This window comes from Ornithorhynchus anatinus, chromosome 1 (assembly GCF_004115215.2).
Source record: "Ornithorhynchus anatinus isolate Pmale09 chromosome 1, mOrnAna1.pri.v4, whole genome shotgun sequence".
NCBI lineage: Eukaryota > Metazoa > Chordata > Mammalia > Monotremata > Ornithorhynchidae > Ornithorhynchus > Ornithorhynchus anatinus.
In genome coordinates, this window is record NC_041728.1 from 91640833 (window position 1) to 91785011 (window position 144179).

At 41.3% G+C, this 144179-nt stretch overlaps 2 long non-coding RNA genes and 2 other non-coding genes across 4 annotated transcripts; 3 read left to right on the top strand and 1 right to left on the bottom strand.

Moving 5' to 3' along the window:
- Window positions 1–13989: 13989 nt before the first annotated feature.
- Window positions 13990–27135, top strand: LOC114813381. The gene is made up of 2 exons (XR_003761107.2): window positions 13990–14146; window positions 26893–27135. It is a non-coding gene; the product is annotated as an uncharacterized LOC114813381 (long non-coding RNA).
- LOC114813370 lies at window positions 15526–78734 on the bottom strand. Its single transcript, XR_003761096.2, has 5 exons — window positions 78608–78734; window positions 44750–44868; window positions 44531–44586; window positions 26631–26736; window positions 15526–17010 (listed from the first exon to the last, which is right to left on the bottom strand). It is a non-coding gene; the product is annotated as an uncharacterized LOC114813370 (long non-coding RNA).
- Window positions 78735–97849: 19115 nt separating this feature from the next.
- Window positions 97850–97987, top strand: LOC114816774. The gene has a single exon (XR_003764586.1). It is a non-coding gene; the product is annotated as a small nucleolar RNA SNORA7 (small nucleolar RNA).
- A 19278-nt stretch (window positions 97988–117265) lies between these two features.
- Window positions 117266–117403, top strand: LOC114815547. The gene has a single exon (XR_003763335.1). It is a non-coding gene; the product is annotated as a small nucleolar RNA SNORA7 (small nucleolar RNA).
- The last annotated feature ends 26776 nt before the right edge of the window (window positions 117404–144179 follow it).

A 144179-nucleotide genomic window follows, 5' to 3' on the forward strand; every position in this document is an offset into this window, starting at 1 on the left:
TGGAAATGGATCCATAGAGTTTTCTTGGTAAAAATAGCGAAGTGGTTTACCATTGCCTTCTTCTACACAGTAAACCTGAGTCTCCACCTTCAGCTCTATGCTGCTGCTGTCCAGGACACCTTCAACTCTATGCTGCTGCTGTCCAGGACATGTGAGTTTTGATTGTGGCAGATTGTTTTCCACTTGCTAGCCACTGCCCAAGCTAGGAATGGAATGGGTATACCTCTGCTTGACTCTCCCTGCAGTATCTGAGAGTGGTAGAATACTGGAAATTCTTCCAGGTATAGTCTTGAGAGGGGGGCATCTGCCAGAATCCCTCATTAAATTGTAAGCTCTTCAAGAGCAGGAACCAAGTTTTTCATTTCCTTTTTACTTTCCCAAGAACTAAATATAGCCTCAGTGCACAATGGACCCTCAGAAGACTTGAATGAATGATTGAATGAAAAGATTGGGGCATCACTGAAAACAAAGTTGTCATCTTGTTTAACAGATGAATTTCGAAATGAATAATCTTGTGTTGTAGATAAAACCAATCCATTAATCACTTTAGCATGGCTTAGTGGATAGAGCACAAGTGTGGGAGTTGGAAGGTCATGGGTTCTAATCATGACTCCTCCACTTGTCTGCTGTGTGACCTTAAGCAAGTCATTTCACTTCTCTCAGCCTCAGTTATCCCAACTGTAAAATGAGGATTGAGACTGTGAAGCCATGTGTGACAGGGACTTTGTCCAAGCAGATTTGCTTGTATCTACCCTAGTGCTTAGTACAGTGCCTTGCACATAGTAAGCGTAACAAATCCAAAATAAGTGTTATTATAATTATCAGTAGCATTTACTGACTACTTTGTGCAGAGCTCTGGTGCATGATGTAATGGTAGAGCACGGTCCTGGGAGTCAGAAGGTCATGGGTTCTAATCCTGGCTCCACCACTTATCTGCTGTTTGACCTTGGGGAAACAATAATAATAATAATAATAATTACAGTGTTATTTCTAAAGTACTTACTATGTGCTAGGACCTGTACTAAGCCCTGGAGTGGATACAAAAGCAAATCAGGTTGGACGTTGTCCCTGTCCCACGTGGGGCTCACAGTCTTAATGCTCATTTTACAGATAAGGTACCTGAGGGCCAGAGAAATAAAATGACTTGCCCAAGTTCACACAGCAGACAAGTGGAACCCAAGACCTTCTGACTACCAGGCCCATGCTCTGTCCACTACACCATGCTGCTTCACTTCACTTCTCCATACCTCAGACAAGTCACTTTTCTGGACTTCAGTTACCTCATCTGTAAAATGGGGATTGAGTCTGTGAGCCCCAAGTGGAACAGGGGTTGCATCCAACCCGATTTTCTTGTATCCACCGTACTCGAGTACAGTGCCTGGTACATTGCCTGGTACATAGTAAGCCCTTAACCAATACCACTATCATCATTATTATTTTTCCCAACTCCACAACTTGTCCACTGTGTGACCTTGGGTAAGTCATTTAAATTCTCTGTGCTTCAGGTTTCTCATTTGTAAAATGGGGACTTTATATGTGTTCTCCCTCCCCCTTAGACTGTAAGCCCATCTGAGACAGGGACTGTGTCTAACCTGATTATCTTGTATTTAGCCCAGCATTTAATAGTATTATTATGTTATAATAGCTATTATATTATTATATATTTTTATGTTATGTTACCATGATAGCATGGTATTATTATGCTACTATGCAGTAGATCATTACGTTATACATTATACAACTGTTAATACTGCTAGTAGTAGTGTTGTGGGATAGTTGTGTGTGGGATGATGTTGGCTGGGATTGGTGTATATCAATCTTTCAGTGCTATTTGTTGAGCACTTACTGTGTGCAGAGCATTGTACGAAGCACTTCAGAGAGTACAGTAGATTAGACTTGGTAAATACATTCCCTGACCATGAGTGTGTATGTGTGTATGTGTTGGTGTGTATGTGGTATTTGTGTTAGTAAGGGGTGTGTCAGTCTGCAACTCATCTTTGTTCCTCTGCTGTCTATTTTCCTGAATCTGAATCTTTGTCTGCCTTTGTCACTGTTTTTTTCTCTCTGGCTTTCCCTTTCTGAGTCTCTCTGACCAACTCTCACTCGATACTGACCCATTCTTTCTCTGTGTCTCTGCCCCATCTTTCTCTTTTCTGCCTTTTTCTCCTCTCTAATATTGGACTCCACTTCCCATCTCCATTCACCCACTCAAATTTTACCAGCAAGAAAGTAATCAAAAAAGTTTTGTTCACCAATCTATTTTCTCTTTTTTCCTTATTTGATAAGAATGCACTAGTTTGCTAATATTTCCATCAGAATTATTCACACTTGGCAGTTATTTTTAAAAGTGTGGCTCACAAACAAATGCAGCAGCAGACAGACAGCTGATCTACAGGAATCAATATGACCAGTCTGCTCTCTAGAATCGATGGAGGAATTGTAACTTGCCTAACTTCACTCTACTGCCATAGAAGAACAAGGAGGTACTAGTGTCACATCAAACTCTCCATTCAGCTGTTGAATGAGTTTTCACTCTTCATTTTGCCTAGAATACAGTGGCTAAATCAGAGATCATTTTTCTGCCTGGATAGAGCAGAATGCAGGTAGCAAAGAACTTTACGGCCATGATCACAGCATCCACATAGAGCACTGCATTCTGCGAAAACACAAGTACCAAAATATAGGAGAAGTGGGAGTATTTGATTTCTCAATCTCTATTTTAGATAAAGGAACAAGGTCAGAGCAGTATACATAATCTTTCTCCTTCCAATGAAAAAACCTGAATTTTCTATATGTGCACCATCTTGTTCCTTTAGTTGTGAGAATTCACCTTAATTTATTAAGGAAGAAAAGAAATCTCTTAAAATCCATAATATAGTCAGACATTGGGAAATTAAAACATAGTTGGATTATTTTGATTGAACAATTTGATGATTAAAGTCTTAAAGAATATCTTCTAGCCCTTTCAAAAAGTTAAGCATCCTTTTCATAATTGTAGCTTAGGATAAAATTAAGTCGAATTATAATTTTGATAAGTTGATAAAAATACATTAACAAACTCTGTTTTCTTGTATTCTCCCAAGCTCTTGGCACAGTGCTTTGCACACAGTAAGTGTTCAATAAATACATTTGATTGATTAATCAATAATCCTTAAGGTACTAACTTTGATGTATTATAGAATTCGCTTTTTGCCAAGTTATTTGTATATAATAATTGAGTGTGGGTATGTGTGTGTATCCACACTATCCGAATATGTCATAGATTTGAAGAGCTTTTTTCTTATTTGCAGATGAATTATCAGATCTGCAATTTTTGCAGCATTGACTGAGGTTTCATTTTGCTGTATCCTTTTTCATCCGTGGTGGCAGTATCCCAATTTCAGTTCAATATAAAATAGCTGTTTAGGGATCCTGCCATCATCTATTTTTCTCACTCATCCCACCAAATGCAGCTCTTTTGAGCTCTCCATCCAAACTGCCATCATGCTCGTCCAAGCACTTGTCATATCCTGTTTTGACTCCTGCATCAGCCTTCTCACCAACTTCCAAACTATATTTCACTCTACTGCCAGATCATTTTTCTAGTGTGTTATTCTGCACACATCTCTCTGCTACTCAAAATTCTCCAGAGGGTGTCCATCAATCTCCACATTAAACAGAAACTCCTTACCTTCAGTTTTAAGGATCTCAATCAGCTCTCTGCCTCCTACCTAACTTTGCTTGTCTCCCAGGCTGCACATTTTGTTCCTCTAGCACAAACTAATTACACTACCTCTCTATCTCATCTTTCTTGCTCTGACCTCTTGTTTGTGTCTTCCTCTCTGCCTGAAACTCTCTTTCCCTTCACATCTGACAGACCACCACTCTCCCCTGCTTCAAAGCTCTACTAAAATAATACCTCCTCCAGGAGGCCTTCACTGGCTAATTTCTAACCCTCCCATTTTATTTCCCTTCCTACTGTATTACCCTTGCACTTGAGTTCAAACCTTCTAAGCACTTAGATACTCGCCATCTCCACCCCACAGCACTTATGTGTATATTCTGATACTCTGTTGCTAAAAATGATTTTAATATTTGTCACCCCTGTTCGAGATGATCAGTGTCCTCGAAGAGCTTACCAAGTGTTTAGTACAGTGCTCAATCTCACTGATTGATACTCTGAAAAGTAGCTTCAATTCTAGGAGTCTTATAATATTGGTCCAGGCTTCATTATTTGTGATGCAAATTGAGTTGTCATGCCTGGCAGGTGGTGCAATGTCAAAGGAGAAAAGTGACCAAGGGACTATAGACTTCCACCAAGCCATGAACTTCTACCCATCATTTAAGATGCTGTGGTCTTTGTACATGACAACAGAGTGGCTTTGAAGAACAGAGATTGCTTCACTCCCATCACAGACAAGGAGTGATGCTCAAAAGATGATAACAGCAATTTAATAATCTCCTCAGCCACCCTTCAATTCTTGAAGATGAAGCCCTTCAAATTGTAGCAAACTTTCTAATATATAAAATCGTGACCCTTGTCCAAATTATTAAGGAAGTCATCATGAGAAGAGGCATAGAAAAAGGCCAAAATCTATGAACCCAGTGCATACTCATTAAGCACTTAGTACAGTGTCTAGCACATAGTAAGCACTGAACAAATACCATAAAATTTAAGTACAAACAGAGGATTTAAAGATTTATGAAAGCTCTTCCTCAATATAAGGAAAACTGGGGTGATACTACAGGATCTCAAGAACACCTCCATTATTACCACCTTGATAAAGAAAGGCTAAAGATTCAGAGGACCCGGGTTTTAATCCTGGCTCTGCCACTTGACTTGTGTGACCCTGGGCAAATCCCTTTCCCATGTATCAGTGTCCTCACCTTGTAGATTGAAAATTTAATATCTTTGCTTTCTCATACTTTAGCTGTGTGCCCAATGAGGGGCAAGGACTGCATCCGACCTGATTATAATGTACCTACCGCAGTATGAAGTACAGTGCTCGGAACACAGTAAGTGCTTAACAAATACTACCTTCTGGGGAAGCAGCATGGCCTAGTGGAAAGAGCACAGGCCTGGGAGTTAGAGATCCGAGGTTCTAATCCCAGCTCTGCCACTTGCCTGCTATGTGACTTTGGGCAAGTCACTTGACTTCTCTATGCCTCCATGACCTCAACTGTAAAATGGGGATTAAATACCCATTCTCACTCCCTCATAGACTGTGAGCCCCATGTGGGAAAGGAATTGTGTCCAATCAAATTATCTTGTCTCTTCCCTAGTGTTTAGAGCAGTGCCTTACATGTAGGAAGTACTTAATAAATACCACAAGTATTATTATTATACCACAGTTATTATTTTTAAAGATCATATGAAGGTAGATTGCTATCCCTAGCAAAAGCCAGAGTACTTCTGGATCGACTAGTGAAAAGTATCATTGACCAAACATTCCCTTAACCACTATGTAGTGTCAAATAACAGTGTGGTACAGCCAAAATTCTTTCATTCATTCAGTCACATTTATTGAACACTTACTGTGTGCAAAGCACTGTACTAGGCCCTTAGGAGAGTACAATATAACGATAGACACAATCCTTGTCCATTATGAGCTTACAGTCTGATACTTGCAGTGTGTCAGGTGCAAGAAACATACCCATTTGATGCTATTTATGTCTGTCTGTTTGTTTTGTTGTGTCTCCCCCTTCTAGACTGTGAGCTGGTTGTTGGATAGGGATTATTTCTATCTGCTGCCGAATTGTACTTTCCAAGTGCTTAGTACAGTGCTCTGCACACAGTAAGTGCTCAATAAATATGATTGAATGAATTAATGGTGTCATAATCTCTTTACGGTTTTCATTGACTCTCTGAAAACAATTGACACCATCAGGAAATCTAGATTTTGAAAATTACTTAGTAAATTTTGCCACCTGAAAAAATTCTGTGACTATTTCATGACAGCAAGACCGAGTGAGTCAGAGCTGAGAGTAAAGGTGCCCTGCCTGATCGATTCCCCATCACCAATGGGGTAAAGCAGGGATGGGCCCAGGCCTGTTTAATTCACTTTTCACAGAGTGATTAGAAGAGGTAACAAGAGATCTGAATGCAGATGATGGAGTACTCTTCGGCTCCTCAGGGAAAATCTTCCCACCCTGTAGACATCAAGCATTATCCAAAGTCCTAGAGACAGCCGATCAAGAATCTCTGAATCGCTCGCTAAACCTTAGAGGCATATATCTCAGAAAGCATGCAAATCACTGAAGATGGCTTTACTGAATCAACTCAATGTAATGGGCTGACAATGAGCCTAAAGAAAACCAAATAAAGTGTTAGCTTACACCAGGGAAGCTATGCATATGACCAAAAAATCTACACTGGCAACGTAACCAGATGATAAACACTGACACAGAATCCTGTTCCCTAGGCCACCTGCAGACCAATGCTGCAATGATAAACATGGAGGTAGAAAATTGAAACCTTTTGAGAGACTGCCAGGCAGAATGAGGGGAGGAGTTTGGAATTAGATTCCAGACCAAACTAAAAGTTTGCAGAGCTGTAAAGTTGTCCCACCTGCTCAATGGCTCAGATTCCTGGACTTCTTACAGATGCCACATCTGAAGACGTTAGCAAATTCTATCACCATCATTTAGGAAGACTCTATATCAAATGACAAGACAGGATCACGTTGCCTTCAGGTTCTGTCTACAGTACATACAGCAGCTATTTAAGTTTGTCTAATAACTGTTCAAACCATTCATTAATGAGAATCCCATTTGAAACAATCCTAATTGCCTGAAAAGAGTGAACTAAGCACAAATTAATTAATTCTGATCTCACAGATGTAGGCTGGATAATCAGAATAAACCGTGAACAGAGAGAGTTAAGGAAAAAATATCTCTAGTAGGATAAGGATGAACACTTCCAAATTATCTCCTAATTCTTTCAAGATGGATAATTTGTTTTTAAGTCAGTTTTATAAAGAACCATTCATTTTATCAGTACTAGCTAACATATTACCAGACCACAATCATTTTAGTTCTAGGGAAATAACAAATGTGCATGTCACTCAGGCTCTCAGAATAAGTGTGGATTATTTCATTTTTAGCCTAATATCATATTTATTCAGGACCTTTCATTGAAAAGGGCTTTACCAAGTAATTTATAGTAATTGCCTCCTTATAGCATAACAGAATACTATGGAATTATTCAAATATAAAATAAAGAGACAAATAGCAGAAATCAGACATCTGATGTTGAGATTACATCCAGGTCTTTAAATGTGTCAGAGAGAATCACTGGCCCACTTTGTCTATGAAGCGTATATTAAGTGCACCTTTTCTGATCCCTTGCCATTAGGGTATTATTGCTCAGACATCAATGGATAGGAAGTATATTCTCTCACCCACCGGACATGTCCTTGAATTGGTTTTGTAGTGGTGGAAGCTCGCATTGAGCAATCTGATTGTCTCATTTTGTGCCTTGTAATCCAGTGAGACAAATGGGTTTAGTCTGTGGTGGTAGAAGACAATGTACTGAGGCAGTACTGAGAGTGGTTCTGAGGCTGTACCACTTCTGCCCTAGTGTTATCAGTGAAGTGGGCAGGAGAGATGAGGGAAAGGAGAGCAGGATGGCATTCAGTCTAATAAAAATAATATCCTGATTATTGTAATAATTATATGTAACACATTATAATGATCATGGTACTTAATAAATGCTTGATATGTGCCAAGCACTGTTCTAAGCACTGGGGTAGATGCAAGTTAATCAGGTTTGACACAGTCCCTGGCCCATATGGGGTTCATACTCTTAATTCCCATTTAACAGATGAGGTAACTGAAGCCCAGAGAAGAGAATTGACTTGCCCAAGGCAACTGAGAGCCCATCATTGGGCAGGGATTGTCTCTATCTGTTGCCGAATTGTACATTCCAAGAGCTTAGTCCAGTGCTCTGCACATAGTAAGAGCTCAATAAATACTATTGAATGAACATAGCACAAGTGGAAGATTAGAACACAGGTCCTTCTGACTCCTAGGCCCACGCTTTATCCACTAGGCCACACTGCTTCTCTATTGCTTGGTTGTCCCAAAGGGAAACTCCATTGGTGGATTCCAGGCTAGTGGTTGCCTGGAAGAATTGCACTCAGCTTGGTCCTGACCCCAGCCCTACTCTGAATCTTTGGCTGCCACAGTCTGAGGGGTCAGGAGTCAGATCACACCAGCTGCAGAATCTGCTGCCCAGTGGCCCTTCTCTAAGCCTTGTTGGAGGGGTTGGTGGGGAAGGAGCAGGAAAGGGGCAGCCTGTCCTGGAAACAGGCCTGAAGCTTAGAAGGACCATACTGAAACCCTTTCTATTTTCTCCCCACCCCCAACCACAATCTCCAGTGTGGCTTCCCTGACTGCAAACTATGCCCAGTACTGAATTGAACATATCCTTTGTATATAACTGTACTGGGTACTTGGGAGAGTACAAAATAAGTAAAATCCACAGTCCTCTGCCCTTGAGGAGCTTAGAGTCTAAAAGGGAAAATGGAGAAACATAAATTATTTAGAAAAAGTAGGAAGAAGAGGGCAAACAAAGCTACAATTGGTAATAGAAATAGTAAGAATGTGGGAGAATGAATAACTTATTCAATGAGTAAATATATGGCGTAGTACCTAAAGATGTATATGTACACAGAGAGAGATTTCACATATAGTCATCTATCTAAAGATACGCAAGTGCTAAGGATGACTGTTTCGGCTGACAACCTCAGGTGGTGGACATTACTGGGGGAGTCCTCCTAGTGGAGGAGGATTTTCAGGAGAACTCTGAAAAATGGTCTGATGAATTTGGAGGTGCAGGGAGTTTGAGATGAGGGGATGGGAGAGGGGAAGGGATAGAGAAGCAGCGTGGCTCAGTGGAAAGAGCCTGGTCTTGATAGTCAGAGGTCAAGGGTTCAAATCCCTGCTCTGCCACTTGTCAGCTGTGTGACTGTGGGCAAGTTACTTAAATTCTCTGTGCCTCGGTTACCTCATCTGCAAAATGGGGATGAAGACTGTGAACCTCACGTGGGACAACCTGATGACCCTGTATCTACCCCAGCGCTTAGAACAGTGCTCTGCACATAGTAAGGGCTTAACAAATACCAACATTATTATTATTATTATTATTATAAGGCTCAAAGAGAAGGCAAGTTTGGACCAGTGAAGAGTGTGAGCTGGGGAACAGAAAGCAATGAGAGCCATAGAAATGCTTTGGAAACTCGATATGGAATCTGACCCTGCCCCGCATAAACATGATATTCCCAGGTGATTTTCAAGCTTCACCCTGCCACAAAGTACCTTCAATTTCACCAGGTCACAGCTCCCCATTTTCAAAGCCCTTCTGAAATTCCACCTTCTCCCCGAAGAGGTCAGATGTGGGTCACTGGGGACTTCGCTCCTTGCTGCTCAGATTGGGACAGGTAGGTTAGATAGATTGCTTGGGTATTTCACTAGGACCGCAGGTAAATTAGACTGCTGGGGCAGTTCACTGGAACTGCTGGTAGGTTAGATTGACTTCTGGGGAAGTTCACTGGAACTGCTGCTGCCATCTGTTCTGTAAGTTAGAGCAGAAGCCTTTTTGTTTAACAAAAGTAAGCTTCCCTGTGACAACCCCCAGCCAATTCTGTGGAGACCAAACTTAAATTGCAAATCTTTTTAAAATCTGTAGATGAGAGGATTGAATGGCACATCAGTGGCCAACCCAAAAATAACAGTGGTGGTATTTAGGTGCTTACTATTTGCAAATTTGCCAAGTACTGAGGTAGATGCAGTACAATCAAGTGTTTAGTGCTCGACTCACCACATATTCATTTCTCAATAAATACTGTTGAATGATTTAAAAAAAAATAGAAGATACATGGGGCTCAGTGTCTAAAGGGGAGAACTGATTTTTAAATTTAAAGATGAGAAAATTGAAGCTTAGGGTAGTTAAGTGACTTGCCCAAGATCATCAAGTAAGCAAGCAATGGAGATGGAATCAGAGCCAAAATCACCTGACTCCCAAGGGTTCAAGCAGATTTTCAGACCCATCAAGAGCACAGTCTAGTACCAAATACAATAGAAAACATCCTATCCATCAAACTTCAAACCAATACTCTTCAGGTCTTATCTCTGTTTTGAACAAAAGCATAAGAATTTTTATAACAGTGCACTGCACACAATAAGCACTAAATAAGTGCTATTGATAGATAAGTAGCAAACTTGCTTTTTATCACTTTTCTAAAACATCATTCAGCGCTGGTCTCCTCACTCCTAAAAACCTTCCAATCTTGACCAATTCTTGACTGCCTCAAGCCAAAATCTTGATCACTGCCTTTAGTGCACTCCATCAGCTCTCCCCCTTTTACCTATCAACTCTCTTCCTTGACTCTACTCCAGATCACATTCTTCATTCCTCTTAAACTCACCTTCACACGGTGTCTTGTCTTCAACTCACTCACCTCCAAATGCTTGCTCTCACACATCCTCCTATCTGGGATACCCTCCCTCTTCCAATCTGCATCTACAGTGCTCCTTGTATTTCAAGTCCCTGAAATCCCTTCTATCTACCAGGCCTTCTTTGATTATTTTTTCTCCTCCTCAGGTAATATCCTTCATACTACCTCTTCAGCCCCTGACACAAAATCACAACATCCATATTCATTCCATAAATAAATATTTGCATTCTGTACTACTAGAGCATTTACATACCCACATATCCATAATTTCATTCTCTTTCTCTCCCTACACTGTAGATTGTAAGTTCCTTGAAGGCAGGGAATTGTGTCTTGTAAATCCCTGCTCTGCCACTTGTCAGCTATGTGACTTTGGACAAGTCAGTTTACCTCTCTGTGAATCTGCAAAATGGGAATTAAGACTATGAGCACCACATGGGACAATCTGATTAAATTATATCTACCCCAGTGCTTGGATGCTTGGAACATAGTAAGCACTTAACAAATACCATTATTATGAGAAGCAGCTTGGCTTAGTGGAAAGAGCATGGGCTTGGGAGTCAGAGGTCATGGGTTCTAATCCCAGCTCTGCCACTTAAAAGCTGTGTCACTTTGGGTAAGTCACTTCACTTCTCTGTGCCTCAGCTACCTCATCTGTAAAATGGGGATTAAGACTGTGAGCCTCGTGTGGGACAACCGGATTACCTTGTATCAACCCCAGTGCTTAGAACAGTGTTCTGCACATAGTAAGTGCTTAACAAATACCATAATTATTATTATTATTAAAATGGGAATTGAGACTGTGCACCCTGCATGGGACAACCTGTTTACCTTGTATCAACCCCAGCACTTAGAACAGTGCTTGGCACATAATAAGCACTTAACAAATACCATCATTATTATTATTATTGTACTCTCCCATGCCTTTAATACAGTGCTCCTTAGAAAGCAGCATCATGAATACTATTGATTGACCGGGTGATTAAGAAAGCCTGATTCTGCAATTCTTCAAACAGATGTTTATAATGCATGTTCATTGCCATTGGTATTTCACTTGTCTTAAAAACATGTGACTTTGGCAACGTGGCACATAGATTTTCCTTTGGGAAGATAATGAATTTGTGCTCAATTGTGGGCTAAAAGGTCCTGGGTTCTTTCCATGCAATCTCATTTAAGGGTCTTTCTGCCAATGACTTGTTCCTCTGAGGTCTCCTGGCCCAGTCTCCTTACTTAACACCTTACTTTTGCAAACTGCTCAAACTGGCTCTACCAGAGTTTTCTAAGTAAACAAGTCCATGTATGAACTCCTCCAACCAATGGGTACTTTTCTACATTTTTTTATACTATTAATTCCAGATATACCCTACCAGGTATTTGTTCAGAGCTCTTAATTTCCCAAAGTGATTTCACAATTAATCATCTAATTTTATCCTTACAGTATCACAGTGAGAGAGGGAGGAACAGGTAGCCTTGATTTACAAACAAAGAACCTGAGGCTCAGAGTTACTTGACCAAGATCCCATGGCTGATGAGTGGCAAACTGGGACTAGAAAACGGTCTTCTAAGTCCCAGCCTCATGCTCTTTCCAGGAAACTGCCAAAGGCTCAGACTCCTTTTTCCATCTATATGGACTGTAGGTAACCATGACCTTATTGAAAGCTGAATTCCCCATGGATCTAGAGTCAAATGTCTGTGGCCTTGCCCTCCCTTACCCTCCCCTCCATTCATTCATTTGATCTCTCTCTCTCTCTATCTCTCTCTCTCCCCCACCTCTGGCCCATCCCCATCCTCATTCCAGAAGAATGAAGTGGTGGAAGCACATTCACTTGGGTATATTGTACTCTCCCAAACACTTAGTACAGGTCCCTGCACAAAGTAAGCTCTCAATAACTACCATTGATTCCTATGTAACTCCCTTCCTATAAGATGCCTCTTACATGTGCAGCTGAGAAGAGAATCAGCATGGCTTAGTGGAAAGAGCACAAGTTTGGGAATCAGAGGACATGGGTTCTAATCCCGGCTCCACCACTTGTCTGCTGTTTGACCTTGGGCAAGCCACTTAATTTCTCTGTGCCTCAGTTACCTCATTTGTAAAATGGGGATTAAGACTGTAAACCCCACATGGGACAACATGATTAGCTTGTACCTCTACCCTGTGCTTAGAACAGTGATTGGCACATATTGAGCACTTAAATACCATAATTAATATTAATATTATTACCAGACATTCAATCTTTTTGACCTTTATCTTTTGTGGACATGAATAAGTTTAGAGAACTTATAGGAGAAGGAGGTTCAGAACTGTCCCACCCCAATTAGACTGTCTGATAGTCTGATTCAGACCATAGTTACCTGGATCATGACAGATGATTTTGACTGGCACTGCTAAGGGTAAATCAATTAATGATATCTGTTGAATGCTTACTGTGTGCAGAGCACAGTACTAAGTGCCGGGGAAAGTACAATATAATAGAGTTGGTAGTCTAGACTGTAAGCTCATTGTGGGCTGGGAATATGTCTGTTTATTGTTATATTGTACTCTCCCAAGTTCTTAGTACAGTGCTCTGCACACAGTACGCACTCAGTAAATACGATTGAATGAATGATCCCTGTCCACAGAGAGCTTACAGTCTACAGGTCCTTTATAGTTCTTCACAAAACCATCTTCTGGTGGTTCTCTTGGGCAGTGGGATAAAACTTGAAAGCTGCACATGTGGAAAACTGCCATGCTAGCAAATGAACCCTATTCTGATACCACACAGGCAGAACTCCCACAGCCTTAAAGTAGAATTCAGGATACATTTTGACTGCAAAATCGACCCCACAATAAGTGTACCTACTGTGCGCCAGCCCCCTGTGATGGATAAACCCAGTGAACACAGCTCCATCCCTTGTTTCTCACTTATAATAGTTCAGCTCTTCCAGTCTCCTGGGGTCTTTTAATACAGGGAGCAAACATTCTCTCAGGACCCAAATCAGACCACAAAACTCATTTCACATGTGAATGACCTAATCAAATTTGAACACAAGTCTCCAGGGCCAAAAATTAGCTCTCCCTACCACCTACCTTCAATATAATTATTTTGAAAACATAAGGCATTCTTTTAGATGGCATTACAACATCTGGGGAAACAAAGCTTTATGTAGCTGGTCGCACGTGCTCTATAAATTAAGACAGTGTCAGTTTCAAGCACCTGGTGCTGTAAAACGTTTGCTTGATTAGATGTTTTTCTGCCAAAGAGATTTTTTAATAAGGCTTTCATACATTCCATTTAAAAATACATAGGAACCTGTTAGCCAGGACTTTCACCTGAAGAGAAGAATGAAGTACTGATGTGATGCAATCATTCCTTTTTCTGTGCTGACTTAGTTATGACTTAAGGTACCTGGTACCCACTTAAAGGAAGAAGAGAATATTTTTTAATTCCATTTTTTTCTAATGTTCAGTTCATTTACTTAGAAAAATCCCAGCCATCCCATAAGTCACTTTTTGAGCTTATTTTCCTCCCTCTGATAGCATATTATCCCTACTGTGTCTCTGTCTTCACAGCTCATAGGATTATTCCAGAGCAGGATGAATCTGGAGAGTGAAGGAACCTTCTTTTAAAAGACAAGAATTCAGCTCATTAAGATTTGAACTCAGGATTTGCTTTGGAAGGCTACTTTGACCACACTACTGAAAAAGATGCATGTGACAGAAGAGAACAGAAAAGGTGCTGTGCTCTCCCTTCAAAAATGCCAATCAAAGAAGAACCTCTGTCATTTCTGTTCTTTCATTTCTGATGTGTTGCATGCTGCACATGAAGGCTGAGTTGTGAGGTCCGTGGCTGACACAGACCAAGCATGTAAATGCTTGCAATGGTTTCTGTTCGATGGCTAGAACTATTTTTTGCCTGAAGTATTTCTCTTTCACTTCAGCAATGCATTTGTCAGTTAATCAATCAATGGTATTTTTTGACTTCTTTCTATATGTTGAGCACTGATCTAAGAGCTTGGGAGAGTAGAGTTACAGCAGAGTTGGGAGAAAAGTTCTCTGCCTTCAGTGTGGTTATAGTCTTGAGGAGAGCCTTCAGTACTCTCCCAAGAGTTTAGTACAGGGCTCTGCACACAACAAGGGCTCAATCAATATAATTGAATGAATGAATAGAGGGACTGTACAGCTACATGGCACCAAGAAGACTGCCTCATGAGGTAAGTTCCTAAGCATTAGTGTCAGTGGAGCCCATTTTAAGGTTGGACTGTAGGATTGAGCTTGTTTCTTTCTTCTGGCCACTTCTGGAGCATGATGCCTTGCTATGTTATCCAAATAGAATCATCTCAGGCATCTTCTGGTTTTTCGTCCATTCTAAATGACTGCCCTATGGCAGTTGAGCTCTGATCGCCAGAGCCTCTGGGCCTGTGATCCTGCAACTCTGAAGGACTTCCATGTCAATCTTTGTTTTCTGGCTGACCACGCTTTTCTTCCAGAGCTTCAATTTTCCAGTCACTGCAGTGGCCATGCAATACAATTACATATAGTAGTGTTTCGTGAGAAGATGTTGTCTATATAACAGAAGTTTTCATCAGATCTTAATTTCATACTGCTAATAATAATAATGTTGGTATTTGTTAAGCGCTTACTATGTGCAGAGCACTGTTCTAAGCGCTGGGGTAGATACAGGGTAATCAGGTTGTCCCACGGGAGGCTCACAGTTAATCCCCATTTTCTAGATGAGGGAACTGAGGCACAGAGAAGTTAAGTGACTTGCCCATAGTCACACAGCTGACAAGTGGCAGAGCTGGGATTCGAACCCATGACCTCTGACTTCCAAGCCCGGGATCTTTCCACTGAGCCACGTTGCTTCTCTAAAATTGGTATTTGTTAAGCGCTTACTATGTGCAGAGCACTGTTCTAAGCGCTGGGGTAGATACAGGGACATCAGGTTGTCCCACGTGAGGCTCACAACTCATACTATCGGTGGCTACTCTCAGAGAAGATTCTGTGGTGTTGTTTTTAAACTGGAACATGGCTTAAGTCTTTTGCAGATTCATTTATAACTCAAATGTTTAGCAACTCATGCAAAACATTGAACAAGCCATCCATTGTCTCCAAAAGTGTTGGTTACAATTTTATAATTATCCATAAATAGAACCTTTGTCATCTTTGTCTTCACACAAAGTCACAGGAAATTCAAAAGTCCACCAACTTGGAGATACTATAAATCAGCATCAAGTTCTATGCCCCTTACTGCATCAAGGAAAATGATACATGTGATTCTTAAAGAATGGAACTTTGAGCAATTTAGGGAAAAGACGCATCTCAAGATTTAGACAATATTTTCCAAGGTAGTTGCTGTCAGTGTTTATCACACATGTAAAGTTTTAATTGGTTTTAAAAGTAGTTATATATCGGAGCACGTTCATAGAAACAGAGTTCTTAAAGAAATCAGTCTGGGCTTAAACACATGAAACCAGGGACAAGTAAAATAGTTAATAAGTTGAAAATCTGATCCAAAGCATGAGGCCTGCATTTCCTTAGGCCTCTGATTTTCTTTCACCAGATCATTTCTATGACACTAATTACTGTGGGAAGCGATTTTGCAGCCTAGTAAAAGGTTTGGCAGGGCTGAAGACTTTTTGAATCAAACTGGAGAAGTACTGAACGTGCATACGAGTAGAAAGTTCTATCTTCTGGCCTGAAGCTAGCTCTGCCTTTCTCTTTTAGTGCTAGAAATTTGAAATGAAGAATGAGTTAAAAAAAAAAAAAACTATGAATGTCCTTTCCCCAGTTCCCTGTTGAACCCAGCTCCTAAGCTTTTCCTCTCAATCCTCTCATTTCCATTCCTCATGCAATGCTGGCATTTCTTCCCTCTCCTGCCCACCCCTGCTTCCCGTCAATCAAAGCCTTTCCACCAAAAGGTTTCACAAATCTTTCTTACCCCTAATTAGCTGAGCTCATTTAATGGTTCTCCCAGTGAGCCTTTGGCTCTGTCCGCTCCCTTAGATGAATAAGGAGGGGAGGGTACTTCTAATGTTCAACTCATTGAGCTCCAGGATGTTTGATATGCCCCAGAGTGTTTGGTATAATAGAGGGTGTAGAAATTCAAAATGCTTCTCGTCCCCTTGTCCATTCTCCTTAAAGGAGCGAGGGAGGGCGGGCTCAGACAGCTCTTCGAAGGAGCTTGAAAGGCAAGAAAATTGGTGCCTGCCTAGGGGATATGCACAACATTGTTCTTCCCTTTTGCTACAACACCAGAGCTATTTATTTCTGGGAAACCACCCCAATTCCTTTATGAGAGATTTGAGTCTAATCTACTGCACAGGAGAATACCATGTTTTAAGGCTAACCTGACGCTTCCAATATTCGACTAGCCCTCAGAAACCTTCATTGACCCACCCATCTGTTTCCATAGGGGTGGGAGGTTCGTGGCTCCAAACCATTCACAATGAATTGTGTTCCATACTGCCCGGATGGATTCCTCTTTAGAGCAATATATTTTCTGGACCTGCTGTAATTGATTCCCGAAGAACCTTTTTTTCACTTGATGTCCTTCCACAGTCTCATAAAAATGATCTCCACCTCCAGAGCAAAGGCAACCTGTGGATAAAAGGATGAGAGGCACAGTCATTATTTCCACTACACAACTCACAGACTGTCAAAACCAAAAGTATAACAAAAGGGCTTTATCGGGCTCAAATTCGGTACAATGGCTTTTGACCGACAGGGCATCTCTGAAAAGGTGAAAGGAAGCTGGTGAATTGTACTGGGAGGAAGAGAGCCCAGCAGCCCCAGGGGTAGTATGGGCCAACTGGTTAGAGGGATCTCTTAAAGACTCCTGTAACTGTTCCCTTATTAGCAGCTCACTAGTGGTTTTTATTTGAACCACTGCAAAATACTAGCACTGCTCTCCTGAAAGAAGCTCTGCTCATCTCACTCTAGGACTGCTGTATCAGTCTCCTTGTCTCCAGGCCCTCCCACCTCTACTCTCCATTATACAGTGTGGCAGAAGTATTGTGGCCTAGTGGAAAGAACACGGGCCTTGGAGTCAGAAGGCCCTGGGTTCTAATCCCAATTCTTCCACTTGTCTGCTGTGTGACCTTCGGCAAATCACTTCACTTCTCTGGGCCTCAGTTACCTCATCTGTAAAATGGGGATTAAAATGGTGTGGGACAGGGACTGTGTCCAACCCAATTTGCTTGTATTCATCCCAGGGCTTAGTAAAGTGCCTTACATATAGTAAGTGCTTGACAAAATACCACAATTATCATTAATATTAGTATTATTAGTACCACAGATCATCTACTTGAAGTATCATTTGGCTAACATCTCTCCTCTTCTCAAAACCTTCTGCCAGCTTCCTCTGTCCCTCTGCATCAAGCTCCTCAAAATCGGCTTCAAGGCTTTCACCAACTTTCCCCACTTTAACCTGCTCTGCTCTCTTCCTGCACTGTTTCCCAGCTTATTCCCTACACTCCTCCTAAATGATCCTATTAACTGTACCTTGCTCTTATCTCTCCTGCCTCCGTCCCCTCACTCACTGTCATTTGCACTCTCTTGTATCTGCCACTCCTGAGCCTGCTGAGACACAGAGCACAATAAGCAATTGGATGAGCAGAGCACATGCACATTATGGAGTGCAATAGAAGGTATGTTCACTCATAAAACCAATTTATGGCCAAAGTGACTGGAGCAGGATGCCAATACAGTGTAGCAGTGTCATGACCTAGAAGGTGGTTGACTTTGTAGTCACTGCAATCATGGCTTCCCGTGTTAGCCCGCTATTTTTCAGGACCTTTACACCTTATAGAATGCCCTAGTTGTTTTTTTGGGCAGAAAATTTCACCGCCCATGGCACAACTCAGCAGACACAATATGGACTGAAACCAAGGTCTCCTTATTCTTTCTAGACTGTAAGCTCCTTGTGAGCAGAGAATGTATCTGTTATATTATACTTTCCTAAGTGCTTAGTACAGTGTTCTTCACACTGTAAGTACTCCATAAATACTACTGACTGACTGAACGGTTCCCAGAGCAGTGCTCTTTTTCCCCTAGGCTAACAGCTGGACTCACTCATGCATATAATCTCTGTCAATTAATCAATCAGTTGTATTTATTGAGCACTTACTGTATGCAGAGTGCTATACTCAATGCTTGGAATAGTATGGTACACCAGAGGTGATGGGCACGATTCCCGCCAATAGGGAGCTTATAGTCTAGAGGAGGAGGCAGACATTAAAATAAATTAGAGTTGCGATCATAAAGTGCTGTGGGGCTTAGTGTGGCATGAATAAAGGGTACAAATCTAAGTGCAAGGATGTCGCAGAAAGGAGAGGGAGTCCTCTACCACCTGCTCCAAATTCTTGTAGCTGTCATCTACCACACCCCTGGTCCCACCTCCAACTTCTTTAACCACTTGACCCCTTCGTCACCTTCCTTCTCTCCTTTTCCATGCCCACTCTGATCCTCAGAGACTGTAACATCCACATGGATGTACCTGGTGACTCTTCTGCCGCCCGCCTTCTATCACTCCTTGACCCCACCAACCTCCTGTTCCAGCACATCTTGCCCACTCACAAAAAGGTCACACCCTCAATCTCATCATCTCTTACTGCTGCACTATCTCTTCCCTCACCAACTCTGAAATCCCTCTCTCTGACCATGACCTTCTCACACTCCTCTCTCACACTCCTCCCCCTGTAAATCTGTATTACTCCCCCACAGAAACCTCTACTCTCTTGACCCCATCCATCTCTCTCAAAGCATCACACCTCACCTTGCCTCCCTATCCTCTCTGCCTACTCCTGATGACTAGATTACTGCTCTCAACTCCACCCTCTCTACTCAACTCAACTTGCTCACTCCCCTTTCCTTTCGTCGCTCTCACTCCACTAACCCAAAGCCCTAGATCACTGCCGCTGTCCGCCTCCTCTGCTCTTACGCTTGAGCTGCTGAACACTGCTGGCAAGAATCTAAGCACCATGCCAACTTTGTTCACTTTATATTTATCCTTTCCTGCCTTAACTCTGCCCTTTCCTCTGCCAGGCCAAACCATTTTTCTTCTCTCATTGACACCCATGCCCATCACCCCTGCCAATTGTTCCGGACATTTAACTCCCTCCTCAGGCCCACTGTTCCTCTCCCTCCCCCATCCCTCACCCACAGTGATCTGGCCACTTACTTCATTATGAAAATTAACACCATTAGGTCTGAGCTCACCAAAGTCCCCCCTCCATCCCTCCTGCTCCCAACCTTTTCCCCTGCTTTCCCATCCTTCTCTGTAATATCCTCAGAGGAGATCTCCTCCCTCCTCGCAAGTGCCACCCCCTCCACCTGTGCTTTGGACCCCATTTCCACTCATAAGAACTATTGCCCCTTCCCTCGTCCCCTCCTTAACTTCCATCTTTAGCCATTCACTCTCCAAAGGCTTCTTCCCTTCTGCCTTCAATCATGGCCATGTCTTCCCCATCCTAAAAAAACCCCTCTCTTGATCCCACTGCCCGTTCCAGTTATTGCCTTATCTCCCCCCTACCTTTACTTTCCAAATTCCTAGTCATCTACACTCACTGCCTTGAATTCCTCAACTCCAAATCCCTCCTGACCCCCTCCAGTCTGGCTTCTGTCTCCTCCACTCCACAGAAACTGCCCTCTCAAAGGTCACCAGTGACCTTCTTGCCAAATCCAATGGCTCCTACTCTATCCTAATCCTCCTCAACCTCTCAGCTGTCTTTGACACTGTTGACCATCCCCTTCTCCTCAACATATTATCCAACCTTGGCTTCATGGACTCATCCTCTCCTGGTTCTCCTCTTATCTCTCTGGCCGTTCATTCTCGGTCTCCTTCACGGGCTCCTTCTCCCCCTCCCATCTCCCCCTCCCATCCCCTAACAGTAGGGGTTCCTCAAGTGTTAGTTCTTGGTCCCCTTCGGTTCTCCATCTACACTCACTCCCTTGGTGAACTCATTCACTCCCATGGCTTCAACTATCATCTCTACACAGATGACACCAAATCTACATCTCCTCCCTTTGTTTGCTCTCCCTGGCTCCAGGCTTGTATCTCCTCTTGCGTTCAGGACATTTCCACCTGGATGTCTGCCCGTCACCTAAAACTCAACATGTCCCAAACTGAGCTCCTTATCTTCCCTGCCAACCCCTGTTCTCTCCCTGACTTTCCTGTCACTGTGGATGGCACTACCATCCTTCCCGTCTCAGAGGCCCGCAACCTTAGTGTCATCCTTGACTCTGCTCTCTCATTCACCCCACACATCCAATCCGTCACCAAAACCTGCCCGTCTTACCTTCACAACATCGCCAAGATCCGCCCTTTCCTGTCAATCCAAACTCCTACCTTGCTGACACAATATCTCATAATATCCTGACTGGATTATTGCAGCAGCCTCCTCTCTGATCTTCCATCCTCCTGTCTCTCCCTGCTTCAGTCTATACTTCACTCCGCTGCCTGGATTATCTTTCTACAGAAATGCTCTGGGCATGTCACCCTGGTCCTCTAAAACCTCCAGTGGTTGCCTATAAACCTTTGCGTATAGCAAAAACTCCTCACTCGGCTTCAAAACTCTCCATCACCTTGCCCCCTCTTACCTCACATCCCTTCTCTCCTTCTACAGCCCACCCCATACACTCTGCTCCTCTGCCACTAACCTCCTCACTGTGCCTCATTCTCACTTGTTCCTCTGTCATCCCCTGGCCCATGTCCTACCACTGCCCTGGAATGCCCTCCCTCCTCACATCTGCCAAACTAACTCTCTTTCCCTAATCATAGCCCTACTGAAAGTTCACCTCCTACAGGAGGCCTTCCCAGACTGAGCCCTCCCTTTCCCGCTGTCCCTCCTTCCCTCCCCATTCCCCCCCATCTGCTCTACCCACTTTCCCTCCCCACATCACTTGTATACATTCATATATATTACTTATTACTCTATTTTCTTAATGATATGTATATATTGGTAATTCTATTTATCTATTTTGATGGTATTGATGCCTGTCTACTTGTTTTGTTTTGCTGTCTCCCCCTCTTAGACAGTGAGCCCACTGTTGGGCAGGGATTGTCTTTGTTGCCGAATTGTACATTCCAAGTGCTTAGTACAGTGCTCTGAACACAGTAAGCGCTCAATAAATATGACTGACTTACTGAATGAATGAATGAATGAATGAATGAATAGAGGAAGAGGGCTTAGATGGGGGAAGGCCTCTTGGAGGAGATGTGTTTTTAAGAAAGCTGTGAAAGAGGGAGAGAGATGGTCTTGTTGGGAAGGGAGTTCCGAGGCAGAAGGAGAACGTGGGAGAGGGGTCAGTGGTGAGATTGGCAAGATCAAGGTACAATTAGTAGGTCTGTGTTAGAGGAGCAGTTAAGGAAGAGCAGAGCCTAATGGAAAGAGCCCAAGCCTGGGAGTCAGAGGACCTGGGTTCTAATCCCAAATCTGCCACTTCTCTGCTGTATGACCTTGGGCAAGTCACTTAACTGTTCTGTGCCTCAGTTATCTCATCTGTAAAATAGGAATTAAGACCGTGAGCCCAGATGGGACATAGACTGTGTCCAACCTGATTAGCTCATATCTACCCCAGTGCTTAATACAGTCTCTGGCACATATTAAGGGCTTAACAAATACCATTAAAAAAAAGTAGAACTGTCAGAATTTGGTGACTATAGACCATCTATTGCATCCAGAGCACTGTACTGAACTCCACTCAGAGTGCACAATTAGAATAATAGCCACAGTCCCTGCCCTTGAGGAGCTTGAAATACAGTGGGGGGAAAGAGGCAGACAGAAATTACTTACAAAGAGTGGGAGCAGGAAGAAACACAAAAAATAAACTGGAAGTAGCAATAGATACTATCAATAAGTAGCATGTATTTATTTTTATACAAACTACTATCTCTCTATATGTTTAAATATACATATATACACATAAACAAAATGCATGCATGTGTATATATATAAACAACGCTTGCTATCTTCAACAACAAAGGGCAGCTATTTACAATTATGGATGAAAGAGCAGTTCTGAGCCTTCTTCCACATTTAACAGAGCTTAGAGACACATACCCATCAGTGTTTAATGGTGCTGGTTTGTACACACACAGCTCACTTCTAAAGAATGCGTTCCCTTGAACCACTGTTATCTCCACAGATGAAAAAATGATTATGTTTGACAGAAATAACTATTAAGAAACCTACTTGTGGTGGAGCCTACTCCTCCACTGTGTGTGGTTTAGATACTTTAGAGAAGAAATATTTCCAGGGTAATCTTCAAAACATTGTGTAGGTCACTTCAAAATTGCCTTTCCTTGCATGCATATTTAAAATGCAACTTGGATATTAGAAGAAGGCCATGGTGAAACAATAGTACACTCCCTAATAATTGTCAGTCAGTCAATTGTATTTATTGAGCACATACTGGGTGCAGAACACTGTACTAAGTGCTTGGAAGAGTACAGTTTAACAATAAACAGATACATTCCCTGCCCACAGGAATCTTACACTCTAGAGCGGGAGACAGACATTAGTATTAAATAAATAAATTACAGAAATTTACATAAGTGCTGTGGGGCTGGGAGAGGGGAAGAATTAAGGGAGCAAGTCAGGGAAACACAGCAAGGAGTGGGAGAAGAAGAAAGGAGTACTTAGTCAGGGAAGTTTTCTCGGAAGAGATGTGCCTTCAAAAAGGCTTTGAAGGCAGGGGAGACTAATTGTCTGTCGGATATGAGGAGGATGGGTGTTGCAGACCAAAAGCAGGATGTGGCCACCGGGCTGCCGAGATATATGTGATTGAGGTACAGTTAGAAGGTTAGCATTAGAGGAGCTAAGTGTTCGGGCTGGGTTATAGTATTAGAGTAGTAAGGTGAGGTCCCCTCTAAAGATCTGAAGCCAATGGTGATGAGTTTCTATTTGATGGTTAGGTGGATGGGGAACCTCGGGTGGTTCTTGAGGAGAGGGGAAACAAGGCCTGAAAGTTCCTGTAGAAAAACAATTCAGACAGCAGAGTGAAGTAAGGGCTAGACTGTAAGGTTGTTGTGGGAAGGGAATGTGAATGTGTTTATTGTTGTATTGTACTCCCCCAAGCACTTAGTACAGTGATGTGCATACAACAAGTGCTCAATGAATATGATTGAATGAATGAAAAGGGACAGGAGGCTGGGAGGTCAGCAAGGAAGCAGATACAGTAATCGAGGAGGGAATAGGATAAGTGAATGGATTAACATGGTAGCAGTTTGGATAGTGAGGAAAGGGTGGATTTTAGCAATGATGTGAAGGTTGAAAATACAGGGAGTGATAGGCTGAATATATAGGTTGAATGAGGGAGAGGGGCCAAGATTAACCTCAGGTTATGGGTTTGTGGGATGGAAGGATGGCGGTACAGTCTACAGTGATGGAAAAATCAGAATGAGGACAGGGTTTGGTTGGAAGGAGAGGTTCTGTTTTAGACATGTTAATTGTGGTACAAGTGCTGATTATATATCAAGCACTATACTAAGTGTGGGGTAGATACAAGATGATCACAGCAGCATGGCTTAGTTTATATAGCATGGGCCTGAGAGTCAGAAGGACAAGGGTTCTAATTCTGGCTCCACCATGTCTGCTGTGTGACCTGGGGCAACTCATTTAACTTCTCTGGGCCTCAGTTACCTCATCTGTGAAATGGGGATTAAGAGTTTGAGCCCCATGTTGGACAGGGACTGTGTCCAACCTGATTAACTGGTATCTACCCCAATGCTTAGAACAGTGGTTGGCACATAGTAGGTGCTTATTATTATTAATATTATTATTGTTATTCAGAGTTCTGGTCCTACATGGGTTTCACAGTTTATGTGGGAGAGAGAAGGAATGTAAGCCCTATTTTACAGATAAGGAAAATGAGGCAAAAAGAAATAAAGTCACTTGACCAAGATCACACTGCATGCAAGTGGTGGATCCAAATTAGAACTCAGGTCGTCTGACCCCCAGGCCCGCACTCTTTCTGCTAGGCCACAGTGCCTCAAAATCTTGTTTCTGTGATGTCAGTGGAATCACATTGGTAGAAATCATTCATACACCACTGTAATAAGTGCTGAGAAAAGTTCCAAGGTTCTTGATCCAAATTTGGGCCTGCCCTACAGATGGTTCTCAATTTAAAATGATGATGGGGAAGAGGGCAAAAACACAGGAACAGAACAACAACTCAGCAATACAGTTTTCCTTCTCTACTACCTTGCCCAATCACTGTCTCCCTCTTTAAGCACTTAAGGAATGCCCCCTTCCCCTAAACCTCAATTATATATCCTTACATTAGTTTGCTTCTCCCACTGTAGTCATTTTTCGTGTCTGCCTCCCCTGTTAGACTATAAAACCCTTAAGGACAGGGACTGTGTCTACCGACTGCCCTGTTCTCTCCCAAGTGCATAATACCAGTCTCTGCACCCAAAAAGTGCTCAATAAAAACTACTGATGGATAGAGCTCAACAACAGCAGTTGCAACAAGAATAGTCACTTAGCTCCGTTGGGAGGGAACAGTCCTGAGTCCTTACTAATCCAGGCAGAGCCATCCCTGGTCCCATCCACCACAGCCTAAACAGCATTTCAACTGATAGTCTACTGCTATGTTGCACTGCAATCTGGAAAGGTGCAGCTCTTATTGAGGACAAGCTTCACAAGGAACAGGAGAGAAGGAGGCAAAAATGGAGAGTTCCATATGCTTCAAACAACAGATACGCCAGCAAGGCGAACTGTAGTCTTTATGCTTGCACCCTATGGCTATGACTGAGTTCCTCATAGACCTTTACAACACGTGCACTCACAGGAGAATTCTTTTGTAGTCAGTGACATCTTTGTTGAATATAAAGAATAACTAGATCTGGATAGAGGGAGAGACAAAAGAGTTATATAGATATAGAGACAGATAGATATAGACATAGATCTATGGATTTCTATTTAGCAGGAGGTTGTGTCAGCCCAGGAGGACTGCAGTGGTCAAAGGACTCCATGTTTTGTCAGCAGAAAATTCTGTCACAACTGCCACATGATTTTTGTGGCATATGGAGAGGCTCGGGGAATGGGGAGGTGGGTGGCAGAGACACAGTGCCAGGAGGAAGCAGGCATGTTCTAGGATAATTAGCTAATCACATGTTGCCCTTCCCTATATCCCCTAGAGGTTTGGGGATACAGGTATTTTTATCCCCATTTTACAGATGGGAAAACTAAGCTCCAGAGAGGTTAAGTGATTTACCTGTGGTCACCCAGCAAATCAGTGGCTGGCTCAAGAACCCTGGCATATTTTCTAAGTATATCTCATTAGTTCATGTTAAAACTTTCTTTAGAAATGCCTATTGTGTTGGCGGGCCTCACAACACCACCCTAATGATGAAGGACCTCAAATTGCATTAGTTGGTATTCTCATCCCCTCAAGAGCATTTTCAGTTTTCTGCTAAACAGTTCAACACCGATCATAGTAGTGTGAAACAGTCAGCTTTAGGAGCCTAGTCTGAGTAAAAGCTCAGTGTTTATCATTAAGCTTCAGATCAGGACAATCAAAAACTGCTCTTCTACATGTGCACCTGAAGGTTATTGACATGCTAAACTAGGGACAAATATCTTATATTTGTCCTTAAAAAACCCACCCTCCAAACTCCACAATCTCCTTCATCTTCTCTGCCCTCTGAAGAGCTATTTCAGGATAAATAATAATCTAGTGCATTCTAGAAGGCTTAAAAGAACAAGACCCTTCAGGTCCTTAATTTCTGGACTGTGGTACAGATTTTGGAAGGAATATCCTAAATAACTCATGAGACGCTGAAGACACCACCTAAAAACAAGACAGCTTTTAGGATGTGGATTTTAGACTGTATTGAAATCAACTGATGAACAGCTGAATTCTTTCTTTTGACTAATGAGACAAGCACATTAATTAAGAAACAAAAATGTTCACTGCTCCTTCTCAATTGACTCATTCTCATTAGAAGGAGAATGCTTTTCCTGTGCAGCAACAGAAGATGGTGTAAATTTTGGGCACACCTGCTGTCATCTCCTGAAGCTTCACCAGAAAGTATGAGAAGCTTTCCCAATTCATCCAAACCTCATTCCAGGGCTCACTACTTAATTATCTTCCCTATTACTACCATGCAACCCATAAGCCTACTACTAGGAAAGCATCCTATGCATCAGGAAAAATTGCTGCCAAAGGTAATGAGTTGAAAAAGCAGAATTAAATCTGTTCTGCTGCTTCAGTACCTGCAGCAGACACATTCTGCCAAATGCCATTATATCTTGTTGAGAGATCCCTGCATTCCCCAGGTCTTTCTGTATCCAGGCTTGCCCCACTTCAGACTTCAGTGACCTCCAAAGGAAAAAAAATAATAATGAGCATTTGTTTGCGATTCATGGTGTTTTTTTCACTTCTGGTTCCTTTTCTCTCGATCTTTAAGCCCTGCTGTTGGTTCAGTGGATAGAGTATGGTCTGGAAACATTTTTTCATTTGTTTTTTTTTGTCCAGGTTCTGGCTGCAACTGTGATGTAGATGAAGTAGGCCCATGGACTGACTGCATTCTTACTTGATGCATCCCCAGTATTCAGCAGGAACATGACTAATCTTTCAAGTGCCCCTGAACAAATCACTACCATTACAATCAATTTCTTTGTACAAGTTCTCAATCCTGAAGTCTAAGGACCAAGGTTCATCATCTGTTCTTGATAAAATAACCCATCATTTATTAACAACATGTTGCTCTCCAGATTACAAATATTGTGTTTCGTTTTTTTAATTGTGTTTGTTAAATGTATATTATGTGCCAGACACTATATTAAACACTGGGGTAGACACAAGATAATCAGTCCATGTCCCACATGGGACTCACAGTCTTAATCCTCATTTTACAGGTAAGGTAAATGAGGCAGAGAGAGGTTAACTGACTTTCTCAAGACCACACAACAGACAGGCACAACACAACAGACACAACAGGCAAGTGGCAGAGCTGGGATTAAAGCAGCATAAAGCATGAATCAAGTAGTATGGCGTAGTGGATAGAGCATGGGCCTGGGAGTCAGAAGTCATAGGTTCTGATCCTGGCTCCACCACTTGTCTGTGTGACCTTGGGCAAGTCACTTCATTTCTCTGGGTCAGCTACCTCATCTGTAAAATGGGGATTCAGACTGTGAGCCCCATGTGGGACAACCTGACTACCTTGTATCTACCCCAGTGCTTAGAACAGTGCCTGGCACATAGTAAGCGCTTAACAAATACCTTCATTATTCTTATTAAAACCCAGGTCTTCTAACTTCCAGGCTGGTCCTCTCTTCACTAGGCCATGTGGTACACATCTCCACTCCTCAAAACCCTCTAAAAGCTACCCATCTTCATCTACATCAAACAAAAGCTCCACACATTTGGTTTTGAGCTTCTCTTTGCATTCATCCCTGCTTAAATGTTGGTTCTATCCACTACCCATTCCTTCCTTTTGACTCTCCTGCCTCTGAATCCTTATTCAAGTTGTCATCTTTCCTGGAACACCCATATCCCCACAAAGCTCTTCTCATTTAGAAAATCCTCCAGAAATGCCACATCCTTCAGATAGCATTCCCTGGTTAACTGAACATTCCCAGTCACAAGACCCAGACAATCTTTAGTTAAATCCCTATCCTGGACTTTCATTCATTCATTCAATTGTATTTATTGAGAGCTTACTGTGTGCAGAGCACTGTACTATGCACTTGGAAAGCACAATTCAGCAATAGAGGCATTCCCTGCCCACACTGGACTTCGGTTATGTACACATATAGGTTTATAAATACATTCATCAATTTCTTCAGCTGTTTCATTTGGAAATATTGTACTATTTCCTGTTATTAAGGAATGAGAAGCAAGTAGGTCAAAAAGAAAACAGTGCCAGGTACCTCAAAGAAGGAACAGCCTTTGTGTCCACACAATGCGACCCAGATTATTATATTGGCCTTTTCAGCCACCCATGCACTCACAGGTGAATTTAACAAACTGTGTTGTCTTTCTTCATTATTAGAATATTCCATATATATTATATTTATATCCTGTTCTTCCTCCTGCTCTATGTATAAGTGACTCTTGCTTGTCTGCTCCCCCATCTAGCTTGAGGGAAGGAAACCTGTGGATTGTTTCTTCTGAACTCCCCCAAATGGTTAGTACAATGCTTAGCCTTCAGCAAACATTCAAAACATGTCACTGACTGATTGATCACTCTAGAGCAGAGAGAAACTCTTTCCTTGGCAGATGCATACCATCAAAACACCAACCAATGGAAGAGCCCTAATGACACTGGAAGCTAATTCTGCATTTGTCTTCAGCACAGCTGTGAAGCCCGAGTCAACCATATTAACATATACTCTATACACTGCTGTATCTCAGTGAGATGTTAAACAGTTGAAAGCTACTGTACTTTTCTAGGAGGGACCCTTAGTATCCCACACACAGAGTCTCATGTAATAACACTCTTCAATTATTGGGAAGAAAATTTCTTTTTTTTTCCACAGTTGTTTGTTAAGGAACTATAAATCTTTCTTGTCTCGTGTCAGAAAACATTCACATGAAAAGCGAAGGGGCGAGTTCCAATACCAGTCTGGGTTCTTGGAACTTGATTTGGTGAAAGGACCACACTCTCTGCATGTCTTTTCTCTCCCTCTTCACGCTGTGCATCATTGTAGCTGGCAGATTTACACAGGAAACCTGGCTCAGAGGCCTGCCGTAGTTGGTGGCAAACAAGAATATGAGGGAATTAACTTCTGGCCTGCTGACAGTGGCTAAATCTGCCAAAGCGGAGCTGGGTAATTTGGTTTCTTTCTTTTGTTGGTTTGGTGCCAGCCCACGGGAGAGGATTAAGTAGCTAAATTCTGCATGGCGAACTCTACCCCCTTTTCGTTCAAATCCCATTGTCTTGATAGAAAGACAGTAGCTAGTTGGGCCAATCCTTAACGTTTTGCTGGCACGTCCCCAGAACATATCAGCTTTCCATTCCTGAAAAGAAGGGTTTGTTAGAGAACTTAAGTGAAAAGGAAATCAAAAGGAACCAAAGAGGATGAGGCCAGGGACTAAAAGTTATGCCTTGTGTGTTAATTAAATGGACACTGTTTCCTAATCTGGATAGAGACACAAGCACACGAGGGGATGGTGGAAAATCTTACATTCTTTTTGTCAGCCTAGCTTAAGGTCAGTACTCATACTCACTATCATTCATGGAGTTCTCATTATTAATGATTTAGACATGAACTGGAACTGAATTCTTCCCCTCTTCAAGTCTCACAAAGCCGAAGGAGATTAAAGACTGCTCTATTTGTTATCACCACATCTGAGTCTTCCTCCTTTCCCTTCTCTAGATGCATCTAAATGACTACATTGCTCAAACATTTGTCCTTTTATGAAGCAAAAAGGAGAAAGTTCTATTCTCTCCTCTCTGTCCTGCAAGGTCTGCTTGTCACGCCTGGCAAACATACCTTCAAAACACAGTCATCTCCAAAGAAACATGAGAAGCAGCGGGGCCTAGTGGAAAAAAAAGGGCATGGGAGTCAGAGGATTTGGATTCTAATTCTGACTCTGCCTTTTGTCTGTTGTGTGGCCCTGGGTGAGTCACTTGAATTCTTTCTGTCTCAGCTTCCTCATTTGTAAAATAGTGATGAAATACTGGTCTTCTACACCTCAAAATGTAAACTCCATGTAGGACAGATATTATCTACTGCTGATCATGAATCTAACCCAGGGCTTAATACGGTGTCAGACTCATTGTAATTACTATTAATCACTTAGAAAATTTCACAATTATTATCCACTAAACTGTAAGCTCCATGAGGGCAGATATACTGACCAATCCTGTAGTATTGTGCTTTCCCAATCACTTACTACAGTGCTCTGCATAGAGTGAGTGCTCAATAAGTACCATTAGTAATAATAATAATAATAACAATAATAATGGTATTTGTTAAACACTTACTGTGTGTCAGGCACTGTACTAAGTTCTGGGGTGGATCCAAGCAAATCGGGTTGGACAAAGTCCCTGTCTCATGTGGGGCTCACTTTCTTAATCCCCTTTTTTACAGATGAGATAAATGAGGCTCAGAGAAGTGAAGTGACTTGCCCAAGGTCACCCAGCAGACAAGTGGTTGATGATGACGATGAGGATACTCTCAATAGGGTTTTTTAAAGTGCTCTGCACACAGCAAATATTCAATAAATCCCATTGATTGACTGTATTGTGGACTGATGTGTGAGAGTGAGGAATGCATCCACTTGTATGTTTCTAGCATGGGAATCATGGGTCCTGACAATGATGTTTAATAAATAGCAAGCTCCATTCTACGGTGGTGCTGGGATGCACTTTTATCCAGGAAATGGTAGTATGTCTTCTGCAACCTGTTAGAGATGAAGTGGGGATGGCAGCATACTCAGAAATAGGGAGGAGGATTTGTTTCGTAAATTTGAAGATGCATTTTGGAGAATTTTCACCTGGGTGTTTCCAAGTGGAACCATCCAAAAATCCCAGAAAGGCATCTTCAAGTTGGCAAAACACTTAGGAAAAGCCAGGTGCCTCCCTCCCTTCCCCAACCCCATCCTCATTTAGAAAACAACTGCCAGTGAACGGTAGTCACCCCTCAACAACTCCTGGCAACAGCAGTGACACTAGGGTTGTGGTGGGAAAAGCTGGTAGTGGAAGCCACCCATCCAGCCCAATTACCCACAGCAAGCATCTCTCCTGAGTGCCATCAACTGATCAAACAATCAATCGTATTTATTGAGCATTTACTGTGTGCAGAGCATTGTATTGATAATTTAGAAAAATACATATAACAGAGTTGGAAGACACACTCCCTGCCCACAATAAGCTAAAATTAGAGAGAAGTTTAGAGCCATCGGTGTGGTCACCAATCAATCCACCAATAAGTGGTACTCTACTAAGTACCATGTGCTAAGTGACAGTGCTCAGTGCTTACTGTGTGCAGAGCATCATCATCATCAGTGGTATTTACTGAATGCTTTTTTATGTTATTTGTTTAAGGGCCAGGCACTATTTCAAGCACTGGGGTTGATACAGTCCCTGTCCTACGTGAGGCTCACAGTCTTAATCCCCATTTTAATAATAATAATAATAATAATGTTGGTATTTGTTAAGAGCTTACTATGTGCAAAGCACTGTTCTAAGCACTGGGGTCGATACAGGGTAATCAAATTGTCCCACGTGAGGCTCACAGTTAATTCCCATTTTACAGATGAGGGAACTGAGGCACAGAGAAGTAAAGTGACTTGCCCACAGTCACACAGCTGACAAGTGGCAGAGGTGGGATTTGAACTCATGACCTCTGACTCCCAAGCCTGGGCTAGTTCCACTGAGCCATTCTGCTACAGATGAGATAACTGAGGCACAGAAAAGTTAAGTGATTTATCCAAGGTCACACAGCAGAGAAGTGGAAGAGCCACGATCAGAACAAGTGGCAGAGCTGGGATTAGAACCCAAGTCCTTCTGACTCCCAGGCCCGTGCTCTACCCACTAGGCATGCTGCTTCTGAGCACTTACTGTGTGCAAAGCACTGTTTTAAATATTTGGGAGAATACAGTAAAATTGAGTTGCTAGACATATTCCCTGCTCACAACAAGCTTACAGTCAAGAGGAACAGGCATTAATATAATTAAAGACAAATCACCAGAGCTGAGAACGGGACAAAAATGGATAGAGGTCAGTGTCATTACTTGCACGTGCACTTACAGCTGTTATTATCTGGGTGTGATTTACCAGGCTTCCCCTGCAAAACCTATGCTCAGGTGAATAACTGGCCCTAATCTGGTGCTGTCTTCTGGCAAATACAAACACACTTCTGATGTTTATGCTTTTGAAAGACTTGTAACTGAGGACATTATAGAGTCACAATGCCTCTCGTTTGTAGGAGTGTTACTTGTAAACTCAGGAAGATGGCACTGGACATTGTGACTAACTGTAACAAAATGAACCAGTAATGGCTAATAGACAACACCATAAAAGCTGCTAACCTGAAAACTTTAGTCAAAGTTGAGGAAGGTTTAAGATGTAGAAGAATAGTTCCATGCCAGGAACAATCATAATTTAATTTAATACTTGCTTTTCTTTAATCTAAGTCAACTTTTAACTTATTAGAGCACTTTCTCTCCAAAAGGCTATTTTTACACAAGCTTCATTTTAATTTATATTTTAATTGCTTTTTAATGCATTACAGTGTGATTGACTCATTTGTCCTAATGCAGATAACTGCATGAGCCTGAAAATAGAGGTTGGTGGCTTCCATTTTAAACACCTATATAAATTATGCTTTTCTGGTGGTAAGCCTCATTGCTCATAATAATAATAATAAAAGAATGGCACTTATTAAGCACTTACTATATGCCCAGCATTGTTCTAAGTGCTGGAATAGGCACAATTTAATCAGGTTGGACACAGTCCCTGTCCCACATTGGGCTCACACTCTTAATCCCTATTTTTTACATATGAGGTAACTGAGGCACAGAAAAGTTAAGTCCAAGGTCACACAGCAGACAAATGGTGAAGCTGGGATTTCAACAGAGAGAAAATGGTGTGACTGGATTGATTTTTATTTCTGCCAAAATTGAAATTACAGATTACATTAGGTGTTTTGACTTGGGTTCTTGGAATTGTATGAGTGCAAAGGTGTGCTTATATATTTAAGGATGGTCAGCCTTAAACTTTACCTCATTATTCATTCATTCAATATTATTTATTGAGCGCTTACTATGTGCAGAGCACTGTACTAAACACTTGGAATGTACAATTCAGCAACAGATAGAAACAATTCCTGCCCATTGATGGGCTTACAGTCTAATCGGGGGAGACAGACAGACAAAAACAATAGCAATAAATAGAATCAAGGGGATGTACATCTCATTAATAAAATAGAGTAATAAAAATATATACAAATGAGCGGATGAGCACAGTGCTGAGGGGAGGGGAAGGGAGAGAGGGAGGAGCAGAGGGAAGGGGGGGGAAAGGGGGCTTAGCTGAGGGGAGGCGAAGGGGGGGAAGAGAGGCAGCAGAGGGAGCAGAGGGAAAAGGGGGAGCTCAGTCTGGGAAGGCTTCTTGGAGGAGGTGACGTCTCATTAGGGTTTTGAAGAGGGGAAGAGAGTTAGTTTGGCGGAAGTGAGGAGGGAGAGCATTCCAGGACAGCAGGAGGACGTGGGCCAGGGGTCGATGGCAGATTAGGCAAGAACGGGGGACGGTGAGGACGTGGGAGGCAGAGGAGCGGAGCCTATGGGGTAGGCAGTAGAAAGAGAGAAAGGAGGAGAGGTAGGAGGGGGCAAGGTGATGGAGAGCCTTGAAGTCTAGAGTGAGAAATTTTTGTTTCGTGCAGATGTTGATAGGCAACTACTGGAGGCTTTTAAGAAGGGGAGTGGCATTCCCAGAACGTTTCTGCGGGAAGATGAGCTGGGCAGCGGACTGAAGAATAGATTGGAGCAGGGAGAGACAGGAGGAAGGGAGATCAGAGAGAAGCCTGACACAATAATCCATCCAGGACATTATGAGAGCCTGTAGTCCTCTAGGTTGTAAGGTCCTGGTGGGCAGGAAATGAATCTATCAATGCTATTGTCTTCTAGTTTCCCAAATGCTTAGTTCAACGTTCTGCACTCAGTAAGTGCTCAGTAAATGCAATTTATTGATACATTGTTGAATGTCTAAAATTTTCCCCTTAAAGAGGATGGGGCCGCTCAACTGAAATTCAAATGATTTCTGACTTTTCTGCTTTGTTAACTTGGATTCTCAAATTGAGAATTATTGCTAGTCAACTCACCTACCCCTAGATCACACATTTATGAGCCATGGTAAATACATTTAACATCCCCACCACTACTCTACAAATATATAGGAAGCTCTTTAGCTAGGATTCACAATCCTTACTGGTAATGTGGAGTATGTTTTCAAAGGTCTGGGAGGCCAGGACCAGGGGTTCTAAACCCAGCTCCACTTTTTTGACTGTTGTGTGACCTTGGGTAAGTCACTTAGCATCTCTGTAACTCAGCTTCCTAACTGTAAAATGGGGATTAAATCTCTGTTCTCCCTTTACCTTAGACTGTGAACCCCATGTGGGACAAGGACTATGTCCAATATGTTTATCTTTTACCTACCCCAGTCCTTAGAACAATGTTTGGCATATAGTAAATGCTGAACCCATACCAAAGTTGCCATTGATTATTCATATTACAAAGAAATAAGTATCTTAAGATTTAAATTCTCTGCCTGGTGGTGAACATAATTGGTCTGATTTTGACTTTGAGAAGCAGCATGACTCAATGGATAGAGCATGTGCCTTGGAGTCAGAAGGACTTGTGTTCCAATCCTGGCTCCTCCTCTTGTCTTCTGTGTGACCTTGGACAAGTCACTTCACTTCTCTGGACCTCAGTTCCCTCATCTGTAAAATGGAGATTAAGATGTGAGCCCTAATATGGGACAGTGACTATGTCCAGCCAGATTACCTTGGATCTACCCCAGCACTTAGAACAGTGCCTGGCACATAGTAAGTACTTAACAAATACAATTATTATTATTATTATTATCATTATATTTTAGCAATGTATATATATACATGTATATATTTTGGGCTACATGAATTATAGGTGCAATAAGTGATAAACTATGATTGCTACTCATATTTAGATTTGGAAACCTGGAAGGAATATAGATGTGTTTGGAGAGCAGATAGGAAAAACTTCCAAAATCGCCCTAAGAAATCTTATAGAGTACCTATTACCTTAGTGGTTTCATTCCTTCTGGAAAATAGCACATCAACCAACCAAATGATGCATCCACTTGGGCACCTGCCCAAGCGAACAACACCTTGCTCTCTTGCTTCCTGAAGCTGGTTCTATTTCAGCTCATCTCCAGAGCTCTGTGTCCAGACTGAGCAGGCCAGGGAATCTAAATACTTCCTGGATCAGATCTCATCCAAAGGGCCCTTAGGAGGTTGGAGAACTCTCAAAGAGCATCCAATGCCAACTTTTGAAAGGAATGAAGGGACGTGAAGATTTGGCAATTATCTGTGGTATGCGTGGATGGCCACTAAGGACTTTAAAAGGGAAATTTTGTCAACCAATCCGTGAAGCAGCTGCCAAACCTACACCTCCCTTTGTGCTCCACAGAGCCGTCTTTCAGCAACTGGTCTCCACTTGGCATATAGGGTTTAGAGATAGTTGAGTATCCTCACCCGAGGCCAACCGCCTGGCAGCTTGAAAACACAAAGGGTAAGTTAATGGATTCCATCTGTGACTGAATGGCACCAACATTATAGGCTCTTTTGGAAAGTGAATGAACAAGGACTTGGTAATTTAACTGTTGCGATTAAGTCCAGTTTTCCTAGCAAACACGACTGGGTTTGAGGACAGAAGATTCACCTACCGGGCATGCTTCCAAGATGAGGTATGCTGATTGGTTGGGCATCAGTCTGATGGACAGTTAAGGTTCAAGGATGCTGATAGTACTGTTCTAAATAAATCAATGGCACTTACTGAACATTTATTGTGTACACAGCACTCTACTAAGAACTTGGGAAAGTACAGTACAGTTGAATTAGCAGACCCATTCTCTGCACCTAAGGAGCTTATAAGTCTAGAGTGGGAGGTTAACATTGAAGTTAACTATGCACATAAACGCCATGGGGCTGAGGGTGCTGTAAATATCAAGAGCAAAAGCGTTCACACCTAAGTGTATAGCAGACAGAGAAGGGAGAGAGAGTTGGGAAAATTAGTGCTTAGTTAGGGAAAACCTCTTGGAGGAGCTGGGATTTTAATTAGGTTTGAAAGTGAGGAGAGTGATTGCCATATATGAAGCGGAAAGAAGTTCCAGGCCAGAGGGAGGATGTCGGTAAGAGGTCAGTGATGATATAGACATGAGGTACATTGAATAGGTTGGCATTGGAGGAATAGAACATGTGGGCTGAGTTGTAGTAGCAAATTAGAAGTAAGATAAGTGGGGGCAAGCTGATTGCTTTAAAGCTGATAGTAAGGAGTTTCTATTCCATGCAGTGGTGGATGGGCAACCATTGGAGGCTCTTGAGAAGTGAGAAGATGTGGAGTGAACAGTTTTTTTGCAAAATGATTGGGGCAGCAGAGTGAAGTATGGACTGGAGCGAGGAGAGACAGGAGTCGGGGAGGTCAGAGAGGACACTGACCTCAAGGTGGGAGACAACTACTTAGATCGGCATAGTAGCAGTTAGGATGGAGAGGAAAGGACAGATTTTAGCAATATCGTAAAGGTAGAACCAACAGGATTTGGTGACAGACTGAATGTGGGGGGTCAATGAGAAGTGAGTCGAGGATAATGCCAAGGTTACAGGCTTGGGATGCAGTGAGGAGACTGGTGTTATCTCCATTGAGGGAAAAGGCAAAGGAATACAGCATTTGGGTGGGAAGATGAGGAATTCTGTTTTGAACATTTTGAATTTCAGGGATCGATGGCAAATACACAAAGAGATAATAATAATAATAATAATGTTGGTATTTGTTAAGCGCTTACTATGTGCAGAGCACTGTCCTAAGCGCTGGGGTAGATACAGGGTAATAAGGTTGTCCCACATGAGGCTCACAGTCTTAATCCCCATTTTATAGATGAGGTAACAGGCACAGAGAATTTGTGACTCGCCCACAGTCACACAGCTGACAAGTGGCAGAGCCGGGATTCGAACCCATGACCTCTGGCTCCCAAGCCCATGCTATTTCCACTGAGCCACGCTGCTCAACATTTTAGACACCCCAAAGACTCTGCTGATGAGTTACAATAACAGGACACAGTGGAAAAGGTCAAAGAGTTTGGTCAGTGAGGTTGATGAAGTCAGGCAGGAGTTCAGAGCAAGTCTAGTTGGCCTATGGCTGAGATGCTTCTCTCACATCTGGGTGGCACAAACCTAACTAATGTTTTTTGGACACTCAGTCAAGGGCACACAACAAATTCCCTCGAGAAATTCTCTCTCCAAATTTACTGGTATAGATGTTAGTCAAGCAAGACAACACTTGGGGAGCAAATACAGAGATATCAATCCATGCAAACCTTTTTGTCTATAGGTCCTGTATCTTTTTCAAGTACAGATGTAGCCACTGCAATCAATCAATATAGGGACTTCTTCGTTGTCTTTGAAAATTTGGGGATAAAATGCACTTGGATTAAATCACCTTCTGGGTTTTAAATATGAGGCCAGGTCAAAGAAGCAAAAGCAGTGTGGCTCAGTGGAAAGAGCCCAGGCTTGGGAGTCAGAGTTCATGGGTTCAAATCCCGGCTCTGCCACTTGTCAGCTGTGTGACTGTGGGCAAGTCACAACTTCTCTGTGCCTCAGTTCCCTCATCTGTAAAATGGGGATCAACTGTGAGTCTCACATGGGACAACCTGATTACCCTGTATCTACCCCAGCACTTAGAACAGTGCTCTGCACATTGTAAGCACTTAACAAATACCAACATTATTATTATTATTATTATCTTTAATAAAGGAAAATGCCCAGATAGATCATGACAAAGATGAAGTGGTTAAGAGTTATGATAAATTACCTGAGGAAATCACTGTGGATCAAATTTTAAATTTGCCTTTATTGAAGTTTGGTTAACCTCCTGGACACTCATTTTGCTTTATCTTGATTGGGTCCCTATAAACTCCAATTCCAGAGATAACTGACAAACCCTACTTTTCATTCTGTTCTGTAGAACTGTAGAGGCCCTGAAGCATATTTTTGAGGGAAGGGAGTTTTCCACGATGAGAAAAAAAATTCCATGTTGCAAACAGGGACCATTTAATCTGGCAGGCACTGGTGCCAAAATAGTTTGTGCAGTAAGCACTATGATACATGGAGATGAGAGATATTATAATATACAAATATGGTAAATTTGGCATGGCTTAACCTTAGTAAACAATGACTTCCTACATAATATCCAGAATATAAAATCTCAGGGCCTATGTTTTGTCTTGCTCCATGCCCTCTGGGGCTGATCCAAACGTGGAACTGCCTTTGAAGTCTTTAGGCCTGGATCGACTTCACAGAGAATGGAGCAGAATGAGAAATGGAACCATTAGAGCCAAGGCAGTGCATTTTCACCCACTACAGACAGCATGGGTGGCACTAGAGCTCAAACGAAAGATGAAGGAATGCAGACACTCACATCATGCCAACGGGATGCTAGATGATGTGAGGCAAATTCACTTTGTCTTAGTTTGCCTCTCTGAGAAATGGGTGCAATGGTGAATTTTATCCACTGACCTAAATTGCTAAACCACAAAGCATATTTTGCAAATTTGATGTGCAATAGAAACATGAACTAATGTTTTATAGTATTTGTTAAGCACTTATTATAAGCCAGGCTCCACTAAGCCCTGGACACAGTCCATGTCCCATAGGAGGCTCATAGTCTCAATCTTCATTTTACAAATGAGGTAACTGAGGCACAAAGAGGAGATGTGACTCACCCAAAGTCACACAGCAGACATGTGGAAGAGCTGTGATTAGAACCCATGTCCTCTGACTCCAGGGTTCATGCTCTTTACACAAAGCCACTGTGCTTTTCCATGTCACCAGGTTGGTGTTCAGCATGATATACAACTTCGAAGGGGTTACTACCCTCATTATCCCATCAGTTTCTTTTATCCTCAGCCCTAGCTCAGATGAAGAGCTAATAAAAATTTTGGTACGTTCAAGCGTGGAAATAATAATGACCCTTGTGGTATTTAATAACTTCAAGGGCAGGAAAGCATCAACACAGGTAGCAATTAGAGTAATTGGTGACCACTCCTGGAACAATTAAGGTTGAAGAATCTAGGGCGGGCTGAATATTAGGAACAAGGTATTTTAGGCATTTAACATGGACGGCCAAGAGGGGCCCAGTTAAATTGATGAAGGAGGCACTAAGTTTCTTCAGCAACTATTTTCAGTGCTTTGGATTCTGACCACCAGTATACAAGCTACAATTCACCCAGGGGAGTAGGCAGGTCTGACAAGACTTGCAATTGCCCTCCTTCTTCTTAGAGTAATGGGGAAGACACAATTCTGGGCTTCAGAACCACTCTCTCTCTTCAGGGTGGAGAAAATCAGTCAGTCAGTGGTATTTATCAATCACTTACTGCATGTAGAGCACTGTACTAAAACCCCTGGGAGAGTACAATAGAATAAATAGACATGATCCCTGCCTTTGGAGAACTATCAATCCAGTTATTTTACCCTAAACCCTTATTGGGGAATTTTCTTTAAGACAAAATGAAAGAGGATGCCTTTGGGTCACAAAATCGTAGGTCTGGAATGGAATTTAGAAATTCATCTAGTCCTTTCTTCCTAGAGGAATGCTCTAAATGTGCCAGGATAACTGAAAATATTAAGAGAAAACTGTGAATTTGAGCACCTACTGAATGTGATGCCACTTGGGCTAATAGCCACATTGTATTCTCCATGCCTAACACTAGTTTTGAGAGATATCGGTTTGGATGAATTTAATAAAACATTTAGCAAACCCACTTTCTCATCTATATCTTTTCATCTCTCTTGCCTCATGTTTTGTTCATCTTCTGCTAATCAATCAGTCAGTGGTATTTATTGAGCACTTATTCTGTTCAGAGCATTTACTAAATGCTTGGGAGAGTAATACTCATGATGATAATAATAATGATAATGGCATTTACTAACATTTACTATGTGTCAGGCATTGTATTAAGACCTGGGCTAGATGAGAGCTTATAGGTTGGACTGAGGCCCAGAGAAGTGAAGTGACTTGCCCAAGGTCATACAGCAGATAAGTGGCGGAACCAGGATTAGAATTTAGTTCCTTCTGACTCCCAGGCTTAAGCTCTTTCCACTAGGCCACAGTGTTTCTCTGAGTAGGGTATAATACAACAGAGTTGGTAAATGGGTTCCCTGCGCATCACAAGTTTACAGTCCAAGACATCAGTGCTGAGGTTTTGGGAGATGTCCTTTATACATAGAGTTTCCTTTTTTTGAACAGTAAACATTTTCCAAAAGGCTCAGGAATGAAAGGGCCTGATTTGGGAAAATGATCAGAGGCAAATATGTATGTACTCATAGAGGCAGGCCTTTAAAATATGAATTTGTAAATGAGGACATTATACGACATAATTACTTTGGAGAGCAAAGTTCTGACTCATTTCCTTTCTAGTCCTATCCCAGGTGAGCTAAACTATCTGAGTATCTGCTTCTATTTTGGACGTTACCATGGTTATTGACTGAAGATGAATTAGACCGTCAAAGCAAAATGACCCATGCAGCCCACAGTCACCATTAATTATTTCTGAAACTGCCAAACTTAGAAAAGTATTTTCAGGAATGATATCATTCTGTGGAAATATTCCATGCAGTTCTGACAGCCTCCAGGAAAAAGTTAGGGCTATAAAGATACAAAGAACTTTCAGATTTGAAACAGTTTTCCAATGCAGGATTTGTGATCCAAGGAATCCCTGGATGAAGGAACTGAGAGGGAGAGGGAGATGGGAATAACTGGATAAATGGAAGCAACTTCGCAACTCAACAAGTGACTTATCAAGGGATGTTGAAATGACTCACTGCCCCTAATCTGGCCTCAGTTTCTTCATCTGCAAATTTGGGTTAATTATAACTTCCTTAAATCTGTGCTTCCTGGAATATGGTGAAGGTTAATGAGATATTGTCTGTAAAGTCCTTTGAGCTCCTTTGAGAAAGATGCTATAAAAAAATCTGAAGCCATCATGATTTGGGAAATTCTGCAAGGTCAAGTGTACAGGTGAAGTTAATTTTTTTTATCATGCAGGTTCATAGGACATTTTCCCAATTCATCCCTAGAAGTTGAATCCAAGTGAACTGAAACCTTCTCTGCAATAAGGATGATCTCTTAACCTCTAATTTAATGAGCCTGATGCATGTTTAAGAAACTGCCTCCCTGAATCCCCACCTCCTTTTCTGTCATGTCATCCCCTTAGCTACCTCAGCATTTGTGTATTTATTGATTTATTTGTTAATTATGTGTTCATCCATTGGGGCCTTTTATTTGTATATTTAGATAATAATAACAATAATAGTACTACCTTGGCACTTAGTATGTGCTAAGCACTGTATTAAGCACTTGGATGGATGCAAGGTAGTCATATCAGACACAGTCCCGATCCCAGATGGGGCTTACAGCTTAAAAAGGCAGAGAAGAGCCATTTAACTCCCATTTAACAAATGAGGAAACAGAGGCACAAGAAGTGACTTGCCCCAAATAACACAGCAGGCAAGGAGAGAAGCAGTGTGCCTCAGTGGAAAGAGCACGGGCTTTGGAGTCAGAGACCCCAGCTCTGCCACTTGTCAGCTGTGTGACTTTGGGCAAGTCACTTAACTTCTCTGTGCCTCAGTTACCTAATCTGTAAAATGGGGATTAAGACCATGAGCCCCCATGGAACAACCTGATTCCCTTGTGTCTACCCCAGCGCTTAGAACAGTGCTCTGCACATAGTAAGCGCTTAACAAATACCAACACTATTATTATTAAGTGACAGAGCTGGGGGTAGACCCAGGTGCTTTAACTCCAAGGCCTGCCAGCATGCATATTTCATTATGTGATAATAATAATAATAATAGTAATAATAATAATTATATTTGTTGGGCTTACTATTTGTCAGGAACTGTACTAAGCGCTGGGGTGAATACAAGCAAATCAGGTTGGACACAATCGCTATCCCATGTGGGGCTCACTGTCTCAATTCCCATTTTATAGATGAAGGAACTAAGGCACAGAGAAATGAATTGACTTGCCCAAGTTCACACAGCAGACAAGTGGCAGAGCCAGGGTTAGGACCCATGAACTTCTGACTCCTAGGCCTGTGCTCAATTCCAGTATACCATACTATGTTTTGGTCAGAATGCTCTTAGAGAAGTAGGGAATATTCATCCAATATCATGAGGCTGGTTGGATACATAGTGGCAAAATGTGGGAAGAAATGATCTGTGTACATCTGTGTGGCAGCCAACATAGTGAGCACTTCAATGAGAATTTTCCAAGAATGTAAGAAGGTCAAAAAAGGCAAATTTCATTCTCCCAATTTTATAGGTGAGGAAACCTAGGCAAGAGCAAAGTTAAATAATTTGGCCAAGGTCACACAGCAAGGCAGTGACAAGGCTGAGACTAGAAATCCCTGGGCTGTGGTCTTTCAAGTAGATGCTTTAAAAAAGGAAATCTCACATTATGACAAAACATGCACCAAATCTTTAGTTCTGACATCTTCCTAATTTGCTGAGAATTAACCAAATGAATAACAAATAGCTGTAGCAACAGGGATAGTAATAGTAGTTGTGTTTATTCAGTGCCCACTTGGTGCTGTGAACTATAATGGGCCCCTGGGAAGCACAGAACAGTTCAGAACAAACCCTGCTAGAATTGCTAGAGATTCCTTCATTTCTTTGCATCCACCATTGTTCCTTCTATTAACCTCAATTTTCCCTCTTTCCCTTCTCTTTTATCCTTTCACATAAAAGGTTCAATGATGAAAAAGAAGCTCAGAGTCCAACAGTGTCAATATGATCTTTGCAAGCTCAGTGTAGTTGTGAGAAGGGTAAAGTTGGAAAGTAAGTTGCATCAGAGTCTATCGTATGCTTTCACTCCAATAAATTGCAAACCCCTTGGGCGCAGAGATTGTGTCAACCAATTCCACTGAATTGGCTTCTTCCAAGTGCTTAGTATAGTGCTTCGCACACAGTAAGTGCTCAATAAATATTACTGTTTGATTGATTCCAAGGAAAGCATTGTAGAGAAAAGCAGTTACCAGACACAACCAGCGTTGCTTAGAATCAGATACAACCACCCAGTGTGTAGTGAGACTAAGAATTCTTTTTAGCATCCACTATATTAGTAATTCATCTATTTTACCTTCATCATGGCACGGCTGAATGACCTCCAAATAATAAGCACGGACTGTGAGGCAGATGTATTATCTAATCTGCAGACACTTCATAAAATCTTCTATAGGAATCTCTTGTACTCAAATAAGACTCCACTGATGAAGAATTCACAAAATTTCTGTTATCTATATTAATTACATAAAAGATCCATCATCTAGACTTGGGTGACTAACAAATGGGACTACGAGTCGGAGGTTTCTCTGCCTAATTCTTCCAATGATTTGAACTCGGACCTTATTAGGTAAATTCATTTCTCCACCCACTTTTCCTCATCTCTAGTCTCTACTCCCATTCAATTCACAGAGATGTTCATTAAAGCCTTTAAATGCTCATATTATTACATGAAGGGCACCATTCATTGCCAAGGATTCCAAAACTATTGATTACATTAAAGGAAACAGAGCCAAAGTAAACTCCATCTATGACCCCTAATAGCATCAGCCCTTCCTACTACAGAATTGAAAGGGTGCATGACATGAAATTGGAAAAGGTATTGTGCATACATCCACTCCTGTTCCTCAAAGCCAGTGTATTCCTAAAGTGGAAATGTTTTAAGCTCACATATTTTTTTTAAAGCATGCTAAGACAATATACCTAAAAGACCATGAGAGCCTCATGCCCTTCTACCCTTGAATATTTATCCAATTTACATTTATTAGGCCTGAGTTGGAAAATCAAGACCTCCACTCTCCTTCTGTTTTCCAGAGTTCTTCAAGGAACCATTTGAAAGGATTGTATTTCCCATTGGAAATGCAGGTATTTGAATGATTTGAAAGGTCTGGCTCAATTAGAATAATCTGGCGGAACTTCCTTTCCTTTTATGCAGGTAAATCATGGATAATTTAAAGTAAAGGACCTTTGGAAGTGGTAAGCCAGACTCTTTTATCTTCATGACCTCATAATTAACTTTCCATTGTGAGATCGACTTGGGTTAGGGCTACTGATTAGAAGGTGAAGAGTTGGCGAGCAGAGAGTGAAGGGCAAGGAATTACACGCTGCCTTCCCTTTAAAGGCACTTCCTGTTCAGCAGGTATGATAAATACCAAACCTTATTCATGTTACAGTTTTGAATTGGTGCCATATGATGCTGAATTCCAATACAAAGGCAAGTCCTGATTAGACGCTAAAGAATACGAACACAGATGGGGAAACGGGCATATGAAATGAAGGGAAAGCAAGGACAGCTGACAGCTGACAGCAGTAAGTATCAGAAAAATGTTTTGAATAGAAGAAAATTGTTCTTTTACCTTTGCAGCCCACGCTTCAATCTGGCAGAAGATGAAAGCTGATTTTGATCCGTTTTCTGTGGAATGTAACAAAAATGAACAAATAATGGCATGAAAGTCATATGGGCTTTCAGCTTTATTAAAATCTGTTTGTGTATTTGCTGTTTAATCTACCTTTGCAGGCAAAATCAACAGTTGTGATTGAAACTGAACATTTGAAATGATTAACGAACTACTTACATGACTCTTTGTTTAGCTTGCAGAAAGCATAACCAGTATATGGCTGCTGCAGTTCTAGCCAATAATGTTGTTCATGGTGAGCTTATGGCCATGATGTCTTTAGACTCTAGCCTTTTCACCTGCAAAATAATTATAGAACAATAGGGATATATTTTTTTCTGATGCCTCATTGATTCATCAATCATTGAACCAAGGGATCACATTTGAAAGCTGCATTCATCTTTGGCCAACTTTGTTATGAGGCTCCTTTGGTGCTGATCGTTACTGTATCCCATTGCTCAGTGCACAACATCATTCCCCAAGTTTGGCATTGGTTCTGCTTATCAGTGTTAATTTAAGAATGGTGTGAAAGAGGCCATCCTCTTGGGGCATCCACTATGACCTTTGGGAGGGGTGATCACGGCGTTACTTCTTTTCCCTCCCCAACCCAACTCTCGCCTCCACCAGCCAGGAATGCTCTTCTGAGATGAAATAAGAAGCAGGCAGATAAAGTTATTCAATCATTCAAGCAAGCAAGAGTATATTTATTTAGCACCAATGATTTGCTTAACATTCTACTAAGTGTTTGGGAGAATTCAGTAGGCATAGACAACACAGTCCCTGACCTCAAGAAAATTTCATTTAACAGGGAAGACATATGGTTGCAAATTATTCACAGTTAATAGAAGTGGGTGAAGGATAAATATATAACTGGGTTAGGTAGAGACAGGAAAGATGGATCAGTGAATAAATAAGTAAATAGCTGGTGAATTTATTGAGATATATATATATACATATACCAGCTATTTATTTTAGATATATATGCACATATATACATCAATTTATATGTATAAATTGATGTATATATATATCTTTCAATCTACATACTCTACCTATTTACTTATTTATTCCCATATAAACACATATATATTTATTCAATCTATTTTATTGAGCACTTACTGTGTGCAGAGCACTGCACTAAGTGCTTGGGAAGTTCAATTCAGCAACAAATAGAGACAATCCCTGCACACAACAGGCTCACAGTCTAGAAAGGGGGAGACAGACATCAAAACAAGTAAACAGGCATCAGTAGCTCATTATAAATAAGCAGAATTATAGATATATACACATCATTAATAAAAATTGATTTATAATTATAGATATAATACATATATACACAGGTGCTGTGGGGTGGGGAGCAGGGTAGAGCAAAGGGAGAGAGTCAGGGAGATGGGGAGGGCAGGGGGAGCAGATGAAAAGTGGGGCTTAATCACATATATATTTATCAAATAAAAACATTTCATTGGCATCTGTTAATTAATCAATCATATTTTTTGAGCACTTACTGTGGGAAGAGCACTGTACTAAGTGCTCAAGAGAGTAAAGCACAACAATATAACAGACACATTCCCTGCCCACAGTGAGGTTACAGTCTAATCGGGTAGACAGACATTAATATAAATAAATTAATTATAGATACGTACATAAATGGTAAGGGGTTGGGAGGGAGGATAAATCCACTTGTCAGCTGTGTGACTTTGGGCAAGTCATTTAACTTCTCTGTGCCTCATTTCCCTCATCTGTAAAATGGGAATTAAGACTGTGAGCCCCACATGGGACAACCTGATCACCTTGTATCCACCCTCCCGCCAGTGTTTAGAAGTGCTTTGCACACAGTGAGCGCTAAACAAATACCCTCATTATTATTATTAAATAAAGGAAGCAAGTCAGGGTGATACAGAAGGGAGTGTAAGGAAAGGAAAGGAGGATATAGTCAGGGAAAGCCTCTTGAAAGAGATGTGCCTTCAATAAGGTTTTGAAGATGGGGAGAGTAATCATCTGTGAGATATGAAGAGGGAGAGCATTCCATGCCAGAGGCAGAATGTGGGCGAGGGGTCGGTGGTGAGATAGATGAGATCAAAGAACAGTGAATAGGTTGGCATTAGAGGAAGGAAATGTGTGGGTTGGGTTGTAGTATGAGAGTAGTGAGGTGAGGTAGGAGGGGGCAAGGTAATTGAGTGATTTAAAATGAATGGTAAGGAGTTTCTGTTTGGTGCAGAGGTGGGTAGGCAACCACTGGAGGTTATTGAGAAAAGGGGAAACATGGACTGAACATTTTTGTAGAAAAATGATCCGGTCAGCAGGATGAAATATGGGCTGGAGTGGGAAGGGATAGGAGGCAGGGAGATCAACAAGGAAGCTGATCAAGGAAGGGTAGGATAAGTGCTGGGATTAATGTGGTAGCAGTTTAGGTGGAGAGGAAAGGGTGGATTTTAATGACGTTGTGTAGGTTGAACCAATTGGATTTAGTGATAGACAATGTGTGGGCTGAATGAGAGAGAGGAGTCAAAGATAATGCCAAGTTTACAGGTTTATGAGACAGGAAGAATGGTGGCACTGTATAAACTGATGGGAAAGTCAGGAGGAGGGCAGAGTTTAGATGGAAAGATAAGTTCTAGTTTTTGACATGTTGAGTTTGAGGTTATGGCAGGACATCCAAGTAAAGATTTTTTGAAGGCAGGAGGAAATGTGAAACAGGGAGTGAATGAGTTCAAGAGAGTGAGAGTATATGGAGAATATAAGGGGACCCAGAATTGGACCTTGAGGGACTTCCACAGTTAGGAGGCAGAGGAGGAAGCCACAAAAGAGACTAAGAATGAGCAACCAGTGAGATAGAAGGAAAAACCGAAGAGAACAGTATCAGTAAAGCTCAGTTTGGATAATGATTCCAGAAGAATGAGGTAGTCGACAGTGTCAGAGGCTGCTGAGAGGTTGAGATAGATTAGAATGGAATAGAGCCATTGGATTTGGCAAGGAGTTCATTTGTGAACTTTGAGAGAGTAGTTTCTGTGGAGTAAAAGGGACGGAAGCTAGATTGGAGGGGGTCAAGGAGAGAATTGGAGGAGAGAAACGAGACAGCAGATTAAGTGCTTACTATGTCTCTGTTACTGTATTAAGCACTGGGGTAATTTGGGATAATCAGATTTCGGTGCCTGAATTGTTTTTGCAAGATTGAATCAGTTTACACTGGTCTATATGTCACATGGTGAACAATGATAGCAGAAGTTCCTGTAGGCATACTGACATATGCTGTACTACAAAATGATGACTTCAAGATGCAAATCTTCCATATTCTAAAACTGTTTCATCCTAATGGTGTTGTAGAGAAGCAGCATGGTATAGTGGATAGAGCATAGGTCTGGAAGTCGGAAGGTACGGGTTCTAATCCCCCCCCACCACTTGGGTGCTGTGTGGCCTTTGGTAACTCCACTTAACTTCTCTGTGCCACAGTTACCTCATTTGTAAAATGAGGATTGAGACTGAGTCCCAAGTGGGACAGGGACTGTGTCCAACCTGATTTGCTTGTATCCATCCCAGTGTTTAGTACAGTGGCTGGCACATAGTAAGGGCTTAACAAATACCATAATTACCATTATTCTTATTAATGTTGATAATTTAGTGTCTACCACTTTCTCTGGTCACGGAATGACTTTGAAATGTCTCATTTTATTCAATGAGGGAGACTCATCCACTACCCCAAGTTGCTCCCAAATAGAAAATTAGGCCCAGGAAGGGCCACATAAACTCTTTCGGGACTCAGTTTATTACTGTAATGAATTTCTGTATTCCCTCCCTCTGTCATCCTGTTGAATCAATCAGTGGTATTCATTGAGTACTTAATGTGTGCAGGACATTGCAGTAAGCACTTGGGAAGGTGCAATACAATTGAGGGTCCTTATGCCTGAGAAGTTAGACAACCATCCTATCAAGCTACTCATCCAGTAGTTTCCATATTTCCATGATGGTCTGGCATTTCTCTATCATGGTACTGGTGCCTAAAGCCCACAGTCTTGTACCATCCTTAACTCCATACTGCCTTTTGTGCTATCACATCCAACCTACTACCAAAACTACCAAGTTTTCCTCAAAAGCAATTTGCATATCATCCCTTCTCCACTCATACAGTCACTATATGGTTCAAGCAATCATCATATCATGATTATATTGAATTGTAATATATTGCATTGGTCTCCTTACCTCTAGCCTTTTCCTCCACTGCTGCTTGGATCATCTACCTCACAAGTCACTGGGCAAACATTTCCTCTCTCCCCAAAAATGGTTTCTACACACCCTCTGTATCAACCAAATACTTCTCACTATTGGGCTTTAAAGTTCTTTATCAGGTCTTTTCTCTTTACATAGCTGGTCTCCTCACCTCCTACTCCCAGATCACAATTTTGGCTCTTCCCAAGCCACTTCTGGCTGTATCCCTCCCCTTATTCTGCCCACCTTTAATGTCCCCCCTCCCTTTTATGGCATTTATTAAGTGCTTACTATGTGTCAAACACTGTTATAAGCGCTGGGGTAGATACAGGTCAATTAAGTCAGATACAGTCCCTGTCCTGCATGGGGCTCACAGTCTAAGTAGGAGGGAGAACAGGTATTGAATCCCTATTTTACAGTTGAAGAAACTGAGGCAGAGAGAAGTCAAATGACTTGTCCAAGGTCACACTGAAAGCAATTGACAGAGCCAGGATTAGAAACAGTTCCTCTGACTCCAAGGCATGTGCTCTTTCCACTAGACCTTGCTGTTTGTCCGTGAATCCCTTGCTCCTGTTGTCCCCAGAATCTACAACTCTACCACTCCATATTCTCTAGACCTCAGCCCCCCCAACCCTCAAAGGCCTCCAAAACTCCTACCTTCTGCAACCAGCCTTCCTTGACTAATTTTCCAGTCACCTTTCAGCCGCCTCTTCCAAGTGCCTATTCATATATGAGAACTTATTCATATATGCAAATTTGATATTTATATGTTGATCTACCCAGTTACGGTGTAAGGTCCTCATTGGGAGGAAACATATCTTGCTCTTGCTTTGTATATATCAAATTCTTAGTTCAATGCCCTGCACTCAGTAAGTGCTCAATCAACAGATACACTTTTGCTGTATGTAGAACACTGTACAAGGTACATGGGCGTATACAAAAAAATAGACACACATCCCTATCCTTGAGATACTTACAATCTAATGGGTGACACAGGTTGACACAAATCATACAATAAGAACATGATTAAGAACATGGATGCATTTAGTAGAAACAAAAGCATAAACATACAATAAGAACATGGTAAAGAACACGGATGCAGTTAGTAGAAACAAAAACATAAACAAATGAATTCTTAATTAGTAATAGTAGTAAGTGGATTTAACTAATAAGCATGAACAGCTAATTGTGCTTGAGGAGAAAGAGAGGAATACATGATAAACATGTCTTTTTGTGTTTTTTGTATGTCACAGTCCCTCCTCCTAAATGAGAAGCAGCATTGGCTTACTGGAAAGAGCAAAGGCCTGGGAGTCGGAGGACCTGGGGTCTAATCTCGGCTCTGTCAATTTATTGCTGTGTGACATTGGGCAAGTAATCTAACTTCTTTGTGCTTCATTTTCCTCAACTATAAAATGGAGGTTAAGTACCTGTCTTCCCTCCTACTTATGTAGTGAGCCCCATGTGGGACAGGGACTGTGCCCAAGCTGTTAGACTTGTATATTTACCCCTGCACTCTGGCCAAAGCTTGACACAGAGTAAGCACTTAACAAATACAATAAAAACAGTAATTATAAGGAACTAATTCAATTTGCAATCATTCATTTCTTTGTTGAGGTCCGAATAGAGGTGCCCTTCATATTCCAAAATGACAGCCCTGAAGGTAATTCACCTATATGTCTGATACTGAAAATGCGAATGTGGGAACAACAGTCCTGGCCACATTGTGCACACATAAAGACTCTCCCTAGCTAGCTTGTCATTTTTGATGTTCGCAGTATCTGGCGCTCTTTTCTCCTTCTTCACTCTATCTAGTTTCTTATGAAGCTTTTGCTCAGAAAAAAGTACTCCTTTTTTGATAGCAGTATACCATGTTGGTCTAACCTCGGCAACTGACTCCCAGTTTTCATCTGGGATGCAGTATTGCCTGAGGCTTTGGGTTTTTGCATTTGTACAATGTTATCTCTGCATTTTTTGCATTTGCTTTCCCAATACCAGCTCTCCATGCAGCAGTTATTTGAGTAAACTGTTGTTCATTCTCCTCAAGTCTCCCTCCCACCCAGTGTGATAACATGAGCGTATCTTTGAGGCCAGGACTTGTCATTTAGTATTTAGTAGGACTCCAAAATGACACTGATAAATAGCTCAAGGAGCCAGGGTCGAGGTCTTGCAGGTATAGAGGATTTTGGATAGGGTTGCAGAAATTTAGATTTGCCCACTGGCCCCAGGTGAACTGACCTGAATTGGCTGGAACTACTTGCTATGACAGTATGAGACTCTGATTGCTGATTTATATTCCTTTCCATCCTCCTTGCCATCTGTTGAGTTGACTGTGAGCTCATTATAGTCAGGGAATGTGTTTGTTCTATTGTTGTGTTGTACTGTCCCAAGAGCTTAGTTACATTCCCCACACACAGTAAATGTTCAATAAATAGAATTGATTGATTGATTGTGCACTTCAGTTACTCAGATGTGTCCTGATGACCCCAAGGCACTTAGGAACAAATCTACACCTTCCTTAGTGCACCTCTGTTAAATTTATTGTTTGACCCCATTAGTTTTAATTGTTTTTATATTTTTCTCCCCGATTAAGCCATAAGCTTCTTGTAGGCAGAGAAGATGTCACTTTGTTATTCTGTATTTCCCAAACATCCAGTGCAGTGCACCTCATCAAGTAGGCACTCAACTAGTGCTACTGTTAATACAATAGGCTCTTAAGTATATCTGGACCATAATACCATGATTCCACCACACTTTGTTTGACAGTCTTCTAAAGATGTGCTGGGCTTCTTTGATTCAGTTTTCTACTTCCTTGGCTACTGTTATGTTGGTCAGCGTGCTGCCAAGGTGACAGAATCCTGCAAAGGCGTTTAGCTTTCTGTTGTCCACATACATTTTTAGTATTGTGTATGGCTTCGCTGGTGCAGCCTGCAACATCACCTGTGTTTCCTTTAGACTTATCAGCTCATATCGCCTGGTTGATTCAATGGACTGATTCACAGTCATTTGCATGCCTTCTTAGGCGGGTGCCTCTAGAATATCTTCTTCTGCATAGAGCAATTCTTGAATGATTGTCTCTAGGATTTTGGATGATGGCCTGGAGTGTGTTGAGTTGCAAGCTTTTCCCAGCTGTGCAACAGTGTATTCTTAAGCCTTCATCCTAGTCTCTGAACACATCTGGAAAATCAGTTGTACAAATTGAGCAAGATCAGTCCACCCTGTTTAGTGGATAAACCCATCCCTGTGGTACTTAATAGGCACCCTGGCTCTGACAAGCCAGTCTTGCTATTATGAAGTAGATTCACATCCTTGATGAGCTTTTCAAGGCGGCTTAATTTGATCTAAGTGCTTAAATGGGCATCCCTTCCACCTTTGTAGATTTCAGCAGACAGATCATCAGCTCCAGATGCTATTCCATTCTTCCTGTCTCTGACTACCGTGATGCAAATAATCGGTGCAAGTGGCATATCTTTACATACTGGGAAGTTCTTTATGTTTGGAAGAGTTACATTGCAGAAGTAGGAGTCATGTTGAGGAGAAGAATGAAATGGTCTTTCCATCATTTCTGGATTCCCTCCTTACCGGTGATATGACTTGGGTGGTCCTGGCTCTTCAGAATTTCCATGATGGAATGTTCAGGGCCATCCAACATCTTTAGTGATATGTGTATGGTTTTGGTTTTATGGCAGCCTGTGTAGTCCTGTTTAAGTTTACAGCTGAAGAAGAGCATGGCCTAGTAGAACGGCATGGGCTAGGGAGTCAGAGGATGTGGGTTTTAATCCCAGCTCTGCCATTTGTCTGCCATATAACCTTAAGCAAGTGACAACTTCTATGGGACTCATTTCCCTCATCTATAAAATGGGGACTAAATCTGTAAGCTGCATGTGGGACATAGACTGTACCCCACCTGATTATCTTGTATCTAGCCAGGCAGCATGGCATAGTGGATAAGAGCACAGGCCTAGGAGTCAGAAGATCATGGGTTCTAATCCTGGCTCCACCACTTGCCTGCTGTGTGACCTTGGGCAATTCATTTTACTTCTCTGTGCCTCAGTTCCCTCATCTGTAAAATGGATTGTGACCCCTATACGGGACAGGGACTGTGTCCAACCCAATTTACTTGTATCTACTCCAGCACTTAGTACAGTGCCTGGATCATAGTAAGTACTTTATACATACTATTATTATTATCATATAGCCCAGTGCTTAGTACAGTGTCTAGCACATAATAAGGATTTACTAAGTACCATAAAAAATAGGCATGATTATTTTTTCTTTTCATTTTCTCTTTCCAACTCTACTCAATCTCATCAAAATATAAAATCACCTCATAACAGAGATTTTTAGGTTTCCCAGGCACTTGACCAATCTGAGTGCAACACACTTTTCCTTTTTAAAACAAGATTTATGTACTATCCTAGCTATTGGTGGAGTAAATAAACTGATGTATACATGTACATTAATTACACTGACTGTGGCTCCATCATCATCGACAACTACCTCCCACACACCTCTTAGGATATTTAATAGACAAGAAGGTTTAAATGACCTTGTCCCCCATTCAACTGACAAAAAAAAAATCAATCAAAACCCCTGCTGCCTTTCTATTGCAAGACCCAGGGCCTCCCACTCCTGACGTGCCCAGGCCATGTAAAGGCCATGGAGCGGGTTAAGCTATAGCAGTGTGTCCTCAGTCTCTCTTCCCACCACCCTGCTGAGAGGTGTTCCTGAAAACCTATGTAGTTTTTCTGGCATTGAAACAGTGTTCTCTGCACACAATAAGCATTTAATACATATTATCATCACCATTATTATTCCTCTCAGAAAACTCATCACCAGAGCCCTTATTTCGGTACAATATTCCCGAGCTGGAGCATCTCAAGAGGATGTTCTGGAGGGAGCACTTTTTTGGCAACCCCCCCCCCCCCAGTTAAGTTAGAAGCAAATAAATTCCCTCGGTTGCCCCTTTCCTCCATAAGCATGTGAAAAATGCATTGAAGCAAGGAAGTTCAAGGTTTTGGTATCTAATGCCCTTGGTCTTTCTCAAGCATTCTTGAGCTGATTGCATGCTTCTCATTTCAACAACATAAGCTTTGTATCCTGTGCTCTGTGAAGGATCATTTTTCTAACCACCCACCTCCTTGCAGGGCCACTGCTGGTCAGTTAGAAAAGTTAGAATCTGGATGGAAATATTTAGACCAAATTTAAAACATTCCAGGCAAAATACGTTCTTTAGCCTTGTTTTTTTGTTTGGTTTGTTTTTTTAAATTTATCTTTTTGGAAGGTAATCACTATTTCAAGTCACTGTTCTTGTAAACTGCTCAAAATTGACAAGGGTTCACAGTCTTTCAGAATATCAGCATATTTCAGGTGGACATCTCTCACATTTCTAAAGATGGATTTTCATTTACTTTTCTATAAGAAATTACAACATTGTGGTGGAAAGGGATAGTTTGTACTGCTTGATGCTCTTAGGAAGAGATCAACTGCAGCACAAAGTTTACTCTGTGTAGTTTAAATTATGAATGCCTAACCTGCAGTTGCTTAATTCTCTCCAGTGAATTGATACCTTATCATGGCAGAAGAGTTCGTGTATGCTGATGAAGCTTAAAGCTATGCCATATTACCCATAATAGATAGGTCTAAACTGAAGTGACAGATAACGTTGATTCACTTGTGCTGGCCAGCAGTGGCATGGGAAAGAGTCAAATGTAGATGATCAAATGATCAAAACATTTTACAGTAGAGATTCAATTTTTTTTAATGCGGGGAAGAAAGCAAACGTAAATCACTTCCATATCTTTACCAAGAAAACTGTAAAGATACATATACCAGAATGACATTATGACAGAAGACGGGACTTTCTGAAGAGGGTATGTCCGCGGAGTTGTTACGTGTCAGAAACGACTCGACAGCATTTGAAGAAGGATTGCTTAACTGCTCATCAAAGTCCCAGAGATGCTGACCACAGTCAGGACCAAGGAGTGTATGTCCTTCAGTGCCTTGGCTTCTTGAGTTCTATTATGTGTTTGGTTTGGTTATTTTGCAGAAGCATTTCTGGAATACCTTAGCTTCTCTGATCTCTTATATTCACATTGAAATTTTCCTATCTCAGTTCTTCTTTCTGAACCTCATTCCTCACGATTCATTCATTTTTCAAATATTATATTTACAGTAATGAGTATGAACTATTTACCCTTGCAACCCCAGGAAGTAGATCAATATGCAATTGCTCACAAGCTCAACAAAAATTGATAGAGTCAATGTCATCTGTAACCTCATCGTCATCTTCCTCATCTCCAATCTCTCCACACTTCAATTTAGACTACATTTAGCAGTGAGACTCATCTTCCTCAAATGACATTTGACCATGTTACTCCCTGCTCAGTGGCTCCCAATTGTCTCTCAAATCCAGTTAAAACTGTGAGGCAGGAGCTTGAAGATCTCTATTACCAGTTCTTTCCCTCTTATCTGAATTCTAACATCTCTCTTTGTCCCACAACTGCAACTCTGCACTCTGAACAGTCTAGTTCATGTTCCTCGAAGATTGGAAGCAACATGTAGTGGATGTACCTGGGAACCAGAAAGTCATGGGTTCTAATTCTGGCTCTGCCACTTATCTGCTGTATGACCTTGGACAAGTCACTTTACTTCTCTGTGCCTCAGTTACCTCATTTATAAAATGGGAATGGAGACTGTGAGCCCCATGTGAGACAGGGACTATGTCCAACCCAATTTGTTTTTATCTACCCCAATGCTTAGTACAGTGCCTGGCACATAGTAAGTGCTAAACAAATACCACAATTATTATTATTGTTGCCCCACGACTCTGACCATTACACATGAGAAGAAGCATGGATTAATAGAAACCTGGGAGACTGAGGTCTGGGTTCTAATCCCTGCTCCACGCTGGTCTTTGTGTCCTTGGGCAAGTCACTTAACTTCTCCATGCCTCAGTTGCCTCATCTGTGAAATGAGATTAGAACTGTGAGTCTCATGTAGGACATAGGCTTTGTCCAAACTTATTAGCTTGTTTCTATTCCAGAGCTTAGTACAGTGTCTGGCACAAAGTAAGCACTTAAATACCGTTTTTTAAAAAGTTCATTCCTCTGTTGGGCATGTTCCCCTTCTCTGGTCAAAAGCGATCCTCATTTCCTTTAGTAGTGCCTTTCAAACTAATAAAACCAGACTTCAGACACCCAAGTCATTCATTCATTCTTTCATTCATTCATTCACTCATTTATTGTGCAGAGAACTGTACTAAGCACTTAGAAAGTGCAATAGAGCAACAAAGAGAGAAATCCCTGCCCTCAATGGGTTTCGGAGCAAGAACAACACTGGGGAGGGTGGATATCATTCTTCAACATTCCCATCTCCCTGAAAGGCTTCACACTTCACACTTCACTATTGGCTATCTAGCTATGTCTTGGGTAGTGCTCATAATTCCATAAAAACAGAGTAATAAATGAAAGATCACTAAAAGAAATAAAAATTATCTTCAGTAATCATGTAGAGTGAATTAATGAGTAACCAAATCCAAAAAGGAAAAGCTGACCAAAATAATATAAATATAATGAAAAATGGTTTTTAAAACAAAATAAATATTAGAGTTTCTCTCCATTTTGAAGATGCTGATGCAGATACTTAGAGTAACTATGAGAGAAAATCTCTTACACACTTACACATTTTATCCATGAAAAGAAAGTAGCAAATGTTTTTTGGCCCCTTGTCATTTGGAGAGAACTATGTAGGCACCTGTTTGGGAAAGAAGAGATATTTCCTACCAATTGTCCCCCATCATTCCCTCTAGACTGTAAGGTTGTTGTGGGCAGAGAATGTGTCTATATATTGTTCTAGTGTATTCTCCCAAGTGCTTAGTCCCCTCAGGGTCACTCCTGGAGAGTTTCCAGTACTCTTCCAGCCTCAACTACAGAAGGGAGAATCAAACAGAGGCATCCCGTTCCCTTCCTAGCTTTGGCAGGGGCTAGCCAGTGGAAGACAATCTGCTACAAATCATAGCTCATCTGTGCTGGGCGGTAGTGGCATGGAAAAGATAGAGGGTGGGACTCGGGTTTACTAGGTGGAAGGAGGCAATGGTAAACCACTTCCTCATTTTTACCAAGAAAACTCTATAGATACACTACCAGAACAATTGCAGATGGAGGTGGGGCATTCTGGGAGAGATGTGTCATTCTGGGAGAGATGTGTCCATGCAGTCGCCCTGGATAGGAGATGACTTGATGGCATAAGACAAGTCAAAACGCTTAATAGAATGCTCTGAACACAATTAGTGCTCAATAAATATGTTTGACTGACTCTTACATTGCTTTTGTGGGATCAGGGATGCGTTGTTCTGAGCCATCCACACTATCTGACCCAGTTACCCTGAGTCAAGCAGCCCACATTGTGAGAGATGGCTGGTTGGGGGCTGAGGATGGTGGGCAAGGGCACTGAATCTATTTGCTAAGCCAATTAAACTTGAGGCCAGGGATTTTGTCTTCCCACTCTACTGTAATGCACTCTCCCCAATCACTTAGTGCAGTGTTCTGTTTACAGTAAGCACTCAATAAATATCACTGCTTGATTATATTGGCTTTTCAGTGTTGCTTGGATGGGGTTCCCTTTTCTTTTGCAGACTAGAGGAATAACAAAATTCAGGAATTAAAAATAAAGAAAAAGCACAGTCATCCTCAACATGACTAGACAAAAAACAGCAGCAGTATCATAAATGATACCAGTGGAAGCAAACAGAGATGAAAAGAATACACACAGGAACTGTACCAGAAAGAGAGCAATGTATAAGAAGTATTTGAAGAAGCTCCTTTTGAATTAGAGCTGCTCATCGTGGAAAGTGGTGTTAGACCAACTTTACAGTGCATCACCAAAAAATAAGACACCTGGCTTTGATAGGCTTCCTACTGAGGTGTTTCAGGTGCCTGGAGAGGAATCGGTTAAAGTCCTTAGCAAATTATGTCAACAGGTATGGCTAACCACTCAGTGGTCATCTGAATGAAAGAGGTCAGTTTATGTTCCAATACTGAAGAAAGGAGATACAACTAAATGCAACAATTATCTTACAGTTTCCTTGATCTCACATGCCAGCAAGGTACAGTTAAAAGTTATAGAGCGTCAGACATGGAACATGTTCCTACATGGAACACAAGTTGCCTGATGTTCAAGCAGGATTCTGGAAAGGACGAGGGAGGTGAGATATTATTGTTGATGTCCTTTGGATAATTGAAAAGACAAGAGAATATCAAAAGGAAGCCAACATGTGCTTTATTGATTATAATAAAGCCTTTGACTATGTAGATCATGAGAAACTCTGGAGCACATTAAGGAAAATGGGGATGCTGGACCATTTAATTACATTAATATGGAACCTGTATGACAAACAGGAGGCTACAATAAGAATGGAATATGGAGAAACAGATTGGTTTCCCATCAGTTAGGGTGTAAGACAAGGATGTTTCTTATTGCCTTGTCTGTTCATCCTTTACACCGAATACCTAATGAGAGAAGCCGGATTGGATGAAGATGAACAGGGAGTAAAGACTGGAGGAAGGAATATAAACAACCTTTGTAATGCTGATGATACCACCCTACTAGCAGAAAGTGAAGAATATTTGAAGGTCTGTTTATTAAAAGTTAAGGAACAGAGCAAAAAAGATGGGCCTATATTTGAATGTCAAGAAAACAAAGATCATGACAACCGGAATTTTTAACACATTTATAGTGGATGGAGAGAAGACTGAAATAGTTGACAATTTTTCTCTCTGGGATCAATAATCAATAATAAAGGAACTAGTAGCCAAGAAATACAATGAAGATTAATGTTAGGAAGAATTGTTATGAGAACCTGAAAAAAGTCATGAAATGTGCTGATGTAACACTTGCCACAAAAATACAAATTGTCAAATCTATGGTGTTTCCAGTGATTGTGTATGGATCGGAAAGCTGGACAGTGAAAAAACAGGACGGAAAGAACATTGATTCTTTTGAAATGTGGTGTTGGAGAAGGCTTTTGTGAATACCATGGACTGCCTGAAAAGCAAACATGTGGATTTTGGAGCCAATTAAACCAACGTGGTCTTTGGAAGGCCAAATGACTCGACTTAGATTAGCATATTTTGTTCGCATAATCAGGAGGACTAATTCTCTGGAAAAGACACTAATGCTGGGAAAAGTCCAGGAAAAACATTGAAGAGGCAGACGGGCAGCTAGATGGATAGAGACCATAACAACGATAACAGAATAACCATCAGAAAGGTGGCGAATTATGGCAGAGGACAGGAGGTTCTGGAGAAAGTATATCCATGGAGTCGCTATGAATTGGAAACAGTGGCATTTTATAATAATAATAATATCAATCAGTGCCGGACGTAAGTGATATTGTCTCAATATAATTGTATTTAAAATTAATTTACATTTTATTTCATTTTAATTTATTTTAACGTCTTCCCATCTAGACGGTTATGTCTTTGTGAGCAGGGAAGCAGCATTGCCTAATGGTTAGAACTTGGGACTGGGAGTCAGAAAGACCTACCTAGCTCTGCCACTTGCTTTCATGTAGCCTTGGACAAGTCACTTAAATTCTTTATGCCTCAGTTACCACATCTGTAAAATGGGGATTGAGACTATGAAACCTCCATGTGGGACATGGAAGGGGTCCAACCTGATTAGCTTGTATCTACCCCAGTGCTTAGTACAGTGCCTGGAACATAGTAAACACTAAACAAATACTATTTAAAAAATTGTCCTCCTACTGTGCTGTATTGTACTCTCCTAAGCATTTACTACAGTACTTGGCATTGCGCTCAATGAGTGTTACTGATTGATTGATACCATGATTAAATAGAAATGCAAATATACACCAATAAGAAAATATTTTGCTCTGCATTTTTATATGTGTACATATGAAAATACTTAATTTTCAAAGTGCAATCATTCATATTCTATTCAGCAAGAAGGAACTTTAGGCTAACCAACTAGAGTTCTGTCTTTACAGGGTAAATTGATCTGACATTATGAAGTGCTAAATTGTAATGGACATTAATCAAGTACATCAAAATACTTCGAAGATGTGTTTAAGGTAAAGTAAACTTTGCAGCATTACCTTGAAGTAAGGGAGCTCTAGAAGAAATATTGGCATAAAGAGTGTTATCTTGAAAGAATACTAAAAGAAAAGCAGTGTCATGGGAAACAACTGTAAACTCTACTAGATTCACCATTCATATTTCTATGAATTCATTTGTTTAAAACAGCAGCATGGTCTAGTGAATAGAGCATGGGCCTGAGAGTCAGAAGGATCTGGGTTTTAGTCCCACCTTTGCCACTTGTTTGCTCTGTGATGTTGGGAAGTCACTTCACTTCTCTGTGCCTCAGTTATCTCATCTGTAAAATGGCAATTAAGACTGTGAGCCCCATGTGGGACAGGGACTGTGTCCAACCTTATTACCTACTCCAGCACAGTCATCATATAGGCAGTCGGTCAAGCACATAGTACAGTGCCTGGAAATAATAATAATTGTGGCATTTGTTAAGAGCTTATTATGTGCCAGGCACTGTACTTAGCTCCGGGGTGGATACAAGCATGTCAGGTTAGACACAGTCCCTGTCCCACCTAGGGCTCACAGTCTTAATCCCCATTTTACAGATGAGGTAACTGAGACACAGAGAAGTGAAGGGACTTCCCCAAGGTCACACAGCAGACAAGTGGCAGAGCCAAAATTAGAACCCATGGCCTTATGACTCTCAGACCCGTTCTCTATCCACTGTCATGCTGCTTCATAATACAGTAAACGCTTAAGAAATACCATAACATACAAAAAAATCCTACCATTAGTGTGTAAATTCTCAACCATGAGAAAAGTAATATCTACTTCATTTAAAATTTACCCTTGGTATTTATAGTACTATAATATAATGAGAAGCAGCTTGGCTTAGCAGAAAGAGCATGGGCTTGGGAGTCAGAGAACCTGAGTTCTAATACTAACTGCCATTTGTCTGATATGTTACCTTGGGCAAGTCACTCAACTTCTCTCTGCCTCAGTTACCTCATCTGTAAAATGGGAATTAAAGCTGTGAGTCCCATGTGGGATGTAGATTATGTGCAACCTGATTATCTTGTATCTGTCCCAGCACCTGACACAGAGTATTAAGGGCTTAACAAATATCATTCATACTTTTAAAAAAAATGTACTCCAATTATTACCTATACCTTTGACTATCCATAGCACATTTCTCTTCTTCAGGGTAGAAATAAGGTGCCAGTGAAATTATAAAAGGAAAGTTATGAAGGTAGAACTGACAGCATTTGGTGACAGAATATGTGGATTACAGGAGAGCAGTGAAATGAGGAGTTGGAGGAAAGGAAGTGGAGACAGTGGGTATAGAAGGTATTGTCTTGTCTTACGTTGTCAAATCATTTCTAATTCTCAGTGACTCCATTGATACATGTCTCCCAGAACCCCCTACTCTCCATCTGTAATTATTCTGGTAGTGTATCCATAGAGTTTTCTTGGTAAAAATATGTAAGTAGTTACCATTGCCTTCTTCCACCCAGTAAACTTAAGTCTTTACCCTCAACTCTCTCCCATGCCACTGCTGCCCAGCACAGGGGAGTTCTGACTTGTATCAGACTGCCTTTCACTCTCTACCACTGCCCAAGCTAGGAATGGAATGGGTACGCCTCTGCTTGACTCTCCCTCCTGTAGCCAAAACTGGTAGAATACTGGAAACTGTTAGAGAGTGAACAGTTCAAGGTGGAGAGTGAACGGATGGGGTCAGAGGAGCAGATTAAGGGTAAATTTTGAGAGGAAGCAAGAGCTCTCCTCTTAAGATAATCTTGGGAAAATTGCGAGAGTCAAAGAAGGGGCTGGAGGAGGGAGGGACTACTGAGGAGCAGGGGAGATTTTAGGGAGATCACGCTTGGGGGTTTCAGCTTTAACAGTATTATAAATTATTTAATTTAACATCTATCTCCCCCTCTAGACTGTAAGCTCTTTGGGGACCGGGAACATGTCTACCAAATCTGTTGTGTTTACTCCCCAAGCACTCAGTACAGTGCTGTGCATTCAGTAAATGCTCAATAACTATCATCGACGATTATGATTAAATAGTCAATCAGCTCAACCCCTCCTGCCTTATTTCACTGATTTCCTATTATAGCCCATGCCTGCACATTTCACTCCTCTAAAACCAACTTACCTACTGTACCTTGATCTCGCTTTTGATCCTTTGCCCACATCCTCCCTCTAGCCTGGAACTCCCTCCCCCGTCAAATAAGACCACCACTCTCCCAAACTTCAAAGTCTTATTAAAATCACATATCCTCCATGAGGCCTTCTCCAACTAAGATTTCATTTCCTTTACTCCCCCTCTCATGTGCTACTTTTTGCATTTGTATTTGTATCCTTTAATTGATTCATTCAATCGTTTTTATTGAGGGCTTACTGTGTGCAAAGCACTTTGGTTACTTCATATGCACTCAATGCTCAGCCCCATAGCATTTAAGTACATATCCATAATTTATTTTAATGTGTATATCCCCTCTAAACTGTGAGCTCCGTGTGGGCAGGGAACAAGTCTGTAAACTCTGCTGTATTTTTCTTTCCCAAATGTTTAATATAGTTCTCTGCACCCAGTAAGTGCTTCAAAAAATTGAGTGATTGACTGAGGTTTACTCTTAATAGAAGCTGAAAATAATCGCTCTGTTAAGGAATACATGGGACTCGGATGCTTTGAGTTCTCTTCCACTATCAAATTTGTCTAATAATAAAACTGAACGATGACCTCATCAGCATCAGTTCTTGCTGTCCATTATCAGTTCTTGCTGTCCATTCACCAATTTACCCACACTGTAGAGTATCACACTTGTTTGCATTGGTTTTTGAATCTAAAGAAAACTTTCTTGACTTCAAACATTTTGCTTTAGCTTTCTTCACTGATGGGAGACAGTCCATATTTAGGTTAGACATCGATACCACCAGTGGTGCCAGGGCATCCAGAAGAGTGCTTGGCACATAGTAAGCGCTTAACAAATACCATCATTATTACCCATGGAAAGATGTTGCCAAAAGACAAACCCTTCCCTTCCATGTTGTTTCCTGACACTATAATGCAGCAGATTTTCTCACCCATCTCTATTCAGGATGAACAGTGGGGGCTTTCTACAGTATTTTAAAAAAACAGTGTAAAAGATACACTTCAAAGGGATAGGGGAGAGGAGAGTTGGGCATGGGAGGGAAGTGGTGGGAGAGTTATAAACTACAGGGCCTTAACCCTAATATCTTCTTTTGGACCATGAACTCTTTGTGGGCAGGCATCACATCTACCAACTCTATTATATTATACTTTTCCAAGCACTTTGTACAGTGTTCTTCACATTGTAAATGCTCAATAAATATTATTGATTGATAGGTATTTTTCTTGAAAAAAGTGAATTAGCATAGTCTCTGTGTCTCTGAGATCCCTCATGACTTAAAAACCCAAGGTGTTGCTTATGGGCATGTATGTATATGGGTAAGGAGAGTGGATGATTAGATAACTGGTCTTCTGAAATGCATGATTACTTTAAAAAACTAGAAAGTTACTCCTTTCACGCCATACCCTGTGATGGATAAATATAGTGTTTGGGCTATAACAGGAATGAATTCCATCTAGTAATTAATTTTCAGGGGAAATAACTGGATTTAGATGATCATTTTTATTATTTATTACTGCATTCATTAATTGCCCTGAAGAAAAGTTCAAGGATAGAGAAGCAACGTGGTCTAGTGGGAGGAGTGTGGGCCAGAGAGTCAGACCATCTGTCCTGTAATTCTGCCTCCACCACTTGCTGCTGTGTGACCCTGGGAATATTACTTAACTTTTCTGTAAAACAGGGATTTGATGTACCAGCTCTCCCTCCTACTTAGACTAAAAGCCTCATGAGAAATAGGTCTTGTATCTGATTTAATTATCTTGCATCAACCCCAATGCTTAGTACAGTGCTTGGCACAGAACAAGCACTTAATACCATTATTAGTGTTATTTCTAGCTTGCTTCATGGCATCCTGATAATCATGAAGACTTAGTTCAAGGGGAGCTACACTTACCTCAGTTGTTGTCTGCCTGACTCTTCTGTCTGCTGCAGTGCTCTTCCAACTACTGTTTTGCATTATTGGATACTGGGCTTGGCTACAGTCAGAAACTACAGTAGATGTCAATAAATAACACAATAACAGTAACAACAAGAGAAGCAGCTATGTATCCCTGCTGGAGGGAACAAGACTCAGGCTTCTCACTGCTCAGGTTATGGCTATCCTTGGTTTAATAATGATAATGACTGTAATAACGATAATGACAATAATCACATTTATTAAGTTCTTACTATGCATCAAGCACTGATATAAGTGCTGGGGTAGATACAAGTTAATCAAGTCAGACACAGTCCCAGTCCCACATAGGGAAGCAGTATGGCTTAGAGGAAAGAGCCCGGGCTTGGGAGTCAGAGGTTGTGGATTCTAAATCTGCCTATGCCACTTGTTAGTTGTATGACTTTGGGCAAATCACTTCACTTCTTTGGGCCTCAGTTACCTCATCTGTAAAATGGGGATTAAAAATGTGAGCCCCACGTGAAACAACCTGATTACCTGGTATCTACCCCAGTGCTTAGAACAGTGCTTGGCACATAGTAAGCACTTCACAAATACCATTATTATTATTATCATCATTAAAGGGGAGGGAAAACAGGTATTTGATCCTCATTCTCTGGGAACTGTGAAAGAATGGAGAGGGGAGAGAAGTCAGTCAATTGTATTTATCACTGTGTGCAGAGCACTGTACTAAGTGTTTGGGAGAATGCAATTTAACAATATACAACACATTCCCTGCCCACATTGAGATTACAGTCTATAGGGTGAGACAGACATTAATATAAATATAAGAAATAGAACACTACAATTAGGGTTATGGAACATCTAGGTCTAGTTTCCCTGCTACAGGTCTACACTGTCCCTTGGGAATAAACAGTGCAGGAAAGGAAAAAGGAATTGTAAGAGTCAGCGAAAGGAAGAGATACTTGTATTTGTAGGTGGAGTCCATGAAAGCTTTTTCGGATACCTAGGATTTTCATATGAACAATGGTTGGGTTAAGAGACTTTACAAGGTTAGACTAGGCCATTAGCTAAAACTTTCCTCACAGATAATTAAAAAATAACAATGCTCTACAGCCGGAGAGCTGATCAAGGCTGAACATTTGGAGATGTGCTACGCCAGCAGAAGAGACAGTGACAATCTCTGGAAATTCTAGTCACATGGAGGGTGGTGTAACTGCAGAAAACATGAGTCCTTAAATTTCCTGAGTCAGCCCCATTAGATATCAGCATCTGAAGATTACATTAATATAGATTTCACTGGAGGCTGATCAGAAAGAAAACCTGTGTTAGGCAAACACTCCATTTCTGAGACTACGGTTTGAGATTTGAGTCCAGATTGTTTAGATTTGAAGGAAGAGATGATCAATGGTTCTAAATGAGCCCCATTTCATCCCCAGTTTTGAGGACTTTGGAGAGAGAGCACTGTCTTGGATGTCTCTAGGAGAACATAGACACATTCAATCATTCAAACTCTACAGCTCATCTACACACAGCTGGTTAGCTAAACACCGCCCGCCACCTCCCCAAATCAATCAATCAATGGCATTTATTGAGCATTTCTTATCTGCAGAGCACAGGTGTTGGGAGAGTCCAACACAGAAGTTGTGGTAAACATGTTCTTTGCCCACAAACTCCTAACAGTTAAGAGGAGGAGACAGACAGCACACTCCTAATTTCCCCATCCTCTTCTCCCTCTCGTCTGCTTCACCTATGACCTTGTATATCTTAAGCACTGTGACAATCACCTCAATCCCAATTCCACAGCCTTTATGTACACATCCTTATACTCTGTCATTTCTGTAATTTTATTTCAATGTCTGTCTCCCCCTCTAGGTTATAAGCTCCTTGAGGGCAGGATCTTGTCTACCAACTCTATTAACTGAAAATCCATCCAAATCTAAACAGTCCAGACTGACATGATCAAATTTGCCTAAAACCGGCCTCAGAAATGGAGCTCTTCCTCTTTGCAGCACAGTGACTAAGAAAGCAACATCAAACAAGAAGGGCAAATGAAGAAGTCCAGCACATACTTTGGAGTTTGTTAATAGAGTGTGATGGATTTATGAACTTAGTTTTCTGACCCAATTCAAGAGCTCAAGGTCAGTGGTATGGTCCAACCCACTAAACATCTGAGACCCAGACTCCCCTCAGACACCATGTTTGACTCTTTTGGACTCCAAATAGCTGACAAGACAGGATCATGAACAACAAAGTCTTGCAATAAAGTCAGTGTCCTACCCTTCAAAGCTATACTCTCCACAACACAACTCTGCTGAATGGGACATGGGAGGAGAATGGACAACAGCTGTATTTCCAAGCAGTGGCTGTGAAACGAATTGAAACTGAGAAAACAGAAGCAATGAGGCCAAAAGCATGTTAAAGATAGAAAAACAAAACCTTAGCCAAAGTTAAGTCTTAGCTGAAAGCTGGGAGACACTTGCTACAGATAAACCAGCCGGTTGCAATGCAATCAGGAAAAGTGTGGTTCTGTTGGAATAGAAGCTCCAGAAGAATTATGAAATACAAAAGCAAAATCCAAAACGGTATCAGGGCAATGAGTAACAAACATGACACTACAAGACAGATTAGCCTTTATGTGCCTCTCTGCAGTCAGAACTGCGGGTCCCACATTGACCTTACAGTCATGCCTGTACCATGAGGGAAGTTTATAATCAGTTGTGTCTTTTTTGAGTATGAAGGACAGTTTTATATACAGCTTTACATATAGGATCACTCTATCAGCCTCCTTGCTGATCTCCCAACCTCCTGTCTCTCCCTACTCCAGTCCATAGTTCAGTTTGCTGCCCAGATCATTTTTCTACAAAAATGTTCAGGCTATGGTCACCTCTCCTCCAGAATCTCCAGTGGTTACCCATCCACATCTGCATCAAACAGAAACTCCTCACCATTGGCTTTAAAGCACTCAATCACCTGTCCCCCTTCTACCTCATCTTGCTATGTCTTCTACTACAATCCAACCCTCACATTTTGCTCCTCTAATGCTAACCTTCTCACCACCTTAATCTCATCTATCTCATCCCCGACCTCTTGCCTCTGCCTGAGAACATCCTCCCTCTTCAGATCTGACAGACAATTACTCTACCCTCCTTCAAAGCCTTATTGAAGGCATAGCTTCTCCAAGAGGCCTTCCCTGACAAAACCCTCCTTGCCTCTTTTCCCACTCTCTTCTGCATCACCTTGACTTGCTCCCTTTTTGCATCTCCCCTCCCAGTCCCCCAGCATCTGTGTACATATATGTAATTTATTCACGTATATTTACATCTGTGTCCCCTTGTATTCATTCATTCATTCAATAGTATTTATTGAGCGCTTACTAAGTGCAGAGCACTGTACTAAGCGCTTGGAATGTACAAATCAGCAACAGATAGAGACAGTCCCTGCCCATTGACGGGCTTACAGTCTAGCTCATTGTGGGCAAGGAATATTTTTATTTCTTAATGTTGATATTTGTTAAGCGCTTACTATGTGCAGAGCACTGTTCTAAGCACTGGGTAGATACAGGGTAATCAGGTTGTCCCACGTGGGGCTCACAGTCTTCATCCCCATTTTACAGATGAGGTAACTGAGGCCCAGAGAAGTTAAGTGACTTGCCCACAGTCACACAGCTGACAAGTGGCAGAGCCAGGATTCGAACTTGTGACCTCCGACTCCAAAGCCTGGGCTCTTTCCATTGACCCACACTGCTTCTCTGTTTCTTGTTATATTGTACTCTCCCAAGCACTTAGTACGTGCTCTACACATAGTAAGAGCTTAATAAATACAGCTGACTGATTGATACAGTGCTCTCTAACTTTGGGGCAATGCTGTGAAGTTTATCTTGACTTTAATCATTCCCTTCTCCTCAACCTTTGAAGTATTTTGACTTGTGTGAATGGCATTTAAAGCTTGTTGGAATTTAGCCTTAGAAAATGGATGATCTATTCAGAATAACGACAGGTTAGTACAGGTATCTTTTTGCTGCATAGTATGAAAAAGATAACATGCTAAAAATTAAATATTTATATAGGTATGAACAAAAATAATGAAAAAAGTTTCATATTTGCTATATATTAATAATTTCATCTCAGAATGATAGTTCTTATGTTTTTCCACCCTTTAAAACATTTATACTGTTTTCATCAATACTTTGAATCTCGGAAATACATTAATGCACTTACCATGATTTCCTATGGAAAAGTATATTTCACTTAGTGCTCTTTCACCTAACACTTTATTTTCATGGAACCAATTAGGAGCACTAAATGGTGCTAGCCAGCTCTTCAGCACAGAAGGCTATCTCAGCTGCATTCTCATATTCCCTGTAATTGTTGGTTTATGGCCATAATTCAGTTTGATTTTCCTTTCCGGGTGTTTGAAGGAGAAATATGACTGCCTTCTGACTGTAGCGGCAAGAGTAACCTTCAGGTAAATTAGATTAATAGCAAAGAAAACTGTTTAGTGTAAAGAAGAACTCAGTCACTGGCTTTGCAATGCTCTATGACTATCATCACTATGTATCTAAATCTGTATCCACCACAGAAACATACAGCTTGGGATAAGCTATTTTTGTATTACCACATCATCAGTACACAAGGAGAATTTAACACGCATGGCTGCTTGCTACAAGTTAACTTTGGTGTCAGAAATAAATATTGATTCAGTAATTTAAACTAATTAACAAATGTGCAACAAACTGGCTGTAAAGCGTTAAACTCTCTGGGAAAAAAAAACAGATAAAAATCTACATGTCACTTTTCACGACTAGCAGTGGTTAGTCAAAATCATACAGATCTATTTGGAGCAATGAAGTCTTTTTTATTATTTTGCAGTAGACTGAGTTGAAAGACTGAGACAGCAACAATTTTCAAAGACTAAAGGATCTTACAATGCATAATCTACATTTCAAAGCTCTTTCTATTAAAAAAATGGAGAAATAATTTTAGAGGCATAGTTACTCCCTTAGATCATAACCTCATATAGGCAAAAATGATTATTATAGGAATAAAGGTGTGTCAAATGATAGAATAAAAAAAAACCTTAGTGAAGAACCACTTAAGATTCTATTCCCCCCAATTCTTTCTTTTTCATTTGTACCATTTCTTTTATAATATTGCTTCTTAAGGGAGGTATTGTGAGTAGAGTTTTGTAGAAAACTGTCTCTCTCATGTAAAAAATATTTGGGCATCCTGAGGTTTACACTGAGAACAGGGTTTTATTTAGAAAAAAAAAATTACATAGTGTAATTTTACATTGTACACAATTTTACATTGTGTTTCAGACAAAAAAAAATATACTTTCCAAGTGTGAATCAATACTGTAAATGGAAGCAGGGTAAAGTGAGCAATTATGAAACTGGCTCTGCCTTATCTCCTTGTATAAAGAGTGGAAAGAAGAAATGGGGATGGGGAGGCCCAATGAGGCCCTAGAAATAATTTCCTAATGGAAATTTATTATTAATAATATTTAAGAGCTTATTATGTTTTAAACACTGGGATATATGCAAGCTAATCAGGTTGGACACAGCCTCTGTACTACATGGATCTCACAGTCTTAATCTCTATTTTACTGATGGGGTAACTGAGGCACGTGATGGCTGGAATTAGAATCCAAGACTTTCTGACTCCCTGGCCCGTGTCCTATCCACTGGGCCATGCTGCTTATCATAACTGAATAATTTTTTCTGCATATTTAACTGCATAATATTTTGAAGTACAGGAAGGGCCGGGGTTTAGGCAGTGGTATTTGGAGAATGAGGCTATTGGGATTTTCAGTTTGGGCCTGATTATCTTGTATGTATCCTAACGCTTGAGAGTGATTCATTCATTCAATCATACTTATTGAGCATTTACTGTGTGCAAAGGACTGTACTAAGCATTTAGGAGAGTACAGTGCTTTGCACCTAGGAAGTGCTCAATAAATTCCATATCACCATCGTCATCATCAGAATAATCTATCTTTTCCAAATAAATTTAGATCAAACTAGATTGTATGCTTGCTATGGTCAGGGAATGTATCCATTCATTCATTCATTCATTCAATTGAATTTAGAGTGCTTACTGTGTGCCGAGCACTGTACTAAGCACTTGGGACAGCAATAAAAAGAAAGAATCATTGCCCAAAACAAGTTCACAGTATAAAGGCAGGGAAGACAGACATCAATACAAATAAATAAAATTACAGATATATACACAAGTGGGGCAGGGAGAGGGGGGAGATTAAAGGGAGGAAGTCAGGGCCAGCAGTAGGACATGGGCCAGGGGTTGGCAGTGAGGCAGGTGAGATCGAGAGGCAGTGAGAAGGTTAGCACCAGAAGAGCGAAGTTTGTGGGCTGGGATGTAGAAGGAGAGAAAGAGGAAGGAGGTGAGGTAGGAGGGGACAAGGTGATGGAGAGCTTTAAAGCCAATGCTGAGGAATTTCTGTTTGATACAGAGGTGGATAGGCAACCACTGGAGATTTTTGAGGAGGGGTATGACATGCCCTGAATGTAGAAAGATAATCCAGGCAGCAGAGTGAAGTAAGGACTGGAAGGGGGGAGGCTGGAGGTTTGGACATCAACAAGGAGGCTGATGCAGTAATCTAGGCAGGATAGGATTAGACTGTAAACCCCTCAGTGGGCAGGGATTGTCTCTATCTGTTGCCAAATTGTACATTCCAAGCGCTTAGTACAGTGCTCTGCACATAGTAAGTGCTCAATAAATACTACTGAATGAATGAATAAGTGATCGTATTAAAATGGTAGCGGTTTGGATGGTGAGGTAAGGGTGGATTTTAGCAATGTTGTGAAGTTGAGACCAACAGGATTTGGTGACAGATTGGCTCTGTGGGTTGAATGAGAGATCAGAGTCAAGGATGATGCCAAGGTTACGGGCTTGTGAGATGGGAAGCATGGTTGGGCTGTCTACATTGTCAGGAAAGATCGGGAGAGGAGAGGATTTGGGTGTGAAGATGAGGAGCTCTACCAACTCTATTGAACTGTACTCTCCCCAGGGCTTATCACAGTGCTCTTGCACACAGTAGGCACTTAATAAATACTACTGATTGATCAAAACTAAAAGATTATATTTGCATCCCTGTGCTACATACTAAGGTAAGACTTTGGGACTGTATTCCAAATCAAACTTTGATGAAAACTTTTAAGATTATCTTGGAACTCAAGTCCCAACCAAACTATTTCTAAACAAATAACTTTCAAATTTGGCCTAAACTCAGAGTGAAATACTGTGAATATGAGTACTGTAGCTGTGAATGTGCTATGGCCACACTGATTGGTACGATTTTCTCAATTCAGTGTGATCATTTGATTTTTTTCCTAATCAAAAATTCCCCTCAGTTATGTTGACCTAAAAACCTGGAGAGGTGGTTGTGAATACAGTATCCTCTCTCTCTCTCTCTCTCTCTAAAAAATAAAGTCACAGAAAAACCCCATCTTACGGCTGCAATGAAAATTATTTTGCCCAGAGAGAATGCAAGCAGAAAAATGATTCAAACCTAAGCCTATAAAGGTAGAGGAAAAAAATAAAAGCCCATAAGTACAAGTAGAGAAAAATACCTCAGTTAGATTTGTTGAAAAGGATCTAGTAGACACATTTCTAGAGAAAAGATGAAAAACTTGAAGGGACTGATTTAATTTCATTTCACTCTCTGCAAAAACTATATCACCTTGTGCACCCTAGTCACCCCACCCTCAGTTCCATAGCACTTATGTACATAACTCACAATTTATTTTAATGTCTGTTTCCCCCACTAAGCTCCTTTTGGACAGGGAATAAATCTACTAACTCTGTTTTCATTGTACTCTCCCAAACAGTACAGTGGTCTGTACACAGAAAATGCTCAAGAAATGCCACAATTGATAAACAAAACAACATATTAAAATTAACAAAAAATCGAAGTCTGCTATAAACTCTTAAACCTTGTAAGGCAGAAATATTGAATGCAATATTCCCTCGTCTCTTCTTGTTCTTCCCTAAGAGAGAATATGCTCCCAAGGGTACTTCTTGGGTTGATGCCGACTTTAAACCAGTTTCCTGGCAACTCTGGCATGACAGAGATTGAAATTTTCCTCTGCCAAATATATGTTAAATTCAGATCTTGCATATGGTGTCCACAGTGGGCATTTGACATGGGCCTTGAAGACCAAAACAAGGCACTGATGTAGCTTTATGCAGAGGAGGATACTGAGCTGGGTTTGTTCCAAGATATCTCAATCAGCAGGGGCCTCAGCATCTTAGCAAACTTTCCCCTCCCTGTGCTCTCTCTCTCCCCTTCTCTCCAATGTATCCTCATTGCCTTCGTGTCTGAATGATCAGGCATTTGAGTGATTCTTTCATTTCTTCCAGGGAGTTTGCAGGGATCTGAACTAGGATGACAGGGTTTGGAACCTGAGAGCCAGCTCTCTTTGTTTGTTGTGGCCTATCATCAGTCCAATCCAGTGTGTAGGTTAATAAGGCTTAAACTTTAAAGGAACATTGAGCGCTTGATTGACAAGTCTGTGAATAAAAGTCCACTGGGAAGTTCTGTGCTGGTGAAGTTAACTGTTCACTGAGATGTGGTCTGATTCACAATGCCTCATAATCAGTTACATTAAAGCTGAATATGTGATTAAAATAAATTAACTTCAACTTATAAATACACATTGCTCGTTTAAGAAAATTTTTCTTGTTCCTTGGGAAAAAAGGGCCAGCTCAAAAAAATTAATGTTAATAATAATGTTAATATGATTTTTATTCCTGCCAAGAATCTAGAGAATTGTTTTTGTGTTTTGGAGTTTAACCAGATGGTGAATGAAACTACAGTGTTATAGGAGCATGAATCAGTGACTTGGTATTAAAAGATGTAAGTTAAGTGAAAGCCATGGTAGGTATGTGTTTGGAGCAGGTTATATCTAGATGTACTTGAAAGCTAAAATCTAAAACTTCATTTATCCCCTTTCCACAAGTACCTTTTCATTAATTTCAGAAATTGACTTCATATTGCATTGTGGATTTTCTCTTCTTTTAAAATACTATGAAGCAATGGGAACATAAGAAACACATAGGAAAAGAACAACAACAAGAAAAAAGATACTTTTTGTAATCAAATGGCTAACAGCAAAATGGCCAAAGCTCTTTCACAGCCCTGAATGATCATCCATAGGATATTTTTCACAATCCACCTCCCAAAAGCAATCATAAAAGATGGATAGAGATGATTTTCTGAAGGAAGTCTTTTGATTCTGAAGATGCAGGACACATTTTCTTTGCTTCATTCTCTCAGATATTTCTAAGGTAAGGACACTGCCAGATTCCCAGTAATGTATGGTTTTAAAGAATGTTATTATCAGTACTGGGGGCTCCTCCCCCACACTTGCTGAGCCAGAAATAGCAGTGATTGGAGCTCTGTCCCTATCTCTCCCATCTAAATTCTGCATCTTGCATCTCCCATCTTGCATTGCTACACTTAACATAGGGAAACAAGGATCATGGAATGCCTGTCTTTCTTTTAATAAATAGTATCTATTGAGCAGCTACTGAGAGGAGTCTTGTACTGGGTCTATTGGAAAGCACAATAGAAGTACAAGACAAAGGTCTCTGATCTAGTGGAGAGTATGATACAATCTGTGGGAACTGCACAATATGATGGTACTTAAACTGTAGAGATACACCTCCACTGCTGCTTCTCGTTCATATAATTGGAGACTTGTATGTGAAGATCTGATGGAAGAGTATGAGAAAATTCATTTATATCACCCCTTACCTCAGGAAGCTTACAATTCATAGGTGGATGCAGGCACTAATAGATCATCAAATTTATTTAGCACTTACTGTGTGCAAAACACTGTACTGAGCGCTTAGAAGATTACAGTATAAGAGAGTTGGTAGACATATTCTCTGTCTATAACAAGCTTGAAGTCTAGAGGAGGAGACAGATATTAATAGAAATAAATAAATTACAGATATGTACTTAGAGTGCTGTGGGGTTGAGAGTGGGGTGGATAAAGGGTGCAAATCCAAAGGCAAGGCATCAGGGAAGGGAGTGGGAAAAGAGGAATTGAGGGCATAGTCAGGGGAAGACCTCCTGGAGGGATGTGCCTTCAAGAAGGCTTTGAAGATGGGGAGAGTGATGATCTTTGGGATATGATGAGGGAGGGAGTCCCAAGCCAGAGGCAGGACAAGGACGAGGTGTCAGCGGTGAGATAGATGAGATTGAGGTACAGTGAATAGGTTGGCAACACCCCCCCCAAAAAAAAACCCTATAATAACTTACAGACTGGAGGAAGTCATCTAGTCTTAAGATGTGTACGTAAATATTACAGAGAGTTGTGGCTACTCAGGTGGCAGAGCTAATGCTGAGGTGGCAAGTTGGGTAGATATTAGGTGAGAAGATTAGAAATTAATTAGGGAAAGTATCCTGGAGGAAATACAATTACAGGGTGTCTGTCAAGATGGGGAGAACAGTAGTTTATAGGATGTGAAGTGGGAAAGCCAGATCATTAGTTTGGTTGTGAGAGAGATGAGAATGAGGTATAATGAGTTGATTTAACTTGAGGAAAATAGAGTAATCTGGGAGAAGAGAGTGGCTAGACAGGAGAGAAAAACTGGTTTAGTAAGTGCTTAAAGCCAATGGTCAGAAATTTCGGCTAGAGACAAAGATTTTGGGGGGCATGATAAGATTTTTGCAGAGCAGCATTTTAAAAAAATGAGAAAAATAGAAGCAGTGTAGCCTAGAGAAAGAGCATGGGCCTGGGGGTATGAGGACCTGGGTTCTAATCCCAGCTCTGCCACTTTCCTGCTGTGTGACCTTGGGTGAGTCACTTAATTTCTCTGGGCCTCAAGTTTCCTTATCTATAAAATGGGAATTACCTGTTCTCCTTCCCCTTTAGATTGTGAGTCCCTTATATCTTGTACTCCCCCCAGTACTCAGTACAGTGTTTCATATAGTAAGCATATAAGAAAAACCACAGTTATTTGGGCTAGAATAAGGCAAATGCCTGGACCAAAACTGTGGCCTTTTGAATGGACAGGAAGAGATGGATCCTGAAAATGCTGTGGAGAAAGAAGTTGCAGAATTTGGCAACAGATGGAATTTGGGGGCAGAGATATGAACAAAGAATAATGTTCAGGATAGAGGTTTGAGAGACAGAGAATGGTGGTATTGCCAACAATAATGGGAATGTGAAATGGAGGAAAGAATTTGGGAGGGGAGAAAAGTGGTTTAATTTTGAACATATTGACCATGAAATGCCATCAGGATACCTATGCAGAAATGTTCTTTAGGCAGAAGGAAATTCAAAATTGCAGAGAGAGTGGTCAGTGATATGGAGGCAGATTTGACAGTCAACTGCATAAAAATGGAAGTTAGAATATGCAATCAATCAATGATATTTATTGAGGGTTTCCTGTATGCAGAGCTCCGTACTATATTCAAAGGAATCAAATAACCAGGGAGAGGAGCCATTCTAGAAACAAAAGTCAGGAAAGATTTGGAGACTGCAAGGGATTTTAAGTGAAAGAGAGTAAGTGGGTAGAAGAAAATGAAGGGGTATTGGGAATCTACTGGGGAACAAGACAACGGCTCAGAGGTGAGTTGAATACAGAGAATTTTAGAGAAGATCCAGCTTCAAATAGGAATTGAGGTAAATAATAGCCTTATGACAGTGTTTTTGGTGGAGGCAAGGGGGGAAGGAGAGACATGCCTTCTGACCCTCCCAAGATAGGCAACACTTGGGATATTCACTTGGGATATTCACCTGTACCACCATCTGAAGTCAGGAATCAGGTCTACTAATTCTACTGTAGATCCTTTAGACTGTCCACTCCTTGTGGGCAGGAAACATACCTACAGTGTCACTGTAGAAATGACTAAATCTCTATTTTTGTTCTTAATCAATGGTGCTTAGGGTGCTTAAACTCCACAGAACACTGTAATAAGCAACACTGAAAAGGGTACTACAGAAGCAAAAGTTATGTTCCCTGCCCTTAGGCAGCTTACAATCTAATGGAGGAACAAGTGGATACAGATTATTTACCAACAAGAGAGGAGGAGAACAAGAAAGTGGCAAGTAATAACAAGAGAAGAATATGGTTAAATAGATGAATTAAAAAGAAGTACAGATAAATTGATTTATTAGTACCTTATTATATGCAGATTGTGCTGATTTCACTCTTTGGAATTCCTCCCCTTCATAGAAATAATAATTATAGCTTTTGTAAAGCACTTACTATGTGCCAAACAATGTACTAAGTGCTAGGGTAGATACAAGATCATGAGGTTGGACCTGGTCCCTGTCCACTGTCTAAGGGGGAGAGAGAACAGGTACTGAATCCCCATTTAACAGATGAGGAAAGTGGGGCACTGAGAAGTTAGGTTTCTTACTCAACGTGACCCAGCAGACAAGCAGAGCTGGAATTAGAACCCACATCCTCAGTCACGGAGACAAACTCTGCTCCCTTCTTTTTCCTGTTTCTTAACTTCCAGTGCCCATGCCCAGAGGGAAAAGCTGGAACCCACCGATGCATGTCTCCACAGGTTTTAGGGAGCTAAATGGGGTCTCCTCAAAACTAAATGGAGAAATGGTGATTTCTGGGGTGTGGGCCCTATGTGGGACAGAGACTGTGTCCAACCTGATTATCTTGTCTCTAACTCAGCACTTAGTACAGTTCCTGACACATAGAAAGTGCTTAAAAAATACCATAAAAAAATAAAAAATGGCAGGCCCTGAGCAATGAGCCCCTTAGTACCTGCCTTCAGTCAACAACAGAGGCCAGACAGGTGAGCAGGGCCCAGAGAGTCTTTCCTTCTGGAAGAGTCCATTAGACCCATCTGGAGAAGTTCCCAGAGACAGTAGCGGGATGAGTTGAGAACCAGACTCACTCTGCACCTGAGCACGTTTGGGATCATAGTCTTGCCACTCTGCGCTCACACATATTGCAAAGTGGGGACCCAGGAGTGCCCTCCCAGAATGCAGCTTGACTTCTTAACCCTGGCAAAAAGGAATAATAATAATAATAATGTTATTTGTTAAGTGCTTTCACTGTACTAAGCACTGGGATGGATCAAGGAAATCAGGGTAGACACAGTCCCTGTCCTGCAAGGGGCTCACAGTCTCGATCCCCATTTTACAGATGAGGTAACTGAGACCTAGAGAAGTTAAGTGACCTGTCCAAGGACATACAGCAGGAAGAAAGGAAGGAAGCAGTAACTTTGAAAGGAAGTTATGTATTTCACTGTTGAGAATCACACTGTACTATGGGAGGCTATGCCATGCACATAGCCTATTTTTATAGACATGGATATTTAAATGGCAATGTCTGTGAGAGGTGATGGGAAATATGACTCCTGAAAGGTCAGGTACTGGGTCCTCTGAGGCTACTTCATAGTTTGTGAAACACACTTGAAGCAAACTAGAGGAACCAGTGACTCTCAGTAACTGTACTTTCAGAGGCTGAACCATTTTGACAGTCAAACTTGCATCACAGAGAAGACCAATGCCCCAATCTCTTAATAAATACCTTAAGTACTACCACTCTGGCATCCCCTGAAAATTCCTTATGCTCTCATTTAAAGACCAAAGGCAGAGCTTGGAAATACATAAATAAGCAGTTTAGGCTTTGAGAAACATGTTTTCAAGAAGTGTTACCTGGGCATCGCTTTACATAACTTCATGCAACAGTCTCATTAGAGCAATTATCCAGTTGATTGTGCTTGTTTGAACATAGCCAGATGGTTGCATTTAACAGTTTTATTTAATGTTTGGCTCTCAAGCCTTATCTGTACTGAAATCAGTTATAAAGTAAAGCTGGGCTTTATTCTTTGCTACAACCTCAGGGGTTCTGAACCTACTTTCTGAAATTCCACTACAGTTTGTTCACTCATGGGGAAGGGGTGGTCCTAAATAATTGGCATCCAAAATATACACAAGAAAATTTACCCTCATAAATTTGAAGTTTTCTTTGTAAATATTAGCTACTACTGACTGCCTTCCTTAAAATACAAATGTCAAAGGTGTGGCATGAACATTAAAGTTTCCAATAGCATGGCTAATGCCTGTCCTCCCTCCTACCCAGATTGTAAACCCCATGTAGGACAGGGACTGTGTCCAATCTAATTCACTTGTATCTACCCCACGGCTCACAACAATGCTTGGCATGTAGTATGCCCTTAACAAATACCATTATTATTATTATACAAATGGTAATGTAGAAAAAAGAAAAACAGTTTAAGGAAAAATAGTGCTTCAATTTGAAGTGAAATACTCTCCATGACAGTAGTTTTAAGATGCTGTTGTTTTTTGTTAATGAGTATTTAACTAACAATTTCCCAAATATTTAATCTGGACATTTTCATTTTTATAAAGGAATGAATGTTCTAATGGAGAAGAGTTAGGCGTGTACTAAAAGTTCTTCCTCTGAACCTCCCTCAGCATCATCCAACAGAGCAAGAAACAGTGTGACCTAGTGGAAAAAACATGGGCCTGGTAGTCAGAAGGACACAGGTTCTAATCTCAGCTCCTCCACTTGCCAGTTGCATGACCTTGGGCAAGTCACTTCACTTCTCTGCACCTCAGTTTCTTCATCTAAAAAATGGGGATTAAGACTATAACCCCTATGTGGGTCAAGGATTGTGTCCGACCCGATTATCTTGTATCTACTTGAGCGCTTAGAACAGTGTCTGGAACATAGTAAATACTTAGTACCACAATTATTATTATTATTATTACCAATAGAGGAGGTCCTGAAAGCTGTCAGCTCATCAGCCACTGCAGCAGTGCTCATGGTAACATCACTCCACTGAGTAGGACACGATGAAGAATGGACGACAGCAGGATACTTAAGTGGCCATTGTCCATTGAACTGAAAGGGAAAAAACTCAGGTCAAGAGTGCAGAATAAATGACAAAGAGAAGCCCAACGTCCCACAGTAGAGTAGACTGTCAGGATGGCTTGGCAGTGGACAAACCAGGCAGGCAGCAATCAAGGGAGGAGTTGCTCTCCTTGACCAAACTCTTCAGGATGATCAGTTTCCCAAGAGGCAGGCTTGGAAACAGAAGATCAGCCTTATATGGGACAAACCTCTTAGTGCAGCAGGGATAAGTGCAAACATTCATTCAATTGTATTTATTGAGCGCTTACTGTGTGCAGAGCACTGTACTAAGCGCTTAGGAAGTACAATATAGCAATAAACAGATACAATCCCTGCCTACAACAAGCTCAGAAGCAAGTCATGGAACATGAAAATTGAATCTTTAAAAACAGAAACTCTTCTTGAAGTAAACTGAGCAACAGGGTGGCCTAACAAATACCATTATTATTATTATTATTATTATTAATTGGTAAGTCATCACTTGGGAGACCACATAAAATACATCAATCATAAGACCAGCAATTCAACATTTTTATATGAACTTCCTTGACATATCACTTGAGAGCTTATCAATCAATCAATGGTATTCATTGAGTGCTTACTATTTGCAGAGAGCACTGAACTAATCAATCAAAGGTATCTAAGCATTTACTGTGCAGTTAGCACTTACTAAGTGCTTGGGTAAGTGCAATACAACAGTGTTGATAGACATGATCCCTGCCCACAAGGAGCTTATGGGCTACAGGGAGAGGCAGACATTAAAATAGATTAGGGAGAAGGGAAATACAGTAAGAATCTTTTTACAAGTAGTGTGGGTAGTGGTGAATATCAAAATATTTTAGGGGTATAAAGCCAAGTTCATAGTCGATGTAGAGGGAAATAGAGGATTTAGTCTGGGAAGACTCTTGGAGATGTGATTTTTAGGAGGGCTTTGAAGGTAGGGAGAGTAATAGACTATTAGATATGAGGAGAGAGGGATTTCTAACACCTGAGTGAGAACATAGGCAAGGGGCCAGTGACAGGATAGATGAGATGGAGATCCACATAATAAGTTGACATTAGAGGAGCACAGTGCACAGGTTGTTCTGTAGTAAGAGATCAGACGTTAGGTTGGAAAAAAAAAAAAGAGCCGGTGAGGACCGTCAAGCTGATAGCAATGAGTGTCTACGCAGTTCATAGGTGAGTAGGCAACCGCCAGAGGTTTTTGAAAAGGGAAGAGATTTGGACCTAATAGTTTTTCATGATCTGGGCAGCAGAGTGAAGCATGGACTAGAGAGAGGAGACAGAGCAGGCAGAGAGATCAGAGAAGAGAATAATGCAGTAAATAAGACAGCGTGAGAAGCAGTGTAGCCTAGTGGAGCATGCATGGGTCTGGGAGTCAGAAGGACCTTCCTTTTAATCTCAGTTACACCATTTGTCAGCTATGTGACCATGGGCAAGTCACTTCACTTCTCTGTGCCTTGGTTACCTCATCCCTAAAATGGGGGTTAAGATTGTGAGCCTTATGGGGAACAGGGACTCTGTCCAAACTGATTAGCTTGTAGCTACACCAGTGCTGAGGACAGTGCCTGGCACATAGTAAGTGCTTAATTAATGTCATTAAAAAAGGCAGGGAATAATTAGTGATGGGATCAGTGAGGTGACAGTTTGAATGAAGAGGAAAGGGCAGATTTCAGATATATTATGAAAGTAGAACTGACAGGATTTCATGACAGATTGAGTGTGTGAGTTGAATGGGAGAGATAAGAGGAGGATAATGCCAAGGTAATAGGCTTGTGAGACAGGAAGGATGCTGGTGTTGCCAACAGTGGTAGAAAAGTCATGGGCAGGACAGGGTTTGGATGGGAAAATTAGGATTTGTGTTTTGGACATGTTTGGTTTGAAGGGTCAGTGGGACATCCAGGTAGAGATATCCCAAAGGAAGGAGGAAATGTGAAACTGAAAAGGAGAGAGGTCAGGGTTGGAGATTTAGATTTAGGAATCATCCACACAGAGATGGTAGTTCAAGCAATGGGAGCAAATGTGTTCTCCAAGAAAGTGGTTGTAGATGGAGTCCCAGAACAGAGCTTTGAGGGATTCTCACTGTTAGAGGATGGGAGGCAGAGGTGGAATCTGCAAAAGAGATTGCGAAGGTGCACCCAATGATCTAGGATAACCAGGAGATGATAGTGTCAGTGAAGTCCAAGGAAGATAATACTTCATGGAGAGGTGGGTGGTCCTCAGTGTTGAAAGTAGCAGAAGGGTCAAAGAGGATTAGAAGGGAGTAGCAGCCATTCTGTCAAGAAAGGAAGGAGTCTTTGGTGACGTTAGAGAGGACAGTTTCCATGGAGCAGAGGGGGCAAGAAGTCAGATTACAGGAGGTCAGGGAGGTGAAAGAGCAGCAGTGTGTGTAGACAATGCCCTCAAAGAGTTTGGAAAGGAATGGCTGGAGGGAGGGAGGGTGATAACTGGAGGGAGCCGAGGAGCCAAAGGAGGGTTTTTGTACAACAGGAGACACGTAGTCATGCTTGAAAGCAGTGGGGAAGGAGCCATCAAAAAGTGAGCAGTGAAGATGATGGTCAGGGAGGGAAGAAGGGATGGGGCAATTGCTTTGATAAGGTGAGAAGGAATGGGGTCAGAGGCACAGGTGAAGGGGATAGTTTTGAGAGGAAGTAGGAGATCTCTTGAGATACTGCTGGAAAGGATGGAAGAGTTGTAGAGGAAGCTGGAGGAGGAAGGGATTATAGAGGAGCACTTGGAAGAGCACTATTCATTAGAGTTAGTAGACTCAATCCCTGACTAAAGGTAGGTTACAGACTACAGAGGGAGACAGGCTTTAAAATAAAGATTAGAGAAATGGGACCAAATAAGTAGGGCTTTTTGTTTTAATTTAGCATTTTTAGAAATGTCTGGGGACTGCTCAAAGTGTCATCATAGTTCTAGGTAGTCCTAAAAGTCTCTCCTCAGAAACCCCTACTAAAAAGATCAAATGAAATCCAAATACAATTTGGAACAAGAAAGGATCCATCAGTTGTATTTACTGAGCACTTACCACAAGCAGAACACTGTTTTAAGCACTTCGAAGAAAGTCTACTTGTTTTGTTTTGTGGTCTGTCTCCCCTTTCTAGACTGTGAGCCCGTTGTTGGGTAGGGATTGTCACTATCTGTTGCAAGCGCTTAGTACAGTGCTCTGCACACACTAAGCACTCAATAAATATGATTGAATGAATGAATGTCACCGAATCAGAATTCACCGTCCAAGAATTACTCCATTTGAATGAAAATCCTAGTCACAGTCATTGCTTCATTTTCCCCTTCTTTCTCTCTAGCCACTCCTCCAACTCTTTTTCCTGACAAATACCGGAGGCTCCACCCGCTTAATAAGTGAACTCTAGGGAAAGGGATACCTATAAGACCTGGTTCTCCTTTCCAACTCTATGGGAATGGTCAAACACTCAACTTTCCATTGTTCCTGAGAAGGACAGAGTCTGAATTCATAAAGGGGTAAAAAAAAACAAAATAAAACTAAAGGCTTTATAGGATTCTCATCATCCTGCATTATTGTTTACATTGGTGAAGTTGGTCTGGATCAGCATGGACCCTCAAAGTGAAGGCCCTGTAAAGAGAGCAGTTGAGCAGCCTAAGAAGGAATCTGCTTGATAATTTGGTAGATTTATGAAATCCTTCATTTTTATGATTCTCTGACCTTGGCATTAAGCAAAGAATGCATATATTATTTAATTACTATTATACCACTATTTTCTAACTCAATCTTTTGATGCTTACAAGTTAGGGCAATGCAGTTTATCAAGCCAGATTTCTTAACCTTAAACTACCTTTACACCTGGTTCATAGCCACCTTTAAAGCTTATTTATGTTTTCTTAAATCTTGAATTGAACACAGTGTTTGTTGAACATGGTGTGTGTTTCCCCATATGGCCTGAAGGCACCATTTAAATGCAGCACTTTGCCGAATACTTATATTGAAGTCTAAAATGTAGTAAGAGGCTATTTAGATCGGCCAGGCAATACTATGAACTAGTTCCAACATTCAAAAATAATGATTAGACAAGTAATGATTAAACGTTATTTCTATTTTGCCAGGTTCAAAATAATGAAGCCTGAAAACCACACAGGCATGAATAAAAATGCTGAAGTGTATATATATACTTATATATATATATATATATATACATATGCAGTTATATATATACATATATAGCAAATGGGTTTACATTTACATGTATATATATATATATAATATTCCAAAATTGAGGATGATAAATAATTGACTCCTGATACTGATTTTTAACCACATCATGGATAGGTGATCAATGAACATAGAAAGCATCTGCAAACTCTGTATGATGAAGTTTCAGTTCATAGATTTGCTGTTCTGAAAATTTTTGTCTAGAATTTCCGCTGGGATTTTCGCATCATCATTCGTCAAACAAAAGAAAGATAAGAACATAAGAGCATACAAAATGCCATATTGAGTAAGACCCATCCAGTTGTCCTGTCTCAATAATGGTTCCAATAGCGGTTGCTTGGTAACACAGTGTGACAGCTGCCCTTTCTGACATCATTCTCATCATTAGAGATGCTTCTCTTACTATGTCTTTTGCCTCTAATAACCTAACGTGCAACTCTTGTCCTAAATTATCTGAGATCCAATGGATCCTATAACCGTTAACTAATTATACAATTTCCTGTCGAAGCAATGGTAAAAAAATAAATTATGCTTTTGGGTGCCTACTGTAGACAAAGCCCTGCCCGGAGGCCTAGGAAAGAAGTACACAGATAAGCTATAGCCAGGGTCCCTGGCTCTGAAGAAACTCACACCCTTAATGAGAGATAGTATAATCATGGAACAATAAAAATGAAATCCAGTCAACAAGGAAGGCACGTTAAAATGTATAATTGAAAAACATCAAACAGAAAATGTGATTTCAGCACTGCTAGAAAGGGGCAGTCTTCAGTCAACCAATGGTATTTATTGAGCACTGTGTGTAGAACCCTGACTAAGAACTAGAGAGAATACAATCCAAAGTAATGAGCGTAGATGATCCCTGGCCACATGGAGCTTCTTTATACATCTCACAGCTCCAGCTCCAACAGCCCCTCAGTAAGAAACTTCCACAATATCTCTGATGTTTGAAGGGGTAAAGACTCTTGATAATAATAATAATAATAATAATAATAAATAATGATGGCATTTGTTAAGCACTTACTACATGCCAAGCACTGTTCTAAGTACTGGGGTAGATACAGGATAATCAGGTTGTCCCTTGTGGGACATACAGTCTTAATCCCCATTTTACAGATGAGGTAACTGGGGCTCAGAGAAGTTAAGTGACTCACCCAAAGTCACACAGCAGACAAGTGGCAGACGTGGGATTAGAAAACACGTCCTCTGACTCCCAAGCCCATGTTCTTGCCACTAAGCCATGGGGACAGATTTAGCACTCAATAAATACCACCAATTGATTCATTGGCACTGGGAACTTTGGCCCATCAGGATCAGCCCACAGACTTTCCATTCCTCAATGAAGGCCTTCAAAAAATGGAGTGTGGTCATTTGGAGAGAGAGTGCTAAGGAACCAAGACTACAGCTCTCCTACTGCACTTGCTGGGTGGTCCTGAGAGAGCCATTTCATAGATCAGTTTCTTTATCTAAGAAGTGGAAAGGATGATAATAATGCTGACCTGCTGCACGAGGACAGGGAACAGAGCTTGCTATCAAAAAGAACTCACTAAAATGCAAAATGTTGGCTCTGGTTGGGAATGGGAGACTCTGCAACAGAAGTTAATTTGAAGCTATCAATGGTAGGGATTTTTAAAGTTATATTCATGCTCATAAAAAGGGTTGTTCAACAAGAATAGAGAGAATTGTTACTTAAGAATTCCTTATATCAAGTTTATGGATACAAATCAAAGTTCCAAAATCTGTGTTGCACAATACTCACTTCCTCCATCATATCTGAACTCAAAAATCATTGTCTTATGTCCTTTTACTTATTGCTGGCATTCCACGTGAATGGGAAGTGTCTGGGCCATGGCAACAAACAGATAGAGGATATGTAACTTCATGTAAAAGGACCAGAAGAAAGAAGTTCTTAATGGGAGTGGCAAGGAATTGAGAAATTAAAAAAAAATTGGTGATACCAAGAAAACACAACTGTGAAACAAGGAGAGCAATTTGAACTGAACTCTGTACCTATGAATAATGTTTGGAAGAGTTAAGTTTCATTATATCCAGAAAGACACTTCCACTCCAAATGCAATTGCCTTAATCGTTCCAGTCTTTAAATATCTGATTTTTTCCCCCTTTGGTTTGCCAGGTGTTTTCATCTCTTCTAATATTTTGGTTTCAAAAGCAAAAAACAAAAATCCAAAACACACAGCAATATTTGCCACAGCTTCTAGCTACTGACAATGCAGCTCCACCTGCTGGCTACTCACAATGCCTTATTGGTTTTGAGATTTTTTTTTGTTCTGTTTTGGGGGGTTTTGTGGTGTGCTAGAATTCGTCCCTTAATACCTTTAAAAAAAAGCAGAAAACATCATAATGATTATTCATTGATCCACTTATAAAGGTTTTACCCTTTTTAAAACAACCACGCAATTTTAATAACCAGGAGCTTCAGCAAGGAATGAGTTGTTTTCTCTTTATAGATGTTTATAATCTAAAATCACATAGGGAACCCGGGAAAGATGCCATGTTAGTCTGCATGCAGAACAGTTTATGAGCAGTCGCAGTTCAGAGTGCATAATTCATAAAAGAAATAACATTAGAAGGAAATAATGTAAATAGATAATCTTCCTGATACAGTTTGTCAATTTTTCACATTTACTCCCATTGAAATGATTTGGCTTTAAATATATATAAACACACTGTCAAATTACACGAACCTCTATCTAGGTTCATTGTACTTCTTTTTGAATAGGCATTTTCTACTTTCTCTTTGAGTGAAATAAAAGTGCATGATTTTACAGTATGGGATCCTTGTTCTTCCAACTTCTTTTTTCTGGGCAGATTCTTCCCTTGACCTGCCTCACTAATGTCCACAATGAAATAGAAAGGGCAGATGCAGCAAACTAGTCTGTGAATGAAGTCCTGGGAATGCTGTTTCTCTAGAGATGAATTTGTATACTTGTTGTTTTGGTTTAGATTTGACTCAGAGAATAAAACAAGGTAGTGGTTCTGGTTCTTGGATAATTCAAAGGTGAAAATATTTTACCTTTTAAAATGCTGCATAAAATAGTAAACAGAGGTTCTTCACATGTTTACAAATTTCAACACACACACACACACACACAGACTCCCCACCCACCCCCTCCCCTTTTTCTCCCCCAGCTATTTCTATGGCCATAAAGTCCCAGCAGTATTTAGAGAACACCAGATATACAACAAAAAACAGTCTCGAGCAAATCCTTCTGGAAATAACATTCTCACATTATTTTCTGTCAAAATATCATAAAAATACACAACTGATAGAGGAGCAATCTCATGGCAATTGGAGAAGAACGATTTGAGAAGACATTTTCTCATGACATTTCCTCTGGAAGTGGGTGGGGCTGGTCAATGCCCCCTCCTTTAAACCATCAATAAAAGGAAGGTCTTGGGGATGAACTCTCCAGTAATAGGAAAACAGTGGAATGCTTATGAAGAAAAGAATGATAAATGTCTCAAGGGGATTCCTTCCTTGCTGAGAGACAGTAAGAGCGCCACAAAATGAAATCCTAGTAAAAATAGGATTCTAAAATGAGATCTACACAACTAAAACAGCACAAATAATTTAATTAAAAAAACCAACAACCACCACCTCCTGCTCTGCTTAGATCAAACAACCTGTGGATGGAAAAACAGTGTGCCCAGGGGTTAAAGAATGGGCCTGGGAGTCGGAAGGTCCTGGTTTCTAATCCCAACTTCACCACTTGTCTGTTCTGTGACTTTGGACAAGTGGAAATGTTGGAAAACAACATTTGGGGCCCTAGAAAATCCAGATTTAATAATAATAACAATAATATTAATGGTATTTGTTAAGTGCTTACTATGTGCCAAGCACACTTCTAAGAGCTGGGGTAGATACAAGTTCATCAGGTTGTTCCACGTGGGGCTCGCAGTCTTAATCCCCATTTTACAGATGAGGTAACTGAGGCACAGAGAAGTTAAGTGACTTGCCCAAGATCTCACAACGGACAAGTGGCAGAGCCGGAATTAGAACCCACATCCTCTGATTCCCAAGCCCGTGATCTTTCCACTGGGCCATGCTACTTCTCTACTTTCCGGACCTGTCCCAATGTCATCAGAGATTTCCCAGTCTTCCACTTCCTTTGGGGCCAGGTTCACTATTCTTTGGAGAGAGGCCAAGGATATTGACATTATCATTGGCAAGCCTGTTACTCAGGAATCTCTCACAGGCTGAAGAAATGGAAAACCTTATGAAGAAATGGAAGGTCAGATTCACAAAGTTTAGGGAGCTTCATACTAATTGAAGGCCAAGAAAGTTGTAGTGGTAGCAAGATTTGGATTTACCATATCAATCAATCAATGGCATTTGTTGGGTGCTTACTCTGTGCAGAGCACTGTACTAATCACTTGGGAGATTACAATGCAACTGAGTTGGTAGATAGATATAAGGTACATCTGGCTTCCTGAGCAATTTCATCAATATCAACTATGAGACTTTAAATGTAGGAGAGGATCACCAACATGAAAGTTTTGAAACTAAGTTAATCTATTAGCCATCAATCAATAGTATTCTTTGGGCATTTATTATGTGAGACCAATGTGGAAAAAAATGTAAGGAACTTAGTTTAATAGAGAAGAGAGACTCTTGAGCCTCACGTAGGACAACCTGATTCCCCTGTATCTACCCCAGCGCTTAGAACAGTGCTCGGCACAAAGTAAGCACTTAACAAATACCAACATTATTATATTAAAAAATAGGGGGAGTGACTGGAAAATAAGCAATATATAAAGTTCTCTGAGAGTGGCAGTAGTTTGTGTTTAAGTGTAATGGAAGGGTTGAAGTGAAGATTGCAGACATAAAGTGGGGAAATTACAAGACTTATGTACACCTCCTTATACTCTATTTCACCTATCTGTAATTTATTTTAATGCCCATCTTTCCCCATAGATTGCAAGCTCCTTGTGGTCAAGGATTGTGTTTACCAACTCCCTTGCATTGTACTTTCCCAAGTGGTTAGTAAAGTACTCTGTACACATTATGTGCTCAGTACATAACACTGACTGATTGATTTCTTTAACATCCACATAGTGAGCCTGAGCTATCAGTAGCAAAGAGTCAGTGTCCTTGTCTGCCTCAGGCTGCTCCATTACAATTTCTCCCTCTCTTTCTCTGCCTCTCTCACTTCTTGATACTTAGTTCCTTAAAGGGAAATTCACAAAAGTATGAAATTGATTCAACGTTGGTGTGAAAGATGAGAGGAGAGATCACTTTACAAAAGAGGAAAATGAAGAATCATTGTACTGAACAGAGAATGAAAAAAAAAACTGACTGAACATCTGAGTGCAAAAAGAGAAGCCTCTGAAGTGGAAAATGGATTTATTCTCAGTGGAAGTATGCAAGTGGACTTTCAGGCTGTATTTTCTTATTCCTGCTCTCTTCCAACCTCTAATTTCCTTAACTATTGTGATGACCACTTTTCCAACCACCTTTAACCTAGGTTGCTTCAGAAGAATAGTAAACCTCCCAAAACTGTCTGGAGAATGAACTCCACACTCGTAAGTAGCAATGAAAAGTAGGAATTCCCACAGAGGAAGAGAGTGATTCACTGAACCGAGGAAGGCACACAAAGATATTCATAGCCAGACTCTTAACCCCAATCCCAATATACATCCCAGACCGCAGGAAGTGAGGCAAATAAATGTGGATGGTTCAGCATATTTGTAAAGCAAGCCAGCCAATAAAGAAGGCTGAGCATTACAACTGTCCTGCATAAGCAGCATGGCATAGTGGATAGAGCATGTGCCTGGGAGTCAGAAGATCAGGGGTTCTAATCCCAGCTTCACCACTCGTCTGTTGTGTGACCTTGGGAGAGTCACTTCCTTTCCTCTGTGCCTCAGTTACCTCATCTGCAAAATGGGAATCGAGACTGTGAACCTCATGTGGGACGGGGTTGTGTCTTAATCAATTTGCTTGTATCCAACCCAGGGATTAGTACAGTCCCTAGCACATAGTAAAAACTTAACAAATTCCTTATTTATAATATTAATTATTATTTCTTCTCTTTTGACTGAATCTGGATGCCTGGTGGCACTGTCCCTCAGACTTGGAGTCTCTCAAAGGACACGAGCCTTCTTGATCCCAGGTCTAGCTCCTCGTCTGTCCTCATTCACATCACTGGACAAAGAGTTATCCAGACAAGTGAATTTAGTGACAGTTCTCAGCTGTGCATCACAGAGCTTTGTTACATCTGGGCTAGAACCTAACCTCAGCCTTCATCAAACTATCATCCACTGCACTTTCCTGATGTGGGAAGTGTTTCATAATCTTCCAAATGTTTTCTCATGAGTGTACCTCTAGATTCAATTGATGGTATTTATTCAATCAATTTATCAATCATATTTATTGAGTGCTGTGTACAGAGCACTGTACTAAGCTCTTGGGAGAATACAATTGAGTTGGTAGACATATTCTCTTATCACAAGAAACTTACAGGAGGAAGGTGGCTACAATGTAAATTGAGGGACAAGTCAAGCACTTAGTACAGTGCTTCGCACACAATAATTGCTCAATAAATACAATTAATAATAACAATGTCCATAGGTACTGTGGGGCTGAGAGTGGGGTGATTCAAGTGCATAGTTGGTGCAGAATGGAGAAAAAAAGGAAATGAGAACTTAGTTGGGGAAGGCCTCTTGGAGTAGATATGATTTCAATATGGCTTTGAAAGTATTGAGTGGTGGTCTAATGTATATGAAGGGGGAGAAGATTCTAAATCAGAGGGAGGACATGGATAACAGGTTATCAGTGAGAAAGACAAGATGGAGATACAGTGAGTGATTTGGCATTAGGGGAGGGAACTGAACATGCTGGGGTGTAGTAGGAAATCAGAGGACAAGATAGGAGGGGGCCAGTTAATTGTGCACTTACTGTGAGCAGAGTGCTAAGCACTTGGGAAAGTAGAGTATGATAGAATTAGTAGACACAATTCCTGCCTTCAAGGAGGTTATGATTTCGTAGGAGAGACAGACAATGAAATAAATTATAGAGAGTGGAAGCAGCAGTTTAGAAGGCTATGTACACAAGTGCGATTAGGGTGAGTTAAATCTTGTAGTCCTCTGGGAGTACAGACCCAAGTGCATAAGCAATGCAGAGGTTAGGTAGAAATGGGAGAGCTGAGTTAGGTAGAAATGGGAGAGCTGATTGGGTACTTTAAAGCAGATAGTAAGGAGGTTCTATCTGATGTGGAGTTGGATGGGCAACAGTGAGAGATGTTTGAGGAGCACGGAGACATGTGCAGAATGATTTTTTAGAAAAAATTTATGGACAATAGAATGAGTATGTACTGGAGTGGGGAGAGACTGATAAGGTAGTCAAAAGGGGATATGCTCATATCGTTATGATATTTATTTGGATAGAGAGGAAAGGGTAGATTCTAGAGATGTTGTGAAAGTAGAACCGACAGGAATGTAGGTTGAATATAAGGGATGAATCAGTGATACTGCCCAGGTTACGGGCTTGTAAAACAGGAAAGATGATAATGTGGTCTACAGTAATATGTAAGACTGTGGGAGGACAGGGAGAAGATAAGGAATTCTGTTTTGATCATGTTATGTTTGAGGTGTCAGGAGGAAATAATAATAATAACAATAATGATATTTATAACAATTTAAAATGGTAATGGTATGCTTACTATGTATTAAGCACTGTTCTAAGCCCTGAGGTAGATACATGATCATCAGGTTGAACACAATCCCTGACCCATATGGCACTCACAGTCTTAATCCCCATTTTACAGATTAGGTAAATGAATCACAGAAAATTAAATTAATTCAATCAAATGTATTGAGAGTTTACTGTGTGCAGAGAGCTCTGTACTTGCCCAAGGTCATACTGCATGCAGGTCCTCTGACTCTCAGGCCCATGGTCTTTCCATGAGGCCATGCAGTTGAACACGATATCCTTAAAGATGACTTCAAGAGAAAATTTGAGACCGCAGAGAAGGATAGAGGTCGGGTATAAAGAGGTATATTTGGGAATCAACTGCACAGAGATGGTAGTTGATTCTGTGGAAGCGAATGAGTTCTTTCATGAAATGGAGAATAGAAGGGGACCTAGAATTGAGCCTTGAGGGACCTACCTAGGAAGAGGATGGAAGGCAGAGGAGGAGCTTGTGCAAGACTGAGAAGGAGGAGACAGAGATAGAAGTAGAACTAGGAGAGAATCATGTTGATGAAGCTAAAGCTATATAGAGTTTCCAGGAAAAGGGGGCTGGTCCAAATTGTCTAAAGCAGAACACTATACTCACTGTACAGTATTCTTAGTGATGCACTCAGCCTGCTGTATTGAAAGATCATCATCAGGACACAACTTCAATTTTTATACCCTATAGTTTATCACAACCTGTGGAAGACAGCAGGAGTGTGGGTGTGTGCTTTTTTTGTAGCCATAATTGAAATCATTCTGTAGTCAAATGTAATAAAACTGTGGATGCTTCCACTTTCATCATGGATGTATGTCAGATGGTTCTCTGTATTAACTCCAAGTTTGATAATTTTTCTAATTTCATGCCAGCCTAGGACTTTGCTGGGTATTCATTTGTGACAATCCTCATTTCCAGTTCTGAGTTCATTATTTGTGTTTCTCAGGGAAGTAGGTTGGCCTAGTGGATAGAACATGGGCCTAGGAGTCAGAAGGACTTGGGTTCTAATTCCAGCTCTGCCCCTTGTCTGCTGGGTAACCTTAGGCAAGTCACTTCAATTCTCTGGGCCTCAGTTACCTCATCTGTAAAATGGGGATTAAGACTGTGAGCTCACATGGGACAGGGACTGTGTTCAGCCTGAATACCTTGTATCTACCCCAGTGCCTAGTACATACCTGGCACTTAGTAAATGCTTAACAAATAGCATGCAAAAGTCAAGTTTTATGTAAACAATTGTTGAGTGAGTCTACCTTTGAAAACTGTCTAAAGCCTGCATATATTCCATCTGCCTACTACATAGGCTCAGAGCATCTTTGAATTTTCATATAGGAGACCTTAAATGCTGATGACTGTGCTCTGGAAGTAGGCAGACAGGAAGACAAACCGATCACAAGAAATCACTTCTAGAGTAGTTCCACCAATACATTCTAAGTGCAATACTTCACATCAAATGCCAAGACAGGATTTTCAAACGGTGAGATCCTGGAACACAGCCAGTCTACCAGCATTGAGGTAACACGTCACAACACTCCTTTCTCTGGACAGGTCATGTGAGGTAAATGGGTGATAGCAGGTTACCAAACAGCTGCTCTATGGGGAACAAAAATGAGGCAACTGTAAACAAGATAAAAGAAGAAATATACAAGGAAACTGAACCTCAAGCTACAAAGCATAGCAACTGACTACTGGGAGACAGAAGCAGAAGATGGTACAACTTGGCACACAGCAGAGTTGGGGTAACTCTCTAGAGCCACATGCTTCAGAAAGACTGTGAGTCCAAAAGGGAGGAAAAAAAAAGTGTGTCAGTAATTGCAGGTAACAAATGCCAACATTATTTTAATGTCTGTCTCCCCCTGTTGATTGTAAACTCCTTTAGGGCAGGGATCATGTTTACCAATTGTAGTATATTGTATTCTCCCAACCATTTTGTACAGTGCTCTGATGATGATGATGATGATGATGATAGTGGAATTTGTTAAACACTTACTATGTGCCAGGCACTGTACTCCCCCCACCCTCCCATTTTAGACTATGAGCATCTTGTTGGGCAGGGATTGTCTCTATCTGTTTCCAACTTGTACATTCCAATCGCTTAGTTCAGTGCTCTGCACACAGTAAGCACTCAGTAAATACGATTGAATGAATGAATACTGGGATGGATACAATATAATTGAGTTGGATGCAGTTCTTATTCCACATGGGGTTCATAGTCTTAATCCCCATTTTACAGGTGAGGAAACTTAGGCACAGATAATTTAAGTGATTTTCCTAAGGTCACAAAGCAGACAAATCTCAGGGCTAGGATTAGAACCCAGGTCCTCTTACTCCCAAACCTGGGCTCTTTTCACCAAGTCAAGTGAAATTATTCTTCCTCTGCACAAGGTAAACCTCAGTAAAAAAAAAAAAAAATGATGGACTTATGATTGATAAGGAAGAGGTGGAGGAGGAATCAGTAAGAAGTGTTGGAGTGTCTACAGTGTACAAAGTACTGGACTAAGTATTTCAATCCTCTTGTTTGTCCAGTCGATAAAACACTGCTTTGGGAATCAAGACTTCTGGGTTTTAGTCCTCCTTCTTCTGGAGCTGGTTAACATGACCATAAGGCTGCTCATGAACTTCACAATTAATGATGGCATTTTAAGCACTTGCTTGTTTGTGCTAACTGCTGGGGTGGATACAAGGTTATGAAGTAGGCATTGTCCTACACAAAGGTCACAATCTTATCTTCACTTTATAGATGAGGAGAGTGAGGCCCATATGATCACAGCCACACAGTAGCCCAGAGGTGGAGTTGAGATTTGAACTCAGGTCTCATAACTTCCAGTCCTGTACTAGTATTATTATGCCAGGCTGCCTGCAGTCAAAGGTATTTAGTGAAAGCTTACTGTGTGCAAAGCACTTTACTGCACTTGGGAAAGTACGCAACAATAGAGTTAGTATATACAATCCCTACCCACAAGGACCTTAGTCTACAGGGGGAGACAGGCATTAAAATAAATTACAGATAGGGGAAATGGGAGAATATAGGAACATAAACATTAATGCTGTGGGACTGAGGGTGGGGTGAACAATAAGTGCTTAGTCAATGCATATTTAAAGTGCATAGGTGGTTTGGAAGGAAAGACGAGAAGAAGTAAGGACATTGCTGGAAAAGGCCTCTTAGAGATGTGGTATTTTAATTATTATTATTATTATGGTATTTGTTAAATACTTACTATGTGCTAAGCACTGTTCTAAGTGCTGAGGTAGATACAGGGTAATCAGTTTTTCCCACGTGGGGATCACACTTTTAATCCTCATTTTACAGATGAGGTAACGGAGGCACAGAGATGTTAAATGACTTGCCCAAAGTCACACAGCAGATAAGTGGCAGCGGCGGAATTAGAACCCACATTCTCTGACTCCCAAGCCTGTGCTCTTTCCACTAAGCCACGCTGCTTCTCTTAGCTTTAGTTATGCCTTAGCTTTATTATAAAGCTTTAAAGATGGGAAAGTGTTGGTCTGTCAGATATGAATGGGGAGGGAGTTCTAGGCCAGATTGAGAACATGGGCATGGGGTTGGCAGTGAAATAGATGAGACCGAGGTAGTCAGAAGGTTGGTGTTGGAGGAGTTTATGCTGGCTGGAGTAGGAAATCAGTGAGGTTACTTAGGAGAGGGTAAGGTAATTTCCTTAAATCCAATGGTAAGAAGTGTCACATCTCAATCAATCCATTGCATTTATTAAGTGCTTACTGTGTGCAGGACACTGTACAAAGTGCTTGGGAGAGTACAATATAAAGAGGTAGGAGACATGAGGTGTTGTGCCCCTACTATAAGCTCACTGTGGGCAGGGAATGTATCTGCTATACTGTACTCTCCTAAGTGCTTAGTACAGTGCTCGATACACAGTAAATGCTCAATAAATGCCATTGATTGATCTGCCTACCTGCTTGTTGAACTCCATGGTCTAGTAGGAACTTGACTGGCAGGGATGACAGAGTACAGGTATAACTATAATCAACTCCTATGGGCAGCTTCTTGGATATGAAACCTAAGACCTGAGGCTTGTCCACTGTTCTTCACACAGGGCTCCATCAGAAGGTATTTAGGAAAGTAGAAGGAAAGTAAAAGGCAGTCCCTGCTCTCAGTAAACTTAAAACCTCACATATGGAAGGCAAAAGTCACAGAAGAGTGAGGAATGACAAGAGATATTCAAAGAGGAAAAAAAAAATTGGGAGAGAGGAACAGAAGAGAGGAAAATTTGTGTTCATGGGGAGGGGAGGAAAATGGGGACGGGGGAGATAAGGGAAGAGCTACTGAGAAGGAAAATGAAAATTCCTGAAGATTTCAGGGATTCAAATAGAATAACCTGTAACATCTTCATAAAACCTGCACTTACTCATTTCTGTTGAGCTCACTTTGTTAATAACCATTCAAAAAATGTCTGGAGTGGAAATCAGGATACTGGGGCAATTAGGACAAAAAATTAGCGATAAAGTTCTTCAAATTCTGCCGATAGAGAATATAGTTGGCAGAGAACACTATGCAGTTTGGGGTGTTTTTTGTTTATTTTTTAATGGACTCATTTCAGTCTAATGGTGAAATGATCCCAGGGAACATTGTTAACTCAAAAACTCTTGGTAAAATTAATTTCTTAATCATTTATGAAAACCAGTATATTGCAATTTATCTTCAAAACCGATTTTTCTTCTTCAGCCGGTGAAATTACCGGCCGTACTGCATACATATCACAAGAATAAGTGCCCTTCCACTGTAGATATGTTCACTTTTAGATCTTCAACAAAGTGGTAATTTATCAAATGTATTTTAGTTGCAAATAGGATTTAAATATATCTCAAATATATGCACCTTTCACCATCATAAATTTGAAAGGGATTTCCAAAGATCACTGAATCTAGCCATCTCCTTATCAGACATCTATATTTTTTTGTCTGGAATATCAAATCTTCTTTTTCCCTGACATTAAATTCCATTCATTCATTAGCAACATTTAGCATCTCCTAGATTGTAAACTACTTGAGGATAGTGATCATGTCTATGAGTTCTATTTTACTCTTCCAAATGTTTAGGACAGGTAAGTGCCAATAAACATCACTGATGTACTAATTGATCTATGGCATAAATAAGTTTATAAATGCTTAAACCTTAGTCACATCATCCTTGAGTTTCTTGACACTACTTGACCTCACTAGAGAAGAAGGGATGATGTCTACTAACTTATTGAACCACCCAAGCACCTGATGTAATCAATGGCATTTACTAAGCATCTCCTCTATGCAGAGTATTATACTAAGCATTTGGAAGAGTACAATACAATAAAGTTGGTAGATACACTCTCTGCCCATAATGTTTCCTGTCTAGAGGGGGTGAGAGAACTTTAATTAAATTACAGATAGGGGAATGTCAGAGTAGAAGTGCTGTGGGGCTTGAGGTGGAACAAATATCAAATGCTTAAGGAGTACAGACAGTGCTGAAGGGAAAGCCAATAGAGCAAATAAGGATTAGACACAAAAAACTTCTTGGTAAAGGGTGTTCAAGGATTAGGAGTGTTGCACCTAGTGGATAGATCACAGGCCTAGGAGCCAAAAGGACCTGAGTTCTAGTCCCAGATCTGCCACTTGTCTGCTGTGACTTTGGGCAAGTCACTTCACTCCTCTGTGTCTGTTACTTCATCTGTAAAATGGTGATTAAGACTGTGAGCCCCATGTGAGACATGGACTGTGTCCCACCTGATTAGCTTGTATCTACCCCATCGTTTAGAACGCGGACTTGCTCTCTTGGGGAAGATAGGTTCTGTGAAAATAGGTGTTGTGGGAAAGTATGTAAATCAAATTCCCAAAGAAAGAATCTAAAGTGCATGAATGTGTTCCCGAAGGTTAAAAAAAAATGATCCAAGTAATTTAAAGAATAATATGAAATATAAAAATATGGAAAAGAGTAATTGAAAATCACAATAGTTACACCATCAAAGGACAATATAGACATGTAGCACTAATAAAATATCTTGAAATAGGTGAGTGTACATAAGTAAATATTTAATTTTCAAAGTGTTATCTTTCACATACTGTTCAGTGAAAAGACACTTTGTGCTAACATACCAAAGATCTATCATTAATCTAATGCCCAATAGCAAGCACACAGCTGTTGAAACAGCTCTCTATTCAAGTCAGCTTTAAAGCATTTTGAAGCACGAGGAGGTGGAGAAGGTGGCAAGTGTGAAAGGAGGGAAGTGTTTAACTCAAAGTAAGTTTTGCATGAGCTACAACCATGAAGTAAATGAGGGTGTTAAGAAATGCAGGCACTAAATTCAATAAAGCAATTATAGAAAGGTGACATATGATTGTAAGTCTCTAGACTGCAAGCTTCTTGTGGGCAGGGAACATGTTTATGAACTCACAGTGGAGTTGGAGAAATAGCCTGAAAAATATTGTGTGTGAAATGTCGTCTCTACATTCCCTGTGGTAGTTTGGAAACACTGATACTCCCAGCTGCTTTATGCTTAACCAAATTAATGGATATTGGGTTCTCCCAAGTATACTCTCCCAGGTGCTTTGTGCACAGTAAATGCTCAATAAATTGACTGTTTGACACGAAGAGTGTTATAGTTGGGAAAACCTGTCCTTTTTCAGTCAGCCATTTGGTTGCCTGTGATTGAGCACACACAATATGCTAGGCACTGTATTATGTCTTTTGGAAATGTGTGAAAGACTTGACATTCCTCTTCAGGAAGCATGGAGTTCACAGTTGGGGTTACACCCCTGATGATTGGAGTTGACTGAGTTATTCTTAAATAGTGAGACTTGCCAACTAGCCGAGAACAGTGATTAAAAAGGATACCACCTTCTAGCTAACAACTGAATTCAAGTAGCAAATTTTTACAGTTGTTGTATAATGAGAATGCAGGCAGAACTTCAAAAGACTAGACAATTGAAAACCATGTAATACACTTCTACATTCACAGCCTTGCAATTAACCAGACCAAAAAAAAGTGGGATTTTTGTGTATTTAATGGAGAATCCTGAATTGGCTTAAATAAGCTATGGGTAAATTATCAAATTAAAAATACACACTATCTAGTGATTATGAAACACATGCCTGGAACTAAATAAACTCTGAAGCTGGTAGTTGGTTAAGGACACTATCCCTACAAACAAGAAACAAAATAAATAAATAAATGACTTTTCCTCTAAGAACATTTCTTTTTCAACAGAGTAGCTAATTTTATCCCCTCTCAGGGTTGTATCTGGAGAGTTGCCAGTACTCTACCAGTCTCAACTACAGGAGGGAAAGTCAAGTAGAGGCAAATCCATTCCATTCCTAGCTTGGGCAGTGGCTAGCTAGTGGAAGGCAATCTGCTACAAATCACAACTTCTCTGTGCCTCAGTTACCTCATCTGTAAAATGGGGATTAACTGTGAGCCTCACGTGGGACAACCTGATTACCCTGTATCTACCCCAGCACTTAGAATAGTGCTCTGCACATAGTAAGCGCTTAACAAATACCAACATTATCATTGTGCTGGGCAGCAGTGCCATGGGAAGGAGTCTAAGGCAAAGACTCAAGTTTACTGCGTGGAAGGAAGCTATGGTAAACCACTTCTGCATTTTTATCAAGAAAATTCTATGGGTCCACTACCAGAATGATTGCAGATGGAGGTGGAACATTTTGGGAGAGAAGTGTTCACGGCGTCACTTTGGATCAGAGATGATGCGACAGCATAAAACAAGTTAATTTTATATGATAGGCTTTTCAACGAGCTGTCTAAACTCTCAGGTTCTGGCTAGCTCAGAAAGGAATTGCTGTCTTTGCTTTTTTTTAATTTTTCTTTTGGGGAAAGACAGAATAGCTCAAAATGGATTCATGGTTGTCTGGTTTGAAATTTGCCATTCATTTGCTGGGCCACCTCAAGCAAGTCTCCAAAGTTTTGTGCCTCAGAGTTCCCACCTGTGAAATGGTTGACAAGAATGTTCAATCCTTAACTAGCATGTAGATGTATTGTGGGCACTTGTTGATATATCTGCAAAGCACTTGGGGTATCTTGGAATAAAGGTGAAATATGAAAAAAAGAGAGAAGGTGAAATATGAAAGCTGCATGGCTCAGTGGAAAGAGCATGGGTTTAGGAGTCAGAGGTCATGGGTTCGAATTCCAGCTCTGCCACCTGTCAGCTATGTGACTTTGGGCATGCCACTTGACTTCTCGGTGCCTCAGTTACCTCATCTGTAAAATGGGGATTAAGACTGTGAGCCTCTCGTGGGACAACCTGATTACCCTGTATCTACCCCAGCACTTAGAACAGTGCTCAGCACATAGTGCTTAACAAATACCAACATCATTATTATTATTATTATTATTATTATTGAGTGCCAAAGTCATAATAATAAAAACATCCACTGAACATATAATTTTTCACATTTACTTAATTGGTGCAAATACATTTTGCTATCCCCCCAAATGAGCTGCTATATTTCTCTCTTCTCTCTCCAAAAATAAATCTAATTTTTCTACTTGTTAGCTAATGACAGCACTAATTCTCATACAGCCATTTAATTCTCAAAAGGTGAAAAATCCTTTCTCTTATTTTCAGACCACTTGAAGGGCTATCACTAGAAAACAGTTCTACCAATTGTAATTCTGAGGTACTAGAGGCAATTGTGCTTGGCATAAGTGGTTGTGGACAGAGTAACCACTTGAATTTCTCTGGTGTTTAATATTGTTCAATTCATCATCTCTATTGGGATATAATTTTTTGCTCAGGAATGTCTGTCACAGGGTCATTTATAAACATCCAACTTCTTGAGGTAATGAAGTTAGCAGGGAACCAACTTGCTTTGACTTGAGACAAACCTTCTGTTCTACGGGCTGATTTATTTTTTCCAGACCTGTAATTCCATGTGTCTTTGCTATATTAAGGCTGAGCGCAGGTATCAGAAATCATACAGCCTGTTCGCACTTTATTCATTAGGGCCTTGGAATCTCTCACTGGCCCTGGGAGTTTCCTGTCAAGGCATGAGACAAATTCATAGCCTCCCCTGCTTTGTGATTCCAAATGATAAGCCACCCCAAACACTTACTTGATTATCAAAGCTACTCGCTTAATTTATTGGGAGTTAATCTAGCTAAGAGTGGGATTAAGGATGTCCTCACCCTCTCACCATTGGCTCCCGGGCTCAGGGATGGCAGCTGTTTTGACAGTCTCAGCTGGGGAAAATGGCCTCTTCACCCATATTTGACTAACATACATTTTTTTTCCTATTGTCTCCACCCATGTCCATCTGTCAGGATGGCACAGTGCCCATCCCGCAATTAGCCAGACTTTTTGCTTCCAGCACTGGTTCTGGCTAACAATGGAAATGGAGAGATAGCCTGAAAAATACTGTGTGTTAAATGTTGTCTCTACATTCTCTGTGGCATTTTGGAAACACTGATGCTCCCAGCTGCTTTATGCTTAACCAAATTACTGGACAGGTTCACTCTTGAAAAATGAACCCAGCCAATTCAAATAGGAAAAAGAAAATGAGTCTAAGACTATACTCTATCAGAAGGATGGTTGCTTGGCAAATTAATGAAATTGATTTAAATGAACTCATACTACTTTGGAGAAAGTGGTTCCTCTGGACACTCAAAATTACATCCTGGAAGTCATGTCACCGAGCCCACATAAAGAGCGATCTGGCTAGAGTGGCACTGTAAAAAGTGGCAAGAAAGTAGTTAGAGTGGCAAAATTGTGGATCTTCAACAATATTTCTCTTCCTGCATGTTCCATTGACACATCAAACTAAACCCATCCAAAATGAAACTCTTCATCTTCTTACCCAAACACTGTCCCCTCCCTGATTTTCCCATCATTGTACATAGCACCACCATTGTCCATGTCTCTCAATCTCATGGCCTTGGCATTATCCTCAACTCATCCCTCTCATTCAACCCACACATTCATTGTCACCCAATTATGTCAATTCTACCTTCACAGTATTTCTAGAATCCACCCTTTCTTCTCCATCCATTGACTACCATTCCAATTCAAGCACTTCCCATATCTCACCTTGACTATATCAGCCTCTTTGATAACCTTCCTGCATCCTATTTCTCCCTTTTGCAGTCCACACGTCACTTTACTGCCTGGATCACTTTTCTAAAAAAACAGTACAGTCCATATCTCCCTACTCTTCAAAAACCTCCACTGCATGCCCATCCACCTCCTCATCAACCAGATACTCCTTATCATTAGTTTTGAAGCAATGTCAACTCTCTCCCAACTAAACTTCACTGATTGCTATTACAAACCAACCCACACATTCCACTCCTGTAACACCAATTTACCTCTGTTCCTCAGTCTCATCTATCGCAGCATTGACCCCTTACCCACATTTTCCATCAGGCCTGGAACCCCCTCTTCCTTCAAATAGTAATAATAAAAATGATATTTGTTAAGTGCTTACTATGTTCCAAGCCCTGTTCTAAGCTCTGGGGTACATACAAGGTAATCAGGTTGCCCCACATGGGGCTCACAGTCTTCATCTCCATTTTACAGATGAGGTAACTAAGGCCAGAGAAGTTAAGCAACTTGCCCAAGGTCACAGAAGACAAGTGGAGGAGACATAATTAGAACCCATGACCTCTGACTTCCAAACCCGTACTCTGCTCTTTTATCTGACAGTCCATCACTCTCTCCCACCCCCATTCCAAGCCCTCCTAAAATCACATCTCTTTTAAAGACCTTCCCAGACTAAGCCTTTATTTTCCCTATCAGTCCTCCTCTGTGTCAACTATGAACTAATCTTGGCACCCCTTAAGTACTTTGATATTCATCACAGCCTCACAATACTTATGTATATATTCTTATACTCTATTTCTTCTCTCTCTATTCTATGTCTAGCTCCTCCTGTAGACTATAAGCTCCTTGTGGGCTTAGATCTTGTTTCCCAATGTTGTTTTTTGTAACCTTCCCAAGCACTTAGTACAGTGTTCTCCACACAGTAAACTCTCATTCAATTATATTTGCGTGCTTACTTTGTGCAAAACACTGTACTAAGTGATAAATACAATGATTGAATGATTGGCAATCCAAATGTGGAAACAGGCACAGAGACCTATATGAGGTGATATGGCAGACTAATGAATCCTAGTTTCATGCACTTTGCAGTATGCCATGTCTTCCTACCTCTCCACTGTCCAGAGTAGATGATGCTGAGGATAGATGGATGGATGATGAGGCTGAGCCTGATGACTGGGTCTTCAATCAGAAATGATGGATGAGCCTTCATCATTGTATTTCAGGACAGAGAACCTATTCTAAGGAGTTGAGTGTGCTGATAGTGGTTTATGTAGCACCATGCACACTTTCCTTCCCATCCCAGTCATGTTTCCACAGAGACTGCAGAGTGTAAGTAGTAAGCACATTGCAAAATGCACAATGCAATTTTTTTTAATGCGTAGGACCCTTTCATGACAGAAAGGATGACAAGACTGTACCAATATTGGGCCCTGGTGTCATAACCCAATGGGAAATTGTTTTGAATATAGTAATAATTCTTTGTCATGTAATAAGCAGTTATTCTGCACATACTATGTGTTAAGTACCTTACTAAAAATGGGAAAAAATGGGCCTGGTCCCTGGCACTTGAAGGGCTCAAAATCTAAGAATAAGCAAAGGCAGGTGACAGACCCACAAGGGAAAACGAAAACAACAGGATCACAAAACCATTTTAAAAGACAGCCAATGTGATCTTCTCCTCCTTGATTCTTATATTTTACTTTGTCTTTAATTTAAATTTCATTTTAAGTCTTTGGAGGACTAGGGACTGGGAATTTTTTCCCCAGAGATCAGTCTAATCATATGCATCAGTGCAATGCTGAAATAATATAATAGTAATAATATTCTTACTAAGCATTTTTACTCCTTTGCTGCCCATCTCAGTTCATTATTATTCAGGATTCTTGCTGGATCTTCCCATATTGCATGAACTTTCATGGCACCCAAGGCGGTTCTTCCATCAGAATCCTTCAGCAAAGGATTCGCCTTGATGGTAAAGCCCCAGTAGGGAGAGTGGGAATGGGAGACTAAGCCCTCTCATTCCCTACTCTTTCCACTGGACCAACAGCAGGACTCCTACAAGACCCTTTTAATGGTTAAATCCTGGCTCAGTGACCCCTTTATCAATGCTTCTAAGATTTCTCATCTGAATGAAAAAAGGAAATGTGGCAAATTACATGGGAAAGGCTAGCTTTCATCTCACTCAGGGCTTCACAGAAAACAACTGGGTAGATATTGAGAGTAAAAGCAAAAACAAACTTTTAGAGAGCACATTTATACTAACTTGTTAAAAATTATATTTCTCTTTCTTATTTGAGAAAATGCAGATGCCACAGACTCAACTCCCTTCCTCCTCTCTCGCCCCGCTCCGGTCTATTCTTCACTCCGCTGCCCGGCTCATCTTCCTGCAGAAACGATCTGGGCATGTCACTCCCCTTCTTAAACAACTCCAGTGGTTGCCTATCGACCTCCGCTCCAAACAAAAACTCCTCACTCTAGGCTTCAAGGCTCTCCATCCTTGAAGATGTCTGCTTATTATGTCTCTGACCTCTATTTTCAATCAGTCCATCCATGGTATTCACTTGCCCCTTCCTACCTCTCCTCCCTTCTCTCTTTCTACCGCCCACCCCGCACGCTCCACTCCTCTGCCGCCCACCTCCTCGCCGTCCCTCGGTCTCGCCTATCCCGCCGTCGACCCCTGGGTCACGTCCTCCCGCGGTCCTGGAACGCCCTCCCTCCTCACCTCCGCCAAACTGATTCTCTTTCCCTCTTCAAAACCTTACTTAAAAATCACCTCCTCCAAGAGGCCTTCCCAGACTGAGCTCCTCTTCCCCCTCTACTCCCTCTGCCATCCCCCCTTTACCTCTCCGCAGCTAAAGCCTCATTTTCCCCTTTTCCCTCTGCTCCTCCACCTCTCCCTTCCCATCCCCACAGCACTGTACTCGTCCGCTCAACTGTATATATTTTTGTTACCCTATTTATTTTGTTAATGAATTGTACATCGCCTTGATTCTATTTAGTTGCCATTGTTTTTACGAGATGTTCTTCCCCTTGACGCTGTTTAGTGCCATTGTTCTTGTCTGTCCGTCTCCCCCGATTAGACTGTAAGCCCGTCAAACGGCAGGGACTGTCTCTATCTGTTGCCGACCTGTTCATCCCAAGCGCTTAGTACAGTGCTCTGCACATAGTAAGCGCTCAATAAATACTATTGAATGAATGAATGAACAAGTTGATTAGGAAATAATCTCCTTCTACCTTTAAGTAATAATTCCCAGGGCAGGAGGTTCATTAGGATTGTGAGCTATTTCCCAGAAAATTACTTTTCCTTTAGAAATGACCTAAAATAATTCAAAATGGGCTAAATCAATTTGCCCATGCAGCCCTACCAAATTATCCATAATGATTGATTTATTTTATTAAAATTAACTGAATAATTGCCCAATCTCACCTTTATTTTCTTCCAGGTAGACATAGTATTGAAGGGTAACCATTGTCCTTCTTCTTCAAGCATCCCATTATTGTCACTGGCAGAGACCGAAGAGTGGATTGGCGGAGAACTGAGATAGCACTGAGATAGCATTCTTCACGTTTGCCTTTCTCTAGTTTCCAAGACATAGCTTGTTTGTAAGACTGAGAGGGATTATGCCAGGTGCTTTTGCTGGTGAAACTATGGCGATGACTTGCAGGATGTGGGTTTCAGAAGCTGTGTGAAAGTTGGTGGTCCAGAGGAGGGTTGGCAGTTATGGCCTTTAGAATCTTTGAAAATTAAGACAATCCAGTGTATTCTAACTGCTAATGGAAAAATATCTGGCTTTTTTATTATTGCATTTCTTTTTTTTTAATGGTACCTAATAAGCGCTCAGTGTGTGCCAAGCACTGTACTAAGCACTAGGGTATATACAAGATGAGCAGATTGGACAAAGACCCTGTCCCATATGAGGCTCACAGTCTAATCCCCATTTTACAGATAAGGTAACTGAGGCACAGATAAATTAAATGATTCCCCGCTTCTAGACTGTAAGCTTATTGTGGACAGGGAACTTGCCTACCAATTCTGGTATATTATACTCTTCCAAGCACTTAGTACAATGCTCTACACACACAGTAAGTTCTTAATGAATATCACTGATTGATTGGCTGATTGATTTGCCCAAGGTCACACAACAGGCTAGTGGCAGGACCACAGAGAAGCAGCGTGGCTCCGTGGAAAGAGCCCGGGCTTCGGAGTCAGAGGTCATGAGTTCGAATCCTGGCTCTGCCACTTGTCTGCTGTGTGACCTTGGGCAAGTCACTTCACTTCTCTGGGCCTCAGTTCCCTCATCTGGAAAATGGGGATAAAGACTGTGAGCCCCACGTGGGACAACCTGATTCCCCTGTGTCTACCCCAGCGCTTAGAACAATGCTCTGCACATAGTAAGCACTTAACAAATACTAACAAATACCAACATTATTATTAGAGAGAGAACCCAGGTTATCTGATTCCCAAGCTCTTGCTCTAAAATAATGATTATGGTACTTGTTAAGTGCTATGTGCCAAGCACTGGTCTAAATGCTGGGGTTGATGCAAGGTAATCCAGCTGGACAAGGTCCCTGTCCTGCATGAGACTCTCTCTCTATATCTCCATTTTACAGATGAGGTAACTGAGGCCCTGGGATGTGAAGTGACTTGCCCAAGGTCACACAGCAGACATGTAGCAGAGCTGGGATTAGAACCCAAGGGCTTCTGACTTCCAGGCCCATGCCCTATCCACTAAGCCATACTGCCCTTTCACTAGACAACACTGCCTGTTCTGGGCAAAATTGTCCATATTTGATTTTGCCAAAGAACCAATTACTGATGGTTGGGTATATTTTACCTCGCATTTTAGGTATATATCCAGACAGCATGGTCCAAAGGCAGAGAGGAAAAGTAGCATGGCATAGTGGAGAGAGCATGGGTGTGCGAGTCAGAAGGACCTGGATTCTAAGCCTGGCTCTGCCACTTCCCTGCTGTGTGGCCTTGGACATGTTATCTAACTTCTCTGTGCCTCATTTACCTCAGGTGTAAAATGGGAATTAGGGCTATGAGCCCAATATGGGACATGGACTGTGTCCAACCTGATTATCCTGTATCCGTCCCAGTGCTTAATGCTGTGCCTGGCACCTAGTCAGCCCTTAACAAATACCATTTTAAAAAAAGGCTGCTGACTTCCTGATAGGGTAAGTGGAATAAACTCACATAAGTATAATGTTAACAATCAGTACCATGTTTGTGATATGTCTGTTATATTGCTATACTGTAATCTCCCAAGAGAGTGCTCTGTATACAGTTAGTGCTCAATAAATATGATTGATTGATTTAGGGAAGTCACCAGCATCAGGTTCATGTACTGATGCATGTGTCTGCTGTAAGGCAGGTATTTATTATAATTTAAAATGGCAGTCTGGATCTGGTTAGTAGAATCCCCACTACAACATGGAAAATAAAAGCACTCTCTTGGATCTTCCAGGTGAGGGTGAATTGGAATCATGCATTATCAGCATCCTATAGACAAAGCTGGTCCCAAGTGAAGGTAGAAAATCTGGTGGGCAATGGAATTCACACCAGTGTAAGCCCCTCAAGAGAAAGGATTATGTCTCTGACCTCTATTTTCAATCAGTCCATCCATGGTATTCACTGAGTGCTGACTATATGTACAACATTTTATTAAAACCTTGGAAGAGTATATTAAACAATCCCTGCCCTTGTAGAGCTTACAATCTAGAGGGGGAGATAGACATTAAAATGAATTACAAGTAGGAGAAGCAACAGAATATAAAGATATATGAATACGTTCTGTGAAGGAGGAGGTGGGGTAAGTACCTAAGTGCTTGAATGGTGCAGACTCAAATCAATAGGTGACAGTATAGAGTCAATCAGTCAAATTTATTGAGTGCTTACTGTGTGCAGAGCACTGTACTAAGCATTTGGGAGAGTACAATATAACAGACACATTCCCTGCCCAAAGCGTGCTTATAGTCTACAGGGGGAGACAGATATTAATACAAATAAATGAATTACAGTTATGTACAGAACTGCTGTGGGCCTGGGAGGGAGGAAGAATAAAGGGAGCAAATCAGGGAAAATAAGGTGGGAAGATGATACATTAGTTAGAGAAGGCTTCATGGTGGATACATAATTTTAGTAGGACTTTGAACGTGGGGAGAGTGGCAGTCTGATGGATGTGAAGGAGGGGGGATCTCCAGGCAAGAGAGACAACAGTAAGGCACAGTGAATATGTAACTGTGAGAAGAGGGAAGTGTGCAGGCTGGGTTGTAGTGGGAGAAGAACAGAAGAGGCAAGAGAATTTTGGGGGCCTTGAAGCCAAAGGTGAATAGTTGTATGATCTCACATGCCAGTAATGTGATCTCCTATCTCCAGTTTCTCCCTCTCCATGGGTCTGGGAGCAAGGAAGGAAGCTCCACCATAACTCTCATTCCCACTGAGCCAAGAAATTAGCTTTTGCCACAACAACTGACAATCTGGAAAGTTTTGTGGTCAAAGTAGTAATTGCTTCCTACACAGCATGCCTCTGGATTGCTGTGAGGATGCAGATTTCCATCTACAGTCAGTGAAAGATTCCTGAGCAAAACTACCTTCTACTCTTCCTTCAAGGCAGACCGATCCACTTGGAGCTATAATGTGGGGATGTCCATTAGGGAGTAGTAGAAAGTTCAACGTATCAACCATGAGATGCTAAGAAATGGTACATAAAAATCATATTTTTATTCCTGGATTGAGTGCACTCCTTTGCTTTCAGCAATATCCTTACTAAATATTGGTAAGCAAATTTAAGATTTCATTTTGGTTTAACATCTTCTCCAAGAGGCTGTTCCTTCCTAAGCCCTTATTTTTTCTATTCACCCCTATTCTGTGTTGCCTATGCACTTGGATCTCTACCCTCTTAAATGCTTGGTATTGACCTCATTCTCAGCCCCACTAATATACACCTCCTTGCACTGTACTATTTCCTACCTGTCATTTATTTTAATGTCTGTCTCCCTTTCTAGGCTATCCATTCCCTGTAGACAGGGATCTTATCTACCACCTCCATTTTATTTTATCTCCCAAGTCTTTAGTACAGTGCTCTGCACAGAGTATGAGCATTGATTGATTGATTCATAGGCAATTCAATTTTTCTCATTTTGTCATCTATTTTCTGTGAGTGTCCCTCCTCCCTGATAAGAGAGTTTTCCTTACATCTAACTAAATTTCTTCATGCTACAGTAGAAACCTATAACTCCTGTTGGTTTTAAGTGTCCTATACACATACTCAGCATATTAGCTTTTTAGTTAGGCCCTAGATAATAATCCTATATCTTGAGCAAACAGCCTCATTCTCCTTCATATGAAAGAAGAATGACACAAAGAAGATCTTAATAGAAAAAGTATTCTTATCTAACAAATTTATTTCATTGTCTCCCATCCATTTAACAGCATATCCAGTTTTATTTTTATCTTTCAGGTGCCACAAATTGAGGCAGTAAGACTTTAGCGTAGGATTAAACTCTATTGGCCTTTGATAAAATCATTTCTAATATCTCATTTTTTCCAGCTATGAAAATATTTTCCCTCTCAGTGAATTGTACAGGAAGCTAAATGCAGTGTGATTAGTGTTTTCTATAGATAGAATATTCCTTTGAAATCTTAATGGAATATGAGGTTATATATTGTAAATCAATTGAATTATATCTCAAATTATGCTTTGAAATTCAAATAGGGGATCTGTTCTAGTAGACAGAGGTTTCTATTCCTATATTTAAGAAGAATTTTCATTCCTGTTTACCATCTGGAGGTTATCGGGACAGGGTCCACACTCTTTCTTCCCATGTTATAGATAACCTGTGCTAAAATGTAATATTCGATCGTATTTATTGAGCACTTACTGAGTGCAAAGCACGGTATTAATAATAATAATAATAATGTTGGTATTTGTTAAGCACTTACTTTGTGCAAAGCACTGTTCTAAGCGCTGGGGGGCATAGAAAGTGATCAGGTTGTCCCACGTGGGGCTCCCAGTCTTCATCCCCATTTTCCAGATGAGGTAACTGAGGCCCAGAGAAGTGAAGTGACTTGCCCAAAGTCACACAGCTGACAAGCGGCAAAGCCGGGATTAGAATCCATGATCTCTGACTCCAAAGCCCACACTCTTTCCACTGAGCCACGTATTAAACACTTGGGAGAGTACAATATAATAAGTCACATTCCCTCCCCACAATGGGCTTACAGTCTAGAGGGAGTTTACGGTGGAATAGGTACCCTGAAAACCTTATGCCACCGTACCAGATTCCCTGACCCCCAGCTCTCTCCCTATCTGATAGAGGGCCAGACTGTAGCCCCCTGCCCCAGATGGCTGGCACAAACGTGCTGGGCTCTCTCTGGTGCTGATCTATGGGGCTCCACAAGGCACCATCAGTCCATGAATGGCAACATGGCAGCTCCTATGGTGACATCCCAGGCACTGCCATCCCCCGCCCAGGTCTGCCCACCTAAATTTCATCCCTTCTGACAACAAGCTCTCCAGCAGGGGCCTGGGAGAAGCAACAAAGTTCCTTGAAGCTACAGTAATGGTAGGAGCTTGCAGTTCATGCATTCTGCTCTAGAACGTTCTTCTCCTCTACAACCCAATCCACATGGTTCGCTCTTCTAACACCAACCTATTTACTTTGCTGCTATCCATGGTGTAGTGGATAGAACATTGGCCTGGGAGTCAGGAGGTCAAGGTTTCTAATTCCACCTCCACCACTTGTCTGTTGTGTGACCTGGGGCAAGTGACTTCACTTCTCTGGGACTCAGATATCTCATTAGTAAAATAGGGAATGAAACTGTGAGCCCCACGTGGGACAGGGACTGTGTCCAAGCCAATTTGCTTGTATCCACTCCAATATTTAGTCCAGTGCCTGGCACATAGTATGAACTTAACAAATACTAAAATTATTATTTTCATTATTATTGATCCCTTGTTTATGCCCTCTCTTAGTCCTAGAATTCCTGCCTCCTTCATATTCAACAGTGTACAACTCTCCCTACCTTCAAAGCACTCCTAAAATCTCATCTCGTCCAAGAGGCCTTCCCTGACTAAGCCCTTATTTCCCTTATCCACCTGTCCCTCTGAATGAAATATACACTTGGCTGTGTTCCCTTTAAGCATCTTGGTACTCTATTTCCCCATCCCTAATCTATTTTATTGTCTATCTCCCCCTGTAGGTTGTAAGCTTATTATTGATAATAATAATAATAATAATGTTGGTATTTGTTAATAATGTTGGTATTTGTTAAGTGCTTACTATGTCCCGAGCACTGTTCTAAGCGCTGGGGTAGACACAGGGGAATCAGGTTGTCCCACGTGGGGCTCACAGTCTTTAATCCCCATTTTCCAGATGAGGGAACTGAGGCACAGAGAAGTTAAGTGACTTGCCCAAAGTCACACAGCTGACAAGTGGCCGAGCCGGGATTCGAACCCATGAACTCTGACTCCAAAGCCCGTGCTTTTTCCACTGAGCCACGCTGCGTTTACTATGTTCAGAGCACTGTTCTAAGCATTGGAGTAGATACAGGGTAATCAGGTTGTCCCATGTGAGGCTCATAGTCTTAATCCCCATTTTACAGATGAAGGAACTGAGGCACAGAGAAGTTAAGTGATTTGCCCACAGTCACGCAGCTGACAAGTGGCAGAGCTGGGATTCGAATCCATGACCTCTGACTCCCAAGCCCGTGTTCTTTACACTGAGCCAACCTGCTTCTTGTGGTCAGGGGATGCATCTATCAACTCTGTTGTACTGCACTTTCCCAAACACTGAGTGCAATGTTTTTCACACAGTAAGTGCTCAATAAATACCATTGATTGATTAAATGAAGATCCAGCACAATGTGAATTGAGGAGTGCAAGATAACAGTATCTGTGGTATTTATAAGTGCTTTCTATGTACCAAGTAGGGATTTCATTCATTCATTAAATAGTATTTATTGAGCGCTTACTATGTGCAGAGCACTGTACTAAGCGCTTGGAATGTACAAATCAGTAACAGATAGAGATAGTCCCTGCCCTTTGACGGGCTTACAGTCTAATCGGGGGAGACGGACAGACAAGAACAATAGCAATAGTATAATCAGATCAGACTGAATCTTTGTCTCCCACGGAGCTCATAGCCTAAGAGGGGAGGAGAGAAAATAGATATTTAATTCCCATTGTATGAATAAGGAAAATGAAGTCAAGGAAGTGATTTGACCAATTGTATGAGATAAGCAAGTGACAGTACCAAGATTAGAATCTAGATCTCCTCTCTTTCCACTAGGTCCATGAACTTTCTACTAAGCCATGATGCATCTCCCCACAGCATAAATAATTCATTCATTCAATCATATTTATTGAGGGCTTACTGTGTGCAGAGCACTGTATTAAGCACTTGGGAAGTACAATTCGGCAACAGATAGAGACAATCCCTACCCAACAATGAGCTCATAGTCTAGAAGGGGGAGACAGACAATAAAACAAAACAAGTAGACAGGCATCACTACCATCAAAATAGATAAAAAGAACCATAGATAAATACACATCATTAATAAAATAGAGCAATAAATATGTATTAATATATACAAGGGCTATGGGGAGGGGAAGGGGGCAGAGCACAGGGAAGGAGTAGGGAGAATGGGTAAGGGAGGGGGAGCAGAGGTAAAGGGAGGGCTCAGTTTGGGAAGGCCTCCTGGAGGTGGTGAGCTCTCCTTAGGGCTTTAAAGAGGGGAAGAGAGTTACTTTGGTGGATGTGAGGAGGGAGGGCATTCCAGGGCAATGGTAGGACGTGGGTCAGGGGTCGATGGCAGACAGGTGGGAATGAGGCACAGTGAGGAGGTTAGCAGCAGAGGAGCGGAGTGTGCGGGATGGGCTGTAGAAGGAGAAGAGGGAGGTGAGGTAGGCGGAGGCAAGGTGATGGAGAGCTTTGAAGACAATAGTGAGAAGTTTTCGCTTCACACAAATGTTAATATGCAACCACTGGAGATTTTTGAGGAGGGGAGTGACATGTCCAGAGCATTTCTGCAGAAAGATAATCTGGACAGCGGAGTGAAGTATAGACTGAAGTGGGGAGAGACAGAAGGGTGGGAGATCAGAAAGGATCTCCAAATTAAGGAGATGCCAAACTTTGATTGGTAATTGCCCATGGATTTCAACCTGTTGCCATAGTTACTGGGACATAGTGCATCAAGAGCCAGCACTGCTGTATCTTAGATAAGGATTGGGGTTAGGATAAGTTTTACCTAGTACAGTGCTTAGCCCATAGTAAGTGCTTAACAAATACCATTATTATTATTCCTATTATTAATAATAATGATGATGATAATAAAATATTAATAATAACAGGATTTGTTAAGGCCTTACCATGTGCCAAGCATGGTACTAAACACTGGGGTAGACACCAGGTATTCAGGCAGGTCATAGTCCCCTATTCCATATGAGGCTCGCAATAAGTAGGGGGAGAACAGGTACTGAATCCCCATTTTGAGGATGAGGAAACTGTGGCACAAAGTTAACCAACTTGCCCAAGGTCACACAGCAGGCAAGTGGCAGAGCCAGGATTAGTGACTCAAGGCCTATGCTCTTTTTACTAGGCTACAATGTTTTCCAGAGTTAGTAAAAAAATGATGCACATAATGCATTTCAGACATGGTAGGTTAGCTTAAGCGGCATGGTTTAGTGGATAGAGAACAGACCTGGGAGTCAGAAGGAACTGGGTTCTAATTGCAGCTCCGCCACATGGCCCATGACCAGCAGGCCCATGACCAGCAGGGATGAGAGAATATGAGTGCCTTGATGCAAATCACTATCAGTAGAATAAATACCTCCTTCCAGTTCTTGGTCCTAAATCTCAGGCCCAAGACTTGTCCACTCATCTCTATGGGAGATCCCGTAAGAGGTAGTACGACTGAAAGAGGGATTAAATGTTTTCAGTTCTCTCATTCACCCACAGCTCTTTCATTCACCCCACACATCCAATCCATCACCAAGACCTGCTGGTCTCACCTTTATAATATCGCCAAGATCCACCCTTTCCTCTCCACCCAAACGGCTATCTTATTGGTACAGGCTCTCATAATACCCCGGCTGGATTACTGTGTCAGCCTTCTCTCTGATCTCCCTTCCTCGTCTCTCTCCCCACTCCAGTCTATTCTTCATTCCACTGCCCGACTCATCTTCCTGCAAAAATGTTCTGGGCATGTCATTCCCCTTCTTAAAAACCTCCAGTGGTTGCCTATCAACCTCCGCACAAAACAAAAACTTCTCACTCTAGGCTTCAAGGCTCTCCATCACCTTTCCTCTTCCTACCTCTCCTCCCTTTTCTCTTTCTACTGCCTACCCCATAGGCTCCACTCCTCTGCCGCCCACCTCCTCAATGTCCCCCGTTCTCGCCTAGCCCGCCGTCGACTCCTGGTCCATGTCCTCCTGCTGTCCTGGAATGCCCTCCTTCCTCACCTCTGCCAAACTAACTCTTTTCCCCTCTTCAAAGCCCTACTGAGAGCTCACCTCCTCCAAGAGGCCTTCCCAGACTGAGCTTCCCCTTTTCCCTCTGCTCCCTCTGCTCTCCCTCTACCCCCCACTTCACCTCCCCTCAGTTAAGCCCTCTTTTCCCCCCATTTCCCTCTGCTCCTCCCTCTCTCCCCCTCCCCTCAGCACTGTGCTCGACTGCTCAATTGTATACATTTTTGTTACCCTATTCATTTTGTTAATGAGATGTATGTCACCTTGATTCTATTCATTGCTATTGTTTTAATGAGATGTTCATCCCCTTGATTCTATTTATTGCTATTGTTTTTGTCTGTCTGTCACCCCAAATAGACTGTAAGCCCGTCAATGGGTCTATCTGTTGCCGATTTGTACATTCCAAGCACTTAGTACAGTGCTCTGCACATAGTAAGTGCTCAATAAATACTACTGAATGAATACATCCCCTTGATTCTATTTATTGCTATTGTTTTTGTCTGTCTGTCTCCCCCGATTAGACTCTAAGCCCATCAATGGGCAGGAATTGTCTCTATCCGTTGCCAAATTTACATTCCAAGTGCTTAATACAGTGCTCTGCACATAGTAAGCGCTCAATAAGTACTACTGAATGAAGTTCTCAAAATATGACTAAATCTCATAGTTCATTGGCTTACCTTGTTTTCTAGAAAATAAAAATGCTACTAATGTGCATAAAAACACAGACATTACATATTTAAATCAATGCATTGCTTGTCTCCTTTAAAAGGAACTATTCCGTGTATATGTAGTTTCTAAAGTTAGTTGGCTTATTCTGAAAATTTGTTCTGTAGATTTCAAATTTCCAACTTTTTAATATTAAACATTTTATCCAGGAAAAACTTCAAAAAACCTGAAAAATAGAACTTTTTTGTCACCATAATCCCTTCATAACTATGGAAATGAACCCCCAAGACTAAAGGCATTAGAATTTATGCTTCTCACATTATAGGGTAGAGGAATGTGTAAATGATGAACATGTATGAATTATATGTAGGTGGTAACTACTAAAAGAGACGCAAATTCTCTTTCATTATGGCACTGCGCTGACAGAGAGGTTAAGAAGGAAAGGAGACAAGTCATCTCATGTATCAGAGGAACTCCACAAAATATTATTTTCACAGAAAGGTAAAGTTGGAAGTGAAACCCCATCCAATCAATCAATCATATTTTTTATGGCTTACTGTGTGTAGAGCACTGTACTAAGGACTTGGGAGAGTACAATAGAACAGAGTTGGTAGACAAGTTCTCTGCCCACAAAGACAGTTCTATCTTTGGCACAACTATCCACAACCCGAGTTCATAAAATTAAGCATAACAACTACCTGAACCTTTATTCATAAACTTTTCCAAAAACTCCCACCATAGTTTAAAGGATAAAAATCCTCTTCTCATATAAAATTAGGAGTAAAATTGTCCCTTTAACAAAATCATTGCCATTATGTTTATGGGACATACCCTGTCCTACATAGGACTGTCATTGTATATTCATTCGAGATAATTATTTTTAATTTTTGTCCCTATTGACCTGTAGACAGATGGCTAGCATGAATACGACTTTTATCTGGACACCAGATCTGGCCAGACAGCTATCTGATGGGTTTGATCACTAAACTGGCAGCTGCATTACAGACCTCCTCTTTTTTCTTATTCTCTCTGGGGACTCCAGATTGGATGCACTTAATGTGAACTTCTGCAAATGTGGGGCTTTTTGTGATTTCCAGTTGTGCTCTATTTTGGTAGCTATTTGATAAATATCAGTGGGGGGCAAGCTGTCCATATTTGAGGAAAAACTATTTTAGTTTCCAAATTGTTTTTGCCATCAGTGAGTTCTGAATGTCAATTCACTACTCTACTTTATTCCCTAAATTTAAGATTGTCTAAGAAAATCATAATAAACCAACCCGAAGCAGTTAACTGGAGGTTCAGACCTCCTATGGCTCCTGACTTCCAGAGACACTTTTTAAGTCTAGACAGAATAAGCCAAATTCTGTCAATCACAGTGAATGAAACTTGGAGTTCTTTAAATTAAGGGTGTGTGTGTGTGTGTGTGTGTGTGTGTGTGTTTATCACACTCAAGCACACTGTTTCTTGGAAAACAGTAGTTCAGAGTCCCATCTCAGGACTGCACCTGGAGAGTTTCCAGTACTTTACCAGTCTCGGTTATGGGAGGGAGAGTCAAGCAGAGGCCTGTCCATTCCATTCCTTCTTTAGGCAGTGGCTAGCAAGTAGAAGGCAATCTGCTACAAGTCAAAACTCTCCCATGCTGGGCAGCAGTGGCATGGGAGAGAGTCGAGGGTGGAGACTCAACTTCATTGCATGAAAGAAGGCAATGGTAAACCACTTCCATATTTTTACCAAGAAAACTCTATGGATACACTACTGGAATCATGGCAGGTGGAGATTGGGGCATTCTGGGAGAGATTTGTCCATGGAGTCACTACTGGTCGGAGAAAATTTGACAGCATAAGGCAAGAGAAGTTCAGAGCCTTGTCATCCAAACTGCCATCACGTTAATCCAAGCACTTATCCTATTCCACCTTGATTACTGCATCAGCCTCCTTGCTGACCTCCCTGCCTCCTGTTTCATTCCACTCCTGTCCATACTTCACTGTGCTGTCAGGATCATTTATCTACAAAAAACATTCATTTCCAATTTTCCTACTCCTCAAGAACCTCTAATGATTGCCTAGCCATCTCTGCATCGAAAGAAACTTCTTACCATCAGCCTTAAAGCACTCAGTCACCTTGCCCCCATCCTACCACACCTTGCTACTCTCCTACTACAACCCAGCCCGCACACTTCACTCCTCTAATGCCAAAACCTACTCGGTGTATTCTAAACTCATCCAACCTGCTGCTGAACTCTTGCCCACATCTTGCCTCTGGCCTGGAATGCCCTCCCTTTTCATAGCTGACAGACAATTACTCTGCTCACCTTCAAAGTCTTTTTGAAGGCAGTTCTCTTCCAAGAGGCCTTCACTAAATCCTCATTTCTTTTCCCATTCCCTTCTGCATTGCACTGACTTTCTCCCTTAATTCACCACTCTTGCCTGCAACCCCAAAGAACTTACACATATCCACAACTTATTTTTTCATATTAATGTCTGTTTTCCCCTCTAGACTGTAAGCTCTATAATACACAGTTTATTTGTCAACAGAAGAATAAAGCCTTGAATTGATCCTGGCAATCAAGCAATCATATTTATTGAGCACTAATGGTGTGCAAAGCACTATAGTAAGCACTTGGGAGAGTACAATACAATAGTAAAAGGACACATTCCCTGCCCACAACTAGCTTACAACCTAGAGGGGAGAGACAGAATAATATAAAAAAAAATGCATCCAGACCAGTATTCTGTCTCCAATAATTTCAACTAATAAGTGCTGGAAGGGAGACTGTGATTGTTGCCTTCCTAAATAACCACTGGGAAACAGAATAGGGAAGTAGGGAGAGGGTAAGGGCCTAAGAGAGAGAGCACAGAGAGGGCCTCAGAGTCAGAGGACTTGTGTTCTAATCCTGGATCTTGGGTTCTAATCCTGGCTCCTCCACTTGCCTGTTGCATGAACTTGGGCAAGTCACAACTTTTCTGTGCTTCAGTTTCCACAGCTGTCGATGAAATACCTGTTCTCCTTCCTACTTAGACTTTAAGTACAATGTGGGACAGGGACTGTGCCTGGCCTGATTAACTTGTACCTAGCCAAGTGCTTAGATAGTCCTTTACACATAGTAAGTGCTTAACAAATACTACTACAAGTTTGCTAAGCCCTGCTGTGTGCCAAGCACTGTACTAAGCTCTGGGTTGGATAATTAGATTGGACATAGTCCCTGTCCACATGGGGCTCACAGTCTAAGTAAGAAGGAGTAGAATGTAATACCCATTTTACAGATGAGGAAACTGAGGCAAAGAGAAGTTGTTACTTGCCCAAGATCACACATCAGACAAATGGCAGAACCAGAATTTAGAACCCAGATCCACTGACTCCCAGGTCTTTCCTCTTTCCACTAGGTCACACTGCTTCTCAATTACTATTATAATTATCATCATTGTTATTATTATTATCTATTGCCATGATCACCTCTCAGAGTCGTACCTGGAGAGTTTCCAGTACTATACCAGTCTTGACTGTGGGAGGGAGAGTCAAGCAGAGGCATACCCATTCCACTCATAGCTTGGCCAGTGGCTAAAGAGTGGAAGGCAATCTGCTACAAGTCAAAACTCACCTGTGCTGGACAGTAGTGGCATGGGAGAGAGTCGAGGGTGGAGACTCAAGTTTACTGTGGAGGAGGCAATGGAAAACGGCTTCTGTATTTTTACCATGAAAACTCTATGGATACACTATACTATCAGAACAATTGCAGATAGAGGTGGGGCATTCTGGGAGAGATGTGTCCATGGCATCACTATGGATCAGACACAACTCGACAACTTAAGACAACAACAACAATTACTATGATAGAGAATTTCCCATCAAAGTAACTGTCTCCTCAAAAAACTGTCCTTGGATCTATGAATTGGATGAATTCAGCTAAACACTTACCAACTTTTCAAACAAGTCTTATTTTTCAACCAACATCCCTAAGTTTCCCTTCTATAACCATCTGCTTTAAGATGGTATCTAATATGTACCTCATCCAGGCTTATCACAGTGTTCAGCAAAGAGTAGGCACTCAATATATGCCATGGCTATTTATAACATATTTTGACTCCCCCATCCAAGATTTTACTCAACCTTCCTTGAACCTATTGATATATTCTACCTGAACAACTTCCTGCAGTAACTGAAGCCATGTGTTTGTTTACCACTTGCTGATGAACAGGGTTTTCCTTGTCTTTGTTTTGAACCTACACCTTCAAGGTTCAGTGGGTGTCCCCTAGACTTGAAGCTGAAAGTTGAGAGATTTAGTAAATGGCAATTCTATGCAATAATAGCTTTTTACATGTGTGGCTTAAAATGAATGACCTTTGAGGAAAAAGTGGGAATATATCAAGGATCAATGATTCATGACTTACTGGAATTAATTTTTGCACCAATAAAAACAATGGATCTGATGAAGTATTGGACAGGATCATTTGCTCATTAAAGCCATTGGCATATAATTTAGGACACCAAAGTAAATAAGTAACTCTTTTACCAGGACTGAATATATACACAACGAACCTTATATTGACTTTTTCGGTATTGTTACTTTCCCATAATTTTTTTTTCTGACAAATGTATTCTTATAACTGTTTCTGTAACTAGTGCTACAGCAATCTAAGATAAATATTGATTACATGTATTTGGAACTTTTGTTTTAACAAGGGTTTAGCAAAATGCATTTCGATTAGAAAGGATAGTCATTGCTCCTGGCTATATATTGTCTTTGACCTATCATAGTTCCATGTTATTCAGTCTGGAAATATAAGACAACTCCCTCATAGTCTCAGAACAAGCTTGTAAAATGCCCTTATAATGTATTTTTAACAGCAAGATGGTATGACTTTTTAAATTTAGTTGCAGTTCTTATCTCAAAGCTGACCTTTTCATTGCCATAAATAGCAATTGTTCTCATTCTCGATACTAACCCTTCATGAAATGTCTCTTCAGAATCCAATCTGGGATAGACTTCCCTAAAAGAAGAACACTAAATTAAGGTAATATCCTAGTTTATTTGATACTACAATTTACAAAATGGAAACTGTTTTCAACTTTAAATATAAACCATTATTAGTATTTGTAATTTTTGCCTCAATCAATTGTACTTATTGAATAGTTACTAAATGCTGGGGAGAGTACAACACAATCGAGTCTGTACATGTTCCCTACCCACAAAGAACTTACAGTCTAGAGTGGACATCATTTCAACACTGGAGGTCTCTCCCCACTATAGGCCAACTCACATTTGACATTCCTCTAGGCCCCAGTCTCATTTTTTCTGCCACCTGCTTTCAACCAGTCATATTTATTAAGTATTCACTGTGCAGAGGACTGTACTAAGCACATCTAATACTACAATAGATTTGGTAGACATGTTTGCTGCCCACAAGGAGCTTACAGTCCAGAGGGACCTTCTTGTTCATTCCACTGCTTCAGGCTAGAATTTCCAACAACTTCACATTCAAAGGGACCACCTCTCTTCCCCCATCTTCAAGGCCCTTCTGAAAGAACAGCTCCTTTGGGGTACCTTCCTTGACTGATCTCTCATATTCCCACCCTATTTCATCCACAAATTACCATTTCAGTGCAATTGCATTACCTAAACACTTGGCTTCAACCACATACACATGTACACACCTCTATAGCATTTTGTATATAGCATTATATTCTATTGCTTCTTCCTACCTGTAATTTGTATTAATATTTGACTTCTGACTCCCCTGCTAAACTGTAAGCTACTCAAGGACAGGGATAATATAATAATAATGATGGTATTTGTTAAGCGCTTATTATGTGGCAAGCACTGTTCTAAGCACTGGGATAGACACAAGGTAATCAGGTTGTCCCAGGCAGGGTGCACAGTCTTAATCCCCATTTTACAAATGAGCTGAGGCACAGAGAAGTTAAGTGACTTGCCCAAAGTCACACAGCTAATAAGTGGTGGAGTTGGGATTAGAACCTACGACCTCTGACTCTCAAACCCATGCTCTTTCCACTGAGCCACAGTGCTTCTCAATATCTACCAACTCTACCATCTACCAGTGACTATCAGTCATTGACTGATAAGGTGTTATCAGTGAGTAGCTGAGATCACCAATGCATAATTAATAAGTCCCTTCCACACTGGGTGCATGTAAAGATTGCTGTTTTTGCTTTTTCTCCCTCCTGGCCTCACAATCTTCCTGAAGTATCTGCTCCAAGACAATGATCCTATTTCAGATCATCGCACATTGGGCTGATTTGTCTTCTGCAACTGTCTCCCAATTATCTGCTCTTCTGACATATCATTTGAGGTTTTGTTTAGTAGTATATTAAAAGCATTTCTTTCATCATGCTGCTTATGAGTTTCCCAAACTTGTTTGGCCAGTCACCTATGGGTAGGTCCCAAAGAGTGAACACTGTTTTGAGATCCAAGAGATTTGAATTCTCTTCTGACAAAGAAGAATGAACAAGAGATCACTCAGAAACCACAATACCCCTCAAATTCTCTACCCGTTAAATGGCTATGGAAATCTTTTACAGATACAATAGTCAGAGGACCACTTAAATTTGTTAAAAATGATATGTAAATTCCTGATATTGAGTCAGTCAAAAGTTCCACTGTGTGCAGAACACTGTACAAGGTTTCGTTCTAAATATTCACCATTTAGCCAAATTTAACAGCTTAGGGACTGGAAACTAGAAGATAATCAATTCTGAGAGATGCTTCCCCCCTAAAGAGCATTCTAAGTAATTTCTTGCTTCAAGAAGCAGCCAAGGATTTATATTGACCACCCTTGAGTTACAATCACCCCCTTGCCAAATTAGTTTCCTTAATATTCAAACACAAAAGATGTTAGGTAGTTACAGACACAGACTTGCTTTTCTTGATCCCGCCAACTACTCTCATCTTTGAGTCAACAATTCTTTTGTAAGCAGGATTCACTTATCTCAACACTTCCAGTTTGTTTGCATTAAGCACCCCGAACATCCAAGAAAACTGACCTCTGTTGTGATCAAACTCTCATTTTAAAGGAGATAAGATGGACAAATGGTGAATGTTGCCCTTTTTTCTTACTCTTTCAACAATCACTTAAAGAGCATTATTAAGAGTCAAACTTTTGGACCTAGATGAGACACCAAAATGGAGCCAAATGTGTCCTCCTTACTTCCAGACTGCAATTTTCTTTCGCCACAAAAATAATAATGCTAATAATAATTGTGGCATTTATTCAGGGCTTACTAATAATGTTATTTGTTAAGTGCTTACTATGTGCTGAGCACTGTTCTAAGCGCTGGGGTAGATACAGGGTCATAAGGTTGTCCCACGTGAGGTTCAAAGTCTTCATCCCCATTTTACAGATGAGGTAACTGAGGCACAGAGAAGTTAAGTGACTTGCCCACAGTCACACAGCTGACAAGTGGCAGAGCTGGGATTCAAACCCATGACCTCTGACTCCCAAGCCCGTGCTCTTTCCACTGAGCCACGCTGCTTCCCAAACTAGGTTACTAGGTTACAAAGTGCCAAACACTGTATGAAGCACTGGGTTTGATACAAGTTAATCAGGTCAGACACAGTCTCTGTTCCACATGGTGAGCACAGTCTCAGAAAGAAGGAGAATAGGTATTTAATATAGAAGCATCATGGCATACTGAATATTCATGCATTCAATAGTATTTATTGAGTGCTTACTATGTGCAGAGCACTTCACTAAGCACTTGGAATGTACAATTCATCAACAGATAGAGATAATCTCTGCCCAATGACGGGCTCACAGTCTAATCGGGGGAGACAGACATCAGAGCAAAACAGAATGAAACAAAAACAAGACAACATTATCACGATAAATAGAATCAAGGGAATGTACACCTCATTAACAAAATAAATAGCATGGGCCTAGGTCATGGGCTCTAATCCTGGCTCCTGCACATCTGCTGTGTGACCTCGAGCAAGTCACTTTACTTCTCTGTGCCCCAGTTACTCCATTTGTAAAATGGGGATCAAGACTGTTATCCTAACGTGGGACAGGGACTGTGTTCAATCTGATTTGCTTGTATCCACCCCACTGCTTAGTACAATGCTTGGAACATAGTAAGTACTTAACAGATACCATTATTATTAATATAATAATATATATATTTATATACATATTATATATATAATATATATATATATATATATATAAATAATATATATAATAATAAGAGAAGCAGCGTGGCTCAGTGGAAAGAGCACGGGCCCTGGAATCAGGACTCATGAGTTCGAATCCCAGCTCTGCCACTTGTCGGCTGTGTGACTGTGGGCAAGTCACTTAACTTCTCTGTGCCTCGGTTCCCTCATCTGTAAAATGGGGATTAAGACTGTGAGCCCCACGTGGGACAACCTGATTCCCCTATGTCTACCCCAGCGCTTAGAACAGTGCTCAGCACATAGTAAGCGCTTAACAAATACCAACATTATTATTAATATAATAATATAATTATGATGTGTTGTGACTGTTATATATAGCGAATCCTAATTATATTAAGTATAATATATTATTACTATTAATGATAATAATGGTAATTGTTATTTAATGCCCATTTTATACAGGAGAAAACTGAGGCACAGAGTGGTTAAGTGACTTGCCCACGGTCCTGCAGAAGGTGCCAAGTGGTAGAGCAGGAATTAGAACCCTGATCTCCTGATTCCCAAGCCTATATTCCTTGCTCTAGATCACAGAGTTTTTATAGATTTAAATAACTCAGAGGTAAGAGAGAGATTCCATGACTTCCCTGGGGACAGCCTATCAGCTTTCTCAAAATGGGATGTTTTAATCACTGTCTACACCAATTATGTACAGAGCATCATTGCTGTAACTATTACTATTGGTAGTGATTATCATTATTGATAGGAGTAACAAAATCAAAACCAAAACTTTCCCCAGAAGAGCTACAAGTTCCACCCCCTTTCATTCACTCTCATTACATTTTGGAGAAGCAGGTCCTCCTTCTACAAGGAAACAAGAACCAGCAGCCTTCATTCGCAGAGCATTGAGCACTTTCTGTGTGCAAAGCAAGTTCTGCTCTTATTTCTCCTGTAATCTATGGGTTGCACTGCTGCAGAACTTTGCGGTAAGAAAATGCACCTTTCTGTACCCACTGTGTGCAAATTCACACATGCACATGGTGTTTTCTTCTGACAGTGCTTCAAGCTGTAACAAAAGAGGTTCATTCATTCATTCAATAGTATTTATTGAGCGCTTACTATGTGCAGAGCACTGTACTAAGCGCTTGGAATGAACAAGTCGGCAACAGATAGAGACAGTCCCTGCCATTTGACGGGCTTACAGTCTAATCGGGGGAGACAGACAGACAAGAACAATGGCAATAAATAGAGTCAAGGGGAAGAACATCTCGTAAAAACAATGGCAACTAAATAGAATCAAGGTGATGTACATCTCATTAACAAAATAAATAGGGTAATGAAAATATATACAGTTGAGCAGATGAGTACGGTGCTGAGGGGATGGGAAGGGAGAGGGGGAGGAGCAGAGGGAAATGGGGGGAAAAGAGGGTTAAGCTGCGGAGAGGTGAAGGGGGGGCGGTAGAGTAGAGGGAGAAGGGGAGCTCAGTCTGGGAAGGCCTCTTAGAGGAGGTGAGTTTTAAGTAGGGTTTTGAAAGGAAGAGGAGAATTAGTTTGGCGGAGGTGAGGAGGGAGGGCGTTCCAGGACCGCGGGAGGACGTGGCCCAGGGGTCGACGGCGGGATAGGCGAGACCGAGGGATGGTGAGGAGGTGGGCGGCAGAGGAGTGGAGCATGCGGGGTGGGCAGTAGAAAGAGAGAAGGGAGGAGAGGTAGGAAGGGGCAAGGTGATGGAGAGCCTTGAAGCCTAGAGTGAGGAGTTTCTGTTTGGAGCGCAGGTTGATAGGCAACCACTGGAGTTGTTTAAGAAGGGGAGTGACATGCCCAGATCGTTTCTGCAGGAAGATGAGCCGGGCAGTGGAGTGAAGAATAGACTGGAGCGGGGCGAGAGAGGAGGAAGGGAGATCAGAGAGAAGGCTGACACAGTAGTCTAGCCGGGATATAACAAGAGCCCGTAGCAGTAAGGTAGCCATTTGGGTGGAGAGGAAAGGGCGGATCTTGGCGATATTGTAAAGGTGAAACCGGCAGGTCTCGGTAACAGATAGGATGTGTGGGGTGAACGAGAGAGACGAGTCAAGGATGACACCAAGATTGCGGGCCTGAGAGACGGGAAGGATGGTCGTGCCATCCACGGTGATAGGGAAGTCTTAAGAGGTTGACAATGCTGGAAGAATATTTTCCAATTCCCTAGCAGCATTCTAGCTAAAACACATAGTAAAAACACATGCTATGGAAAAGCTGAGTGAATTGGGTCATTTTCAGTGCTTTGAACAGAATCCATGAGTCTAGTTCAAGAGAGATACTAGGTAGGGGTTGAATGATCACTGTGAAGAGGTGAGCCAACCCTTGCCTTCTTTCCATCCATCTCAGGCCACTAGAAAATGAGACAGCAGCTGCTGCCAGTGGTGATTAGTGGAGTAGCAGCATCATCACCATCCCGATCTTTACCACAGTAGCCAATTTGGTCTTGGGATAACAGTTTAAATGTCACAAGGACTCTCAATACCTAGAGTAGTGAAGAAATAGAAGTGCTACTGTACTCAGTTGCTCAATGGAATTTATTGAGCACTTACTGTTTGCAGTGCACTGTACTAAGTGCTTGGCAGAGAACAACATAAAAGAGTTTGTAGACACGTTCCCTGCCCACAATGAGGTTTCAGTCTAGAGATCTGATGTATAAAGAATTGCTTTCTATGTGAGGATAAACTCTGAAAATTGGTTTTGGTGATGGAAAATGCTCTCTGTACTTGGTCAAAGATCTGAAAGGACCATTATAATGAATTATAATTAGAAGATTAAGTGATTTTAGTGTTACTGTGCAAGAAAAAGTGTTTTGAAAGATCTAAAGGTCCCTCTAGAACATCAGTGGATGAATTTTGAGAAAATGCACATGGAAAAGACAAAATGGCTGTCTTGTTATTTGAAAACAATGAGAAATATAACTCCTACATTGTATAGTCAATGAAGAATCATTAGAATAATCATCTACCAACTCTATTATATTGTACTCCCCCAAGCACTTATTAGAGTGCCCTGCACACAGTAAGTGCTCAAAAAATATGATTGCTTGAGTGATCTAATTTGGGATACTTTATCATTGTGAGGGAACATTTTGGGGGGATCCTGCTCACTCTTTCATTCTACCAGCTTGTCTGGATTCAGATGATTACTCTGAAGCCATCAGAGTTGGAAGTGGGATGTGGGCTGTATAATGAGGAGTCAGAAACAGGACAGTAGTTACATAGAGAGTATGAACTCATGAACTCATCTAGACTGTAAGCTCATTGTGGGCAGGAAATGTGACTACCAACTATTTTTTTTAATAGCATTTAAGTGCATATCATGTGTCAATATCTGAACTAAGCCCTGGGGTAGATACAATACATTCAGTAAAAGTCTGTTGAATTATACTCTCCCGAGTGCTTAGCGCAATACTCTGCACATAGTAAGTGCTTGATAAATACAATTCATTGATTGATTCTGGGTTGAGTTTGCAGGCAAGAATAGGGGGTCCATGACTCTTGACCACTTGGGAGAATCCCCACTAGACTGTAAATTCCTTGTGGAAAAGGAATATATCTAGCAACACTGCTATATTCTCCCAAGCACTTAGTACAGTACTCTGAACACAGTAAGTACTAGAAAAACATAATTGATAATCTACATAGTCATTCATCTCGAGTGCAACTTGTGACCCAAATGTTTGACTTCTGAGTTAATCAGTCAGTCATATTTATTATATACAGTGTGCAGGTCACTGTACTAAACAGTTGGGAGAGTACAAGACAAAAGAGCTGGAAGACACAATCCTTGCCCTCAAGGACCTTCCAGTTTAGCAGATTAGTCTTGTCTTATGCTGCTAAGTTGTTTCTGACCCAAAGCGACACCACGGACACATGTCTCCCAGAACGTCCCACTCTCCATCTGCAATCATTCTGGTAGTGTATCCATAGAGTTTTCTTGGTAAAAATCCGGAAATGGTTTACCTTTGATTCCTTTCACGCAGTAAATTTGTCTCCATCCTCGACTCTCTCCCATGCAGCTGCTGCCTAGCATGTATGAGTTTTGACTTGTAACAGCTTGCCTTTCACTCACTAGCCACTGGCCAAACTAAGAATGGAATGGACAGGGCTCTGCTTTACTTTCCCTCCCATTGCCAAGACTGGTAGAGAACTAGAAACTCTCCAGGTGTGACCCTGCATGCGGAGTAGACTGGTACATGCTTAATGTTGATCACACCATTGACGTCCTCTGTCAATCAATTAATGCTTATTAATGTTATTATGTGCAGAGCACTGTACTAAGCACTGGGGGGAGTTCAGTGAAAGAGAATTAGCAGACTTGTTCCCTGCCCATAATGAGCTTACAGTCTAAAGACTGGCTCTATTCCCTAAAAAGGAGCCCTGAGATGAATACCAGGCAGGCAGCTTGAATGGACTTTGCCCCATCTCAGTATGCTAACCACTCCACAAGACGCTTTCTTTCATCCTCAAACGCACTGCGGAGATCATGGTCGTTGTACCACACACCTTCGGGAGCTGACAAGCAGTGGTTGTTACCCCGAGATATCTACAAGTGACCTCATCCACTCATCTGCTTGGTCCAAACTCACATGCCAAAACAATCAGTCAGCAGCCCCTTCCCGATCTGACAAAGCCCTCTCCCAGCCTGCTCTTTACTACAGTTGTTAAAGTTCGGCTCTCTGTTGGATGAAAGGAAACAGGCAGGCAGGGAGAGGGGGGCAGCAAATTGAAATACAAAGATGTTTGGGCAAAAAAGGAAAAGAGAGAGGAAATTCATTAAATTGAAATCCGGCCGCTAGGTTTAAGGGAATGTCTTTTAGTGCATTAACCCAGCATGCGGTCTGACTATATGGGGCATGGAGCTGCCTGAGCTCACTGATGCTTCATTATTATTTTATTGATTTCATGGGGAGGTAGGGGTGGCGGCGGATGGGGGAGGGATATAAATCCAGGGATGACTGCCTGACTCAGTGAAATGCAGAGCCACCAAAGTTAATGTGTTAAAGGATTTTGAAATCAAAACAGAAAAACAAACCAACAAAAAGAAGCACTCACTTGTCTCTAAACTTCAGTAGGTAGGTTTCTCAGGGTTCAGGGTTACAATGAGCTTACTACTGAATAGCGTTCTCTATGCCACTACAACTTGTCAGAGCTGTGTGTATTAGCTGCAGCACCACGTCTTAGGGCAGTGTGCCAAGAAACTTCTAGATCCAAACAGTCATGTTCGTTTATTTATAGGTTTATTTATAAATTATTTCATTCACTTATACCACCACTGGGTGAAAGGGAGTCTTAATCCTGGACAACAAGGGACACTAATATGGAACTATTCCAGCCCACACTTACATTTGTCAGGGATTTTGCAAAATGAGCAAAAATAAATGATACTTATGCAACTGTGCTCTATTCAGATGGTATTTAAGCTCTTACTATGTTCCAGGCACTGTACTAAGCACTGGGGTGAATACAAGCAAATACAAGAAAGTTCCTGTCCCATGTAGAGCTCACAGTTTTAATCCCCGCTTTACAGATTAGGTAAATGAGGCAAAGAGAAGTGAAGTGACTTAACCACAGTCACACAGCAGACAAGCGGTGAGCCCGCATTAGAACCCCAGACCTTTTGATTCCCAGATCTGTGCTCTACCCGCTATGGTGTGCTGTTCACCTAGCAACAATGACACAGACAAATGGTAGCATTGCAATCACCGACACCTGACAGGAGACTGTGAGTTCCTTGTGAGCAGGGAACGTGTTTACCAACTCTGTTGTATTATACTTTCCCAAGTACTTCATACAGTGCTCTGCACACACAGTAAGCATTTAATAACGTTTTATACAAAAATGTTCAGGACATGTAACCCTGCTCCTCAAAAAAAACCCTAGGTTGTCCATCTACCTTCTCATCCAACAAAAGTTCCTCACCATTGGCTTTAAAGACCTCCACCACCTTGCTACTCTCCTACAACCCCTCCCCTATGCTTCACTCCTCTAATGGTAACCTTCTCACCGAGTCTCGATCTCGCCTATCTCATCGCCGACCCCTAGACCACCTCTTGCCTCTGGCATGGAATGCTCTCCTTCCTCAAACCCGACAGACAATTACTGTCCCCCCTTCAAAGACTTATTGAAGGCACATCTCCTCCATGAGGTCTTCACAGATTAATTCTCTCCTTTCCATTTCTCCCACTCCCTTCTGCTTTACTCTGACTTGCTCCCTTCTTCCTCCCTCCAAGCCCACAGCACTTAAGCACATATCTGTAGCTTTTATTTGTATTGATGTCTGCCTCCCCACTTCTAGACGGTATGCTCACCGTGGATAGAGAATCTATCTGTTGATTGTTGTATTGTACTCTTCTAAATGCTTAGTACTGTGCTCTGCACAGCAAGTGCTCAATAAATACGACTGAATGAATGAATACCACTGGTTGAACACTGTTGAAGATACTCACAGTAACAGACAGTAGCAACAACATGAACACATAGCCAGTCCCATAGACACTATCATTCATACTCAACGTGCTCTGCAAATCCACATACAATATTTTTATATGTCTTTGATTAGACACCCCCCCACACATACACAAAAACACACAAAAATACCTGGACTTAACAGAGAAAGCAGGTAAGGAAACAACAAAAAGGAGGTGTTGAAAGGCAGAAAACCAAGACCTGTACTGTACCTTCAGCCCCCTGGGTTGGAAGTAGGGATGGAACAATAAGAATCTCCACAGGAAGAAATCAATCAATAATATTTATTGAGCACTTAAGAGAAAGGAATTTGCCACCTTATTTCAGGGAGAACCCAAAGGTAGGGAAGGCAGGGAGGTTGACTGAGTTGACAGTGACCAGTGCTACCTGGAAAGGTGTGGTTATCAAATATGAGACAGCAAAACAGTGGTGCATGTACCAGAGGTGGCCAGAGGTAAATGTACAGGAACAAACTGAAGGTCACCCTCAAAGCATGCTGGGCCTCTTGGCATTGGATCTGCCATTTAGCTAGTTACTCCTTTGAGGACACACATGTGGCTGCAGGGAAGGAGAAAGGAGGTTTCAAGAGCCACAGAACAATTCATGGAGGTCATTAATGATGATAACGATAATGGTAATGACTTATTATGTGCCAAACACCAAATTAATGCCTCAAAACACCCTGCAAATATCAAGCCCAGGGCTGATCCATAATTTCAGTAGGCCATTCAAACAAATGGATAATCAACTTGTTCATTTACAGATAGAATACATGTGATTTGGGAGAGATCACTGAACATAGTCTATAAGGAAGAAATTATCTCAACTTAAAAAAAAAGTCACAGGGATCAACAAGCTCAGACAGGAGGAAAAAAACAAAGGATCACCTCAAACAATTAATGGTCAAACAGTAGTATAGAACAGACACTAGAAAGTCATGTGAAAATTCAATCAATAAATCAGTGGCATTCACTGAGTGTTTACTGTATGCAGAATACTTTACTGAGGGCTTAATAATAATACCTTAGTTCTATTTAGTATTTATAGCTTATTTCAATTTAGCCCTCAGAACACCCCTGAAAGGTTGGATCAGTTATCATTACCCCCATTTACAGATGGTGAAACTGAGGCAGAGGGTGTTTAAAGTGACTTGCCCCAGGTCACACAGTAGAATAGTGGCAGAGCCGGGAGTAGAACTCAGATCCTCTGACTTTCAGTATCACAGTTCTTGTACTATGCCACACTGATCAATCCAGCCTATATCAATCAATCCATCAATCACATTTAGTGAGCACTCACTATGCACAGAACACTGTACTAAGCATTTGGGAGAGTATAACAGAGTTGGTAGACAATTCTCTTTGCACAAGAACAGGGGATTTTCTATTTATTTGAAGTTGTCTCTTTTTTCCCTTTGAAGAGTCTACTGAAACCCTGAAGTTAAGGTTATGTTATGAGTCTCTAATGCTTTGTGACCATATGAAGTAGCAGTTCCATTATCTGGGAATAGAAATTGATTTTCCTCAACTTTGCATGATCTAATCCTAACACCCAGAAGACTGCAAAGGAATTCACAGTAGGGCAAGTGAAAAGGGCTTTTTGAGACATCAAAATTGACAGTGTCAGCAATATCATTTTGCCTTAATTTTTCTGTGCTTGTTTGCCTGACAATCCCCATTCTGACAGGCATATAGAGGAATTGGAGATTTGCTTTCAGTAAAACACTTTGGACACAGCTTTGTTGAATAGGTTTCTTAAGAGGATCCATCTAAAGAAGAATTATGAAGACCTAGTAGCTGATGTTTATATCTCATTTGGAGGGAATGACAAATGAGGTGGAACAAAAAGGCTTGAGGAAGAGGAATAGGCTGAGCCAGGAGACATACTATGCAGTAAAAGATATATCATAAAGCTATTAGCAACTGAAGGGGAATGGTATAAGTAGCTGACCAACTGATGATACAGAGGACAGTGTATAGGGCTCCTTAAGTTATTTAAAAGATATTTTAAAAAGAGAAAAAGAAGAAATTCAAGAACAACACAATAGCTCACAGTAGAAACCTCATCAATCAGTTGAATTACATGAGTTTCACTCTATACACTCTAGCATATGCAATCCTTCAAAAAAAGGCATAACAATTTGATTGATTTCAAATCTTTAAAAGTCATGGACATTTATTTAGCAGTTTTAAGAATTAAAAAAGCCCATAAATTTCTATTTTTCAATTAAATCTGGTGTCCATCTTTCTCCTCAGGAAATATGGGAGGAATAAAGAGCAGACCTATAAATGATCTTTTAAAGAGCTCTCTCTAGCACTAATACCATCCTGTCCGTCACTCAATCCTAGAATTATGCATGGCCAATCAGCCCTTACAAAATGTTACAATAAATTTAAACAGCATAGCATTTCTCTGGATCATGGGCCAGCACACGTTACCCTCTGCATTATCCTATGTCATTTGGGGACCAGTTGTGGGACTCCCAGTTATGCCTTCCTCCCTCTCTCTTCCACCAGCCCACCCCCTTCCCCCGCAAGCCCCCTCCCCCCAAAACCCTTCTCCAAAAATGTATCTCCCCTCAATGCACAGACTCTTTGAGCTTAAGTATCCTAAAAAGAAACCTTTCGGGAGGACCCCAATAGACCTGTGACAATCTCCTGTATAACTGGATTGGGCTTCAGAGGCCGAACCAATTTATTACTGCTCCAGGCTTCAAGTGTGAAAACAAAAGTCTTCTGACATCTTCCTTTAGGCCTCTGCAGCTTATTATTATAATTAGAGTTGCCCTTTGCCCATAAACTAATCCCTGGCTATCTAACCCTTCGCAGATTCTACATTTAGGCAAAAAAGGGTTTGAACTTTGCTAAAAACCTTATAAAATAAAACCTTCTACAACAACATCCTTGTCTACTTGATCATCCTTTCCTTTTTCTACTGTTTTTATTTACAAATTGTATATAAACTTCTACATACCCTATCACCCTCATCTGTAAAATGGGGATTAAGACTGAGAGCCCCATGTGGAACGTGGACTGTGTCCCACCTGATTATCTTGAATCTACCCCAGTGCTTGATATAGTGGCTGGCATTCATTCAATCAATCAATCATCAGTGGTATTTACTGAACACTTACTATGTGCAGAACACTGTTCTAAATATTTGGGACACTGCATCAGAGTAAGCAGACAGGTTCCCTGCCAAAAGCGAGCTAGAGGGGGAGACTGACATTAATACTTATATGTAGTACATAATATATAATTTAAAGCTATATACATACATGGTACATAGTAAGCATTTAGTTACCATTAAAAAAAATCCTACTCGTCCTACTTAGACTGTGAACCCCATGTTGAACAGGCAGCTCATTGGGGGCTATCATTCCTCTGAAAGCTCCTTGAGCGAGCTGTCTCAAGTTCCTCTCCTTCTATTCTCTCTCCCTGACCTACTCCCATCTGGCTTCCATTCCCTTCACTCCAAAGAAATTGCCCTCTCAAAGGTCACAAATGATCTCCTCCTTGCCAAATCCTAAAGCCTCACCTCCATCCTAATCCTCCTCAGCCTCTCATATCCCTTCAACACTGTTGATCAACTACCTTCTCTTGGAAACTTTATCCAATTTAGGCTAAACTGAAGTTGTCCTCTCCTAGTTCTCCACCTATTTTTTCTGGACACTCATTCTCAGACTTTTTTGTGGGCTTGTCCTCTGTCTCTGACCTTCTAACTCCCTCAAGGCTCAATTCTGGGCCTCCTTCTATTCTCCATCTACACCCACTCCCTTGGAGTACTCATTATTTCCCATGGCTTCAACTTCTACCTCTTTGAAGATGATTCCCGAGTCTACAACTCCAACCCTGCTCTCTCTCTTTACAGTCTCTCATTTCTTTCTGCCTTCAAGGCATCTCTACTTGGATGTCCTGCTGACATCTCAAATTTAACCTGTCCCAAGCAGAACTCCTTATCTAACCATCCAAACCCCTTTCTCCCTCTGATTTTCCAATCACTGTAGACAGCAGCACCACCCTTCCTGTCTCACAAGCTCACAACTGTGGAGTTATTCCTGACTCTTCTCTCTCATTAACCCACATATTCAATCCATCACTAAATCCTGTTGGTTCAACCTTCACAACATTGTTAAAATCTGCCCTTTCTTCTCCATTCGAACCTCTACCACATTAATCCCGGCACTTATCCTTGACTCTGCTCTCTCATTCACCCCACACATCCAATCCATCACCAAAACCTGCCGGTCTCACCTTCACAACATCGCCAAGATCTGCCCTTTCCTCTCCATTAAAACTACTACCTTGCTGGTACATAATAATATAATAATAATATCACAACTGAATTACTGCATCAGCCTCTTCTTTGATCTCCCATCCTCCTGTCTCTCCCTGCTTCAGTCTATACTTCACTCCTGCCCAGATTATCTTTCTACAGAAATGCTCTAAGCATGTCACTCCCCTTCTCAAACAGTAACTGAGGCCCAGTGAAGTGACTTGCCCAAGGTCACACAGCAGACAACTGGCAGGGCCGGGATTAGAGGCCAGGTCATTCGGGCTCCTAGGCCTGTGCTCTATCCACTAGGTCATGCTACCCTTCATTCATTCATTCAGTCGTATTTAGTGAGTGCTTACTGTGTGCAGAGCACTATAAGTGTGCTTCTCTCCCCAACTTCCCGTCCACATCCACTGCTCAGAATACAGAAAAGATCAAAGCACCAAACAATCGTTATATTATCTGTGGAATGTGGCAAACTGTTACAGTGTGCCCAATGCTACACTAAAAGTCCCAGGGTAGGTAATAATGATAGTGATGATGGTATTTGTTAAGCTCTTCCTATGTGCGAAGCATGATAGCGTGGCTCAGTGGAAAGAGCATGGGCTTTGGAGTCAAAGGTCATGGGTTCGAATACCGGCTCTGCCACTTATCAGCTGTGTGACTGTGGGCAAGTCACTTCACTTCTCTGTGCCTCAGTTACCTCATCTGTAAAATGGGGATTAAGACTGTGAGCCCCACGTGGGACAACCTGATTTGCCTGTGTCTACCCCAGTGCTTAGAACAGTGCTCTGCACATAGTAAGCGCTTAACAAATACCAACATTATTATTATTATAATGATGGTAATTGTGGCATTTGTTAAATGCTTACTGTGTGCTGGGCACTGCTCTCAGAACGGGGGTAGATACAGGCAATTTGGGTTGGACACAGACCTTGTCCAATATGGGGCTCACAATCTTAATCCCCATTTACAGCTGAAGTAACTGAGGCACAAAGAATTGTCTCTAGTGGTTGCCTACCAACCTTTGCATGAAGCAAAAACTCCTCACTCTTGGCTTCAAAGCTCTCCATCACCTTTACCCCTCCTACCTCACCTCGCTTCACTCCTTCTGCAGCTCACCCCATACACTCCGCTCCTCCGCCGCTAACCTCCTCAAGTTGCCTCATTCTCGCCTGTCCCGCCATCGACCCTTGACCCACATCCTACCACTGTCCTGGAATGCCCTCCCTCCTCACCATCCACCAAACTAACCCTCTTCCCCTATTCAAAGCCCTACTGAGAGCACACCTCCTCCAGGAGGCCTTCCCAGACTGAGCCCTCCTTTTTCCTCTACCCCTCCTTCCTTCCCTATTGCCCCTCCTCCCTCCCTCTGCTCTACACCCTTCCCTTCCCCACAGCACTTCTGCATATTTGTATATATTATTTACTACTCTATTTTATTAATGATGTGCATATGTATTTATGACTATCTATTTTGATGGTATTGATGCTTGACTACTTGTTTTGATTTGCTGTCTCCCCCTTTTAGACTGTGAGCCCATTGTTGGGCAGAGATTGTCTCTATCTGTAGCCGAGATGTACATTCCACACTCTTAGTACAGTGCTCTGCACACAGTAAGCACTCAATAAATATGATTGAATTGAATGAAAGAATTATCCTATCTGGTCTTGATTACTGTATTACTCTCCTTGTTGACCTCCCTGCCTCCTGTCTCTTCCCACTCCAGCTTATACTTCACTTTGCCGCCTGAATTATTTTTCTATGAAAACATTCAGTCTCTGTTTCCCCATTCCTCAGGAATCTCCAGCAGTTATCCATCCACCTCTGCATCAAACAGAAACTCCTTGCCATCTGCTTTAAAGCACTCAATCACTTTGCCCCTTCCTACCCTACGTTGCTGCTCTCCTATTACAACCCAGCCCACACACTTAGCTCCTTTAATGCCAATCTAATCACTTACCTTGATCTCATCTATCTCGCCACCGACCTTCTCATCTATCTCACCACCGACCTTTCTCCAACATCCCACCTCTGGCCTGGAATGCCTTCCCTCTTAATATCCTACAATCACTGTCCTTTCCTTCAAAGCCTTATTGAAGGCACATCCCCTCCAAAAAACACCTTCCCTAAGCTCTCATTTTCTCTTTTCCCACTCTCTTCTGCATCATTCTGATTTGTTGTCTTTATTCAACCATCCCACAGTACTTACGTACATATCTGTAATTCATTAATTAATATCAATGTCTGCCTCCCCCTCTAAGTGATGAGCTCATTATGGGCAGGAAACATGTCTACCAACTCTGTTGTACTGTACTTCTCAAGTGCTAAATACAATGCTCTGCACACTGTAAGGTCCTCAAAAAATACAACTGATTGATAGGGACTGTGTCCAACGTGATTATTGTGTAACTACCTCAGCACTTAATAGAGTTCTTGGGGCTTGGGAATGATAGGTCATGAGTTCTAATCCCGCCTCTGCCACTTGTCAGTTGTATGACTTTGGACAAGTCACTTAACTTCTCTGTGCCTCAGTTGCCTCATCTGTAAAATGGGGATTAAGACTGTGAGTCCTATGTGGGACAACCTAATTGGTTTGTATCTACCCCAGCGCTTAGAACAGTGCTTGGCACATAGTAAGCACTTAACAAATACCATTATTACTATTATTATTATTACCTAGTAAGCACTTAACATGTGCAACAAAAATAATGGTAATATATATGTGTGCATATATATTATCATGTACATATCTACTTCTCTTGATGTGAGAAAATTCATCCATAGCCAGGATGTAGAACTTTATTTCCAGTAATTTGGGAGCTTGAATTAGTCTCTGGATTAATGGCTCCATCTCTCTCAAAAAGATCCCCAGCAGACACTCTCCTGAACATATTTTATTTAAAAAAAAATTGAGGCATAATGGGGAATTCCCACAAGGGGATCCCCCTGGAAACTAGTCAACAAGAAAAAAATAATTTACCCAAATTATTTTCCTACTCTGGTAATCATTTTACAGTTTTTCACTCTGTTTTCAGAATATTTCTAAATTTTACATGCCCTTTCTACTTAAACCTCCAAAATTGGGTCGATATATAAAAATATAAAGAAGTACGGTTTAGACATTGTCATGTCCACCAGAAGCTGTGAATCAGGTAACAAGCTTTGAGTGTCAGAGGACTGAACTAACTGGAAGATCGATTAACCATTGGAAAATATGTTAAAACCTACCGAGAGCCATAGGCCTGACTGAAGCAATTGACCAGAATGGGGAGTGGAGGAAGATTGGAATGCCTTCAGAAGTTCAACAGTCTTTGTCTACTCATTTTCATTCTCCCATGCCACCTTCATGTGTAAAAAGAAGTAAGCTGCAAGCTTTCAATTTTGTATATGAGAGAAAGTATGGTTGGTTCTGTGAGGTAGAAGGTAGTTCATTCATTCAATAGTATTTATTGAGCGCTTACTATGTGCAGAGCACTGTACTAAGCGCTTGGGATGAACAAGTCGGCAACAGATAGAGACAGTCCCTGCCGTTTGACGGGCTTACAGTCTAATCGGGGGAGACGGACAGACAAGAACAATGGCAATAAACAGCGTCAAGGGGAAGAACATCTCGTAAAAACAATGGCAACTAAATAGAATCGAGGCGATGTACAATTCATTAACAAAAGGTAGTGGAGAGAGCTTGCCCAAATTTGTATGAGACAAATTACTCAGTCCGCTCCCAGCTAACAGGAGATTTACCTAGGGAAGGGAACAGGACTAGGCATGGGAAAGGATGTCTGTCGATCAGGAGCAGATCAGGTAGGAACAGGTTTCCTGAAGCTTGAAGAAGGAGAAAGTATGACCCCTGTATTTTAGGTAGTAATAATAATGGTGGCATTAGCTCAACTCTTACTGTGTGGCAAGCACTGACCTAAGCACTGGGGTACACACAAGATAATAAGGTCAGAGTCCCTATCCCACATAGGAGTAAAAGTCTAAATAGGAAAATGGGCATTAAATTTTCATTTTACAGATGAGGAAACTGAGTTCCAGAGGACTGAAGTTACTTGCTCAAGGTCCCCCAGCATGCAAGTGGCAGAAATGGGATTAGAGCCTAGATTCTCTGATTTCCAGGCCCATGCACTTTCCACTAGGTACCTGAGACTGTCTGGTGGATGAGCTCCAAATTTAAAGAGTGGGACACACATATATTCATATATAGTCAGATGGGTGAAAGGGGTGTAGTGTGAGATATGCAGTGCATTTGTAGCCTAGAACCTCTGTCTGCTTCCTGGACACTGAGTGCACCAATGTTACCAGGAGACTACATCTGCCAGTTCTACTTGTAACACTAAGACTCAAAAGGTCAGATCTCCCAGCTAAAGCAGACTCTCTCTCCTCTGCCTTCAGGACCAGAAAAACCATGCTTCCAGGACCTAGTGTTACAAGCTGAGTTGAGACATATAGTCTCAGGTCCCTGCTCCAATGTCTAGTCCCTAAAGCTAGGTGGTCATGTCCAGTGTCTTTCTGATCAACTTCAAATAATCCTGAATTGTATTTATTTTCAGCATTGGGGCCGCTGTGCGATTTCATCGCACAATTTTTGAACGGAATGACGACTTCCAGGTATGTTGGGGTACAAACGAAATCTCAGTATCTTGGGTTTGAGTCTAATGTAAGGCCCACTGGACCACTCTAACTCTTTTCTGTCATATTACCTTAGGATCAGTGATCCAGCAGTGCTTTAAAAGTGAGTAATGTCTCTGCCTCAATCGGTATGTGAGCTTGACTTCTTCTGTTGTGTGTTTCCCATCTATTGGTCGTCACAACCCAACTGGAGACAAATTTGGAAATACATAACATAGGTCATTTTGTAGGGGCTTCTCCTCCCCACCCCCCACCCCCACCGAAAAACAGAAGGGGACTCTTTGCTCAGAAAATCACAAGGGCCCATGATCACTAATAACCGGAACACATTCAATCTGGCACATCCCTAGGACAGACCAATGAGATTTTCCTTGCCAGATGACCTATCTCAACTAACAGTCAAAGGGAATTAGTCTCCAGGGAATGTTTTGCTTATAGATTTATAAATGTTGACAATAATCCTAAATGGACGTTAGGGGAATGGACAAATATCAGAAATTTCCCTGCTGCTTCTGAGCCTAAGGGAAGCATAGCGTTCAGCATGTATCACGAAGAAGCAGCCTGCGACAGGATGAAGCAGGTGAAGCAGCCAAAAAAGGAGGGGACATTTGACACAATGGAGGAGGAAAACCTAATAAACCAGAAAAGATTCTCCTACAAGTGTTTATTTTGGGCAAATGCTGGGAGAGACAGCAATGTCGTGCATCCTACATTGGATAATAAAAAAATAGTTTACACTATAAATGGCTTTAATAAAGATGTTTTAATGCAGCTGGGAATAATGGAGGCTAGATTACAGCCGAGATTAGTTTCAGCATTGGAGAGAGTGAATGTGTGTGTGTGTATGTGTGCATACACAAGTCTGTGTGTGCTTTGGATATGTTCTTGTGGAGGTCAGCCACACATGTAACACAGTTGCCTTCTGGAAGGTTTTAGTTTTCCACAGCAATGTTGCTAAAATAAAAACGAGCTCCACTGAGATCTCACTGTCATGTTCTGAGAGAAAAAATGGTAAACAGAGGAGAGGAAGAAACTGTTTACAGTGCCTTGTTCAAGAGTGCTATGATCTAAGAATCTTACTCGAAAGCAATGTGGCTTCCTGCACTTACATTTAGCTCTCTCTTCTTGCATGTCCATGTGTCTTTAAATAATACATGATATTACAAAAAAAAATCAAAAGCCACACACAGAGGACAGAAAAAACGGTACCAAGTTGTACATTTGTACAATGTCTCTGTCTTCTAGATATAGATACGGAAATTCAAAGCACTCAATCACCTCCCCCCTCCTACTTTACCTCCCAGATTTCATACTACAATCCCACCTACACAGTAAACCTTCATTTCCTCTTCTCCCACTCCCTTCTGCATTTGGATTTGCACCCTTTATTCACCCCGTCCCTCAGCCTTATAGCACTTATTTATGTGCATATCCATTATTTACTTATATTAATGTCTCTCTCCCCTTCTAAGCTATAAACTCAATGTGGGCAGGGATTGTGACTGCCAACTCTATTATGTTCTCCCAAGCACTTAGCACAATGTGCTGCACATAGTAAGTACACAATAAATGTGCTTGATTGATTAATGCTACAGATATTCCAAATCTACCACATCATAGTTGGTCTAGATATTTTCTGATGACAGAGGAGAGAGTTCCAGAGGTAGGCTTGTATCGTAGAATAATAATGATAATGGTGTTTGTTAAGCACTTTCTTTGTGCCAAGCACTGTTCTAAGTGCTGGAGTAGATAGAGAGTAATCAGGTTGTCCCACATAGGGTTCACAGCCTTAATCCCCATTTTACAGATGAGAGAAATGAGGCCCAGAGAAGTGAAGTTACTCGCCCAAAGTCACACAGCTGATAAGTGGTGAAGCCGGAATTAGAACCCATGACCTCTGACTCCCAAGCCCATGCTCTTTCCACTAAGCCATATATATATACAGGAGGAAGCAATCATACTACCTAAAACTATCTGCTTCAAATCTTCGTCCCTGGTCGGTGAATAATGGGAGAAAGCTGCTGATTTGAAGATGGCTTCTCAGCAAATAGAGATTATGGGAAAGCAAAGGAAATTAGAATAAGAGTGCAAGATAGATGGATGGGGTAAAGGCAGTGAGTCTAGAAGAGAGAAATTATAAGGAAATTATTTTTATGTATATTTTTACATGAACGTCTGTCTCTCCCTCTAGACTATAAACGAATTGTGAGCAAGGAACATGTCTGCCAACTCTCTTGTACTGTACTCTCCTAAGTACTTAGTGTACCGCTCTGCAAACACTAAATAAATACCATCAATTGAGAATTAATTGATTTGGCAAGCCATGAATAGGGGGATAAGGTTTTGACTCTAGGACTGCCCAGTACAAATCATGGGCAGGGATTGTTTGTTGCTGAATTGTACATTCCAAGCACTTAGTAGAGTGCTCTGCACAAAGTAAGCGCTCAATAAATATGATTGAATGCATGATTAGCAGACACTCTTTGTGAAACTGGAAATGTAAAGAGTTCACCCACAGTTTTGCCTTCGTGATTGGATCTCAAATAATGACTCTACTGTGGGCAACTAAAGTGTCAACTGAATTTTTGCCTCCCTAATAATAACAATAATAATAATAATTGTGGCATTTGTTAAGCACTTCCTATGTGTCAGACATTGCTCTAAGCACTGGGATGGATACAAGCAAATTGAGTTCAGCACAGTCCCTGTCCCATATAATGCTCATAATCTTAATCCCCATTTTACAGCTGAGGTATTTGAGGCACAGAGAAGTTTAGTGAATTGTCCAAGGTCACACAGCAGACAAGTTGATGGAGCTGAGATTAGAAATTAGGTCCTTCTGACTCCCAGGCCCATGCTCTGTCCACTAGGCCATGTTGCTTCCTGCATTCAGCAGGTCTGAATTTTGCAGAGTTTTCAAAAGGAACAAAGAATTTCACCCTGCCCACCCCAACAAAGCTGAATTGAAGTGGTACAGTCACTGTTTATCTGCATTTAGGGCCTGATTCCCAGTGGCAGCAGGTAAGAAAGGAGTGTGGGCATTGGCAGGACCCCAGATACAATTTGGCTCAGTTGAGAAGTTGTCATATTGAGGCTAGCTGAAGTCTCAAGGTTACTGCTGCTCAATATCATTCTTGACTCTCCTAGAGGAACAAGGTTTTTGAAATGCTGCCAACTGAGGATTCTTGTTTAAGATCTCATAAAGATCTAGTGTTCTGCCTTTTGTCTTCTAGCATATATATTCTAAGAAGAACCTTTTTATTCACAAGTATTTGTGCATTTATTTTTCTGCATCAAATTCTCCCCTTAGAGCATATTTAAAATACCAAAATCAAATCTCTTGCAAAAAGCCTTCCCTAACCCTTCTTTTTCCCACTCTCTTCAGCTTCCTCTCTGCATCCCTTAAATGCTCTGATACTCCTTCCTCCCCAAGACCAACAGCACTTATGTATACTTCCTAATAATCTACCCCTTCCCCTATCATTAATTTATTTTATTGTCTGTCTCCCCCACTAGATCTGTAAGCTCCGTGAGGGCAGGGATCGAGGCTACCAACTCAATCTGCTGCATTTTCCAAACATTTAGAACAGTGCTCTGTGCAAAGTTGGTGTTTAATAAATTCATTCATTCAATTGTATTTATTGAGCACTTATACCATTATCTATTATCTATGCAAAACCTAAACTCAATGATAAATAATATCTTAAATTATGTCACCTAATGCAAAGGGAGGAAGGAGACAGACTCTTGTCCTGGTTCTACCACTTGCCTGCTGTGTGACCTTGGGCAAGTCACTTAACTTCTCCATTCCTCAGTTTCTTCATCAGTATAATGGGGTAAAATACTTGCTAATCCTCCTTCTTAGATTCTGATCCCCTTGTGGAACAGGGACTTTGTCCATTCTGATTATCTTGTATCTACCCCAGGGCTTAGCATGGGATTTAGCCCACAGTAAGGACATAGTAGAAAACAATAATAATAATAATATTACTCATCATCACTTTTTCAAAGTGCTTTCATACTATATCATTTCATGCTCACCACATCCCTACAAACTAAGAGTCAGGAATTACCATGCCCTTTTTTTTAGACAGGAAAACAGACCCAGAGATGTTTTCCCTAAGGCCTCAAACCAGGGCAATGGCAGAACTCAAATATGCTGATACTTTATGATAATAATGATAATAATGATAGCATTTGTTAAACACTAACTATGAGACTGTGAGCTTGTTGTGGGCAGGGAGTGTCACTATTGTTGCATTGTACTTTCCCAAGCACTTAGTCCAGTGCTCTGCAAACAGTAAGGGCTTAACAAAAACAATTGAATGAATGAATGAACTATGTGTCAAGCACTGTTCTAAGCACTGGGATAGATACAAAATAATCTGGTTTGATACGGTCCCTGTCCCACATGGGGCTCACAGTTTTAATCCCCATTTTACAGATGAAGGAATTGATGCCCACGCAGATCTACATCTCTGCCCCTGTCCTCTCCCCCTCCCTTCAGGCTCGCATCTTCTCCTGCCTCCAGGACGTTTCCACCTGGATGTCGGCCCACCACCTAAAACTCAACATGAGCAAGACTGAGCTCCTCATCTTCCCTCCCAAACCCGGTCCTCTCCCAGACTTCTCTATCACCGTGGATGGCACGACCATCCTTCCCGTCTCTCAGGCCCGCAATCTCGGTGTCATCTTTGATTCATCTCTCTCGTTCACCCTACACATCCTATCTGTCACCAAGACCTGCCGGTTTCACCTTTACAATATCGCCAAGATCCGCCCTTTCCTCTCCACCCAAACGGCTACCTTACTGCTACAGGCTCTTGTTATATCCCCGCTAGACTACTGTGTCAGCCTTCTCTCTGATCTCCCTTCCTCCTGTCTCTCCCCGCTCCAGTCTATTCTTCCCTCTGCCGCCCAGCTCATCTTCCTGCAGAAATGATGTGGGCATGTCACTCCCCTTCTTAAACACCTTCATTGGTTGCCTATCAACCTCCGCTCCAAACAAAAACTCCTCACTCTAGGCTTCAAGGCTCTCCATCACCTTGCCCCTTCCTACCTCTCCTCCCTTCTCTCTTTCTACTGCCCACCCCGCACGCTCCGCTCCTCTGCCACCCACTTCCTCACCGTCTCTCGGTCTCGCCTATCCCGCCGTCGATCCCTGGGCCACGTCCTCCCGCGGTCCTGGAATGCCCTCCCTCCTCACCTCCGCCAAACTGATTCTCTTCCCCTCTTCAAAACCCTACTTAAAACTCACCTCTTCCAAGAGGCCTTCCCAGACTGAGCTCCCCTTCTCCCTCTACTCCCTCTACTGCCTCCCTTCACTTCTCCACAGCTAAGCCCTCTTTTCCCCCCATTTCCCTCTGCCCCTCCCCCTCTCCCTTCCCATCCCCTCAGCACTGTACTCGGCTGCTCAACTGTATATATCTTCATTACCCTATGTATTTTGTTAATGAAATGTACATTGCATTGATTCTATTTAGTTGTCATTGTTTTTACGAGATGTTCTTCCCCTTGACTCTATTTATTGTCATCGTTCTTGTCTGTCTGTCGCCCCCAATTAGACTGTAAGCCCGTCAAATGGCAGAGACTGTCTCTATCTGTTGCCGACTTGTTCATTCCAAGCACTTAATACAGTGCTCTGCACATAGTAAGCGCTCAATAAATACTATTGAATGAATGCCCAGAGAAGTGAAGTGGCTTGCCCAACATCACACAGTAAACATACGGTGGAAGTGGAATTAGAACCCCAGGCACATGCTCTATGCACTAGGCCATGCTGCTTCTTCACATCTTGTGCCTTGTCCTCTAAATTCATTAGGTCACACTGCTCCTCTATTGACACAACTTTAATATGCGACCACTTTGATTCTTCAAGGAACCATTTTGATCATACTAGGAGGGACATCAGGGAAATGTCAAGGTCATCAGTGATATCCCAGGTATTCCCGAAGTGGCCCAGGATTTCAGCTTTCAGTAGGAAGCTGGCCACCTATGCATGAGGTAATGTCATGTGGACTGAATATGTTTTGATCCTGTGGATGTCATCAGAAATTAGATGCCTGCCATTATGGCCATCAAGAGTGCCGGGGTCTTTTCTTTGTGCATGAAGAGCCAGTGAGGCCCAAGGCTGGTTTTTATGATGAGGAATGTGTCTTTGGAGACCTGTGATTTGAAACACTGAGTGACAGGGATGAGCTGAAGTTAGAAATAATTGCAGGAAACAACTGTTGCTCCCTAGCCAATTGGGTTTCCCAACAAGAATAGCTACCAGGAATCACACAGGGAAGATTTCAAGGCCTATGTAGGACAGGAATTGAGTCCAGTTTACCTCAAGACTTATATGGGCTTGGGCACATAAATTTGTTTCCTCATATTGGCTAGAGTGGACTTTGAACCTCAAAGTAACAGCTTTCTCGTGATTCACTGTGCTTAGACATACGAGTTCTCCTCCATCTTCAATATCCTCCTGAAATTGTACCTCATTCAGGAAAGCTTCCCTAATTCATTTCTATAATAATAATAGCTGTGGAACATGGTAAGTGCTTGCTACATGACAAGCCCTGTGATAGACTCTGGGGTACATACAACATAATCAGATCAAGCATAGTACCTGTCCCATATAGTCCTTACAGTCTAAAGTAGAGGGAGTACAAGTGTTTAGTTAATCCCTAATCCATCCATCAGTGATATTTATTGAGCACTTATCTTGTGCAGAGCACTGAACTAACCACTTGAGAGAGTTCATTCATTCATTCATTCCACCATATTTATTGGGTGTTTACTGTGTGCAGAGCACTGTATTAAGGCTTGGGAGGGTACAGTATAACAATAAATAGACCCTGCCG